Source organism: Barbus barbus (assembly GCF_936440315.1).
Source record: "Barbus barbus genome assembly, chromosome: 30".
Lineage (NCBI taxonomy): Eukaryota > Metazoa > Chordata > Actinopteri > Cypriniformes > Cyprinidae > Barbus > Barbus barbus.
This window is the reverse complement of record NC_136758.1, coordinates 17,542,276-17,683,306: the sequence shown is the minus strand read 5'-3', so window position 1 is coordinate 17,683,306 and position 141,031 is coordinate 17,542,276. Positions and strand designations below refer to the sequence as shown.

The window sequence follows — 141,031 nt, the reverse complement described above, 5'->3', positions numbered from 1 at the left end:
GGAAATCCACCTGCGTGCATTCATATATATATCCACTCTCGTGTTACAATAATACGCGCTTTACTTGACAGCTGTTATTAAAATAACGCGATAGAAGCTGCCTCAAACTCAGAACTATAAAGAAATGAAGAATGTTTTGTCTGAAAGCCCGGCGGTAATAGGCTACTGTCCAACCGCGTCCAAAAGCCTTACACGGAGAGTGGTTTGCTATGGTGCGAGAAAGTCAGAGTTGTGAGATATAAACTCGCAATTGTGAGAAAAAAAGTCAGAATTGCGAGTTTATATCTCAGAATTGCGAGTTATAAAGTCAGAATTGCGAGTTTATATCTCAGAATTGCGAGTTATAAAGTCAGAATTGCGAGTTTATATCTCCGAATTGCGAGTTTATATCTCAGAATTGCGAGTTTATATCTCAGAATTGCGAGTTATAAAGTCAGAATTGCGAGTTTATATCTCCGAATTGCGAGTTATAAAGTCAGAATTGCGAGTTTATATCTCCGAATTGCGAGTTATAAAGTCAGAATTGCGAGTTTATATCTCAGAATTGCGAGTTATAAAGTCAGAATTGCGAGTTTATATCTCCGAATTGCGAGTTATAAAGTCAGAATTGCGAGTTTATATCTCCGAATTGCGAGTTTATATCTCAGAATTGCGAGTTTATATCTCAGAATTGCGAGTTATAAAGTCAGAATTGCGAGTTTATATCTCAGAATTGCGAGTTATAAAGTCAGAATTGCGAGTTTATATCTCAGAATTGCGAGTTATAAAGTCAGAATTGCGAGTTTATATCTCAGAATTGCGAGTTATAAAGTCAGAATTGCGAGTTTATATATCAGAATTGCGAGTTATAAAGTCAGAATTGCGAGTTATAAAGTCAGAATTGCGAGAAAAAAAGTCCGAATTGTGAGATAAAAAGTCGCAATTACCTTGTTTTATTTTTTATTCATTGGCGGAAACGGGCTTCCATATATTTGACTACACCTTTTCGAGTCTATATGAAAAAACAGAGCTGGTCAGTATACAAGAAAAGTCACCAAAACAACACTACTGCTAATGGACAAGGAGATGACGCTGAAACTTTTGTCTTGTGCCATTCTAATGAAATGTATAAAGATGACTGCCTGAAGGAAACAACCAAATTTCCCAACTCATTTATGATATGGGCTTGCATGTCAGGTAAAAGGACCAGGGGAAATGGCAGTCAATTCACAGGTTTACATTGAAACTTTGGACACTTTTCTCATTTCGTCAATAGAAAAGACGTTTGGTGATGATGTTAGTATCGATAATTCACCTTGCCACACAGCAAAGAGTGTTAAAGCTTCTCATCAGGAAAGGCATACCAACTCAATGACATGGCCAGCAGACAGTCCGGATCTCAATCCGATTGAAAATGTATGGTGGAAATTGAAAAAAAAAAAAACGGTCCATGACAAGCCTCCATCTTACAAAGCTGATCTGTCAACCGCTATTCAAGAAAGTTGGAGCCAGCTTATTGAATATTGTTTTTCATCAGTGAAGTCCATGCCCTAAAGAATTCAGGCTGTCACAAATGCCAGAGGAGGAGCAACAAAGTACTAATTGTGTTTTTTTTGTTAATGATTCCATTAGTTTTTCCTGCTTGATATGGAAAATAATTTTCTATTAATTCAACTATTTTAATTTCATTTGTTTGAGGTATGTTTCACATAACCAGAATGTTGAATTATTAAACAAAAATTGTTTTGTGTCATATTTGTGATTCGTCTATTTGCTATGAAGTAAAAAAAATTAGGTGAACAACATGTAAATGTGGTGATTCCATAATTTTTGCCAGTTGTAGTACAAATTTGCAAAGTATGAGTTGTTTGTTCAATCCGTACATTTAGTAAATGACTGACCTCCCAGTCCTCCCCAGCCTGGCCTTCTCGTAGAGATCTCTCCTCTTCCTCCTGCTCCTCCTCATCCAGAAGCACAAAATCCTCTTCATCTGCTTCGTCCTCTTCTCCTCCCTCCAGAATGCACAAGTCTGGCCGATGCTGGCTCAGGTAAGCATAAAGCTCATCTGACCTACAGCACAAAATATCAGACAGAAAAAAAAAAAGAAGAAACAAGAGAGTGAGATGAAGGAGCTTGTGCTTTATGACATTATTACCACATTTCTGCCCTTTCTTGCTGTTCATTTGACCAGGCAGCCTGTGTAGTCTAGGTAAGACTTAAGTACTTTTCCTGCTGCATGGTGAACCAGGCGTCTCTGGAGAGGATTTTAGGTTTAGAGAGAGCCTTTTTCTTCGCATGCTGAAGCTTCTGTCGAATTCTCACAAACATCAGAGATCTGTTTACACCACTACTAGATGTAGCAGCACAAGTACCTGATGAGTAAAAAGAGTTATAACTATATTAAATGAGAAAAAGATCATGATAATCCTTGTTTTTATGTGTACTTAGAACAAGTTAAATGTCAAAGTTCTTGAATAAAATGATTACCTAACAATTGTCTTTCTAAATATGATTGCTGATCTGTTTTGTCTGTGTGTTCATATTCTTTGTTTCCTCTTTGAATACTGTCTGGTCCTCCACAACAGTAAGTAGCAGCCGCTGTTAGCATTCCCCCAGACTCTAAAGTCAGCTGTCTCTCAGTTTCGGACATGTCCCCTGCCTCTCCTTCCTCATCCTCAGGATTTGCAGCTGGAGTTGCTGTCTGATCATGTGAAACAGAGGACTTGGGAGCAAGAACGGCCTCTAATGCTGACTGATGGTTTTTCTTGTGCTCTTTTTTGCTCTTTGATGGCTTACAACTGTTACATCTGAAAAAAAAAAGGTGATGATCAATGTGTCTGTGTTTGTGCAGTGAAGGGAAGGCAAAAAACAGGTGTGGAATTTTAAAATGTAACCTGGGGTGCTATATATAATATATCTGTGTGTGTGTGTGTGTGTGAGTACGTGATGTTAAAAAGTATGAATTAATCTCAGTAAATCTCAATTATGTGCTTTAATAAAGTGGCAGTAAGCCTATTATTTAATTTTGGAAACCGCATCCAAGCAGTAAAGCAGGAAGCACCTGTGTGTCTTGTTGAAGTGAATGCGAGAGATGTCCGTGTAGAAGGACACTGAGATAAGATCATCCACAGAGCAGGAGAATACATATTCTTCACAGCCATTCTCCTGAACAAGTGGCTGAGACTTCTGAGGGTCAAAGAAGATCTTATTGGACGTCACCAACAATACTCCAGAGACCACACCCTAGTGAGACAAAGAGAATGGATAGTTAGAAGTTGAGCATGCTGTATTTTAAGAAATGTACTGGGAATACAGAACAGCATAACATAAACACAACATTCTCACCTTTCTGTCTGTGATGTAACGAGAGAATAGTTTGAGGCAAGACAAGCCAGCTGGTCCCTCCCCTTGAGAGCATTCAGATGGGAGAGCCAATAGACACACATTTCCATCAGGTAAAGGAACCGCTTCCACATCCTAAGAGAAATGAATAAACGTCACACAAGGCAGCAGAAAAAAAACATTGTGAACCACTACACAATGGCATCACAAAGAGCTTAAAATATCTACAGACCAACTATATTGCGATTTACCATTCTGTTCACTATAGTTATACCCTCATGCATTAACACTTACGGTTTCTTAACACTTTTACGCTCTTACCGTCAGCTTGTCATATTCTGCATCTGTGGAAGGGGACACAAGAGTCGCTGTTCCCACAACACCAACGTCGAGTGCAGGATCGAGGCTGCGCTCTTGTCTAGAATGCAGGTCAGAAGCTGTCTCCGTAGAAGTTGAGGCCTTGTTCTTGGGTAACTGTTTGAGGTGGTTCATAAGGAAAGACATATTCACACTGACAACGGTTTCACTTCCCTACCTTCCACACTGCTGTACACCCCCTCATTTCCTTATTCATAGCCCTGTGACACCAGATGACTGGACAGAGTCACAGCAGCCAGGAAATATGAGCCAATCACACAGATGCAGAATTCATGCAAATGGGATCATGGGACGCTGACAGTTCCTGTCATTGATTATTTTCCTAGATCATTGTCTCCCTGTGAATTTAAGTAAATCTGATCATCCAAACTCGAATTTTTCAGTCGCTGTTGCTTTGCTACAGACAACTGTCTCCATGCATGCAAAATATTGTTGATAACATGCAAATCTCAAATCCACACAAACATTGATATGTTCTTATACTGGTACCTAATGATTTGCATAGTTTTAACTTTAACTTTAAATTTTTAACTTTACACCCACAGCAAAACTTTCAGCACTTTGATAATGATTTCTAGACTTGAAACTGTTTAAACCCAGCATACTTCATAGCATAATACAAGGTAGTTTTTTTTCCAGATGGCAAAAAAGTTAAATTGAGAATCTTAAATTGAGGAGTGTTGCAACACATCTCATCTGGTGGAGCTTGAATAACCACAGACACAATAAACTATTTTCAAACACCGTGTCTCTGTGGAACGCTATTCAAACAGTGTTTCATCTTGTACATAAGAAACTAAATGGACAGCCACAGCAAGAGGAGAGAAGAGAAGAGAAGAGAAGAGAAGAGAAGAGAAGAGAAGAGAAGAGAAGAGAAGAGAAGAGAAGAGAAGAGAAGAGAAGAGAAGAGAAGAGAAGAGAAGAAAAGAGATTTTGCTGGGTCATCAGATTTAGCCTAGTATATTGTTCCCGGGTTTATTAATTCATTTTAATTAATGAAATATTAGTTACCAAATTCTTTGCAGTCGACATTCTCCCAATATATTAGTCGAAAAGTTTCCATATTCTCCTTGAAATATCCATTCAGACAGTTTCACTAGAGTTATTTCACAGCTCGACTAGACAGCGTGGGGCGTTTCAGTAACCTTTGTTCTAAAGTTATCAGTAGATGACAGTAATGTATGACATAATGTTGGCGATTATATTTATGGAGACTTCTATCATTTATCAACAGGATTATGAAGGCGATGGAGTGTGTGAATAAGCTTAAAAACTTTACTCACTCCATGTTCACTGTTTCTGCATGACTCCAAAGTCTTCGTTGTTGGATCTTTAGCAAGAAACGCAGCCTCTATGAAGATAAAATGCAAAAACCCAAGCTGCATCAACTAGAGTGAAAGCAGATGTGTTTGTTTCTTCAGCTGTTTAAACTAAAGACACTAAAAGACAGAGAATATTTAGAAAGCAGTAACTCATTTTAAACCTGTGACAGTCACAGTTGAATCTGCGTATGTTATTCACAATACTGATAATTAATTAACTGATAAAAAATAATGCACATTGGGATTTTTACTGTGTGTGTGTGTGTGTGTAATAACTGCAAGCTGGCTTTAATGTACATTTTAAAGGTTTTTTTAAAGATTTTTTTTTATGTTTTTAAAAGAAGTGGTCTTATACTCACCAAAGCTGCATTTATTATATCAGAAATACAGTAAAAACAGATATATTGTGAAATATTAGTACAATGTAAAATAATTATTTTGCATTTAGTATACTTTAAAATGTAATTTATTCCTGTGATGGTAAAGCTGAATTTTCAGCAGCCATTACTCCATTCTTCAGTGTCACATGAGGTTAATATGCTGATTTGGTGCTAAAGAAACATTTCTTATTATCATTGTTGAAAAATTGTGTTGCTCAATATTAGTTTTTTTGGAATCTGGGATTCTTTGATGAATATAACATTTATATTAATTAAATATAACAAATATAATGTAAATTCTTACTCTTTAATCCTAACTCAATTTGCCATGATCAAAAAAAGTCACTTCATAATCAAACACTAATCAGGTACAAGTGTTGTGTGGTTAGGTTAGGTTATTTAGGTACCCTTTAGATAGTACTGTCTTAGTTTGGGGTTCCGGATTTGGTGATGTCCTCTGACACACTCCTGTCCAACACTCTTCCCCAGTGCACCCTGAGCACCAATGGAACACTGAGCAGTAATGAAGCCTGGAGGCTGCGAAATTCCAGCCGGCAGCTTTGATCCCAATCTAAATCAAAAAGATGACACAGGTCTCTATATGAGCTTGATCTAAACATTGACAAATTATTTTTTCATCTATTCCTTTAGACAATGCCAAACCTTACCTGTTCTTAACATTTCCAAAGTAGCTGGCCCTGCTCTTGTCTCTCTGAGTTCTGTGGTCCATGAGGTTTGACTGCTGAGACTGAGAAATGGCCAGTCAAAAAATGTTTACCCTTCCAGTGCAAGAATCAGTGATGGAACGATTGCCCACTGCTGTGTCGGCATCTGGAAATCTTCCTCCTCCTTCTCACCATCCTCATCAGCATTCTATTCACTCTACAGAAAACCTGCAATATGAGAGGAAAAAGGGAAAAAAGATTTGGTTTACTACATATTTATTTTTTTGTTCTATTTTAATATTTAATTGATATATATGCATCTGGAATTTGGTAAAGGGTAAAAAAAACATGCCATACCATGTTGACTGAAATACATTTTCTATATATATCCAAATACAGGCATTTAATAATTAGAAAATACGTACAGTCTATCAAAAGGCACAGGTAGGCATATTTATGCAAACTGGCCTACTTGAGCCCAAAATTAAAGCAAATACCAGGTCCAGTACGTGGTTCATCCAAGATTCTAAAAACAGATGCTTAAAGCAGCTTCAGTCATTTAATGCAGAAGCAATAATCAGGCCGAAAAACAGCACAAGCTGTGGTTTGTTGATATCGTCTAATGTGCTGCTGCAGGCCCGAGCTGCATCACAATGTCGCACTTCTGTGTCTAGCAGCCACATTAACAGATATATACATTAATAAGAAACACTTTAATGTCCGATTTCACTCACTACTGTCACTTTAAGGAATCCTTGATAGATCATTGTTGTCCGTCCTGATTAAAATTCTTCAGCAGTAATCCTAATGATGGACCACTTATTGGGCTAGCGTTTGTGTGTTCCTCTAAACTTGTCAATAAACATGAGTTCTAAAGAGCTAAAAAAAAAATCATTAAATATATGCATTTGTCTTACCTCGGTCTTTAATGATCCCATATAACGGCCAGCGGATCGGGACGCTTCGCATGATGCTCTGTCATGTGTTTTGATGCCGCTGCAGTGAATCTGTCACCAGTCATTAGATAACAGAGAAGGACCGCACGATTAAACTCGAATTTTCTCTTAAATTCACAATTATAATCGAAATGTCGTTGTAGAATGCACCGACTGAAAAGCTATATATTTGAATTTATATATCTACATTTGTTTCAGTATAGTATGGCTAAGCAGGTATATCAACTTCATCTGCAGGGTGACTTTTATTTTATTTTATTCTATTTTTATATATTTATATAAAAAAGAATAAATACATCAACCAGACTTGTCTGTCTTACAAATTCAAAAGCATAAAATCTTAAATCTATTTTTATTTATATAAACACATTTGTTTTAAAGCGGTATGTTTAACTTTATGCATAAATTGACTTTTATTTTGTATTTAAATACTCCGGTAAAGACCAAATTCTATTGGACTGTGGGGTAATGCATGCAGAATTCGAACCAATCACAGGACGATGTTAGTACACGCACTTCCGTCTCATGCACTCCTTGCAAATCAGCCGGGGGCGCGCTGAGCTAACAGCTAATCAGCTAACGGAGCAGGGAGAAAGGAAGCCCGGACGATTCACAACACACAGTAAACCGGAGTAATCTGCACTATTGCAAAAAATACAAACTGATATAATCTGACCACAAACGGTATGTCTTATATTTCTTCTAAATGCATAATTAGCAGCTGCACATTATAAGGTCGTTTGTTAGCTAATATGCTAAAAGAAGGAATGAGGGTCACTGAACGTCTTTGATTTGTTTAAGTTACCTTATAGGTTGTATTGTATTTATGTTCCCAGTTTGCAATGTTGTTGTTTTTTTCTACCATATGTACCTTAATCGTCTGTTCATTTAATTGCCCATTTTCTTGTTTATTCTTCATAGAAACTGGTATATATAATTGTATTACTCTACTTTATCTGATCATTTCCTTCTTGATTTATAGTTTTGATTACGTATGTAGATAAATTATATAATAGAGCGGTTGAGCGTCATAAAACACCTGTAATTAGCATTTTATTTACTTTAATCACTTGATTTACAAACTGTACCATGAAGGGTGCACTCAATATGCACCAGCTGCAAAAACATGAACTGTAGTCTTTTATACTGTAGATAATTTCTTGACCAGCATTCAAGGTGGTTTTGCACATGAAATTGAGAATATTTTATTATTTTATTTTTTTCGTATTTCAAGGCAAAGGAACTCTCATCCCAAATGAACATGTTCAGTGTCCTATAATAATAATAATCAAAACACTGCTATACAATCCAAGGCGTCAGTGCTTTCTCTCTTCACTCTCAGCAAAATGGAAACGGAAGCTGTAAGTAGATAAACATCTAAAGAGCCATTTCAATCATGTTTTGTCAATGTTTATGTATATTTATTTTTGTTTGCTTGCTCTTCAGGAGGTAATCCCTATTTGGCAAAATAAACCACACGGATCAACTCGTAGTGTTGTGAGAAGAATCGGCTCGACACTGCCTCTTAGACCCTGTCCCAGGGCTTGTTTCCAGGTAATGAAATAAAAAATCGTTCATATAAACACACACATACGTTCATCCACTGCACTCAGACAGTTTGTTGTAAATTAGTCATCATAAGCTTTTCCAAAACACATTGGCTGTTTGTGGTCTTTCTTGACCATGTACATTAAAAGTGCAACTTTTTTTAATGAAACATAACACTTAAGTTTTGAACAACTCAGACTGACAAAACTCTCTATAGCAAAAACAAAAATGAAATTGGTCAAGAATAGCATGTGTTCTCCAGGAACTCCCAGGGCTTCCGCCAATGCGTTCTATGGATGGTCCTTTGGTGCCTACATTGGCAGATATTGCCTGGATTGCAGATGATGAGGAGGAGACATATGCCAGAGTCAGGTAAGTGGTCTGTTGTGCTGGTGTATTTAGTTTCCTCTGAATTTAAACTTGACAGTTTTTATGTAAGATATTGTGCAGAATTGAAAAGTGTTGAATCCTCAGATGAAAATCTATTTTAAACCAATGCTATCCTGCTATTTGTCAGGAGTGACACACGTCCCCTGAGGCATGAGTGGAGGCCAACGCCCCTGCTGGTTATGCACAGGAACTCGTCTGTGCCAAACTTCAGACGAGAAGGCAGGCGAGTCGAGGGTCTGAGGAAACCAGGTGTAACTGCTTTAAACCGCACTACAGCTTTACAAGATGAGCTGAGTCGACTCCGAGCCCAAATCGCCAAGATTGTCGCTACAGAATCAGGTTGAGTAGTTGACTAAAGCTCATTTGTTTTTTACCATTTATAAAAAGAAGTTAGTATTAAATTGGATTTAAATTGGAAAGATTTGTCTATGGCTATAGAAATGGAGTCAATTTGATGTATTTATTTTAGTCATGTGGTCCCTACATGAAAAGTTTGATCTGTTTCAGATTCGAATCCCATAACCCCTGATCTGCTGTCCCCTGACGACACTAGTGTGGGCTTCTCCATGGCTCATTTTGAGACCGCTGCTTACCAGCCAGCCCCCACAGCCTCCTTTGTCATCAGTGATGTCACAGAGGAGGAAGAAGAAGAGGAGGAGGAGGAGGAGGAGGAGGTGTCAGAGCTAGTGCCTGATCCTATGCCACCAGTTTCCATGACTGCATCTGCAACTTTTGATCTCGATCGCCCTACTATGGACTTCCGAGAGGCAGAGGAGGACACTGTGTCTCTTTCAAAATCAACAAGCTTCGCTGATGTTATGGACATCCTGAAAGATATGAACCGCATGAAGATGAGTAAGGACAGGTGAGTGCAGTGTTTGTGTTGTTGTTTATAATTGTTCTTTTTTTTTTAAAAGTTCATTCTTCTGTAAAAGCCTATTCATTGTATATAGCACATATGAGAGGGGAAGTTTTATTGATATTAAATGTACTACATCTACTACTACTACTAATTAAGTAAATAGTAATAGTATATTAATATATGATAATATTATTGTTATTATTCTTTACTTATTGTTATTAGTAGTAATATAAATAATGGTGTTGTTATTGATTGATATTATTATTATTATAGTAACTAATGTTATTGCATGTATTACATTTAATATAATAATACTAATAATTATTTTAATGTATTCTCGTAGCATATTAATACTTGTTGTTGTTGTTGTTGTTGTTTGTTATTATTAATAAATATAGTAAATAATGTTATTGCGTTTTTGTGTACTTTATTTAGATATAACCGTGGGTGCACCTCGCTGAGGGAGGAAGATTCTGCCTCTCTTATATCTGAAGCATTGAGGAAGAAATTCATTCTGAAAGATGATGACATCAGTGTGAGGAAATAATCCATCATCCAAACCCTCCCAGCAGACTCTCCATGTAAGGCTAAACTGCATGGAATGCTTTTCTCTTTGGTTTAAAGTTGGAGATTGAGATACAAAAACCAAGAGAAATAAAACATGGCTGTGAATTATGTACTTAAGTCTTATCTTTTTTTCCTACTGGGTCAATAGGCCCATGCCTGTGGACCGTTGCCGTGAAAACCCCATAAAGCCTCTGAATAAACTCAATGGACATCTTCTGCGTTCCTCAGTGCTCCCACAATGCTGCGCTATTGTTACACGCCTGGACGGAAAAGAAGCAGTTCTTGTCGGCCCACACACACACTCCAACTTGCACTGAGAGGCCAAGTTTGTAATGTCTGTGTGTGTGTGTGTGTGTGCACATAAGGGTCCATAAGCATAGCCTTGGTCAGTGATAACTGAGCCTTTGTTGTTCCATCATAGATTTTGTGAAATCCAAGCACTACTTCCTGTTTCACCATCATTGTTTTGTTAATTTCAATAGGACAGTAAAATTTTCAGATCCTTCAACAAGCGTGCAATTTCACACTATATTATTCAAGCCATGAAACTACAGAAGAGTCCTGGAGGAGCCCAGTTCCAGTTTATCGTCTTGTAGATGTATAGTTTGGAGCTGTAGAAGTGTTTCTCTTGCCTTACACGTTCCCTCATACAAACCCTGTAATACTTGAAGCCGTTTTGATGCGTGATCTGATGTTACAATACTGACATGCGTTTGCCTCCATTTAGAGACTAAACAAAAAGACGTTCTATTTAAAGGGTTTTTGTGCGTGTGCATGTGCACTGAAGACTTTGGATTGCGTTCACTTGTAATTAGCGCTCTGTGATTCCCTTCTACCCTACAGACTTTTGAAGTGTATATTGTGCTAGAAGACTGATGTGGTTCAGCAAATAGTGCAACATAAGTTTGAATTCATAATGCGTGTGGTTTATCTTCAGGAAGTACATGGGAAATTAACTATTTTTGGTTTTTGCTTGTCAGGCAGGTTGTAAATGTTTCTGTAAAATCTGAATAGCATGTGTGATGTGGTGTTGGGTGTGACTGTAAGCCAGTTTTGAGGATGCCTCATGTTTTATATGACGATGAAGGATGCTTGTGTAACAAAAAGCTATTTTAATGCATACGCTGCTTTTGTGCCACAATCGCTCACTAAAGTGGGAATCAAACCCAAAATGTGTTTTTTATTTGTTTCACATTCTTGTTTAGACATGCCTGCAGCCTGTTTCCATCTGTCTGACACGTTGCATTAGAAGATGTTTGGTGTTTTTAATCCAAAACATTTCTTTTCAAACTCCACAATACTCCAGGGCAGTGAAATGCTTTTATAGTTACCTTCACAACATCATTAAAAGCTATGACTACCTAAAATTATTTTGCTAGTTTACAGTACAAATGTCTTTATATCAGAGTTGCATTCATAAACGAGTTTGTTGCCATCAATGCTAATGGGTGAATAGAACTGTAATATCTCATGCACTGAACATACTAACATATGTTTCTTTACCTGTCAGTAACTGGTAAAATGTGCGTGTGCTGCTCTTTCATTCTGACAGCTGGGTTTCAGTTATAGTTTTAACCATAGTAAACACTGCAAGTTTGCTTTGGTTCAGGTCAGTCTTGCAGAGCCATGGTTTTTTTTGGGAGACAGAAACTTGTGTACTTGTGTGTTTGCTTTTTTGTCAAATAAAGGAATTCTATTGACTGTTGTTTTTGCGTAAGACAGGAAATAAATGGTTTAAAAGCATTTAAAATCATGTATTTTCTCCAATGATGATCATCACCCACATGGGGGCGACATTCTCTACAGTCAAACGAAGTAAAACATCTATACTACCGTTCAATTCTTGTATTCATCAAGTGCTAGGCATTAACTGGATTAAAAAAAATTACAGTATAACGACGTATAATGTTAATGTTCTTGGGAACTTTCTATTAATTAAAGAATCAAGGTTAAAGTTTATCACAGTTTCCACTGATAAATATGCCAGCTAGCGAATCTCCTGCACTCATCACGCCCGTGACTTCGAAGATTCTAGTTAACCTCCTTTTTTAATTTTTTCTCAAAGACCTGATTTGATCCAGGCCAGTTTCAGTCTATTTTCTGTGGCAGTCCTTGGCCTACTTTATTACGCCTCACCTCTGAAAAGCAGATTCTGTCTATTTTAGATTGGAGAGGCTTTTTAGATGTCTGTGGAGATTTTGTTTAATAGAGTACAGTGACACAGTGGCGTTGTTTGAGACGATAAATATTGACCTTTGTGTGACATTAACACACTAATTTAGCCTGTTGCTCAGAGGTTTCACATATAATTTTCCAGCTGCTAAATCTACATGTTGAAACATGTTTACACTGTAACATACTGGTCAAATTCGATTAACTTCAGGTGCCATTATGTTGCTAAGAATGAAGTTGTCAGAACAGCTCCTGACAGATTCTAGTAGTGAGACATTGAATTACTGCACAATGCAATAAATCTCTGTCAAAGTGAACAGTTTATGATGAGAACAACAAAAAGAAATGATATTTCTTTACTTAATTTACAAGTAACACATTTGGGATCTGTTTTAAGACTCCGGAGCGTTATATGTCTGACCTGTCTTCGGTGTCAGATGAGTCGTTTGTGAGTGAAGCAGTCTAATGTTGCCAATGGAGACTTTTTCACCCGTAATGAGCTGGTGATTCGACATGCAGGTACCTTTATTAAAACATACCTGAAGCACAGAGTCTGCATGGTTTAAATTGGAGCTCCAAGAATACAAACCAATAAAACCATTTCCTTAGTAACAAAACGGTCTCTGAATGCTGGCTTTATGCATTTAAATGTGCCAGTAGTGGCACAAAGGTCAACGTAAGTAGTGTAATGGGCCCAGAAGAAAAGACACAAAAATTTCCTAGGCACCTTTAGTATGAAAAATGTAGAAGTCTTCAATAATACATTTTGCATTTTTGAACAGTTCAGAAAGGCTCTTTTATGGTTGCACATTACATTTACATTTATTCATTTAGCTGACGCTTTTATCCAAAGCGACTTACAATTGCTATGTCAGAGGTCGCACGCCTCTGGAGCAACTAGGGGTTAAGTGTCTTGCTCAGGGACACATTGGTGTCTCACAGTGGATTTGAACCCAGGTCTCTCACACCAAAGGCATGTGTCTTATCCACTGCGCCATCACCACCCCTCCACCAGGTCATGAGCGTATGAGTTTTTTCACAGAGAAACACAAATGTGTGTTTGCTCATATGTGTGAATTGATGGCCTGATTGAGACCTTGATCAGATGAAGAGACCATGAGAATTTCCTCAAAAAAACGTTTTTTAATTTTTGCCCAGTTTTTCTTTTTTCAAAGGCTTGCATACACAATGATTCATTTTACATGGTCTGTGAAATTACAAAAATATTTCTGTTGAAGATTAAATGGGTTTGAAAATATAATGTTTGCATATAAAGATCTGACCACAATCTGAGAAAATCTTTGATTTAAAATCCAATTTAAACCTGCAAATAAACAGAAAGTTTAATGATTATGTGCAAATATCTAAGATTCTTTACTATTTCTAGGTCTATAATCAAATCAGTATATTTATTTACACCTTGAACTCCTTTGTAAAAACAGATGCACTTCCTCCATTGATGAACAAGATGTTTTTTGGATCATCTCAAATCATGCTGGAGAACATTATTAGAAATTTTTACATAAAACTTTGGGAGTTTGAGCTTGAGCACAAAAGTAAAGCAAGACACTCTGAAATTATCATTATTATTTTTTTAGTAATATATATTTATTTTAGTGCTGTCAAATGATTAATCGTGATTAATGGCATCCAAAATAAAAGTTTTTGTTAGCATAATATATGTGTGTGTTCTGTGTATATTTATATATAAATATACACAGAACACATATAATACAAACAAATTGTGGATGCGATTAATAAAGATTAATTATTTGACAGCACTATTTTATTTAAATATAATTTTATTATACTTTTCATTTTTTATTAATGTTTTTTTTTACTTTACACACAAACTTTTATGCTGATATTATAAATTGCAAATAAAAATAAATTAATGAACTATTAAAAAAGCATACAGAAGAATTTTCACTAGTGATTTTATACTTTTGTACCCCACAGTTTTTTTTTACCCCGAAACAGTCTTTGTGTTTCCGTATACTGTCAGATTACAGTAACCTTCACAAACAATTTTCTTTGCAGACATTCACACAAAACACACTTGTCAATCCTGCATCCTTAGCTCTACAAGGTTTAATCATTGCATGCTTGAATCCAACATGTTTTATCTCCCTGATTGTGAATAGCCTTGTAGACACTGGAGCATCAAAAACACAATCAGTGCAAACATGTTCTTTGTGCACTGGAGGAGAATTGTTGCCATGCACAAATGTGATGTATTTGTTTCTGATGCATCACTAGACATGAGGATAAAGAGGTTAGTCTGCTCCTCTAAATAGAACGATAAACACTCTTTGTCTTTCAAAGCATTCCAATTGTGGTTCAGCTGATATGTGTTTGATGCGGAGGTGTGTGTTACATTGGGAGATATCAATAGTCTCAGACGGGGTTGTCTTGTGCACTAAATAGAAACGATAAACACTTTGGCTTTCAAAGCATTCCAAGTGTGTTGTTAGCAGATATGTGTTTGATGTGGAGGTGTGTGTTATATTAAGAGACGTCAACAGTCCCAGACAGTGTTTAGAAAACATTCTATATGTCCTAGTTTCACAGGTCTGTGATTTATTGGACATTGTTCTGATCTTGATACTGTTTTTTTCTTGCCTTATAAACACATACGTCTAAATTTGACTCTCACACCTTTCGTAGTCAGTTGCATGATTAAACCTCCTTTCATCCTTGAATTCAGCCATCTGCCTCCACCCATGCATCTGAGAAAGAAGGAGAAACAGACGGAGAGGGTGAAAACAAACTAGGTGATTTTCTTGGCATGTTATTATGAATTACTGGCTTCGAGATTTTCTTCGTGATCAAGTTTCAAAAACAACAAACAGCTCTAGAAGATCAAAGCTTGCCATGAAGCTTCAAGATGATCTGATCTTTGGATGGCATCATCAAGTGCCTACTGAAAGTGTCACATTTATCTGCCCTCTTTCAGTGTATCAGAGTGAGAGATATTGGCATCATTTCACAATGGGTATTTTTGCTTTTCTAGAGCAAAGGACGGAATGGGAGAGGTTGGATTTGGGATTGGAACATAATCAGGTTTATATTCAAACCTCTACAGAAGCATGATCTTGAGATAAAAAAGTTATAGTTTTCTCGTTATTACAACCTAATTTTCTTGGGAGACTCATGATTTGATGAAATAACTACTACTTTATTTATACAGAAACGTTTCAGTTTTTATTTCTATTTTTTGTTAGCCTACAGTTAGTGCTGCTGTTGGATAGCGGGATGAACATGTCAATAAAACAACTTTATTATATCGAGATCACGAGAAAAGTCATGATAATGAAAAACAACTGAAGTCGTGATCACAAGAAAAGATATAATAATCCATGGCCTTTTAGGTCTACCGTAATCCCATATCTCCATGAGTACACAACACTTATTTGACATTTGCAAGTGGATTAGCTGTCCAACCACTCAAACAAATTATATAAAGAAAGGAGTTGGCAAAGCAAATTTTCATTTCATTCTCTAAACTTTCGCCAGATGGACTCACATTAATACAGAATAAAATAAATAAATAAAAAATGTGTATGAAGCAAGATTGCAACAATCGCAATAAAATGTGTTTAGTCAGTTTCATTTGTTGAAGCAGTTTATTTTAAATGACACTTCATCATCTGATATATATTTTCCAATCTGCTTTAAAATCACAGACTGTTTCGTGAGTCAGTCTTTCCATTAGAGCTGACAGCTGTGCTTTGTTCTAAAAAAACCAAAATCAGACGGAAATGCAACAAAACAAATTCAAGCAGTAGTCATAATCATTATGTAATTGTGCCCAGAGTCACCCACTCACTTCCATCATATACTGTACACACATGCATATGCAGTACCCAATGCTACACTCTATCTTTATATACCAGTGATGAAACAGATGCAAAACATGTGAAATATTTACATGTCTAAATACATTCTAGAAAACTCTCAGTGCATGGCATCCTCCTGAAATATTTTGTGTATTGCAGGCTTTTAATGCAAACTGACATACCGAATCAGAAATTTCCCAAGCATGCCAAGTAATACAAAACCTAAAACTCTGTTAAGCTGCAACATAAAATTGTGTTGCAGTGCATCTGCTCCGAAGCCAGACAGTCCACTGTTATGGTATTGGTTCAGCCTGCATCAGGACTGCATAAAATCTTCCAATACTGCGTCAACCGTAACCAATACATTTAATTCAGATAAATTATGCATTTGGAGAAGTGACATGGGAAGTACACAGTATAATTATTGTAATGGTGCAACTGAGACTCTGTCCATTAGACCGGTTGAAAATCTGAAAACATCTATGAGAAAGGGTGGATAAATCAACAGGAAAATCAGATGGAAATGTGTTTCTGAGAGCAACAGATTTTAGCTATTTGATAAGGAATAATGATTTACACAGTTACAATTACAATTAGATTTCTTGATTGTATGTGTATGTATTTTTTTTTTTTTACATAGTATTATAGATTAAAATAAAATTCTTTTAATATGTTAATAACAATTGGAAGTTTGCTGGATTGGATTATGGCTACCTGAATCAAAGATTCCACTTTTAATCAATAAACAGGAACCATTCCTGATCAGTCTTATCCAACCTTTGTGCTATTTATTCATCTGTAGACCCTGAGAGCTGCACAATATTTCACAGGAAGCTAAATGTAACCAGGAATCACAGTCTAATTCTTAATGCATAATGTTTACAGTCATGCTGTGACTAATGAGCCAACTGTAGGTCTTACTCTTATCTGCGCTAATAAAACAAAAAGATCTTACAGTCAGTCTATAGGGGCCTATTCTGACATACTAGCCCATGCCTTTTAGAAGCATATTAGATAACAAATGCAAAAAATAAATGTATCATCAAGTCAAAATACACAAAATCGCTCCTATGGGATCTTAACTATCTGAGTGTAGCTTGTTTCTAGAGGCTAGAGTGCACTGTGGGTTAAAAACAACCCAAACTACACAGGTGGTTCCAAGCTGTTGCATATGTGCATGGATGCAAGTTTGTGAATAAGGCTCTGCCAAGAACATATGTGTGTGACAGAAAGGATGTCCCTCTGGTAGACACACAGCGCGCTGTTTTTAGCTCCAGTCTCATTGATGGCCTGAACAAGCAGAGCAGTCTTAGGGGTTCATTGTGCGTCAGAGTACCGCTCATACTCCCCAGACAGGAGGAAATATAATTCTTTACTCCCTGACTCACCGAACAGGAAATGATGTGCTTCATTAAGGTGCTTTGATGATACAAATAACTAAATAGTTGAGAGACAAACATATGCGAACTATCCAGGTTCAGCAGATCATGGATTCATTTTTACAATTAAAATTTAACAACTAAGGTAACAGCTTGAAGACTTAAGGTAAATTATGAACAAAATAAAAAAATGTAATTGAAATTTTGTCTGCTCACTTTTCCAGCTGCCTTGGTTCCATAAGTATTTTTCCCATTCATTTTTCCCACAGTGTTTTTATTTTAAGGGTTATCATGAATCAAATGAACCAGCATTATAAATTTTGATTTGAAGAAAGAAGAAGAAAAAAGGATATCTGACAAAGAAAGGCTTTAATGAGGGAAATGACAATCAAATTTAACTATAAAGATGTTGATAATATATACACCTTTATAGCAAAATATGCATATATATACACACTATATTGCCAAAAGTATTGGGTCACCCCCTTCTAATGAACATGTTTGACTACTTTAGTAATTTCTATGAGTACAAATTTTAATGTTTAAGCATATAATGATATTCTAGGTAATTGTGTGATTCTAATTTTATAGCAACAGTTTGGACAGGACACTTTTCTATTCTAACATTACATGACAATGCCTCTGTGTATAAGGCACGGTTCAAAAAGACATGATTGATTCAGTCAGTGTGGAAGAACTTGACTGGTCTGCAGAAAGCCCAGTCCTGATCTGAACACCTCTGGTGTGACTTTAAATGCAGACCTTGAGCCAAAAACTCATCACCAAACACCAATGACTTGTATAGACATATAATTGACAAAAGTGTTGGGACACCCCCTTCTTTAGAACAGAAAAAAGGCACTAACAAAACTGTGGCAACAAAGATGGAAACATAATTCATGTATTTAAAAATTGTATTTCCATCTCTGTTGCAATAGTTTTGGATGTGTCTAAAATGACAGTACCCTTATGTACAAGTCATTGGTGTTTGGTGATGAGTTTTTGGCTCAAGGTCTGCATTTAAAGTCACACCAGAGGAGTTCAGCTGGGATCAGGACTTGGCTTTCTGCAGACCAGTCAAGTTCTTCCACACTGACTGAATCAATCATGTCTTTTTTTAAAAAGCTTTAATGTAGTCTTAATGGGTCGCGTTTCAGTCACTATTTCATATTAATTCTGTTGTCTGACAACAGAAACAGTAAAATATATTAATGAAAACAGTTTCATTGAGAATTTAGCTGCATCAAAATACAGTATGTGGGCACAGAGAGGCAAACAAATGTAATAATAAATAATATATGTACATTTTGCATGTTCAGAAGAAGTGAGCTGCCCTGTCCTGCAAAAATGTAAACAGGTTTGTGTAAGTAAATTGCTCAGTGCAAAGAAAGAGAAGTAATGGGAACCTGGTATTTCTTTTTTTCTTTTTTGAAAAACATCTATGACCTTTGAAACATAGTCTTCATGCTCTATGTTGACTATGGTTTCAATAATAATAAACATACATTTGCATAAAGCATCCATATATTCCATGCCCATGTTGATTAGAGTATTAAAAACAAAGTATTAATTTAAGGTACATTTAGAACAAATAAAAATGTGCGATTAACTCATTGTAACATGTCAGTTTCGGTTTAGTTTCCTTTCAGTTCTGTTTTGACCTTATTTGGTTCTTCCTGTTTTAGTTCATGACCCAGTTCTGTTAATTAGTTATATGCATCACCTGTGTTTGATTAATTATCTAGTTTGCTCCTTTGTTTCCTGTTTCTTTATAAGTCCTCAGTTCTGCCTTTATGTTTGTCGGATATTAAGTTGTAAATGGTTTGAAGTGTGTTGATGCTATTAAATATACCTTTTTGTTATCCTTTTGTGTGGGCGCCGATTACTACAACCACCGACCGTGACAGAATATCCGACCACAAACGAAGACGAGATTAACGCTCGGAATGTTGGAGCTGGTTCCCGTAGTTTGCGGGGGTTCACGCCGCCGTTCGCGGCTCGCCCCTGCTCGTGCTGCGTGGGATGTCGGGCTGCCTATCGCGGCTTACCGAGGCCATCCGTTTTGGGGAGAACGGGTTGCCATTCGCCGCTCGCCCCTACCCACCGCCCGAGAGAAATTCACTCCGCCTGAGACGGCGATGAATGTTCCGCCCGCGGCGAGGAGGATTCCGCCGCAAGGGGCGATGAACGTTGCGCCGTCCGCAGCGAAGAGGTTCGCTCCGCCTGAGACGGCGAGGAATGTTCCGCCCGCGGCGAGGAGGATTCCGCCGCATGGGGCGATGAACGTTGCGCCGTCCGCGGCGAAGAGGATCCCGCCGTACACGGCGATGAATGTTCCGCCCGCGGCGAGGAGGAAGCCGCCGAAAAGGGCGATGAACGTTGCGCCAGCTGCGGTGAAGAGGGTTCCGCCGCCCACGCCTCAGGTTAAGGACAGGGGGCTATTGGATGAGGCTCTTCCCCCGGAATTCTCGGCTCCCATGCTCACGCCAGAAACTACTCCTCACCAGTACCATCCAGTGCCTGCTCCTCGCCAGTGCCATCCTGTGCCTGCTCCTCGTTTGTGTCCGCCTATCCCCGCACCTCGCAAGAGGGTCCCGTCCAGCCCACCTGAGTTCCCGCTGGTCCCGTCCAGCCCACCTGAGTTCCCGCTGGTCCCGTCCAGCCCACCTGAGTTCCCGCTGGTCCCGTCCAGCCCACCTGAGTTCCCGCTGGTCCCGTCCAGCCCACCTGAGTTCCCGCTGGTCCCGTCCAGCCCACCTGAGTTCCCGCTGGTCCCGTCCAGCCCACCTGAGTTCCCGCTGGTCCCGTCCAGCCCCGCGCCTCCCGTGCGCCCTCTAATGTCCGTGCTACAAGAGCGCCCCTTTGAATCCGCGCTGCAAGAGCGCCCTCAAGTGTCCGCGCTGCAAGAGCGCCCTCAAGTGTCCGCGCTGCAAGAGCGCCCTCAAGAGTCCGCGCTGCAAGAGCGCCCTCCTGCGTCTCCGCTGGTCCCGTCCAGCTCTCCTTCGTCTCCGCTGGTTCTATCCAGCTCCGCGCCTCCCGTGCGCCCCCCAGTGCCCGCTCCTCCAGAGCGCCCCCCAGTGCCCGCTCCTCCAGAGCGCCCCCCAGTGCCCGCTCCTCCAGAGCGCCCTCAAGAGCCCTCTCCTCCAATGTGGCCCCCAGAGGGGAACTTTCCCAAAGAAATTTTGGGGGGGGGGGCCATATAGTCCCAGTCTGTGTGGCCAGGCCAAAGGCCAAGGCCACAATGGACTCTGATCCACCATGGACTCCTGAGTCTCCAGACCCGCCATGGCCTCCCGAATCTCCAGTCCTGCCATGGCCTCCCAAGGCTCCAGATCCGCCATGGCGTCCCGAATCTCCAGTCCTGCCATGGCCTCCCAAGGCTCCAGATCCGCCATGGCCTCCCGAATCTCCAGTCCTGCCATGGCCTCCCAAGGCTCCAGATCCGCCATGGCCTCCCGAATCTCCAGTCCTGCCATGGCCTCCCAAGGCTCCAGATCCGTCATGGCCTCCCGAATCTCCAGTCCTGCCATGGCCTCCCAAGTCTCCAGATCCGCCATGGCCTCCCGAGTCTCCTATCCTGCCATGGCCTCCCAAGGCCCCTGATCCGCCCTGGAGGCTTCCCTGGTCTCCTCCCTGTCCGGGCCCTGCTCCAGCCTCCAGAGCGCCCGCCCCCCCGCCCCTGATGTGTATATTACGGTGCGGGACGCACCTTCCGGGAGGGGGGCGATATGTAACATGTCAGTTTCGGTTTAGTTTCCTTTCAGTTCTGTTTTGACCTTATTTGGTTCTTCCTGTTTTAGTTCAGGACCCAGTTCTGTTAATTAGTTATATGCATCACCTGTGTTTGATTATCTAGTTTGCTCCTTTGTTTCCTGTTTCTTTAGAAGTCCTCAGTTCTGCCTTTATGTTTGTCGGATATTAAGTTGTAAATGGTTTGAAGTGTGTTGATGCTATTAAATATACCTTTTTGTTATCCTTTTGTGTGGGCGCCGATTACTACAACCACCGACCGTGACACTCATGACAATCATGCGATTAAATATTTTAGTCAATTGACAGCCCTACTGAAAATATATTAACCTGCCCTAAAAAGAAAAGAAAACCCCTCAGCATATTAGGAATCAGAAATGTCAGTTGAAAGCATTGACCTTTACCTGAAGAATCTTTACAGAGTTAGCCATGACTCCCAGCCCCCGTTCCTCCATTCTCTTGCTCTCTTTCCTGCTGGGATGCAGGCTTAAATCCCTCATTAGGGGGCGGTTTAATTGGTACTAATGCTCAGGAGAACTTCTCAGGAAATCCATTTAGCACATTCCTGAGTTTTCCTGCTGTTCCGACTCTCTAACAGTGGTACTAGAGGACCCTGTTCACCGTGTGGGCGTCTTGTTTTGGGTTCATATCGAGTTCAGTTTAACATCTAAACTGTTTCATTTCATCCTCTTTGTGAAACAAATTGCTCACAACATGTATGAAGTCATTTTGTTAATCTCCTAAAAAGTAATTTATGCAAAATAATTTTTGACAATTGGAGAATGGAATCATCAAATCAACAAACCTTTTGACTATTTTGCGTCTCACGCACGCACTGTTGTGGGTCTATGAGCACACAGGACTAGCGCCTGCTCTGTCTTCTAACTGTCTTTCTCATTTGGTGATCTCATCTACGCACAGACTAGACCTTCACCTGCTTTAGAAGATATGGTGTGTTGGGGTTGTTGTATTGTGTGTTCAGCTTCTTTAACTGTGTTGTGTGTTTAGGTTTTATTGTTCATTGGAATTGCACTGTGCATTGAGGCCGTTGGATTGTGTGTTGGGCTTGTGTTGTAGAAGTGTTTGTGGATGAGCAGCTGTTGTTTTTGCAGTATTGCTCTTTTTCTATCTGTACCTTCAGATTTTGTGCTTTTAGTTTTAACTACTATATCACACAGAATTAGCATTTTATATTCTTTCTTGGCATCTGGATATGCGTGTGGCATTTAATATTTGTATGTGTACCTTAAAATGTTCTTGTTTTCTGCTCCCTGCTTTGAAGTTTCATCTAGAAGTGTTTAGAGCAGAAGCATGGCGACCTGTTTCATCTCTCAGCCCTGGTGAAAATGATTAGAGTAAAATGTCATTACTGGCAGAGGTGTCTGTTTGTGTGTGTGTTTCCCTTGAAGGCATTTTAACAAATGTTTGTGACTCCATGATTCATGTGGAGCTTCGAACAGAACAGATGGAAAACCCAGAAAGCAGTTTCATCACACTCTTACACTGAGAGTTTAAGATTTCCCTCTGTTTTTGTTTCAACAGTAGATGGAGAGAGTGACGGTTCAATGAGGCCGTGCACTGAACTGGCATGAAATACAAGTAAATGACCATAATTTTGTATGTCACATTAAACTGGTTTGAGGATGAGGAATATCAAGTACGATATTCAAGAGTGTGATCAGATCATTAGGATAACAGAACATGAAGATACTGTACTGATCAGACTATTGAGATGCTGTACCGATCATCTCCTGTTTTATGATGCTGCTGTCACACCTTATGTGGGATGCCATTAAATATTCAGTGTCGTGGTGGATTTCTGTCTGTCTGTCTGTTTATCTCTCTCTCTCTCTCTCTCTCTGTTTATGTTGAGTCATCTGACAAACAAGCAGCAAGCGCAATTACCTCAGTCCATTATTCAGATGCTAAACTTAGCAGGCATCAGAGGTAAAACAGATGACAAGAAAAGACATTGTTGAATCCATATATAACATGAGCCATAGTTATATTTAGAGAGGATCAACACTATTTAAAGGTAACAGCTCAGAAGGAAGTGCATAGATTATTTATGCTTGGATATCTGAATGATTCAAAGCCATTTTATTTTCAAAGTAATGCCAAATCTGCCTCTTATCGCTTTGTTGGTATAGACTCAGCACTGGGGAAAATGTTTGAGCAGTGATTTCATGTCATATTGTAACCAACAGATGAAGCACTTATTTTAGACCAAGGAGGAATTTGCTGAAAGAGACTGAAGCGTGTTCACAGCTGATGTAATTCATTAGTCTGAAAAGTACATCATGATTCCCTGATTAATGTTTGATTGAGGAATGATTGAAGAAGTGCTAGATTTCCTCCTTAGTCTAAAATGGGCTTATTATTCTGGAATTGATCTGACCTTGCTTTGATTGGCTTAACCTATGAAGGACTCTCACCTAATTAACTCCCATAAAAGTACTCAAATACAAATATTCACCATGTTATGGTCAGTATTGGGGAGGGGGAGTCTGAGCTATGATGTGTAAGCACAATGATAATTTAACCCTCCTTTCAATTGAGATAAACTAGAAACCCTGTTACTAGTAGAGAATTACAAATCAGCTTATAGAAATGTGTCTGGCATATGTGGCCTATTAAAATATTTGAGATTCAGCAGCAGTCAGATTAAGACAGATTAAAGTTAAAATCTCCAGGAGAAGATGATGCTGGTAAATACTGGTGTCACTGTGCAAGATCTTGAACTAACTAATAGAGTAAAACCCTTCTGCCCTCTATAATTAAGACCCTGCTTTCCATCCCTGTGGCCTTCACTCTTCTGCAGCTGGGGGTGAAAATTACAGCCCTTCCTCACTCTCCTCCACTGCTCTCTTATTCTTTCTCTCATATAAATGAGATGCCATCTGTTGCCATCACAACTGATGGATATTTTTTTTCTTCATCTGATGTCACTGTAACACATTACATTGGTCATTCTTGCTTATTTTTTGCCAAATCTGTGAAAATAAATGATGGGATTAAGTGGATTTGACACAGGAGATTTCTAGAATGAATGAAAACCCTGCATCCAACAGCTCATATTGATGTAAGAATCTCTTGCATATGGTGAGACTAATTAAATAATGATGGGAATTAATCAGACCAACAAAGAATGTTATGTTTTAAAAGATATTTACAATATACAAAACTCCAGAATGCTCCAAACAGTTGCATCTGGTGTCTTTACAGAGCAGAGTTGCTCTGAGCAGGCTCTGTGGCCCATTTACATACAATAACATGATTTTGTGATAATATTTTCATTAATATCACATTTTAAAATTCATAATTTCATATTTTAAACAAATTTGCAGGTTCTGATTTTCGTTACCTTTGCATTGAAACATTAGTCTGTAGATATTTTTTTATATAGACTATACTTTTTTATCTAAGCCTTTAGTTTGTTACAATCAATAGTGAACTTTTGGCACTCAAATGTCAATGTCTAAAAGACTTTTTAAACATTTTTTGTGAAATATTTAAAAATATTGACATTTTATTAATGCATAATATTTCTATTTTATCGTTATACAGCAAAGCAAATTCTCCATTTACCTTACTCTGAATAAACTTGTAAAAGTTGTGTCCCAAATATGCACTGCACTATGTAGGACTACTTGTGTGCTGCTCACCCATCATCTGGGTATTTAAAGTGCACATTTTCTTTTTGGGATTTTCAGTGTGAACACACTACTCACACTATTTATACTATAAAACAACAAAGAATTGTGCATAAACTGGACGCATATTAATTTTAGCATGTACAGAAATGTTTGAAACACCCCTGACTGTACATATGTAAAAAGAATAGCCTGTCTTTTTTCACCCCCAACATTTTGTTTAGAATAACTTCTTCAAACGCAGATCCTCTCCAAACCCTCTATAAATTGCATTCTAGATGCAATCCAGAAATAGAACAAAAACAATAGCACTAACCATTAACACTATTATTTTTAAATCCACAAATTAATATATGAAGATAAGAACAGAGGTGATAACAGCCCGCCTGCTCACTAAAAATCTGAATTGGATGCATTTAAAAAAAGGATGGAAATGAATCAGATCTGAACTCCTCCTATAGCGGTTTCTGATTGGCTGATCCACAGCCTGACGGTCAAATGCAGTCAGTCTGCTGGACGATCCTGATTCTAATGAAGTGAGTTCCTCACGAGCGGACTGCGTCTCCACTATGCAATATATGGACTGATGGAAAGTCGATAGACGAGTGCGGTATAGTACACCATTTATTCGCAGCGCATCGGCAGTTTAGAACTTCCAGCTCAACTCAACATGTAGAGCGCGGCTAGTGCCCAGACATACCCGACAGACTGGTGCTGCTCAACTGTTATCAACATGATTCCGCCAGCGAACATGATCCAGGAGGACACGATGGGCAAGGAGAACGAACGGGAGCACCGTGAGCCCCAGTCACCCACATCCATCAACCAGCAGGAGTCAAAGGTTTGAAACTCACATCAGTCACAGAGATTTATGTAGTGCGCAGTTTACGCGTCTTTTCCCACTTTAACTGTTACAGAGACCGCGGAGTGTTGTGACATGTTTATAGCGTCTGATTTTGCCACTGTATGTCTTAAACTTTGATATTATGTTAATGTGCTCGTCTGCTGCAAATTGAAGTAGTCGTGTAAAGCGTAAAGTGTGATCGTCAAATACAAAGAGTGTCGTTGTTACAAATCTTGAGAGGTGTAGGCTACCAACAGTAACGTTACATGGACGTTTAACATTTAGTTTAGTAGCCTACATTTATTATGGCAGGCTAAACAGATTTACTTGTTCAAATAATTGCTATGCCACACCATCACCTTGCTCAACCTTGCTTTATTTAAAGCATTTTATTTCAAAATGGTGAACAAATAAGTAACATTAAAATCAGACTGTAATTATTGTATATTATACTGTATATTATTTCTAAATAGTTAATGGTTATGGCTAATACATGGTTTTTACAGCTCACTGTGTCGGTTATTACAACAACACTCCTCTGTCTCTCATACTGTCCGGTTTTCAGTCAGGTATTCACCTGTCCTGTGAAAGTAGAATGAAATATTTGATTCAAATGATCTTTGATCTAATTGAATCATTATGCATCTGTTGCTTTATGTCTACCAATAACACGTGCACATCTCCAAAATAATACAAATTCAGAAGAAAAAAAAACCTACAGGAGCACTATTATCATTTATATTAAGTTGTTTATTTGTAATAGGGCTCATAGGAGGCCTAGTTGAAGTCAGCTTTGCAAAAGGAAATCTGGACCACAAAAGCAGTCTTAAGTCGCTGGGGTATATCTGTAGCAGTAGCCAACAACATGGTATGGGTCAAAATTATCGTTTTTTCTTTTATGCCAAAAATCATTAGGATATTAAGTAAAGATCATGTTCCTTGGACATATTTTGTAAATTTCCTACTTTAAATATATTAAAACTTAATTTTTGATTAATAATATACATTGCTAAGAACTTCATTTGGACAACTTTAAAGGCGATTTTCTCAGTATTTAAATTTTTTTTGCACCCTCAGATTCCAGATTTTTTAAATACTTGTATCTCGGCCAGATATTGTCATATTGAAACAAACCATACATCAATGGAAAGCTTATTTATTCAGCTTTCAGATGATGTATAAATATCAGTTTAACAAAAATTTACCCTTATGACTGGTTTTGTGGTCCAGGCAGGGTCACATTTGTGATACTGCTGTAATTTAAAAATTGTTTAGGTTCAGTTCAACTCTGATATGTGATTTGTAGTGTGTGGTTTAAGATCTGATGTGTGAGGTTATAGCAGGTGGTGTTTTGTCACATCGGTGCTGAGTTTGAGCTCGTCTGTTTTTCTGGGTCATCTGTTGCCCAGAGTTCTACATTCAGCTCTCAAATGTTGGACGGGTCACTGTGCTTTTAGAGCTCTATGCCAGTTGGGAATTTTGTATATTTATTGTCTTTAAATCAGTAGAGATTAAGTTCTGCAAGACAGTAAGTAGTGATTTATTTATTTATGTAGTTATTCAGAAACTGATTCATTATTTAAATTTACTTTGTGTCATTCCACTCCTTCCCATAAATGCTGTTTCAGTCAAACTGTGTGCACTGAGTGTGAAAGTTTTAAATTTGTACATTATCCATGGCGTTATGGGGTTAAATATTGCCTTCACTCATCGGATGAGTTTTGAGGGATTTGTGTGTAATTGAGAGCTGTTACTTTGAGCAGTGGGATCACTTACAATTTGATGTTATTTACTGAAGCCCTGTGGAAATGTTTTTAATCAGATCATAAGTTAGGAAAATTGTGCATTGTTTGACAACGGGAAATTCCTTTTGAAATGGAAAGTATCTGAAGCCACATTATATTTGATTTATGACCAAAGGCTAGTCTTCATGTCAGTTCTTTTGGTTGTCCATTGCAGAATTCACTTGAGAAAATGCTAAATAAGGATGCAATAGACTGCTAAAAAAGAATATGATTCGTTAGTTGTTAATGCAAAATAAAAAAATATTCATAACTTAATCTCCTGGTTGCATTTCAAAGACGCACTAGCCTCTTAGTAAGAAGTGAAGCTATCCTGCAGGGTTTTACATCTCTTGTTTGAACCTATTTCTAGAGAAATAATGAAGATGTTACTTCTAGAGACGAACTTGGGCCCAATAATCAGAGAATTTCATCATTATCAGGGATTTTATTTGCTACTCTATCAACCATCTTAGAGCTAGTTTGCTAAACCAAGATCGGGCTACATCTGTCCCAATTAACATATTCATGAGCACATGGCACCTTGAACTGATCCAGGAACACCTTTTATGTCTAAAACCCAAAGTGAATTTTTAATCTGTCAGTGTTTCTGGTCTCCATTATGTGTCTGATTGCTTTGTATTCATTTGTGTTTGATAAGATAAAAATGTGTTACGAGTAAAACGGGCCTAATAAAACATGTCCCTCCTTCTCTAAAGACAGCAATCTTGTGCTGAAAAATACCTGACTTCCACCTTAATCAGCTCCATATCTCAGAGTCGTCCTTCAGGGTAGAGCAGGACACACATTTGGTGCTGACAGCAGCAGAATTTATTTCTAATAGATGTATAAGATTCGTGATTTTCTGGCAGAACTGGCCATTATTTTTGGAAGAGGTACTTTCAGCACATTTCTAATTTAAACCTTCATATCCTATGTGAAATTTCTTTAAATGATCTAGTTGGTCTTTTACAATGACCATATTTAGGTCAGATTTCTCTCATTAACCATTTTAATCGGTGCAAAAGGGAACATCTGTTGACAGTTATATTGCTTCATTTCTAATATGATAGGAACCTAGCCTCAAAATCTCAAAATAAAAACCCAGACATGTGCATTTTCAAGCAGTAGTCTCAGGCATTGATTTTGTGTGTGTGTGTGTTCATATTTGATTAATTTTATTGTAACTGTCAGGCATAGTGAGACTTGAAATAAGGCAATGTTTTTTTGATAGCCTGTTGTTTATACAGTTAGTTCTGCCACAAAGCAAGTGCCTTGTAAATGTCAGTAAGTACTTAAAACCAATTTTTAACAAACAGCATTTGCACTTTAATAACTCATTTGATGTTATTCACAGGGATTTCAGGCAGAAGAGCTGCTTGCAAGTGACTTTGCCTGTAAGTTGACAGTGACCTATGAGCACTGATGGACAGAAGCGGTGAGGGAGGGGCTAATCGATCAATCACTCTCTGTTGGCCATCAGAGATCAATAGGTCATCATCATACACAGGCATGCAGCTCACTAAACACACTGCACTGATACTCTACTCTGATTGGTGGATACATGTCCAAATGGGCAAAATATCACACACACACACATACATATAAAAACCTTACACACATAGGGCCCCCACCATAAGGATGGCCTAGGGCTATGTAAGAGTTTTAGGCCAGCTAATAGAACCGTCACTTGTTTTTATGCTTTGCAAACTTGCAAACAGATGGTTTTCTGAAGTTTACTTGAATGCATTATTATAAATTATAAACCAATTATATAATAATTTGCATTACCTACCTGTCTGTCTGTCTGTCTGTCTGGTCTGGTCTGTCTGGTCTGTCTGTCTGTCTGTCTGTCTGGTCTGTCTGTCTGTCTGTCTGTCTGGTCTGTCTGTCTGGTCTGTCTGTCTGTCTGTCTGTCTGTCTGGTCTGTCTGTCTGGTCGTCTACCTACACTGGAGGATTGTTAAACTGTTATTTTGGCTCTCCCCAATCCTAAATATGTGGTTTGTTGAGTTGTGACTACCCTTGTCTAACCTTGAGTGTTTAGTCTTTTAATTTTTATTCTGATTTGAATAGCATTTCTTTGCACACACAGTACTTGGGGAAGTAGTGCAGGTTACTGTGGCCTAGACTAGAGGACATTTTTAGTAGGCAAAGATGATCCTGGTGGGTGTTGTCAGCTAATTTAGAGGGCTGTCAGTGTATGACTGATATCATGGGTAATGTGCACCGCACAAAGAGGTTACGTACCAAGAGACATGACAGCCCATCTTTCTCTTCATTTCCTCTTTTCTCTTTCATTAAGCCTTTTGATGCTCAGTGATTTACATGAACATAAATAATCTGTAATTTTAGCCTTGCTGAGTTAGGTTAACATGTGATGGCTGGAGAGACCGTGTAATCATCTGGAGGCTGTTTCAGTGAGAATGCCCTCATTTGACACCTGCCAAGCATCAAAAATCACCCACTCACTGAGTTTAATGCTCCGGGGGCTGTTTAAGTCATATGAGGTTGTGCATTTGTCTAAATCAGATGCTAATAGATGCATATTGTACTCTGTTTTATGTTTGTTTCAGCTGCAGAAGCTAAAGCGATCACTATCCTTCAAGACCAAGAGTCTTCGCAGCAAAAGTGCAGATAATTTTTTCCAACGGCCGATCGAGGATGTGAAGTTTCAAACCGAACTGCTCTCGGATGTCAGCAGCAGCACAGGTCATCTGAGCACCATCGGTGTGTCCGTCTCAGCGTCCCCTGCGATGTCCCTTCCTCCACCACCCCCTCCACTGCCCACCATCATCCCGGGCAACCTGCCCATCACAATCTGTTCTCCATCCCGCGCCCCGCGACCAGCGGACCCCAACGCACACACGTTTCTAGAGCACATCTTCAAGAAGCCCCATTTCTGTGACATCTGCAACCACATGATTGTAGGTAAGAAGACATGTTTTATCTTTATGTGACTGACGACAGCTTTGCAATCTCATTACAGAAGAAACGCAAGAACAAAGCTGTGTTTGTGCTTGTTTAGACAGGGGAGGCTATTTTGATCTCTAACATAATGATTATAGATTAGATGACTGAAGGCATAATCTAAAATATTCTATTACCCATCTGTTGTCCGGCCACCAGACACTAATGTTTTGTTACTGTGGACAACGCCAAAACACAATGATTTGAGCATTCAGAGAGCGGTGAATAATAATAGAGTGGCACGACGTAATGAGTTAAAGACTCCATGAGATAAATATTGAATAATTGTGGCTGTTAGTCAATGTCTACTAGATTTGAGGTCATATGTGAGTGCACTCCTAAAAACTTGTAGCACATAAACTCTACTGTTCACTGGTTTAAGGTCGGTAAGTTTTTTGAATGTTTTTGAAAGAAATGTTCTTATGCTCACCAAGGCTGTTTATTTGTTAAAAAATACAGTACAAATTAGGGATGTAATGATTCACTCAACTCGCGATGCGATGCAAGTCACAATAATGATTTTACGATACGGTTTGCCACAAATTTTTTTAACAAAATGGGATTTAAGACAATTTTTAAGTGAAAAGGTGTCCTTTTATTATTGCTTGGGCAAAATGCTGCACACTTCTTTTGAAATGTGAATTGTTGAAATATGTCTCATAATAAAAGTAAATTAAAATTTTAAAACGAACCCCGAATCAAACAAATAAATAACCTAAATAAAAGAAATCTCTTTATGTAGGCAAACCAAGGCTTTGATCTTTCCATTTAAAATTATAGGCAACAACTCTCAGAGATACATTCATATAAACTCCCACCCCAACTGTATTGCGATTCATTTAACCTCTCAACCAATTTGAATCGTTACATATTTGTGTCGATTTTCAACTAGCTCATGGTACATCGTTACATCACTATTAAAAATAGTAATATTGTGAAATGTTGTTACGATTTAAAATGCTGTTTTGTATTTTAGTATATTATAGAATGTAATTTATTCCTGTGATGGCAAAGCTGAATTTCAGCAGCCATTACTCCAGTCTTCAGTGTCACACGATCCTTCAGAAATCATTCTAATATGCTGATAGGGTGCTGAAGAAACTTTTTTTGTTATTACTATCAGTGTTGAAAAGAGGTGCTGCTTGATATTTTTGTATAAAACATCTTTACTGTCACTTTTGACCAATTTAATGCATCTTTGCTGATTTAAAAAAGAAAAAATCTTATAAAAATATTGATGACTCCTTTTGAATGCTGCTGTTTAGAGTTATAATAAAATTATAGTAAAAAAATTTCATCGCGATTAATCGTTTGACACCTGTTTCAACATGTAGTGCTGATTTAATCGTGATTAATCGCATACAAAATAAAGTTTTTGTTTGCATAATATATGTGTGATCGTGTGTTTATTTATTATGTATATGTAAATACACACATATACAGTATATATTTTGAAAATATTTACATGTATTTACATGTCTATATTTAAAAATTATATTATAAATAAATATATTTAATATATAAACATAGCATATTTTTCTGAAATATATACATGCATGTGTGTGTGTATTTATATATACATAATTAAAATACACAGTACACACATATATATTATGTAACCAAAAACCTTTATTTTGGATGCCATTAATCGCGATTAATCGTTTGACAGTACTAAATAAAAGTGCATCAAAAATAGGACATATGGGGTCCTTAACTCTTTCCTGATTTTGTGAAAATGTTTTTAAATGATTTTTAACATTTTTTAAAGTCTCTCACCAAAATGTGTTTTTATTGTTGGAAAGGGTAGTCAAAAGGATGAACACACACACACACACACTGTATGGTAACACATCAGTTTAGTGACCAGTTCTCACTATTAACTAGTTGGTTAATTGCATGCATATTACTAGAATACTGGCTGTTTGTTAGTACTTACAAAGCACATAAGTGCCTTATTCTGTAATATAATATTCTGTAATATATTCTGAATAGTGTTTTATGTTTTGAATGTACAGTGTGTGTTTGTGTGAGAGAGGAATAGTGTGTTTCTGGTTGGGGCTGGCATATGGATCTGTCAGGCCTCATCACCTCTTTACCTCACTAACACTCCCTCAGAAGAGCACACTAATGAGGGCAGGGCTCCAGAACCCATCCTGGCACATCCTTGTGAAAAGGACATCAAGAGACCAAATCATGCATTTCAAAGCTTTGTACTAAATGTAGAGAAACCTGAGCTTACGCAGCATTAGATGAGGAATGATCTGTCGGCTCATTATCCCACAGCATTCTGATTACTGCCATGCAGGAAGGTGAATTTTATGAGATCTCACCAGCTGTCTGGAAAAAATATCGAGTTGAGGCTGTAGTTCTTCTGCTTGTGTGTCGAGTCTCAATTTCCCGCTGTGACTAATGGGTCATTACTAAATAACAAACCGCGAAATCTCCGCATATGGATCGGATGTCAGGACACCTGTGTGCGACCCAAATGTCCACAGGTAGATCAGATACCTGTTCACTTGTATTCAACCCAAATCTCTACAGGTTGATTAAATATGAGCCCACGTGCCGTTGACCCAAATCTCTGCATTTGGATCAGATATCAGGACACCGGAATTAACTAGGTTTCAGCATCACGTGCCTTTGTTTTCCATGTTCGTTTGTGATAGCCAGTGGTTTGATGAATAGGCTATTTGAGCCAAAGATACAGATACATGACCTGTTGCTATGTTGTTTAGTTTCCAGTTCAGAGTTAAGGAGTTTTTTTTCCTGTGGTTAAAAGTTTGTGTATTTATTTATTGATTTATTTACTGACTTATTTAATTATTAACTTGGTTGCTATTTTAGCCACTTTTATGACCCAGACTTTAGTTGTTTTTTTGGGGATTTTATTGTTTAACTTTAGTCTCAGAGACTCTCCCAGACTTTTAATTTAAAACTATGAAAATCCATCGTAAAATAGGAATCAATATATATTTAACAGTAAAATAAACATAAACCATTTCAGTATTTATTTAGTGAAAATTATACATATTTTATATACACATACAAAAAAATATTAAATTATAAAAATCACAACCACTACAACCAACAATTGTAATTTTATAAAATTGTAAAAAAAAAACATTTTCTTTAAGTCAGTTTACCGAATAATTTTCTTATTGGTGACCATTTCCAGTTAAGCAAAAAAGTATTTTCCAAAAATTACAAAAATAAGTCTTTTTGGATGCATGTCTTTTCGCTGTTGAATAATTTTAGTGTACAAATTAAGTAGAGCGTCTGTGTAAAATGTGTCTCTTCTAAAAGGCCAAAATTGAAGAAACTCCCACTAAACACCCACTTAGCTGTGTGGGGAAAAACTAAAGGAATTTAAGAAATGATTTAATGGTCAGTTGTGCAGCTGTAAAGATATTTACTGACCATGAACTGACTGTGCATTTCATTCAGAATGAAAATTTAACAGGTGTGTTCTGTATTATTAATACTTCGTATTGAGCTCATTTCAAAATGGCAGGCAGCAATTTACAAAACCTTTTCTGGATCGGAGAGCAACACGTTTTTCATGCTGATGTTCTCTCATGTTTGGCTAAAGCAGAGGCATCTATTTCTAAAGACACAGAAGCCATGCTGTATTTCAAAGTATAAAAGGAGGCTTAGCATATTGGGAATAAGGTTGGCTGTCTGTGTGGGTGGATTCTCATCCCATTGGGCAACTGATGACATTAACAACATTGAAATTAAGTCCACATAACATATCATGCAGCTTTTGCAAGTGTTGGTGAATGATGAAATCATTTCCCTCTTTTTCCCTTAAGGCACACAAGTCCAAAATGAAGACCAAACATTTAATGACTTTGATAAAATATTCTAATAACACTTTCAGGCATTTTACCGAAACTTGGCCTGAACTGTCATTTTCATTATAATTGTTCTGCCCTGCATCACCTCTTAACCCAAGACAAAGTACTCAACACATAAATACTCAATCATTAAACACATTAAAGATGCATTAAAGATTTTTTTCAGGGGCTGAAGTGATGAGAGTCTGGACCGAGCATGTGATGTTTGATTAATCGATGGATGGCTGGAAGCAGCTTGTTGTAGCAGACAGGGGCAAATGAGCCCTGTGACACAGTCATTCTCACAACAGCGGGACCTGATGTTTTCACCCTATTAATCATTTCACATTCATATTTTATTATTCAAAACAAAATTTTCATTTATCATTTTTAAATCTTAAAGTCGCTCCAAAAGAGGAAATATATTATTTTCTATTCTTTGATCTTGTGTAGTTAAAAGGATATTTCACCCAAAATGTAAATTCTGTCATCGTGTACTCATTTTCTTTCTTTCTTCTGCAGAACGTGCAGAAGATATTCAGCTTTAGCCAAACACGAGAGAACATAAAATAAACTATCTCTCAAAATATGTTTTTTTTTGTGTCCATAATGAAAGGTCAGATTTAGATCCCATTAACTTTCATTGAATGGACAAAAAACCACACACTTTTCAAAATATCTTCACAGAAGAAAGTCATAAAGCTTAGGAATGACCTGGGTGTGTAAATCATGACAGAATTTGGGTGAACAATCCTTTAAAGGCTATTATATAGAAGTGTTCAGAGATACATGTTTTGAAAAATCAACATCTGGAAACCTTGAATGAGCTGTAACTAATGCCGTGTTGCCTTGTTTGACCACCATTTTATTTTTTATATTTCAAGAAATAATTGTAATGCAAGAGGGATTCTCTCTTGTAATTTTTTTAGCTTGCCAAGGGGGAGCAGGCAAGGTGTTCGGTAAGTCTGTTCTGTTTGATAATGAATTGAACTCTTTAGAAACCGAATGAAAATAGATAACTCCCTTCACCCACCTCCAACCCCAACCCACCCTCTGCTTCTGCGCTCATAATGACTTGTTCAGCACTCTCAGGAAATGAATATGATGAAGTGGCTCCTCATATGCTTTCCAGAACGATGCTTAATAGAATTTTTCCCCAGAGCGGTCAATATCGATAACCTTATTCTGTGATGGGATTGTTTTTTTTGTTGTTGTTGTTTCTCGTTACTGTCACAGGAATATAGATTGTTATTCTGTGTGTGCTGTTTTCCAGAGCTTTGCTATGCATGCTGTTATATACTGTAGATGATGGTTTACTTTGTTCTGGTGGTTTAAAGTTAATGAAAGTATCTATTTTGTGTGCTTGGATATAGTGGAAGATACAGAGGTTTTTACCAGTAGGTGGCTTTAATCTCAATAAAGTGCTGCTTGCTCTTGGGACGCAGCTGGAAAGGTGACTTTAACACACTATCATTTCAGTAATTAGTATTTATTGTCTCACCACAACAAAATCTGTTTGTTTATCCTGCATAGAGGCAGTTTTTTCATTTCTGAAAGCAATGAGGCCTGATTAATTCTCCATTACGCAAAGATCATCCAAAGAAGCATGCATCAAAGTGTTGCATAATTTGCCATGGGAAAAGCTGTTTATTTTGGTTAATGAAACATTCAGCTCTATCTGTAAGAAATAAACGTAATTTTAATATTAATATTTATCATAATGGGAGGAGTCAGAGGCATCTATGGATTAAAAAATGTTTTTATTATTATTTTATGGCACAAGAGTGTTGTTACTGGAAGAAGCAGAGAATGGATGTTATAACATCTTGGTAAATGTATTTTAGCATTTTGTTGACATCTTGATTTATTGACAGAACTTTAGAGTGTGCGCATTGTGACTTCTGTGGAGGGGATCTACGTTCTCTGCTTTCAAGTGAACACAAATGTTATGCACAAATATTGAAATCAGGCTAAGCATACATGTATTGCTTCCTTTTGTAGTTCTTCTTTCTTAGTTCTTGCTTCCTCCAAGTGTCTAAATCAATAAAACCATGTCTTTGAATGCATGTTCTGAGCAGGTGTGGGGATATCAAATTGTGAAACTGAGCAAATATAAGAGTAGGGTTATTGTTAGAGAATAAGAGTGCTGTTTTATTGGATGGTTTCTTGTACATTTGTTCTCAAATTTTACGCTTTGCTCTCGTTTGTCTTCAGCTGTTTCTGTTCAGCTTAGCATTAACACCTGCATTTTCCTGTTTCCAGTACTACCAATAAGTGTGAATTCTGCAAGTGTTTCCGGGACTGTGAAGCCATAATTTAAGCATCTTCTTATAAGGGATCTTCTTTTTAGGCAAAATTAATGTAGGCCAGAATGATGGCCAGCAACCTGAACGCTTGCAGAATTGCTCCCCCACACTCTTAAAAATAAATGTTCTTTATTGGCATCTTTGGTTCCATGAAGAACCTTCAAAATCCATTAAACCTTTCCATTGTGTAAAAGGATCTTTTCAGTGGGAAAACAATCATTAGATAACTTAAACGTTCTTCACACTAAGAAAAAAGTGCGCTTTTGGAACATTTATTTTGAAGAGTGTTTAATATTTTAACCCTTCAATAAGAACTTCTGACAGAATTATATGGCATTTCATGTTCTTGATTATAGAATTTCCCAACAAAACTGCACATGTGGAAATTCCCAACTCTGACCTGTATTTATTGATCACTTTCTGTTGTTTAGAAGTAATATAAAATTGTTTTGTACAAATACCCTTTATGTTCCATAAGTTTGATCTCAGAAGACATTTAAACCTGATATTAACTGAATTTGACCTCAACTGCTAGGCACCAATGCTAAGCTGGGCCTCCGGTGCAAAGCCTGCAAGATGGGCATCCACAACAAGTGCCTGGATCGAGTTGGACAGCAGAGATGCATGGGGAAATTGGTGAGATATTTTTTACTTTATGTGAATGAGTGTTTTTTCCCTTACTTTTTTTTATTTTTTATATGTGATTACTCTTGGAAATTGAATGTGGAACTAAACAAGCTATTTAGTGTTTATGTTCATTTGTTGATCAAGCTGGCCAATGTTTGTTTATCGTATGAAGAGGCTTATTAAGACATGACATAACAGATAGTGTTGCAATGAAAACACACTTCTCCGGTCTCCACTGATGGAGAAACCAAGTCCATACTTATAATTTGCAGTATCACTTTCCTGGTGTTCCTCTCTGGCAGTAGGTGAAGATTTGTAATGTGTGAGTGTTAAGATATGATACTCTTCACAGTGTTATTTTTGGTGATTTGAAGATACGATTCATCAGCCTGAGTATGAATGCTAATGATTCTCCGGTGTGTACTAGAGAAAGTGAGAGAGAAGAAAGATGGGATAGTTGATACAGAATATCAAGATGCATCTATCATGTAAACACCTCTGTGCTTTTCTCAGGGGACCCACAAGTCACGACTCTTCTGGGAAATTCACATGCCCCCCACCCCCCACACACAGGGAAAAATGGCGAAAAGGGAAAAGAGTGCTAAAATTTCCATTGCTTTTCCCATGGCTTCAGTGCAGTACTGGAGTGAGTCAGGTTTCTCAGATCAGGGTTGAGTGACCTTGAAAACAAGTTCAGCGTTCTCAAAAACCTATTCTTATGTAGAAAGAAGTCATAATGCTGTGTTGGTATTGTTAAAATAGTAGATTGGATTAATAATGAAATAAAGATATTTTTATATAGGCCCTTTGTGGGGAATTGATCTTTTAAAGGGGCCATGACATGAATTTTGTTATGATTTTCATATGTTCCTTGAGGTTTACTTATAATGTTAATAAAGAGTTTTGCACAAAAAAACAATGTTGATACAGTTTAAAACAACTTTACTTTTTTAAACATTTGCAATTTTACTTATTAGTATCACACAATCCTTCAGAAATCATTTTAATATGCATTTCTTATTATCTTTTAATTAATTGTTGAAAGAAAAACACAACAGAGTTGTGGGTAGAATGGCCTTTGGCCAGAATTTTGTATTCTTAGAACCCAGTACTTTTGATTCTAGTACTATAGTATGAGATCATCAACACAGGAAGTGGAAAAAATGCTGTGCTTGTGCTTCAGACCGTTTGGTGGATTGATACAACAAGTCTCCTGATGATGTAGTGGGCTCTCACAGATGGAAAATATAGCTGTGGGGGGTCAGGATTAAAAAGAGAACAACTCCCCACAGGATTCGGCTCTAATTCCACTTTTGCTCAAAAGTGGACAAGTTGCTATATTTGAACTCTGTTTATTACTCTTGGCTTGTCTGATCAGTGAGAACCTTTGAGCTACGAGTGCTTTTCAGAAAAGAGTGCTTTACTACCAGCATGACATGAGCTGAGTCCTGATTCTTAGTCAACCATTAGAACTCCCATTATGTGCAAGTGAACATCGCATGGTGTAGCTATTATTGTTCTTTTAGTTGGTTAAGCAAATTAATCACATGGAAGTTTTTCGGTTGAGTCACTTTGGTATTTTAGGGCACTCACAGACACGGTGCACTCTTGTTAAATGCATTTATTAGCATCTACTTCAGCACTGAACATGCCTCTTTTGGAGAAATGTCACGTAGTAGCACTAGAGAGCTTCTCTCTGGGTTCGAGTGGTACTTAAATTAGTCCCCAACCTAACGAAGAAGTCTTCAAAGCAGATTTGTGATGCTGATGGCGTAGACACCCTGCCTGGACTCAACACAGCAAATACAAATAAGGGCATGGTGAGTGCCCTTTGAGTGATGATGCAAATAAATCGTCAAATGAGACTGCAACAGCCAGGTTGAAATTAATCTGCCTATTAGTTCAAATGCTGTTTCATCTCTGTATTAACAGTGTTACAAAGGCAAAACAGTCTAATGATGACACAATCTGTATGAATTGCAATAGCCAAAAAAGCACATTAAATTTAATGTGATATTGAGTCTGCCTGAAGCTTGTGTCAGGTGTGATTCTCACTCCTTTCAGTAGAAACGTCTTGAAATGGTATCTGAGATTAAACATAGAGAGACACTTAAAGGGATAGTTCACCCAAAAATGAAAATTCTGTCATTAATTACTCACCCTCATGTCGTTCCAAACCCGTAAGACCTTCGTTCATCTTCGGAACACAAATTAAGGTATTTTTGATGGAATCTGAGAACTCTCTGACCCTCCATTATTTTCATTTTTGGATGAACTATCCCTTGAACATGATCATAAATTAACCAGAGTTTAAGCCTAAAGTGGCAATGAAAGTAACAAACATATCTTGTTTACATTTGCGTTTTGTATTTGATGCTAGTTTTATTTCATGATAATGAACAGCTAAAATTGTTCAGATTGAGAATAACTAGTGTTTTAAATATTTGATTCCCTTATTTAACAAAAATAAATAATGTTTTATCTGTTTTATGTTTTACATGCTCCCATTGAGGTTAAAAATGCCCATGAAAATCAATTCTGGGTATAAAAAAAAGTAAATTAATAAAATAATGAAATCCATTGATCCTATTTGTGTGATTGCAGCCCAAAGGTTTCCGGAGATACTCTAGCTCCCCTCTGCTGATTCAGGAACAGTTTGGCTGCATTAGGGAGGTGATGCCTATTGGTGAGCAATATGTAGCATTTTTTTTGTTTTTATTCTTTTACTTCTCCACAATATGCCATAGCATAACCATCTTGATCATCCTGTTCACTGATATTTTGTAGTATTTTGACATGCCTTTTGTCCTAGCCTGTGGCAGTAAAGTTGACCCGGTGTATGAGACTCTGAGATTTGGAACCTCTCTGGCACAAAAGACCAAGCGTACCAGTGGATCGGAGTCACCACAGAGAAATTCTGTAAGAAACACTTGTTCGGTACTGTCACATTTTTCATACCTTTTAAAAGATACATTACTCCAATTAGTGTTTCTAAATTAATTATTTAAAATATCATTTTAAACTGTGCTGTAAACAAATGTTTTTGTGAACTGAATTTTCAGATATTCAAATAATATATTTTTTTGGAAGTTGCATACAATTCTATTTGATGGGGCTGGTGACAGTTTGAATAGATGTAATAGTGTAGATGTAGATGTGTGTGTGTGTGTGTGTGAGAGAGAGAGAGAGAGAGAGAGAGACTGGTCATAGTAAACATGCATCCATCATTTACCTACAGGCAATCTGCTTCAGTTTAGGCTTTTAAAAAGATTGATAATGGATTTAAAAATATGTGTCTGTTTGGCTGCTTGTGCAGAGAGTGAAGCGCTTGTGGTAAAAATGGTTCTGATTATTATAATTCATTCAATAAAACACTCAAAACAATTAAATTTAATCTCCTTGAGCTGCTTTTTGCTCAAGTCTTAATTCAGGTCCATTATTTCCTCTCTACACAAGAGGTTTTTTGTTCTTCTATTAGAGGCATTATCACAGGGATGAAGTTTCTGTTATAAAACAAGAAAGTTGTCACCATTATGTTATTTATAGCAACATATTTGGTCCTTGTCATTTATTTGCAATTGTAGTACATTAATACAAAGTTAAAAAAATTTTGTACTCTCATTTATTATATCTGTGTGTGCATGTGAATGTTTAAACCATCTAATATGCAGTTACTACAGTTGTAAGGGAATCTAAGGGGCCCAGATGTAATGTTTTACTGCTTGAAACAAACACAGGCACACACACACACCCTGGAAGGAAGTGATGGTCAGCTTCAGATAATGCCTCTCTAAAGCAAATATGACCAAAAAAGGGAGAGAATAAGATGAAAGAGAGAGAGAGAAACAACATGACAGAATGAAGCCAGGATGAAATAAATCAAATAATTTGCACAAGAAAGATAAGTTTGTATGGCGTTTAATAGATGTAAATCTCTGAATAATAAGCAGTTAGCATTAATCTTTTCACGTTTAACAGACAAAGACGTTTCTTAAGACGTGTATGTGAGAGAATTCATGTGTTGTAATCATTTGTTCAGACCAGTGACGTGGCTCAGGTACCAGAAGAAAAGATGTCCCACAGCAGTCGAGCTCAACTCACCAGAAAACCCAGTGACAACGGTAACATCCCTGTTCATGTTATGTAAAGAAAAGTCCTAAATAAGGATAGAAATTACTAATTTAAAAAGATTCATAATAAAATAATTATATGAAATAATGAAATTTTACAATTTCCTAATCAAATAAATGTAATATTTATTCATGAGCACTATTTATTGTTAAAGTATGACTAAAATAACCCCACCTATGAAACTGACCCAAAAGAAACAGCTCATGTGAATCTGATCTTCTATCACACAGTCCTCCTTTTAACTTCAAACTGCCAGCTTCTGATCGGACACTGTTGAAACTCATTAGCACTTTATATAACATAATACACCATATTAGACGGACTGTGATAGTATCACCCTTGGTCAGGGTGGTCTCTGGTTCATCACAGACTGACCCCAGCTTCAGTGAATTCATGTGTCCATGGCTGTGTGCGCTGGGAAGAGAGACCCAAATTTATTCTCTGGTGCCACACAGGTGCCAGCATGACGGAGAAACTGTGGTATTTTGGGGTAATCAGTCCACCACTCTGAACAATGACCCACTACAACTGTATCATTCATTTAACCTCATGCGAGCTTTATTCTGTCATGTTCAAATGTTTTTACTCATTGATTTTTCTTGTGTTGTGTGTTTTAGTTTTTATGCCCCTGGAGAATGGAACAGAACATTTTCATATTGCTGAAAGGAAATCAGAAGAATCACCTGTAAGCATCACAACATCTCTCTTTGTAACACTTTGTATTAGCTTCATCATTTTTATTAAGCCACTGTCCTGTGTCTATGGGTCAGTGTAGGCACCTAAAAATTTTGCTTCCAAGAAGCTGTTGAATTGTGCACTGTTTTTCTCTTGGAAAAAAAAGGTATAGTTAATTGAGCGCACATTGTTTTGGTGGCATGTTGTCACACTACTGTATATCTAGTTAGTTTAGCAGAATTAAACAGTAAAACTATTATGAGGAGCACTAATGGTCAAATAAAATTAAAGGGGTCATATGACATTGATAAATGATGTTGACGTATAATGTTTGAATGAGGCATTTAGGAAGACGTGGATAAGTCTTAGCTTTTAGAAAGAATGTCTCTTTGGGTTTGAGACTTTAATCTTTGTGACTTTATGGATCTTATATCTATATGCACGAACAACTTGTAACACTCCAAAGACAGAGGAAAACGTGTCATATGACCCCTTTAAGAAATTATATAGTAAAAAAAAAGATACATTAAATTTGCAGTAATATTTTTTATTATTATTACAAAATATTTCTATTTTTAATAAATGTTGTTCTTTTAAACTTTTTAATTATAAAGGATCCTGAAAAAAATGCCACAGTTTCAACAAAGCAGAATAATTATTTTCAATGTAAATAGAAATGTTAAATAATAAAAATGAGTTTTTTATTCCTTCAAAGGAATAAAGGGTATTTTAAAATATATTAAAATAGAAAACAGTTATTTTAAATGTGAATAATTTTTCATAATATTACTAACGAAAAACCTTACAGCTACTGAGCTTTATACAGAAGTCTTAACAGCTAGTCCTGGTCTCCCTTGTTTGTTTTCTTCTAAAAATACAACTTTTTTTTTTTTTTTTTTTTTTTTTTCTGCTGTGTAGCACCAGTGCTTGAGAGAGAGGTCATGATATTTCAGGCCTGAGGAAAATGATGCTTTTTATAATGATGCTTAGTCAGAATTTTAATAGTGTTGTGTCGATTCTTTCTGACGTTGATATGAGGCAGCTAGCTTCACTTCATTCACTTATGATTCTTAGTCAGGATTTAATCATATCTGAACTATTCTTAGGCCAGTTGAGTGTGTGTGCGCCTGCTTGCACTCACAATTTCCCAGGAGCTGGTGGAAAAAGTCCAAATTTAAGTAACACCCCCACCTTAGCCAATATTCAAATCCCAGTAATGTTTGTATTGTGGAATCAATCTTCAGTTCTAACTATATCTTCCTGGCTTCTAAATTCTATTTTTTACATAAAGGCTTGTATTTATATCAGACTGAGAAATATTCACTGTAAAGAGAGGAACTAGCCCCGCTCTCCCCTGCTCACATTTTCAGCATAATTTCTGTTGATTTGTGATGTGTTTTGTAATAGTCTCTTCCTGTTTGTGTCCCTGTGTGTTTAAACTGTAGTCAAACAGAGAGCTGAAGAGGGACCCTCTGCAGCTCAATACTTATGTGGCTTTGTTCGAATTTACCCCCCAAGACAACCAAGACCTAGAAATGAGGTGAGAAGAAAATTTTTTTAGCTTTTAAAACAGACACAAGCTGCTGTTTTATTAATTTTCTATATTTATGTTGTGGTATCAACAGCAGATACTAGTATTTTATTTAGTTACAGCTATAATGAATTCACACACACTAGCAGTACTGAGTTATTCAGTGGCACGGCTGATTTGAGTCTTCACACTTGTATCATGTGGTCACTTCCCTTTCCCCACCCAATTAGTTGTCATGGGAAAGCACTCCTGGTGATAACGGTTAGCTCAGGGTTTTTTAATATGCAGAACACATACTGTGTACTTACCTACACTGACAAGCACGATCTTGTATAAACATCAATATTGATGGCAAAATGTTTTAAAAGTTTAGATGCTGACCTTGTGATTAAGGTGCAGTCACAATTGCTTCTGCTTTTGCTAGGAATATGGCAATAGGAAAGGGTTTCTATTTTAGTGATTCATTATAACTAACAGATAATAATGATAAATGAATGAAAGTGAATGGTGCACAGTTTCACACAGGCTGTTTAGGTTCTTCAAAGCAGGCTGAACATGGACTTAGAGATACAGTGCTATAAGCGTATAGCATTATAAAGTTAAAAGTCCATGAACATTTAAACCTATGATTTTCCCAGAGGTTAAATTTATAGCGTTTGTACAACTTGTGTGGTACTCGTGGTACTACGTGTGACCGCTGTGTTATTGTCACTGCTGAGACTGCTTCTGATTGCAAACACATTTCTCTTTACAATCATTCACACAGTAGCAATTTCATTTCTTTTGGTTCAGGTCTGATTCTCAGAACCTCAGCAAGAAGCTGAGACTGCAGATCACTGTTGACTTTGAATCCCTTTGCATGTGCAGTTTCATTCCGGCCTTATGTAATGGAATGAAGCTATGGCAAAATTTCAGTACAGCGTCATCAAAGCTTTCGATCATAAATTAATTCCAAAATTAATTTCCTACTTTTGAAAAGTGATGTAATGTTTTAATGTCTGTCCTAATGCGTTCCTTTCTCCCTACAGACCCGGAGATCGAATAATCCTGGTAGATGATTCCAATGATGACTGGTGGAAGGTACAATTATGACACATTTGCAGAATATTTGATGAAAAAAGACTTTAATGGTTAAACCTTGATTGTTTAGAGAATGTGAGATTCTACATCACTAAAGGATGGAAACTTTTAAATGACTTTTAAAATCTGAACTGATTATACTAGGCATTATACACTTGCCGACTTGCAAATGGTTACAGATAAAAACTGGGCATTATATACTAAATGACTGAGGATCACACATTACCAAGCTTTAAAGTCGTTCAGAACACAGCAAACCCATGCAAAAATGAATGTTCTGAACAAAAAAGTGTTAGTAGTTGATATCCCCTGACTGGATGGAATCTTTTAGCCTTGTTTAGACTGTCGGTCCCTATATCCTGTTTTTGTGAATTCCATTGTAATCTGAGTTAACTGATTGACTGTCCACACTTGGTATCGCAACTGTTCAGATATGATTTGTGTATCCTGTGATGCTCTTCCGTTTTACTACTTGCATTGGTTTCTATTGCAATGATGTTGTGTTGGTATGGCTATGCTAATAAAAACAATAATAGCAATTCAGTTTGTAATACAGATGTTGTCTTACAGCTGGATTATATTGAGGCAGCAGCAGAAACGTAGGAAGCTGGAATGTGCGGCTTTATTCCATGCTGCTGTCTGTCAGCTCAAAGAGGTGTGTAGACCAGCAGTGTATTGTCATTTTCCTCTTGACTTTGCACTTCGCAACAACACAACCTTGTTTCTGCAAGGACATTCAGCATGTTTTCTAAAAACAACATCTGATGTGTTTACGTTTTACATGCCGAGAGAAAGTCACATTGTCAAAAAAAAGCTGCACTAAATCTGATCTGAGCGGTCAGGCTGAAACAGATTTCCAGAAAAGTGAATTGAATAGGATTTGAATGTAGCTTGAAACAGATCTTGATTTTTTCTTTGTTGTTCACACTTGCTAAATAAGATCGGATTGCAAATGGATATTCGCAAAAATCGGATTTGGACTGACAGTCTGAACAAGACTATAGTCTGAAGTTAGAAAATCTGCAGACTGGCTCTGACTTTGAGCAACCAGCGTTGACTCCTCCAAACTGTAAATTGCAAAGCTCACAAATAGTAATTTACAAATACATAATAAGCAATACATAAATCTACATTATGTAATTTTATAGAGCAATAATACTATTTATTATGGAGTTCACCACCAATACATGGCCAATTTGATATTTGGTTGGTTCTATGAATACATAGAAATTCTTAGGGATGAGTCAAAAAGAGAAAATGTGAAAAGCATTTTCAATGCTCTTCTCTAAGCAATTACAATTTCATGAGGACTGAATCTTTCAAGCTTAAAAAGAACACAAAAGCACCATCAAAAATAAATGAAGTCTAGATATTTTATAGTACATGTGTGCTGTATTCCAGTCCAAAGTTTGACGCTGTGTGATAGCTTTGTGTGAGAAACAGACCAATATTTGTCAAAATTATTGACAATATTAAGATGAGTGTCTGTGGGTTTAGATTTTTCTTGTGTATTTTGCTAACAATTCCAGGGTGTGATTGAAGATAGAATAGGTTATTTCCCAGCATCCTTTGCGCATCAGGTGAGGGCGGGCGACAGGGTGTTCAGATGTAGCCGAACCTTTATTGGATGTAAGGAGCAAGTGCAGATCACCCTGAAGGAGGGACAAGTGAGTAGCCTCTAATAATTTCAAACTTGGATTCTCGCCACAAACAGCTTAATAATGCTGCAGTATCGACATGCTTTCAGATTTGCGTCAGCGGTGAGGATGAACACAATGGCTTCATCAGAGTAGTCAGTGGGAAAAAGAGAGGATTCGTGCCCTGTGACGTCCTGGAGAATATATGAAGTGAAAGAACAGAGAGAAGAGATGGTTCGCTTAAAGAAAAGGAAAGACTTCCCAGGGCGATGACTTTCCAGCACTGTGTGACTGTTTGAATGATCCACCTGTAGGGTGACCAGACACTGGAGGGCTCGTCAGGAGGGATCAGAACAGCCCCGTGTGACAGCCCTCAGTGACAAAGGAAGAATGTACAATGACTCCAAAGAGTATTTGGACATCTAAGTTGCACCTAAAAATGAATATATTTAATCTCATTAACTAACAAAACAAACCATCTGCAAACAAATGCTGCCAGAGCTTTTCTCAGAACTAACACTACTTTTTTAAGCCACTTTTTCAACCCATCATACTTGCTTAATGAAATCCAATACTTGTTTCTTACTAAGTTGAGGTGATGAATCCAAACATAGTGCCTGTTTTCCTAGTTTTTTAAAGATAGTTATCATTTAAAACCTAAACTTATATTAGGTTAAAATAAATGCCATTTGGTTTGATATTTTGATATCTAATGATTTTTACATCTAGCTTAATTGCCCAAATATTTCTTGGGGCCATTGTTTTTGTGTTTCATTAACTGCAGAATGTTAGTGTCATGTTTTCTTCTCATCTGAGTTTTCTGTATTTCATTTATTGAATGTTAGTGTAGGGGTTCGTCGACCACAGCACTTTTCACTATCAACTATTCAGTATAGCATCAAAACTCACATTGTTTTGAAATATCTTAATTGTTAAGACAACATATTTAATGTTTCATATATTTCCATAAAATCCAATAAATGTCTAATGCTACGTAATATGTTTTTTTTAAGCCATTCTTTCCAAGAAATGTGCAGGTGTATTTTGTTCTTTGTAATACTTCAGACTTTGACAATTACTTTAACTTAACTTGCACTCCCAAAATGTTATTTTCCACTCATGCTTCTGAGAACATAGCAGGAATGATCAGATCTCAGCTATGTCAGGATTCGAAGTGTTTTCAGATGTTACTTATAACTCAAAGCAGAACATACACATTCCTTGATCAAACACAATCTCTGGGCTGTGATAAAAGCGTGTGAAAAAGAGTTTCAGCAAACCAATATTTTTTGTCTTTAATGTTCTTGTGTTCAGATGTCGCTCAAACATATGCTACGTTAACTGTTCTAATTCGCTTTTATTATTAAGACATTTTATTTTAGAAAAAGAAACATTTTGCTAAATAAAACAGATTTATGTATTGCTACACCATTACAGCAGGTATGACTGAAGAAAATGATTACAGCAAAGATTTTTTAAATGAATGTTATTATTATTATTTATTTGAGTCTAGTCATGGAAGAATAGGCATCATGTATTGTCCACATAATCTCTGTCTCTTTATAAGATGTCTTATATACAGTATATAATATAACTCATCTTGTCTGGTCTTTTGATATTTTAATTTGAGCTAAATGAAGCTGTCTTATTGTACAGCATCATGATATTACTGTGTATATACTTCATGTACAGAATTAAAGTTTATTTATTGATCTATTTATTGTCCAGTGCTTTTTTGTATTTAAGGAATTGTTTTTTGAACCAAAAATAAATGCTGAAAATGTGCTCACCCACAAACCATTCAAGATGTACAGTGGTGGCCAAAATGATTAGCACACTAGTATTTTCACCAGCTAAAAATGGTTTTAAGTCAGTTATTTCTATCGTTTGCTGTAGTGTGTCAGTAGGAAATATTAGTTTGCATTCCCAAACATTAATTTTGCCATGAATTGTAATAATCCAGTCAATAATCCATTTTTGTCTGACAACAGCCAGTGCTCCACACAGAGATCTGATCTCATCATCATCCAGTCTGTCTGGAATGAGATGAAGAAACAGAACAAACTGAGACAGACTAAATCCAGAAGAACTGTGGCAACGTCTCCAAGATGCTTCAAGAGACCATATCTGCAAAGCTACCTGAAAAACTATGCACAAAGCTGCTTTAAATGCAAAGGATTGTCACACCAAATGTTTAATTTGATTTAAATGACAATATTTTTGACAGCATCCTCATTTTTCAGCATTTTTACACAAGTGCCTAAAACTTTGAACAGTACTGTAGCTTTGCATGTAGGTTTCAAACAGTTAACTGCATCACATTTCATAGACAAATAGATATGAAACACTGATTAAAAATACCATATAACAAGTTGTTACATTACAATATACAGAATAATTGGCCTAGCAACGAGACAAATACAACAATTTTACAATAATATTCATACTGGAATCCTCAGGTAATTTGTACCACAACTGATGAGTGAATGCTGTGACTGATCAAAATATAGTATAGTAATACTATTCTAATACTAATAGTAAGAGTTGTGTAATAAAAATAACAATGTTTGTTTAACATATGAGTGCATAAGGTAGTACGAGAGCAGAATTTGTGTTCGATAAAATCATGTACATGTTCAGCATCATTACACCAATCAGTACAAAAGGAGGCGCTGTGCTAGAGTTGGCCTCCTTAATTAGTTTGAGCAGATGTCTGGAAAGGTCTGAGCTGTTGTTGTTCATCCAGCTAACACACAGTGCTCATTACAAACTGGTAGAACGTCTCCGTGGGATCGCCGGTGCTGTTCAAAACAATGCCAGGTTTACATGCACTGTGCAAGTTCCACCTTTATGCTGTGCTTTTTTGACACTGGAATATAAATTCTCCAGGGCACCTTTGGTCCAATTATCTACAAACCAAGGGGGAAAAAAGGATGGTGATAGAGATCGAAACATGATTAAAATCCCCGAAGGCAGTATTTGGGGATTCTATGGAGAGAATGCACTAATATAAAAGTCATTTTGCTTTGTTTATGTGCAGATTGCATATTATTCATGGTTTGAAGAGAATATTAACATGCATAAACTAATGTTTCCTAGTGTTTAGGAGCCACATGGGTTTGTATATAACATCTTGCCTTTGAAAGCATAGACAAAATATGGTAACAACAAGTGTCTGTTCAGTGGATACAAAAGTAAATGACTTTAAATCATGCGTGCATACTAATTTAATTAGCAATGGAATGTGGAATAGTAAAAGAAGAAAGACTTACAGATTAGACATATTTGTAACTATCATAATATCTGATTAAGAGTGTCTATAAACTGATTAAGAGAGGTTTAGCAACTACCATGCTATTCGAATGTTTATTTGATAACTGAATTAAGTGAATTATATTTATATATGTGACATGAAAAGAGGATGTTTTAATTAAAGACTATTGTAGTAAAAAAAAAAAAAACTATTTCAGTCTTTCTACTTAAAAATTTCATGTTTAATTCAATGTGTTATACTTGTTGTTTCCATCCTACATCATCCGCTGGAACGCGGGACCGACAGTTAGCGGAAGCTAGATTATGGTAGGCTATATAAAGTTTTAAATATGGATATTTTTCTTACACAAATGCATTGATTCACTTTAGAAGGCCTTTATTAACCTCCCAGTGTCATGAGGAGCACTTTTTATTTTGGATGGATGCACTTTATTTTGCTTCCAAATCCCAACCACTATTCATTGCCATTATAAAGCTTGGAAGAGCCAAGATGTTATATATATATATATATATAACATATGTCTTTTTATATATATTATATATAACATATAACATTATATATATATATAACATATGTCTCCAATTGTATATGTCTTTCAGACAAATACAATTGGAGTTATATATATATATATAACTCCAATTGTATTTGTCTGAAAGACATATACACTTAGGAAGGCTTGAGGGTGAGTAAATCATGGGGTAATTTAAATTTTGGGGTGAACTGTCCCTTTAAGTGTAATATTGAAAATGCATTACAATTAAATTTATAATCAAGATTTTCACATATGCTTTGCTTTATTAAAACAATTATTTAAAATCTACTTTAAAACTTTTAATTTAACATTTTTACAAAGAGTATTTTTCAAATATTTAAAGAAATGGTCATGAAAGTGTTCTCTCTTTATATACACTTAAGTGGCCTTTTTTATATATATATATCCAAGTACAGCTTAGAAATAATACTTTGAAGATATGAAATACACTAGAATTGCACATTTGAAACAAATAAGCTCACTTTTTCAGAAGCGGCATGAGGTTAAAACCCGCTTCATGTGAAATAAGCTGACAGCACTACAGTTTATCAAGATTAGCAGTCAGAACCTCCTGTCTATAACTTCCCTTATTTACCATGTGAATATAGTATTCAGGCATAATGCAGGCAGTTGTCTGATTACTGATTCAATGCTGATTATTGATTATTTTCTCTTGTTCTTTATTTGTTCTCATCTTTTTGCAGGAGAAGATAAATCGGCAGCTTGATAGAATTTGTGGAAAAATAAGAATAAGTGGTTTAAATGTTACGCGTTGCTGAAGTAGGAGGCAGGACGACGAGGGATGCAGAATAATCAGGTTTAATTGAGTAAACGTATTAACAACTGGATAATCAGCATAAACATAACATTACTTTAAGACCCGACGAAGAGGATTGCTGAACTCAAGGCTTATAAAGAACACAAACTAATGAGGAAACAAGATGATTAATACAAGACAGGTGAAAGGAATAAACGATGATTAACTAATGACAGGAAACTGACCAAATAAGGACAAAACAGAACTGAAAGGAAACCGACACGTGACAGTAAAAGTTTTTTGCAGAAAAATAAATATAAACTGGTAATTTATCTGCTCTCTGGAGACAAAGCAAGGACCATCTGTTTCAAATTAAAACCGTGCAAACAGATGGACATGCAAACAATACAGTAATGTCAATGCTTCAAGCGTAGAATTGCATTATCATTTATGTTATCATTTGTTACACATGACAATAAAATTAATACTCAATAATAATCGGTTCTAGGGATAGCGTGCTTCTCCGGAACTTTTAGAATTTAAAATTGAAAAAAGATTAATCTACTGTTTTATATGTTACTGCAATTGATGCACTTCTTGTATTGTTTTGTCCATTGGATTCATCGCTTCTGCTGCATTTTTCTTTTGTTAATTGCTTGCTAAAAGAAAAACAGTAAATACAGCTATTCTAAAAGTAAAAAACAAATGCCTTTTAGCACTGTGGTGTTGTGGGATTGCTTAACTTTTTTGTCAGCAAGGCTTACAGGACATGGGTAAGCACTTTAACTTTCCAGGTGAAAAGAGCAGCTAACAGTCATATTTTAAGTGCGGGTTTTCTTATATTCTCTTTATTGATATAGGCCTAAACACTGTTGCACACGCAAGAATTGTCATCCTAATCACATTACAGTGATTAGGATGACGTTTGAAGTCGTTTTATAGTTTTAAATTCATAAGACATGTACTCAGTTACAACAGTGTCACACTATTTTACTTAGCACTTTGACACTGGTCAGGCTGTTCTTGTGGCTTTTCTTAGAAAAGGGGATAGAGAGAGACACTGAGAGAGACAGGGAGAGAGGCTGGTGAGCTAAAGAAAACAAATAGGAAAGTGAGAGAATCAGTACTTGATGATTTTAAGAGTATCAAACCATGTTACCAATCATATATTTTGTTTTTCTCTTCTCTTGCTCGGGTAAGATACAACTGCAATATTCCAAAAAATATTAGGTCTGTGTAAAGTCTTTGTATTTATATACTGTGTTGTCATGAGAACTTTATCAACATTCAGTTTATGTGAATTAAAATGTTTGTTTCTTGAAAAGCCCTAGCAAAGACTGAAAATGAAGCTCTCTCTGTTTGGTGGGATCCAGAGATGCCTTCACATTCTGAAAGCTCAAACAGTTTGATGGACGGCTATGGAAATGATCTACCGGTATGTACAACACTGTGCCATTTTACTCATTCATTAATATGGCCATATAGCACAAGACTCACAAGATGTTGTTCAAATCACTGAATATCATGTTTCTGATTTTTTGACCTCATTCGCCATGCCTCACATTCAGAAAGTTCGGCCGAACATCATCTTCTGTTGTGTGTGCCAAGAGGCTATAAAACGGGCTAAAGACACAATCTATCAACAGATGACACAGGTAACATGCAGTCGTCTAACTACTAACAGTTTATTATAATATAAAGCAGGATCATCATGACATTTACACAAATATAATGATGAGTCAGAATAACGATTCACAACAATAAAAACCTTACTTTACAATAGGAAAAGCTCAAAAGTCATATCTTAATCTAGTGTAAAGTTTGTGTTTAGCCACTTTAAGTATTACAGCAAATGAGTATTATAAGATAATAGTGAGAAGTAGTAACATCAATATGAATTTATTCACTCAACAGATAATTGTGTCACGAAAGGGCTTATCATAATGATTTTAAAAAAGGTAATAAATAAAGATAAAATTTAAAAAAGGGACAGTGAAAAGAACATGATGAAATATAGTTTTTGGCTAACAAAAGTTTTTTTCTAAATTCTGAATCCTAAAGTTTTATTCTGTTCATTTTTCCTGATCTTTTACAGAAGATAAACCATGTCTGTTACAAATTCATAGAGGCTTTTCGAAAGATCTGCCTTCAGCGTGCAGTGAGATATCGGGACATCATACTGCACAAGCTCTTCCCCGGTGGGAGTCCAAGGGGCACATGTCTGAAGATAAAGTTATGTTAGTAACAACTGTGACAATGGCTGTTGAAGGGATAAATTTACATTGACTGTTACTATCTCATTTTAAATATGTTTTTACATTAACAAACTTGTTTTTCATTCTTTGGGAGAAAATATTTAAGTGTTAGTTGATCTCAATCCACGGCCATGTGTATTTGTAATTTAAGTGTGCATATATATTTTTTCATTGGATTAATGTTTCCTAAAATGAGACCTTTGAATGCCCTATTCGATCTACTGTTTTTATTTCTGCTTTTCAGAAAATCATTGAAACCTGCGGTAAATGGATCTTTTTTTTACGTTCCCTCTGCTATTCTATAGCCAACGGATACAAAAAAGCAATAATGAGGGAGCTTTTTCCTGGACGTACTGTTATGGGCACCTGCAGAGAGCTGAGGTTATGTGACCGCAGTAATAATAAGATCAAAAAATGCAGTTAATCAGAAATGCCTTTAAAATGTTCTAATAGATGGATGTTTATTGTACATAAGATCGTGTTTTGGGGGGTCCTCGGTAAGGTGCAAGATTGTGGTGTTTTACATCAAATGCTCATTAAAAATCTAATAATTTTCATGTGATTTTCTCATTATGGTTGTTTTCTGTTGACTAATAAAAGACATTTTGTTTGTTCATACAAGCTGTTGTCTCTCATTTCGTAAAGACATACCAAACAGATATTGTTTGAGCTCCAATAATTCATGCCGTAGTAGCCAAATGATTTATAGATTAAAAATCTATGCAATTCTGTGCAAAAAAAAGTTGTTTTTGCACTTTGAGTTTATGTTGAGTTATTTAAAAGAATAGTTCACCACTAAAATTATAGTATTATCTTATATTGTAATTTACTGTTAAGGAACACTACTGTAAAACACATTTTGAACAAACAGATTGCAGTTTTCAGACAAATTAGCTGTAACATTATACTACAAGGAATTAGTCTCAGAATGCAAACAGGCTAATATAATAATAGTGTTCTGCATCTGAATACTTTTGTAACATCATTAGAACATGAGTGTTGGTCTATAGGGTTAGATGTGGGTTTAACCGACTTTGCTTCACACTTGCATTTAACAGCTTTGTCTGTGCTCACATCAGCAAAACCAAAGACAAAAAAAACAGAAAAAAAGGTTAAAGTCACTTTGAAATAAACAAATACAAAAAAGGAATTACAATGTATCTGGCCTTTATTTTTGGATTATTCATGATTCTCTCTGGTAAGATATTCGAAATGTTTTAGTACTTGTTTGGCACATATTCACTTGATCTTGTTCTGTTGAGTTTTAGTGGGATGTTAAACCAGGATTGCATTTGGTCAGAATGTAACGATTTGAATGCAGTTTATATGAAATTATATTTTGTGCAGCTGCTGCTGAGAGTTCTCCATATGAGGCCATTCGTGATACTCTACAGGCAGTCAACTCCCATGACAATGAGGACGATACTTGTAATCCTTCCAAGGTAAAATCTGTCAATAAGTCTTTAAAGTCTTTATCATGTTTAAAAAGTAAAATGTTGTACACAATACGGTTAGTGTGCATACATTCCTCTTTATTATTTTTATTTGCATCTAATTGTAATCTCTCTTTCTAGATGGCCATAAAATGTTGTATATGTTTTAATACGCTAGTGAAATATTTACCCATAATAAATGCGCTGATCGACAAGGTACATTTTTACTTATTTTTGCATTTTTAATTACTGAATCTCAATATTTGTGCATTTTACTGTTTCACAGTAAATGATGTGCTGATTTAAGTTTACTTTATTAAAACCATCTTATTCTCTGTTTCCTCACTCAGAAAATAAACGCTATATGCCGTGCCAACCGATTTCTCTGGGCACCATGCAAATTTCTTGCCAAAAAAATAAAAAAAAAGGTTTTCAAAGGATTTTTCCCAAGTCTATCCCCTCGCCTATCCTGCGTTAAGTACAAAATGTGCAAATTCTGATTAAACCTATAACAAGTCAATCAATGTACCAGCTCTTTAGATAAGATTGCTCACTTGTTTGTTTTGGCTGAAGCATGAGCTAATAAATGTTTGAATGCAAAAGCGGCATGAGCAGATGATTCATTCTGTTTTTTTTTTTTAAATACATCTAATACACTTAAGAGAAGAGAAGACTTACATTAAGAGAAGAGGAAGCAAATAACTGACATCTGAAATGCAAAGTCTAATGATACTGGTGGTTATTTACCCATTTAGAGATTCAATATCTCTATACCAGCTTTAATTCAATGCATCAAAAATCAATTATTCATGATTCAAGAATTCAGGTACAATATTACTGATGGTTATAGGTGAACTGAAGAGACAGTCAGTGTTGAAAACGCTGACAGGAGCTCTTATGAAAACACTTTGGTCCACATGTGGCTTTGGTGCCATGAACATCAGCACTCTAAAACACTTGCGTAGACATTTATTATCTTCAGCGTGCTTCATAACTGTGAAGAAGAGGAGCACAGACAAACACAAGAGAGATATAGAGTTACTTCAACTGAAAGCAGATGAGTTTTAGCTAAGCATCTTATTAAGTAGAGGATTTGAAGAATAATGTCACCTGTTGTTCATTTTGGACTGCTTATCGCATGCGCAGGTGAGTTTGAAGAACTAATTGAATTCAACTTAGAATTTTTTCTATGGCTTGTTGATTGATTTGCATTTACTCAATTATTAGAATCATATTAATCAAATTCTGTTCACAAGTGTTATCTGTTCTTGTGGTTTAGTTCTTGTTGGGTGTAGCAGCATTACTAACAATGCACAATGGAAGAGTATGCTGGAGAGAAAAAAGCTGAACTTTCCCGAAGAATTCAAAATGAGTCATGAATTGAACATAGAGGTAAACTGATGCACAATGTAATGCAATAAATTAAAAGTTAATTATATCAATTTTCCCCTTGCATTTCTCACATTTTAACTATCATCAGAACTCTGAGATGAATGTCATTATGTGCTGGGTTTGCAAGAAGTCAATTCATGAGATCAAGGGTGTGATTCTCCATGAGATTAAAAAGGTGAACTAAAACTCTTTCTTCTAGCCTATATTTTGCTTGAAAAGGCCTGCCCAGTCTTTAATTAAATGTTTTTCTTTCAGGAAATACAGGCAGTGTGCAAAGCAATGAAAATCCTTGAACACATCTGTGAGCACAATGCTTACAAATTCCAATTCATGATACTTCATCTACTGTTTCCTGGTAATAGCAAACAAACCTGTCACCATTTGAGGATGTGTAAATAAATGTATTGCTCTGTCGTGATGAACCAAATGATCTTCTACATAGGCTACTTTAATAAATCAGCCTGCGGTCTGTTTGATGTTGCTATATTTTTTTTCCAATGCAGTCAGTGCAGTGTTATTTTTATTGTGTGCATTATATAACAATCATAAGCAAAATATATAACCAACAAAGATGCAATAAATTTGTTTATTGGAATATTTACTGCCTCTCACGTGCATATTTTGTTCATTAACCACTTGAATAATAAAACTTGGGTTTTATTTGTATTTGCTGAAAAATATTTCTAAGTAAACAGCAAGTTTTTTGAATAGGACATGTAGGACATATTTTCCCAAACATTACAAACTTGCGCTTTTATATAGCCTATTCATAAATGTTCTGACATCTGAGTGAAGATTTTTTGACCATGTGACTGCTGACACAATTCCCGCGCTGCCCAAAGGAGCGGAAGTCCACGTGCGCGCTCGCGCGAATAGCGTGACTTCCAGTTTGAAGTATTTAACATTTTGATTTTAAGTCACCTTAAAATTATCCTTAATGTTATACACATCAGCTAAACTTAAATCTTACATTCTCCAGTAGTCGATCTAAACACCTCTGGAAGAGCACGTGGAATTATGCGCGTGATATAATTACCGAGTCGCGGTTATAAACTGAGGTAAATCTTGTTTTCAGTGAAAACTCGCTCATATAGGGGTAAAAAATATCATAACCACATAAGGTTCAGCATTTAAGCTTAAATTTTAGTAATATAGGAGTGCTAGGAGTCATTTGTATCGTTATTTATCGCAACGTTAAATTGCATTTAGAATATATCTGGAATTATAAACAAACAGGAATAACATAAATAAATACGCATGTCTTCTATACTAAAATAAATAACAAATAATTGTTTAATCATAATGTTTACACAGTGGCAGTTCTGTATAATCGGCTGATTTAATAATTGAAATATGATTAAACTGAGCCGACCGTGGGCAGAAAGCGCCCCGTCTGGACCTGCTCACAGTCTGCAGATCCGGCGGGGTCAGCGGAGATCGAGGCCGAACCCAGCGGCTCGGAACCAGGGAGACTCATCTCAGCAGCCGCGCAGAAAGACCTCCGGGCCGACCCTGCTGATCCAGAGGCAGGAGATGGCCGCCTTCTTCAGAGTGTTCGGTGGGTTCAGCAGAACAGCTGCCAGCCTTATAAACTAAATGTCACCTTATGTATCCCATAACAAAACAGTAAACTGGATCGCTTTTACACCAACTTTTTTTTTTACTAGAAATATCAAGATATATATATCTAGATATAATTCTGTAGAATAAAACCTTTTTGATTTGTTGTCTGGCTCAGATGATGATCTAATACAGGACTTTCTGTGGATGGACTGCTGCTGTAAACTTACAGACAAGGTAGCAAGACATATTTTTGTCTCTTTAATATTTAGTGGTTTTATGATTGTGGTCAGTTTTGAATTTAGAATATAGGCAGCTGTGTCTCAATTCTCTGTCTTTATTTCATATAGTATTTGTTGGCCATGACATTCGTATACTTCAGGAGGGCTCGCTTCAGTATCACTGAACACAGCCGAATGAACTTCTTTCTTGCCCTGTGAGTTGATCATTCTGTGGATGTTCTGTACACTGTAAAAAAAACATTAAATTTATGGTGAAAATCTGGCAGCTGTGGTTGCCAGAAATTCTCTGTAAAAAACAGTGTTTCTAGTTTTTATGACAGTCTGTATGTTTTTTAACTTCACACACAAACAAAAAGCCATCAGGGTAACATGTGTCACTTAAAACAATGCTAAAAAAATAATTAAATAACAAAATGCCCTACATTACTAATAACAAAATTATGTGCAAAACTAATTTTATAAAATATAATCATATGTGATATGTCATGCAAGGACACATTCTTTTTATAGTTTTTCACAAAATTGTATGGTAATTCATCATTTTTTACTAATATGATAGTGTTTACATTTACATTACAATTACATATAATGTGATATTAAAGTATTTACAATTTATTACTATATGTGGTGCAGTAACTTAGTTAACCAATGAACAGGTTTTTACTGTTGCATTTTTACATTTATTTTTCTATATTTACAATGTATAGGGGTTGCACATGGTTTTGGAGATGTTCATTTTAAAATTCTTCAGTTGAACTGCAATGTGTTATGAGCGTGACAGAAAAGTCCTATTTATGAATACAGCCTTAATTCCTACAGTCCAAGTGCTCAATTTGTCATATTCTAGCTATCTGGCAAACACTATGGAAGAGGATGAGGAGGAAACCAAATATGAGATCTTCCCCTGGGCTCTGGGAAAGAGCTGGAGGAAACATTTCCCACGATTCCTAAAGCAAAGAGACCAGTTGTGGGCACGCATAGAGTACAGAGCGGCTGTCAGCAGACGATGCTGTGAGGAGGTACGCAGTTCACTAAACATGCACTATAAAGCATTTTATAGGTGGCTGGTTCTGAAAAATAGCTCTAAGTCAAGTTGTGCTTGATGCATGATTTCAGGTTATGGCTATCGTGCCATCTCACTTCATCTGGCAGCGTGAGCGTGCAGAGCATCACAGTGGAGCTCAGAGACTGTACCAAAACCGTGAGGAGATCCTCATTCCCCGTGGGCCCTCTGCTTCCCCAGAGCCTTGTTTTCTCTGTGCCAAGACCTCTGCTCGTCCTGTGCCTCGTCCATCCTCTACTGGAGCCCGCTCTTCATCTGTGCCACTGAAGGCCACTGCACACAAGGCCCAAGCTTCACACAGGCCCAGTAAGATGACTAAAGCTCAGCACACCTGTAATTGTATAACTAAATCAGGTGAATGAGTGTGTGGTGCCATCTTGTGGTGTTACAAGAAACTTTACTTTGGCCTCAGCTGAAATAGTTTCATATGATCCATACCAGTGCTTCTGTAGAAACATTTACCATTGGCTTTTCTTTTTTTTTTTTTTTTTTTTTTACAGGTACATTTACAGGAAGTGATGCATGTCAAGATCATTCAATGGACTGGATCAGTGAGGAGTAGCTGGATTGCAACATCAAACAGATCATATATGCCTGTTGACCATTTCAGATGCACTTCAGTTGTCTGAGGGGCAGAACAGAGTGTCTCTAAACTGACCTTATGAGAAATGTACAGCATTGGTGTGAATAGGGTAATAGCCATGTACATTGTTCATATAAGATGTAAAGAATATGTCAGAAAATACTATGTGAAGGTTTGTACATGTATTTTACTGTATCATAATTCTCATTACTATTTATTCCTTATTGTTGTACAAAGTACTTTGCTATTTCTTTGGTGTGCTCTTTGTTACTCTCTTGTGCCTCTTGAAATATTTAGATGTTAAACATGGCAGGATTAAGTCTGTCTTAAGTATAAGATTTGGCTGTTATAAATAAACACCTATGAAATGTCCATGAATGGAGCAGATAGATTCACTATATTTTGGCTTAAGTACTCAAGAGCATGAAAGGAAAACGTGCAATAAAATAGTCTTTTTATTGTAGAAGTTTATTATTACAGCATATAAGACACAGTAGCTTTGTTGTCTTCTTGCACAGACATTAAATGTGGGACATCTATTTCAAAATCTTTCTTAGTTTTATGAGGAAGGCTGAAAAGAAACAAAATCAGACATTAATAGGATTCTTAAAAATACCTTCAGGCACAATTACATGCAAAGTGCTTAAAAAGGTTTAGGATTACTAGTGTTTCTCATTAAACATTGAACTACACACACAAATGAAGAGCTGACTCACCTGTATGGCCAGTCTGTTCAGGATGAGGACGTGCAATGTATGGGACATCTCCAAACGGCACCTGATCTTGACAATTCAAATCCCCTTAAATAGAGCATTGTTTAAATCTTAACTGAATGATTTGCACTGATGGTTGGATTTTTGTGTAATAAACAACACACTGTATGTCTCTCCTTTTCACTAAACATTAGATGAATGACCAAGTTATGAAAGAAGTCACCTTCTGTGTCTTCATTTGGCTCACTTTCTTCATCATCATCATCTTGAGGAGCTTTTCGTTTGTTAAATGTGCCATCTTTTTTGAGTGACGGGCCAACAAGCCAGTCCCTGTACTGAACCTCAACAATGCGTTCACACACCAGAGGAAGGGGAGAGCATCGCAGACCCTCCATCAGATCAATGACCTGTGTGATACTGGTGACAAAGTTAGGAAAACAGTCAAAATTCACTCTTCAAAAATGCTGTGATCAGCAAGTTGTTTTTTATTCAGCAAGGGTGCATTAAATTGATCAAAAGCGACAGTAAAAACATTTACAGTGTTACAAAAGATTTCTATTTCAGATCAATGCTTTTCTTTTGAACTTTTTATACATAAAAGATAAAAATGTTTCATGGTTTTCACAAAAATATTAATAAGCAAAAACTGATTTCAACATTGATAGTAATAAATGTTTCTTAAGCACCAAATCAGAATATTAGAATTATTTCTGAGGGATCATGTGATGCTGTAGACTGAAGTAATGATGCTGAAAATTCAGCTTTGCTAAATATGTAAAAAAAAATTGACATGATTGTTTTTACTTAATTTTTCATAAAACAAATACAGCCTTGAGCATAAGAGACTTCTGTATGTATAGTTTACACTGATGTTTCATATATGCACAGTTTTGTATTACTTTGCTTGATAAACAGCACACACAGATCCAGGATGGAGGTGAGGAACCACAGCAGGTAAAGCCAAATGTGGATTAACCATATCCAGAGCAACCTGAAACACAAAATGTCTTTCATATACAGACAAGCAAATGATTATGATATAATAATATAATAAAAATATAAAACACATCACAGGGTGTGGCTCCTCACCGAGTTGAAACCTCGCCCCGCCAGAAGAGGTCCAGCAGAAATGAGATCTCCATGGTGAAAGTGAACATTATCAGGCCATTCCTCTCCTCGTCGAAGACTCCACGAGGACCGCCAACGCTGGTAGTTTAATACAGCACATCTGTGATGGTCCTCTCTTATCTCCACACTCAAAACACTTCCTTTATAACCCACTGATCACACAGACGTACATGAATGCAGAGTGATTATCGCAATAGCACACCTGTAACATATCTGTGCAGGACAATGTCACCCATAACCTCATAATCAGGTGACTCATCATTATATTGCTGTTTATGAATACACAGAAGCCAGCAGAAGAATCGCACACCTGCCCTGGACAGGAAGAGGCTCATGGCACCAGATCCAGAGCCTGATTCCAGAACACAGTCTCCTTCTGTCACATCCATCATGGTCAACATCGCGCTGGCGTCCTGCAGAGGAACCAGATCCGAGAAACTCTTTTGTTTTCATTGGCATAAGTAATCCATCAAGTAAAAAGTAATATTTTTCCCTACACCTTAAATGCATGTACAAAATATGAAATATAACTCAAATTTAATATAACTGTCATTATTACTCCAGTCTTCAGTGTCACATTATCCTTCAGAAATCATTCTAATATGCTGATTTGATGCTCAAGTAACATTTCTCACTGTTATCACAGTTGAAAACAGATGTGCTGCCTAATATTTCTGTGAAAAACATAATGCCTTTATAATAGAAAGTTCAAAAGAGCATTTATTTAAAATATATTTTTGTAACAATTTAAAACGCTTTACTATCACTTTTAATCATCACTGGTGAGTATAATTATTTAAAAAATACTGTGTAATAATTTTTAAATAGATTTTAAATACATTTTCCAAGTTATTTTACAAATATCATGAATTATTAGTTCACATACATCAAAATATTTTGTGAGGTTCCCACCATGTGACATTTTACAACTGGAACTAAAAACAAATACCAAAATTAATTTAATTATTATAGAAAGTGAAAGCATGTTCATTATTGAAAAGGTGTGTTTAAGTCATTGCATTTATGAATTGCCTTTTAATGAATTTTCGAATGAATTACCAGATTTAATAAGCATCACATCATTGACCTGCATATTTTTGTAACCAAACTGGTTCATTGATATGTAGATGAATGACTGCTGTTTTGTGATGTTTATTTCTTACTTTAGGGTATGCAATAGCTGGCCCTCTCTTCATGAAGAGAGTGAACTCATCCAGACCGGGTCGCCGAATGACAATCGGGATTCCCATTGAAGTGCATATGACACTTCCAGCAGGTTGCCCCTCCATGTCATTATGAGCTATTAATCCCCAGTTGCTATGGAGCTTCATTCCCTCCTTTAGCGGGAACATTTTCCGAAATTCTAAACGTCTCTTTCGTCTGAACTCGGCCAGCAGAGTCTCTCCAAAACATAGTGGCCTTTCCCCAGGAACACACACATGATGTGGAGCAAAAGATCCTTGAGATTCCTCTATTGCTTCTTCTCGCTCCTTCCCCAGACTCTGACTGTCCTGTTCCACCTCAGCGTTTCTAGTGTCCCGTAGAGCCCAAACCTCTTGACTTAATGTGTCTTCAGGCAGAAGCTGACTGACCCTCTCCAACGGAGACAGAGGTCGACGCCTTCCAAACAAAGAAGCTCTTTGGGAGAACTGTGGGAAAGTGGATGCAGGAGCAGCTGAGCTACTGTCCTCTCTGTCAGAATCATCTGGGCCAGTCCCAAAGGTTCTCAGAGCACAGAGAAATGGTTTATTGTGAACCACATTATGTCTCTCCAAATATATGATACAGGCTTTGGTAAATTTACGAGTCACGAATGAGAGACCCAAATGTAGTGAAACTGTCATGGTTTTTAGCTCAACAGAGAATGCCTTGAAGGATGAAGATGACACACTTTGATGGTTTGCTTCTCACCACACAGTGATCAGAAACATCACGCACAGCAGCTACTTGAGCGCTTCTACGCTGACCAGAACAGACATATTGGTAGAAACAGACAAAACATGCATTATATAATTCACTACAAATTACCTCTATTCAATAACCTTTGTTAAATATAAAGTCAAACAAATTTGTAGTAAATAGATTATTTCAAACGACCTGTCATAAGTAATTCGATATAAAATTATTTATTGGCTAGATACTAGTTTAAGTGGCAACTTAGCTTGAGTCCATTTTGTTAGAAGAAAAACAATTTATCAGTGCAAGCATGATTCTCGCCGGGCGCCGCCATGATGGAAAGGACGTCACTGACAGATGCAGTACTTCCTGGTCACCGGTCGATGGTTTCTTGTCTTCATTAATACAATAATAAACTTGACAAATAGCGTTCAGACTTCTCTGTTATTTACCTAATTCAGTTTCCCTTATTATCGTTAAAGGAGAAAATATAGCTATTTATGAGGCTTATATGATTAGTCTAGGACATTACTTTCTTATATAATCAAAATTATTGAAAAAAATTAATTACAAATTATTTGCAAAAACAAACAAATGACTGAACTAATTTAAAATACACTTTTTTATCATTAAATAAAATAAATTAGGCTTTAAAAAAGAGAAGTTATTAGGGGTCAGAGTAATAAGGGATCCTTAAAGCATCTTTAAGGTGTGCCAAATAACTTAAACAAGGTTTAATAAACATAAACCTAATAATTGTTTAAGTTTATAATTGAATTAATTAATTCTGAGAAAGGCAGTGTTAAAACAACAACTGGATTTTTTTAAATATACAAGAAGAGACATATTATTTTTAAAGTTTTAAATATACATAGATATATGACCCACAATGTCTTTCGAATAATTACAGGCACAAAATAAATGTAGCTGTAATTAAATGTGCAACCGTTTCCAGTAAATGTTACAGAATGAGTTTTTAAATTTATTTTTAATTTAAAGTTTTAATGGCACTTAAAAGTGAAATCTATTTAGTTTAGGTACTATGTACTAAAGCGTATTTACTAAAGATTTACTTCACATTTGATAACTCCCAAAGATCATTTTCACTTTCAAATTCCACTAAATAACAAAACTCGAGTATAAAACTTCCGCACCCGTCAGTGATTGGTTGATAACAATAATGGCACGCCCCCAAAACCCAGCGCAGCCAATTAGCGTTTCCGCTGCGCCTGTGCAGCTGCGCATGCGCGCTGTCCAATTTTCTCTCACACGTGTTTCCCGTGGAGCAAGGGACGCACGCGGAATGGTAAGATGGCGGCAGACGGAGGCCGAGCTGCGCTACCCTGCTCCTTCAGCCCTAAATCACAGCAGTTCCTGGCTCTCTGCGCACAGGACGGGAGACTGCGCATCTGGAACACCGACAGCAAAACTCTGCAACAGGAATACGTGCCTTCCGCGCACCTGAGCGCAGCCTGTACCTGTGCGACATGGGGACCGTGCCGAGCTTTTCAGGTAGCGCACAGTGTTCGATGCGGCCTGTGTAACGCAGTGCATCATTGTAGGGGCTTCGGGTCGCTTTGAGTCTGTATTTGTCTTGAATGTGATCATGAAACTAAACACGAATTGTTTAGGAATATCTATTTTGGCTGCTTTAGAGCTGCGCTCGTGGAACGCGCTGCGCACATGTTGCGTGTGGCACATGTTCAGACACAGGCCGCGAGACCCTTAGATCCAACACGAAATTCATCAATAAAACCTGTCAGATCACTACACTAATGTCAAAAGTGCGACTTCATGCGCTTTTTGTGGCTCGTTAACAGTGTTATATTCGTCTGGTGGTTGTCGGTGGCTAATAAAGTAGGCAGAATAAATTGATGTGGGCTAAAGTGATGATTCTGTAATTTTTTTTTTTAAACCAAAAATCATGTCAACGTGTCTGTATAAGCATGATGCTATTTTTTTGTGGTTTTATTAATAAACGATGTTGTATTTATATTTAATGCTACTTTAGAAAACACATGGTCACATTGTGGCTGCACAACCCTTACACAACTTTAACTAGTTGCTCTTTAGTAAAATTTCTATCAAATATTAAGCTACATACTTTCGATCAGGGTGATATTAATAACATTACGCAGAACGTCGTTGATTCTGGATACTGTTGGAGAAAGTTGGGCATAAACAGCTTTGATAAGTCTTCTATTGTTACTAGTAACGTAGCAAATGTTTGACTGGGAGTTATTTTTTGTTTGTGATTCTGATATCAGCCTTTAACTTGGCACTAATGTTTTCCCGTTGGTCTGGTACTTGATCAAACTTTGCTTACTTATTGTAACTACACAAATAGTTATTGATCTGTTTAAATTTTCATAGTACAAACTGAATGGAAGCTAATAATTATTTAATAGACTGTTTACTTTAAGCTAGAGATCAGTATTAATACATGTAGTATTAATTTACATGTAAAATTTGAAAAGGTATGGTACGTATGGAATATTTGATTATTATAGGCTACAGATCCCAATAATAAATGAAAATAATTTTTCACCAGCGACAGTGTGTTTTTATTTTTATGTGCCAGTATGTAATGAATGATTAAAAAGTGAAACTTAAAAACATTTAGGAAAAGATAATAGTAAGTTTGAGGTAATAAATACTAAAACAGCTCTCGATAAGTGATGTGCTTTAAAATGTTATTAATGGAAATGACTGAAAAATGTGTGACTAAGAAATTTATTATTTCTGTAAGGCTTACAGTGATACATTTTTCTTTATGTGTGTGTTTTAGGAGGTGCCACAGAGGAAGAGGAGGAAATGTGAGGCCGGGTTGGCATCTGAGCAGTCAGATCTGTTGGCGCTGGGCACTGCTGCTGGGTCCGTCCTCATCTACAGTACAGTGAAGGGAGACCTGCATTGCACTCTGGTAAGAATTCATCACCAAGAGCTGGTCCTTATGATATTCGACTGATACAACTCAAAGATTTAAAGGATTTTGCATAAGTTTGATGCAAAACCATTTACTTGAAATTGGCAAGCAAACTGGCACACATTACCAAGTCGCTTCTATAGTTTTGTAATAACGCCAGGGAGAAAGATGTTCATCTAATTAGAAAAAAATGCTTTGAGGGACTTCCGATAATACAGGTTAAATTAGGAATGTTAATGATGTCTCCACCTGTCAGGAGGGAGGTCACAGTGGACCAGTGAACAGCGTTCAGTGGCATCCAGAAGACTCAGTGTTATACAGCGGCTCAGATGATACACACATAGCCGAGTGGGACCTGCAGACAGGAAAAGTTCGTTGGTGAGTCTGTGCAGTTATGTGTTGGATGTTTGGCAAATATGGATTTCCCCGTACGTTATTCAACATAGTGAAGTTGTTTGTGATTTACAAACATGACATTTTCTGTGTTTAGCAAATGGAAGGCAGACAGATCAGCCGTCAGCAGCCTGTGTATAAGTCCAGATGGAAAGCTGCTGCTCTCGGCGGGAATGACCATCAAGATGTGGAACCTGGAGACTAAGGAAGTGTACAGGGTGAGTCTGACTTCTATGTTTCTGGCCTCAGATAAATGAAAACCGAAGAGTTTCAGATTTAACAATGGGATGTCCCAAATTTGGGGGAAGTCGTGGCCCAATGGTTAGAGAGTCGGACTCGTAATCGAAAGGTTGCGAGTTCGAGCCCCCGGCCGGCAGGAATTGTAGGTGGGGGGAGGGAATGTCCAGCGCTCTCTCCACCCTCAATACCACGACTGAGGTGCCCTTGAGCAAGGCACCGAACTCCCAACTGCTCCCCGGGCGCTGCAGCATGGCTGCCCACTGCTCTGGGTGTGTGTTCACGGTGTGTGTGTGTGCATTTGTTCACTACTCACTGCTGTGTGTGTGCACTTGGATGGGTTAAACGCAGAGCACCAATTTCGAGTATGGGTCACCATACTTGACAATACGTCACGACTTTACTTTACTTTACTTTGTAGAAATTCACAGGTCACTCTACCATGGTAACGACTCTATGCTTCGCCACAACACGACACCCAAACAGTAATGGGATGTACTTCTTGTCAGGGGCAGCTCACGACAGGCTCCTGAGTGTGTGGTATGTTATATTGTCTTTTTTTTTTTTTAAGTAACTATAGCTTAAAGAAATGAATCTATAATGATTATTTATAGTTGGTGCTCAGTTCAGTACTACAGTTTGTCCATTTTGAGATTACTAGGAAAAAAGTGTCTCTCCCACCTTTTCAATTTAAAATTCTACTGACAGCTTTAATACATAATAAACAATTTGTTATGCTTTTTTTTTTTTTTTTTTTATCAGTGTTGTGCAAAGTGTTTTAATTTTGGCAAGTTTGTGGAGAACCTATTTGCTATTTATTGGCATTATTTTGGCTAATGAATTTATATGAAGTATTTTGATATCAAATTTGCAAAGACATTTTTTCTTTAAATAATTTTGTTCAAATTTATTAGGTTATTTATATTAGTTTATAATTATCACTTATATTTAAAGTATATTTCAAATGCAGTCTTTGTGAGCATACACCTTTTTATATGTGTGACTTCTTTGTATTATACATATTTTATTTAGTTTTATATTAAATATGAATTTAGTTTTCCTTGCCTAATGTTGAACTCTGCTCATTTTTTTAATTGTGAAACATAATTAGAACTGATTTAAGACAGTTCGTGAATTAAAAAAGTTTGTAGAAATCTGAGAATGAATACAAACTGAAATCTCATTTGCTTCCTCCTATGCTCATCAGGCAGGTACGGTGTGATGGCAAAGACAAGAACTCTGTGGTGTCTTTTACTCTGACAGATGAACCCCAACACATAGACCTTCAGACATCCAAGTCCAAAAATGAGGTCAGGATTTATTGAGCCGGATTTTGCTTTTACTATAATTATCAGTCATTTCAGTTTATGGAGATCTGACGCGTGTGTGTGTGTTTCTCAGGCTGTGAGGTTAGCAGTGGTGTGTAAGGACGGTCAGCTTCATCTCTTTGAGCACTTTCTCAATGGGTGAGTTTGTCCATCTTGTATTAATCAGTATGACTTGTTGAATTCTTTTAAAGGGATAGTTCACCCAAAAATAAAAATTCTGTCATTACTGACCCTGAAGTCGTTCCAAACCTGTAAGACCTTCGTTCATCTTTGGAACACACATTTTTGGGTGAGCTATCCCTTTAAAACCGTTCAGTGAAGCTCATATTTATATTTTTCTCTCATAGGCCGTGTAAGAAGCCGCTGTCTCCAGTGTGTTCCCTGCAGGTGTCCACTATGAAGGGAGACTCCCCTATGCCCGTGCCTCTGCTCGCAGCAGCTCTTTGTGCTGACAGACAGAACCTGATGCTGGCATACGGACATCACCTGCAGCCTGTCATGGAGAAAACCGTAAGTTCAGCAGAAATGTATTGATTTTACTGGGTTATTCAGTTGGTCAATTATACTGACAGGCCGTCTCTTCCCACAGCCTTTTAACACATCAGAGAGACACGTATGCTTAGTTCGAGATGTACATGGCACTCTTTCTCTCTCTGTAGACACGGCTGTCTCCAAGGTAAGAGTTCATCTGTACCATTAATATATACTTTACCTTTTTGATTTATTGAATACTAGGCATTTGACATTTAGTTTCAAGCATCATCCATTAAAAGCTGCATATTTTTTTATAGTTTTTATAACTATGTGTGCAGTTTCGTTGTCTCTAATTGTGTGACTACCTTCTTGTCAATTCAACACTTCGTTGTCACACTGTAAGATAATTTAAGAAGAGATGGTAACCAGTTACAACATCTAAGATATACATTTTATTTAAATGTAATATATAATTTAATTTAAACGTTATATATAATTTTTTTTTTTTTTATGAAGTATACACTACTGTTGAAAAGTTTGGGGTCAACAAGATAAAAAAAAAAGTCTCTTATGCTTACCAAATCATTATTTGTTGAAAAATGAAAAATTTCCAAAAATTAAATAAAATTTCCAAATTTTGTGGAAATTTACTTAGTGTAAAATTTTTATTATTTTAATATATTATTAAATGTAATTTATTCCTGTGACAGTAAAGCTGAAATTTTAAAGCCATTATTTCGGTCTTCAGAGTGTCATGGTCCTTCAGAAATCAATCTGTTATACTGATTTAATGCTCAAAAAACATTTGTTTCTTGTGTTCTTATGTTTCAACACTTCTCAAAATTAAGCAGAACAGCTGTTTACAACATTTTTTAACAATCTTTTTAACAGCATTTTTTTTAATAGCAATCTTTTGTAACAATGTAAATGTTTTAGAACTTTTGTTCAAATTATTGCCGCCCTGGGGAAAAAAGTATCCATTTCTTAAATCTTATTGACCCCCAACTTTTGAATAGTGTATATATAAAAAAAAAAAAAGTAAACTTCAAATCTTGATGATAAAAATAAGTTCAATGCATTAATTTGAACATCATCATCTAGGTGAAGACACCAGTTGTTAATAAACAGAGCAAGGTTTTAGTACCAGGACTTCCGGGACACAAGGCACCAATCAAATTAACTCCCAATGAAGCAGCGAAGAGGAAAAAAGAGGGCAGTACCACAGAGGTAAGACTCAAAACTTCCCAACGGAGTTCGTTAAATTTGTGTAAAATCATGCTAAGATTTTTTTCCCCAGAGTTAAATCAAGGAATTTCTTAATTTATGATGGTCAGAGTAAGTAAGGGGTGAAGTAGTGGAATAGTTAGGTGTTTTGGAAGGGGTTTTTTTCCGCTCATTTAGTGCGGAAGAGTTTGAACAAACCTTGAATATTTGTTTTTAAGTTTCTTGTTATTATTATTATTATTACAATTTATTTTTGTATTATTTTTTATTGCTGTGATCAATATAATTTTTTTATGACTATTTGTTTTACTTTCTTTCATGTAAAGCACTTTGAATTACCATTGTGTATGAAATGTGCTATATAAATAAACTTGCCTTGCATTGCCTAATCTAATGCATGTAAATCATCTCCATCTTATTGTAGATTTCTATCGAGGAGCGGTTAAAGCAGATTGAGTTGAGTGTTGGAGGAACGGGTGCTGGTAAAGCCTCATCCTCCCTGCAGACGGACAGTTTTGCTGTACTGCTTGTGCAGGGACTGGAGAGCAAAGATGAGCGGATCCTTTCCGTAAGTTACACACCTTGCTACAAAATTATGAAATATTTTCACTTGAATGTTTGAAGTTTGTTATATTTAGTGTTTGTCTATGCATGTTGTTAACATTCTCATGTAACCTAATTCTTTCTGACAGAAAATATTTCAAACCAAAAAAGAGGTTTTGATAAAGAACACTGTTGCCCGGTTACCACCTCCGGCTGTCCTGCCATTGCTGGAAGAGGTATTTTGTCATTTTGACATTGTTAAATATGTATTATGTATTGTGTGTGTGTGTGTGTGTATGTGTGTATATATATATATATATATATATATATATATATATATATATATATATATATATATATATATATATATATATATATATATATATATATATATATATATATATATATATATAAGCATTCAAAGTTCAGGATCAGTAAGATTGTTTTAAATAAGTGAAATTTAATACTTTTATTTAGCAAGTATGCATTAAATTGACTAAAAGTGACTGTAAAGACATTGCCATTAGTATTTCTGATTTATATAAATTCAGTTCTTTATACTGTAATGTTTCTAACTGTATGCCGTTTTCAACATTTAAAAGAAATGTTTCTTGAGCACCAAATCAGCAATATTAGAAAATGAATTGAGACACTTAGTAAAAGACTAGAGTGAAATTCAGTGTTGCATTAAAAGAATAAATTACTTGAGATATATTACAATTTTATGATGTGTTTTATAATGTTACTTTTATCATATTTTTTTATTGAATAAATGCAGCCTTAGGCTATGTTCACACTTGGCGTCTTTTTTGAAGCTGTCAGCGTCTGTTTTACATTATAATCCTGTGGAGTTAAAACAGTTCTGAGAGCTTTTTAAAACGCCACCGCATTAAGACCGGCGTCTTTTTCTGCAGCTCAGAGCGTCTTTTCAAGTTGAAAAAAGTTCAACTTTTCTGGAAAAAAAAACGCCCTACGTCAAGCACCTTTTTGACAGCTGACCAATGACAAGCGAGTGGCGAGTCGTTTCCATAACAAAAACAACAAGAAAAAAGGAGAAGATAGCCGGTAGATGGATCGTACTAGTTTCAGAGCACAAGGTGCATCATCGAACCGGAGCTTCTGGACTAAATTGTGAAAGTGAAAGTGACGTGACACACACCGTGAACCTAATGGTTACTTGACTTGTTGGAAGCACCATACAGTTTCCTTCCCCGTATAATGTCGCACTCCCACAAACATTGTTGTGAACCGACATTACCTTCCCCGTTAACTTCAAAAGCTGACATTTCTGCAGCACACAGCGCTAGGCTACCATTGCAGCTGTTATAGCAACAAAAGATGCCCTCGGCTGCTATTTGTAACCAAAACGCTGCCAGCTTTTTATTTATTATTAAAAAAAGCGCTCGTCAACTTTTTCTAGTCAAAAAAGACGCCAAGTGTGAACACGCCCTTAGTGAGCATAAGAGTCTTTCAGAACCTTTAAAAAATCTTGCTGACCCCAAAACTTTGGATGGTATATTTTTAATTTTATAAAAAATTAAAATTTTTAATTATTTTATGGTTGTTTCTGTAGCTGGCCAGAAGACTGCAGGGGCATCCATTTGCGTAAGTAATTTTCACTTCAGTTGGTTTTTTGATGTTTAAATATTTTAAAGGCATTAAACCTTGTGTAACATGATTGTTTTTCTCTGTGCAGGGCTCTGCTTATAGTTCAGTGGTTTAAGGCAGTTCTTACACAACACACATCATACTTGTCTTCGGTAAGTCTGTGTGCATCTTTGTCTCACAAATGTACATAATCAAGATCTTAATGTTGTGACTGCATCTTCAGTCTTAAATCCACCATAGATCATCTTTTTTTAGGGTTCCTCATTTGGTCTCATCTTGTTTCCCCACAGCTTCCGGATCTAGTGTCTCAGTTGGGCTCAATCTACCATATGATTGAGAGCAGGGTGAAGTTATATCAGCAGCTCACCCGACTCCATGGCAAATTGTACCTGCTCATGACACAGGTGAGCTGCTCAAGCACAAGCCCCTAGTTCAGATGTTAATCACTGCTTTGATTTTTCGGTGTGCTCATTTCCATGTTTTTTTTACTAGGTGGCGACAAACAACTGTGCTGAGAAAGTTGGTAATATTTCTCACAAAGCACAACTGGTTTATGAAGAAGGTAAAGAATTTTACCTAAATCTTTGCAGCAAAATACACATGTAATGAACTAAAGACTCGTGTAAATTTTATTGTTCTGTATGTAAACTATTTATCTTGTCTAACCTTTGTCTTTTTCTACAGAGTCTTCAGATGAGGAGGAAGGCTCAGGAGATGAGGGGCGTCCTGAGGATGACTCGGATGTAAGAGATGCTCTCAGTTCTTGTGTATGCAATGTGCCGTTATGGGATTGTTCTCATGTTGATTTGTCTTTTCAGAACTGGGAGGAGGATGAGGCAGCAATGGAAGTGACGGAAGACAAAAAGAACCACAAAGACGAGGAGGACAATGAAGAGGAAGATATGAATGATGAAGCAAAAGCGAATGGTGATTCAGATCTGGACCCTGAAAATGAGAGCGAGGAAGAATAATAACCAATCTGGCCACCGGATTCAAAGAGGACCCTTACATTTATATATGATTTCATTTTATTTTTCATTTAGTTGAATTTTATTGTAACAAAACAAAAGTTTGTTTTATAGAATTTCGATAACCTTTGCGGCCTGGACTTGTGGATGTCTTTCTCAGAATGGTCATAAGGGTGTGCGACCCTTGACCCAGACTGACAGCTCCTCATGCGGAAAGCACACTCCCGCGTTTGAGGTCCATTCGAGTCACTTTTCCTTTGACTTGAAACTGCCTCTGTTTTGTCGACCAGCTACAATAGGATTCTGTGGGATTGATTCCCAAACCAAATCCCCCTCCATCCCTCCACCCGATTGCATCCTTAATCGGGCGTCCGACGTCCCTGAGGTCCGAGCATATGACAATATCATGATCATGCCCTTCAGCACTGTCCTCTGATCATCTTTAATTTATGTAGTCATCAGTCTCTCTGTCACAGTCATTTCTCATGTTTGAATTCCGTGTCCTGTGTGTGATTTTCAGATGAGGGTTTTTGTTTTTTTTACACCCTCGGCAGTCATGACTTGGTTCTCGGTCTTGAGAACAGAAAATGTGAACCTCTCCCAGTACAACATGAATCTTAAAAATACAGTCCCAGAGGCGTATAGGTTTAATTTTACAGTGGTTGCGGTGAGCGGCAACCAAAACTTTTCATGCAAACAATATATCATTGACTGTTGTACAGTTTAAATGAAATAAATACTGTTTTGTTCTCATCTCTTGGTTGGATTCATTATTTTTTCGTTCCTGGCTCTAAATATTAGAAAATTAAGTAAAATGTCAAAATAGATAGTAGTGCCAAGTGTAATATCAACGCGAACCTGCCACAGCAAACAATAAAAATCTGTGTTGGCAGAATACATTTACTAGCTTCTACTGTTAATTCTAAAAAACAAATCGCCCCTTTTAAATATTAAAGCAGTGTTTATTTAATTGAAAAATATTTTAAGATTATTTTAAAAAGGTCATGTATTTATAACACACAAACTGGAAAATGTACTGGGAGTTTTCTGTCAGGACCTTATCTATTAATATTATGAGCATATCTGTTAACCCTAAAACACAACCCAATGCAGTGCAAATTCAAAACAAGTAAAACATCTGTAAAAAAAAAACAATGCATGTGTTTTATGTGTATTTTAGTGTATTATGATCAGCATTATTAGATAACTGTTCAAATAGTAAAAACTGGTCAATTGAACTACATTGCAATAGAAAGATAACATTAACTCTCTTTTTATATTTCTATATATAAAGCGATGCTTGCCTAAACAGTTTCATCAGGTAGAAATTGCTGTTTGTAAGTGCCATTTCCCTAAAGTCATTTTCTAAATGCTTAACCAGAGGTTGTGTGAATGTACAGGTGCATCTCAATAAATTAGAATGTCGAGAAAACGTTCATTTGTTCTTGTAAGTTATTTCAAAAAGTGAAACTTTCATATATTTTAGATTCATTGCATGTAAAGTAAAACATTTCAAAAGTTTTTTTGTTTTAATTTTGATTAGAACTTACAGCTGATGAAAGTCAAAAATCAGTATCTCATGGAGGCAACAGCTTGTGCTCCTCTCCCAATAAAATTCCTGCCTTTTATTATAAATATTAAAAAACTTGAATGCGCTTCAACAAATTTCATCATCTCAAATACTCTTTTGACATGGGGAGGCATAAAAAAGTATTTTAAAATTCCAGCTAATATCTCTTTGTTTTCGCCTATTGCTTTTAATCCTGATTTCCCTGTATCTTTACAAAATATTGGCCTTTCAGATTGGTCTAAATTAGGGATTCTAAAGTTATCGTGCCTCTTTACAGGCAGTACTCTAAAATCTTTTCAAGAAATTTCTAACCAATATAACATACCACAATCCAATTTTTTTAAATACCTTCAGCTGCGTCATTTCATAAAATCTTTGTCTGATAAAGGTAAATTGAGATTTGAACTTGCTGCCATAGAGCAAATGGTAACGAGCAGTTTTTCCAAGGGGTTAATATCCAAAATATACAAAGCTCTATCTTATTCATGTACCTCTTCTTTCGAGAGCTTAAAGAGTGTGTGGGAAAAAGATTTAGGCCATGAAATTGAAGATATAGACTGGTCTGAAATATGTAACAATTTGTTCTTTAAATGTACTTCATTGGGTATTCAGGAACTCAATTATAAATTCATCAACAGAGTTTATCTTACACCTTTACGTCTGAAAAAGATTTACAGAAACTCCTCTGATCTTTGTTTTAACTGTAAAAAATGTAAAGGAACATTCCTTCACTGTTTTTGGTACTGTGACAAAATCATTTCTTTTTGGAAGAAAGTACATCATTTTCTACAAAGGCTTTTTAAGTTAAAATTGTGTTTTTCTCCGGAATTGTATTTGTTATATGGTGGAGTAGAGAATGTGTTGGACTTCCACACCAAACATTTGTTTCTAATTTTGGTTTATCTGGCAAAGAAATGTATACTTCTATTGTGGTCATCTCCTCAGGTACCATCTTTTGAAATGTGGTTGTCTCAAGCATGTACACTATTTCCACTCGAGAAACTCACCTATGATATACATCAAAAGTCTGATGATTTTTGGCAGTTATGGACACCCTTTTGGTGCTACATTAATAATTTCTCTTGACTCTATTTTATGGTGCATATTTAGTCCCTAGCCTGATTGTTAATTTGTTTACCTGTTTGTATATTTCCCATTATTTCTTACTGTATAGCTGAGACTGTACTTGTACGTGCACGTGTATTGAAATAACCGACGACTAATAAAAAAAAATAAAAAAATTAAAAAAATCAGTATCTCAAAATATTAGAATATTTACATTTGAGTTTCAGTAAATGACCATCCCTACAGTATAAATTCCGGGTATCTCCTGTTCTTTGAAACCACAATAATGGAGAAGACTGCTGACTTGGTAATGATCCAGAAGACGAACATTGACGCCCTCCACAAAGAGGGAACGTCACAGAGGGTCATTACTGAAAGGGGTGGCTGTTTACAGAGTGCTGTATCAAAGCATATTAAATGCAAAATTGACTGGAAGGAAGAATTTGGGTAGGAAAAGGTGCACAAGCAACAGGGATGACTGCAAGCTTGAGAATACAGCAAAGCAAAGCTGATTCAAACACTTGGGAGAGCTTCACAAGGAGTGGACTGAAGCTGGACTTTTCATATGAAAGTAAATTTTGCATTTAATTTGGAAATCAAGGTCTGCAGTCTGGAGGAAGAGTGGAGAGGCACAGAATCCATGTTGCTTGAAGTCTAGTGTGAAGTTTCCACAGTCAGTGATGATTTGGGCTGCCATGTCATCTGCTGGTGTTGGTCCACTGTGTTTCTGAAGTCCACAGTCAACGCAGCCATCTACCAGGAGATTTTAGAGCACTTCATGCTTCTTTCTGCTGACAAGCTTTATGGAGATGCTGATTTAATTTTCCAGCAGGACTTGGCACCTGCCCACACTGCCAAAGGTTGCAAAAGCTGGTTCAATGACCACGGTGTTACTGTGCTTGATTGGCCAGCAAACTCGCCTGACCTGAACCCCATAGAGAATCTATAGGGTATTGTCAAGAGGAAGATGAGAGACACCAGACCCAACAATGCAGATGACCTGAAGGCCGCTATCAAAGTAACCAGGGCTTCCATACCACCTCAGCAGTGCCACAAACTGATCACCTTCATGCCACGCCAAACTGAGGCAGTAATTAAAGCAAAAGGAGCCCCTGCCAAGTATTGAGTACATATACAGTAAATGAACATACTTTCCAGAAGGCCAACAATTCACTAAAAATTTTTTTTTTTTTATTGGTCTTATGAAGTATTCTAATTTGTTGAGATTGGTGGGGTTTTGTTAAATGTGAGCCTAAATCATCACAATTAAAAGAACCAAAGACTACTTCAGTCTGTGTGAATTGAATTTATTTAATACATGAGTTTCACAATTTGAGTTGAATTACTGAAATAAATGAACTTTTCCACGACATTCTAATTTATTGAGATGCACCTGTATTGATTGTAACATAAAGTACTAGCTGCGCAGCTGCACTCCTCCAGATGGCGTCAAAGCGTCTCTTGAGGTTGTCCACTAGGTGGCGTCGCTGTGTATATTTCATCACACGTGTCAGTTGTGTTTAACGCCCGCAGCTCGCCAGACTGAGACTGCTACAAACAAGACAATCACGGCGTCCCGACTGCACGGCAGACAACTGCGAGTTCTCCGACTGTAAGTGTACACTAAATATTCTTAAGTTTGTTTGTTCGACTAATACGTTTGGTATAAATATATAGATTGTGTTTTGCTTTCCGTATTTTTTTTTAAGCTTACAGTCAAAAACGTTTATAGATAGGTTTGTGAACAGATAGTAAAATACAGTTTAAAGTGGTCGGGGTTTGTATACAATGCACATCGTTATAAAAACTGCTTCTAGATATATTTATTCCATTTAACATCATTCCTAAAAAGTGGAAATAGATTTTTTTTTTTAGTTTCAGAACTACTGACTAAACACGGGGGTGTTTTTCTAAATTTTTCTTGTTTGATTCTAAATCGAATCTTATTACTGTCTTGTTTGATCTAATTATTGTTTGTTCAACTACTTTTATGATATAAAAGTGATAAAATATGTAATGTTACGTGAACTTTAACCAAAGTGAAAGTTCAGCTAAATGCACCTCCCTCATTGAAATCTATTAAGTAAAATAATATTTCAATGTGTCACTAGCGATTTTAAAATACTTTGTACATAAAGTATGTAAAGATATTAATAAGGCACTGCATGTTATAAGTTTAACTTAAACTTTCATACATTATATAACAGTGGTCCCTTCTCCATCTTTCTAAAGTGATAAAGACCCCCTGCTTTAATACAACTTTGAATCATCACAGAAGTGTGTATTTTATCTTATAACATAAGGTTATAAGTTTAACGTTAAGTTTCTTTTGTCTCTGTCTCTCTGCTCCCCTCCCTTTCAGGTGTGAGGTATTCAGGTGAGATAACCTCACGGGTGCCATGAATTGGGCTTTTCTTCAGGGTCTCCTGAGTGGGGTCAACAAGTACTCCACTGCATTCGGCCGTGTCTGGCTGTCCATAGTCTTCCTTTTCAGGATCATGGTCTTCGTTGTAGCTGCGGAGAAGGTATGGGGCGACGAGCAAAAAGACTTTGCCTGTAACACTGCTCAGCCTGGCTGCCATAACGTTTGCTACGACCACTTCTTCCCGGTGTCCCACATACGTCTGTGGGCGCTGCAGCTCATCTTCGTCACCTGTCCGTCGTTCCTCGTGGTGCTGCATGTGGCCTACCGCGATGAACGCGAGCGAAAACACCGCCTCAAATACGGCGAGGACTGTCAGCGGTTGTACGTCAACACTGGAAAGAAGCGTGGCGGTCTTTGGTGGACATATGTCCTCTCACTGGTTTTTAAAATGGGAGTGGATGTGACCTTTGTGTATCTCCTGTATCACATCTATGAGGGCTATGACTTCCCCATCTTGGTGAAGTGTTCTGAGGATCCCTGCCCTAATGTGGTGGATTGCTTCATCTCTCGGCCCACGGAGAAGCGGATCTTCACCATCTTCATGGTGGTGACAAGTGTGGTGTGCATCCTGCTCTCCCTCTGCGAAACCCTCTACCTGGTGGGCAAGCGCTGCTTTGAATGTATCCAGAGGATACAGAGCTCACGGCAGATAAACAAGGCAAGGTCCATCGCTAACATGAGGAGCTCAAATATGCATTTAAATTTAAACAGCAAGAAACTGGCAAGCAAAGGCCAGCCAGCTCCAGCATATAGTCTGGTCATCTCGTCCTAAAAAACTTGAGCTTGGAAAATACTTTCACTCAAAGTGGGACTCAGAGAGATGGAAAATGTTCCTCATGTTCACCAAGATGTGAACTCAAACATGGCCAACTGCGTGGACGGTTGGCAGTAGAGGAAGCAGCTTGTGTGCTTACTCTATATCCACTGGATCTTTTTGCTGGAAAGTTGTGGCCTGATAAACAACATTGTACATTTGAAAAGTTTATAGAGGTCAAAATGTCAACATTCAGGATGACGCAGTCTTTGGTTTGACTAAAGCAAGTCTCTTCAGGGTTTTGGGTGTGGTGTGGCTTCTGTTAGGCCAAGATCCCGAACACTAACACCAACGGGCACTTTAAACTAAGCAAATACAAAACATATGGTATAAGCCCAGGTAATTACAATAATTGCTATTAATTACATAGTACACATTTGTCAGTTTTTTAATAGACACAAGCAAAACGTGACTCCAAATGATCTTAAATCACTCTTTGCTACCCATATTTTCAGACGAACCCAAAGATAGTATAATTCATTTAATTAATCAATTATCTATAGAAGCATGTTGCTTAACATGGTAAAAACACTGAGTAAATGTGACATCATAACTCACAATGTGACTTTAAAAAATTGTTCACCCAAAAATGAAAATTCTGTCATCATTTAATCGTCCTCATGTCGTTCCAAACCTGTAAAACTTGGTAACACTTTAGAATAGGGAACACTTATTCACTATTAACTACGACTTTATTAATAGTTAGTAAGGTAGTTAAGCTTAGGTATTGGGTAGGATTAGGGATGTAGAATAAGGTCATGCAGAATAAGGCATTAATATGTGCTTAATTAGTACTAATAAATGGCTAATATTCTAGTAATATGCATGCTAGTAAGCAACTGGTTAAGAGACCCTAAAACCTTCTTTTCATATTCTGAATAATGTTTCAACAGTTTTTGTCCACACAGTGAAAGTCAATGGGGTGCAAAACAACACTGAACTCTGATGAATTTCATGGTATGCATGGACTTTTCACAGGTTTGCACTGATATTAGAGTGAGTAAACGATGACAGAATTTTAATTTTCGGGTAAACTGTCTCTTTAAATTTCACAATTGTGACTCACAATGTGACTTTTTATGGTGCAATGTGACTTATCTTGTAAGTGCAACATTGCAATGTGACTATATTTCAAATGGCTTTTATTTCTTGTTGAACTTAAATTTATCTGACAATTAATTTCGATTTTTACTCTGAGGTGGAAACAGGCTTCCATAGCTGGAAATAAATTTTGCTTTTAAAATGATATCTTTCTTTTGGATGTGAGAACAGAAAGTACATGCTGTAAATCCTAATTTATACTTCAATTTGAATGGAAATTTAAATTTGTTTACAAATTTGTACAAATCAGTTTTTACTGTATTTTATTTTTTATTATTACTATTCAATATTTTGTCATTTTTGTTACTGTTTTGTATATTACCTGGTGTGTGTGTGTGTGTGTGTGTGTGTGTGTGCTAATGTGTGCTTAAAGTGTGGTGCCTCAATCTTAATGTCTTCCAAGAATTTGCAGTATTTAAAACATCAAGAATCTCTTGATAAATGCCCAACACTGCCAGATGATCAAATTCAAATAAGGCCATTTTGCCTGTGTGTGTATGGAGAGCTTTTCATTCAGTGATAAACATATCCAGAAAAGTAAACATCCTCCGAGGTTAGAAACCCTCTGTTTGTATGCTAACTTCTCAGGATTCTTTCCTAATTACTGTTTAGAGTTGTTTACATTTTCAGATGCATTAAAATCTGCTTTTTATTTTCTTACAATCTGCTGCTTGTTTAAATCAGTGATGTCTGTTAAAATCAGGATGCAGATGAAAACTTTGACGTGGCTGCTCACAGATTTTATTTTACTTTTAAAATCAGTTGATCTGCATGTGATTGTAGAGCAAGAAAATGACAAGAATGAAAATAGCAGAGATAAACATGATGTGCTTTGTCGGCATGGCATTTCATTTGGATTCACACCAAGTTTGAAAATTGCAAGATAGAATGAGAAAACAAATGTTCTTATTTAATTTTTTAACGTTCTTCAGTTAATAAATTAACATATACATATGTGTATGTATATAAATGTATGTGTGTACGTATATATATACATACACACACTAGTACTGTCAAACGATTAATCGCGAATCGCATCCAAAATAAAAGTTTTTCTTTACATAATATTTTTTATTTTTATTTAATTCATTATTTGACAGGGACAATAGACAGTCAGGAAACTGCCCCAGAATTAGCTACAGAGCTAAATTTCATCTGCTATAAAATAAAAGACAAATTATGTGACAAAAACATCAGTATAATACCATTTACAGTAAAATCCCCCCAAAATTTAACAGATAAAAAATATAATCCCCCACATAGAAACTACAATCCAAATTTCTACAAAATATCCCCTATAAATACTACAAAGCATCATCCTACAAACAATTATAAAAATTGTACAACTCACCAAAGTTTAGTTCAAAATACAGAAATACGCAATGGTCACACATCTGACTCGTCTTTAACCATAATTTCAAATGTAGCTTAAATTGTCTTATAGTAATTGGTAAATTATTCCAGTTATTAACAGCCCTTACAGAGAAAGCTGAACGACCAAAATCAGTAGCTCGAAAATTCACTGCACAATCACCTTTTGATGAGGCTCTAGTTTGTCTTATATTTTCGGTACAAGAGAAAACAAATTCCTTCAAGGGTGAAGGTGCAAGATTGTTAACAATTTTGTACATTAAACAACAATTATAAAACACAATAAAATTGTCAAAAGTAAAAAACTTGTACTTATATGTGTTTATACTGTGTATATTTATATATATATATAAATACAAACGCATGTACGTATTTAAGAAAAATATGTTTATATATTAAATACATTTATATATAATTTAAAATATAATAATATAAATATATATTAATGTAAATATTTTCAAAATATATACTGTATGTGTATGTATTTATATATACAGTACACAACCATATATTATGTAAACAAAAACTTTTATTTTGGATGCGATTAATCGCTTGACAGCACTATTATACATTCATCATAATTAATTCATAACAATGGTTTTCCATAAATTCTCTCAATGTTGGGGCATTTAGCCAATCCAGTCTATACATTTACAGATTTCTGTTGCACTGTGGAATAACAAACCACTTTTCTTTTGCAACTGGATTGTATTTCAGGTGTATTCCTGTTACACCATTCAGTCTTCACTCTTTTCAGCACACAAAAATGCCCCAAGACAACAAAAACGTCCCTCCCTCCTTTCATGATCAATGGTTTGGTCTGTCTCTCTGTTTCTTGATATCTCTATAACCTCTGTACAGTAAAAGGCAGGGTAGATGTGGTTAATTCGTGCTGAAGCAGGTTTGGTGAGTCACATTCTTGGAAACTTTTCCTTTTTTAACGCAACCAACATTCCACTCCCTGTTCATTGTACTTGTACTTCCTCTCAGTCTGTTTTCATCATCGTCAACGTTGCTTTAATCCATAAATATCAACATCTACAATTGCAAACCATATTTACTGTATATGCACTTCGCAAATCTGGTGCATGTTTAACTAATGTTTTTGTTGTTAAAAATCTATCAGAGCAGTTAAAATTCAGTATGCAAATCCAATTGAAGTTAGCCATTCCCTCACAAAAACAAGTTTAAGCAAGTTAAAAAAAAACTTTACAACAGACTTGCCCGATCTGGTTCAGTGTTTCTTCTACAATGTTTCATAATGTTCCTTCTTACTGAACAAACAAGTTCAGACAGAACACATGGCCTGAATAACTCAAAACATGTGTAAGTTCCTGTTAGACTTTAAAAACACTCTTGAGTTGAATACTGGCAATCCTCATGACAAAATTATAGAGAGCAAATGATAAAACTACAGCTCTTTTAATACCTGATTTAGAGAATGAATCATCAACATCCTGCAGAGGTTTTAGCAGTGAGTCAGAGGCCTTTACACGTGTGACCGACAAGAATTTCTCTAGCTTTGATGACAAAGAACCACACAGACTTTTCCTGTGGAAAACTCCACTTCTGGGTTACTTGGAATCAAACCAACAGTCTTTTGTATTACCAGCACAAATCCCAACACCATTAGACTCCCACCACTAGCTAAAACGTTTGCACTCATACAACAATATAAATATCGACACCAAAGAGCTTTCAACAAGGATTTCCTGCATCGCAGACCTAATCCAAGAGTTACTTGGAACACGTTAACTTTAATTACACAAAATAATTAGTACTGGATTCTTGGCACAACACCAAAAAGGTTCCTTACAAAATATTTACAGTATGCCTCCAGAGATAAGTTTCTAAGCAACAAAAACATTTCAAAAGCTGTTGTTCAAGATGAGGTGTGGTCCTTTACGTGACTATAGGAGCGCAGACTTTCATGGACAAGTTTGAACATGGAGAAGCCGCCTGCAGACGTTGGCAACACCACAAACCACTAACACGCAGTGTACTCGACAGACCTGTCCAAACAAAGGGAGTCTTATTTATTGTACAATACGATGGAAAATGTTACTAGGCTGCACAGGCAAGGGTTTACTATTTGTTCCATAAAAGACAATGCAGTACCATAATATTAACAGTATACTTAAAAAAAACCTTTTTATGGAGTCATATTACAGTCATTTTAGACTTAACACTGTAACTTCATAAACAGAACAGTCCTCTGTTTCCCACACTGGACATTTAAGACAATACACAGAAAGGCATGATGATTTTGAGAGAACATTTTACATACAAATAAGCATTTAATTAGCTTGCTAGCTTTAAAGTAAGAGGTTTGTGGCAAAGCTGTTCTCTAGTCTGGATACTGAACTCCACCCTCACTGAGGCATGTTCCCAAACCAGATCCACAGGGAAGCCAAACAGAGGACTTCAGAGAAGAGTTTAACAGACGATGCAGATACATCCAAAGTAAGTAATAAACACTGTTTTTGTGAAATGTTAGAAGCGATTCACATTCTTGGCAATGACAATCAGCATTCACGCTATAAAAATGTTAACATTAGAACATCCGTTCACTTACTTTGACCTGTAATTTCTACTCGATCGAATCGATTTTTTTTTATTAGTAATTAAAGTCAAAGTGGTTGAACTTTTACAAAAGTATAGCCTAGGTAGCAATTGAAGTTGGGTGTAAGATTGTTGTCGGGTTTTTTTTTTAATGTGAAATCTATATTTAGTTGCGATTTTATGCGCTGTTTAATAATGGTACATTATTACAAATATGCCTGCGTTTACACAAAGACGAAAAGCATTGAAATATTTGATAATTACAGTGCTGGAGAACAACTTAACTGCCCTTGACCATTAAAAACGACAACCGCTAATAGACAAAGAAATTGAAGACACAAAGTAGCGAGAAAGAGAGCGGCACTGGTTTAACTTTGACTGCAGGACACAGCTGTAGATTCAACACATGTGTAAAGGTACTTCAAATATCATCAAATCTTAAAGAGCTGACGGCGCATCCATTCGTTTGACGAAAACATTATATGGAGGATGTGTATTAAAGGCAAAGCTCTAAAACTGATATAAAAAAATATAAACCAATGATTGTTTTGTTTTTTTGCCTTTTCTGATGATGACGATTATGAAAAATGGCGTGATGGCTTATCCTGCATGAAACATTTTATGATTTGTGCATACACCATTCTAAAGCATTTAAAGGGATAGTTCACACACAACTATTCCTGACAACAAAATTGTCATAATTCACACACCTTCATGTCCATTTAAACCTGTTTGATTTGTTATGTGTATCAAGCTCCAAAATAAAAGAAACCATGAATGCATCATAAAAGTGATCCATACGACTTGTGCACTACTCTTCTGAAGTAGTCTTCTGAAGTCATACAATAGCATTCTGTGACTAACAGACTAAAAATTAAGTAATTATTCAGTTTAATCCTTACCTCAAGTGATTGCTGTGATCAGATCACTGAGTCAGATTCAGGAAGAATCGAATCAAACCTATCCCACCATGTTGCTTTTAAATACAAGTTTTGAATGAGTTCACTTCACTCATTGTGATTTTTGTTCTTCTTCTTCTTCAGTTTTTTCCATCTTCAGGTTGCTGTATTCTTCATCAGAGATATTCAGTGTTAAAGAGGATTGGAGGACACCAAGTGTGACTTGGCCTTGCTGTGAGCCATGGACTGGAAGACTTTTCAGGCCCTGCTCAGTGGGGTGAATAAATACTCCACTGCATTTGGCCGGATCTGGCTCTCAGTGGTTTTTGTGTTCAGGGTGATGGTTTACGTTGTAGCGGCTGAGAGAGTTTGGGGCGATGACCAGAAAGACTTTGACTGCAACACCAAGCAGCCGGGCTGCGCAAACGTCTGCTATGACTACTTCTTCCCCATTTCCCACATCCGACTGTGGGCCCTGCAGCTCATCTTCGTCACCTGTCCATCGCTGATGGTGGTAATGCACGTAAAGTACCGCGACGAGCGTGAACGCAAGTACCGTGAGAAGCATGGTGATGAGACCAAGCTCTATGATAACACGGGGAAGAAACACGGTGGACTGTGGTGGACGTACCTGATCAGCCTTTTTGTTAAGACTGGCATCGAGATCACCTTCCTGTACATCCTCCATCATATTTATGACAGTTTCTACCTGCCACGGCTGGTGAAGTGTGAGATCCAGCCATGTCCCAATGTTGTGGACTGTTACATTGGACGACCCACAGAGAAAAGAGTCTTCACCTACTTCATGGTTGGAGCTTCAGCTCTTTGCATAGTGCTGAGTGTCTGTGAGATCATCTACCTGATCTTCAAACGCGTCATTCGATGTGCCAGCAAGTTTAAGAGGCACCAAAGAAGCAGCACGCCACTTAATGGACGATACCGAGACGAGGACAGCAACTGCACCATTCCTATGCATGAATTGGACAGGAAACCCGAGTTTAAATCGGAGTCTAAACCAGACTTTAAGCCTGAGTATAAACCTGGGTCTAAACCACAGTTTAAATCTGAACTCAAACCAACATTTAAACCAGCCTACAGATCGAGTGTAGACATGAGAGCTTCTGCTCCAAACCTCTCAGTACCCATGTACAAGATACAGTCTCATATACTTTGAAGAATCTTTCCATGTTTCCTTCTCCATCAAGTATTCACAGAGAGATCTGGGGGCATAAAACAAGCTTTGAATATCTGGACAATCTCAAAGTCTTTCATCATCCATCAAGACGTATAAAACTGCCAGTCTTGGGTGTTTGTTATTTGGCAGATGGTTCGTGAAATTCTACATGCCAGATTTCAGAAACTTTTGCCTTGGAAACAGCTGGGATTAAGTGTCTTGCTTAGTGGAGCTCAACCAGGATTGTAATATCATTGGTACCTGTGTTCAAACCTGGAGTAAGAGCCTAGTTCCTTCAGGCGTCAGCTCCAGCTCAAAGTACTGCATAACCTGATTTAATGGAAGATTCCTGATTTAATGGAAGATTTAAGAGGGACTGAATGCATTCCTCTCTGATTCATTCCTCTTATTCATTTTTTTTTTTAAAAGAACAAAGGTGAAAACCCACAAAAAAGCTCAAGAGTTATCAAATAACCAGGAAGGCTTTCATGGAGAACACACCTTGCATACAAAACCCACCTCCACCTTCACACGCACACTAAAAGATAGGAGGAAGAGTGGAGTTCATTGTATGGTAGAAGATGTAATGAAAATGCCTCATGGGTGTCATTGTTTACGGTGTCTCATTTCTCAATGTCCTGGTATTTGTTACAAAGATTAGAACAAAGTTTTAAAGTTGAAGCTGTTCCAACTTTGAGTTTCATAGAGATCGTAGTGGATGTTTATATGCAAACACACCCGAACTGTATCTGAACTCAATTCTTATGCTGGAAAAATGAGAGGGCAATCAGGGAAAGATTTTCTTCCATTATTTGTTTTAACTTTACTGTAGACTGTGGACTAACCTCATCTGATCTACACTTGGCAAGCGTTTGACTTTGCTCAGACTTGCTGTTAAGATTGTGTTACATATTTTATCTGAGATTTGTCTTTATACTGCACACCCTGCCTTTGTATCAGAAATGAATCAACGCACTGACATATTACCTTATGAATTTTGTTTCATGTTGTTTTTCGTAAAATTGTCAAAATGGAGTTCTTCTTTTGTATGACATATACTATTTGATGATATTGTAAATCAGGAAGCTTTTAAAGTTTATGTATTTTGATACGGTTTAAATAAAGTACAAAATTAGCCAATTTGTCACATTTGAAAGATTATTTTGATGTGAAAAAGCAATAGCTTAAATCATGAACAGATTAAAATCAAACAGGAAACAGATTTAAGGAAGTGGATAAACAACTTCAATTAACTGAGAACACGGAACATGAAAATTGAACTTATCACTTCACTGATCTAGTGAAGTGAAGTGACATACTGCCAAGTATGGTGACACATCCAACGTGCACACACACAGCAGTGAACACACACACACCGTGAACACACATCCGGAGCAGTGGGCAGCCATTTATGCTGTGGCGCCCGGGGAGCAGTTGGGGGTTCGGTGCCTTGCTCAAGGGCACCTCAGTCGTGGTATTGAGGGTGGAGAGAATGCTGGACATTCACTCCCCCCACCTACAATTCCTGCCGGCCCGAGACTCGAACCCGCAACCTTTGGATTACGAGTCCGACTCTCTAACCATTAGGCCACGGCTTCCCATCTATTTCAAATCTTTGTATACTTTTATCCAGCAAGGACACATTAAATTAATCAAAAGTGACAGTAAAGACTTTTATATTGAAGGAGTAGATTGCATATCTACAATGGCCCTCATAAGAATGTTAATTATAATATTTCTTGAATAATTATTTATCAAAGTTACATTTATGCATGTTAGAAAATTAGTTGAATATTTACATTTATGCATTTAGCAGACGCTTTTATCCAAAGCAACTTACATTGCATTCAAGTTACAGTTTTTACATTTTATCAGCTTTTGCTTTCCCTGGGAATCGAACCCATGGCCTTAGCGTTGCTAGTGTCATGCTTTACTATTTGAGCTACAGGAAAGCCAATACATGGCTTTAGTCTGCCTTTTTACTCTCTAAGAAGTTAACCATATTTGATCATATTCAGGGCAGAACCTTGGAGTACAGATAAGTGTTCACTGTGTATGTGTGTGAATGTCTATCTTTGCAGTTAGATGCAGAGAGAGAGAGCTCTAGGAGGAAATCGTCATTTGCCATCACCCTGATGTCCAGGGTAACAGATATACGTCTCTGGAGAGATCTATTGCGTCTGACCTCAGATCTATTGTCACCAAATATAATCACTAGAAGATATCGCATCTCTTGACTCCTGGTCTTTGTTCGTCATACCTTTTAACTGTAATTCCCCAACAATATAGATATAAAAAATATGCTTTTTGAGATTTCTATTTATCTAAACACTGTGAGAAAAATGTAACATGGTTTGCAAAAATCAACACTGAACTGTTGTCAACTGTGATAAGAAATGGTTCTTGAGCACCAAATCAGCATATCAAAATGATTTCTGAAGGATCATGTGACACTGATGGCCTTGGTGAGCATAAGAGATGTCTTTCACAAACATTAAACAATCTTACTGACCCCAAACTTTTCAATCACAGTGGGATTCTTTCTCCATGCTTCCATTTAGTTTGTTTTTACCCATTTTTTAAACAGTTTACCTGCTATTATTGTTAGCATCTGAATGGATAAAAATCTCTGGAATGAATCATAATGCCTACTCATGAAAGGTTGGATATATAAACTATTTTTTTATTCATAAAGAGATATTAATATACAGAGTACCATTTTTTTTTTTTTGTAAAGTACTACTAAATACTTTTTTTCAAAATAATCAAATATGTACATGCACAGCCTTGCATTAACAAGACATCCCGATGAAAGTACAAAAAATATTATTCACTTCTGAGTAACACTTTTTTTTTTGTCTTAGTCATGCATGAATTTGTAAAATGTGTTTTTGAGGTTGGGTGTATGATGTCAAACAAAATGTGTAAATGTGCAGACTTGTTTATCCAGTTAATCAGCCTTCAACCGATAGCAGAAGTACTTTATATAACTGAAATGGTTACTTTCCTTTTGGCAAGAAGGATCCAGCTTTACATTTCTCATTATCCTGTCTTTAATCATTGAAATGAACCTCTTATTAAATCATACACACTGAAGATAAAGATAAAAACAATAATGTCAGTTAACAACACAAATAGAAATAAGATGTTGCACCCACAAGATATGACTAAAAATAAATGAAAGGAAATTCGCAGGCATCAACAAAACTGAAAAGGAAAGGGATTTTCTTCAGCATGGAAAAAACACTCTTTTTTTCCTGGAGACTTTTCATTGTAAAGTGTTTGTTATGATTCCCAGCATAATAATGCTTTTGTCTGGTAATGACGGATATTTCCGTCTTCAAAATGAGTCAAAAAGCATACACGGAACCAAGTATGAGGATGTCATAATATAAAACCATTTGTGACATCTCATTCTGAGAGACACTGATAATAATGGTAATCAATATATATCTAAATTCATAATATTCTGTCAATTTATGGCCTTTAGGCATCAAACGAACTTGCTTCAGCACTATGTAAAATATTTTATTATTTATTAGAAATATACATATACAAAGATTACCTGTCATCAGAAATCAAGGCACAAGAGAACAGTTAGGGTCTGTGGTGGTGAATATTGGGTGTTATGAGCTCACAAGCACCCTTTTCACCACTAGACTCATTCACAGATTCACAGTAGAGAACAGATGCGCTGATTCCCAATGTCCAGCTCCACTGTGTTTAGAAATACTAATTTGAAAAATGTTATAAATTAAGAGATTTCACTACGTACTAAGGAGTAATGTAGTGTGGGCTTCAAAAGAGTAACGTCATCGTACCAGAGACTATAATCTCTCTCTATAAAGAGAAAGAAGACTTCAGAGCTTACAGGAGGCCTGAGCTACTTTTGAATTTGTCCTTCTGTTGAGTGAATGACAGATATATGAGCCAGCGTCCAACAGTTTGGGCAGGTCCACTCCCTGAAACAAAGAAACTACAGCTTAAAATGTGAGCTATAACTTTTTATTTATTTATCTTTTAAAAAATTATAATTATTTGGTTTATTCCCAGAGGCCCAGTAATATATTTGTAACTTTTTTTTTTTTAAGTATAATAATAATTATTCTTATGACCACTTTCCACCCATTCTCTGACCCCACATGTTCCTTGAGCACCAAATCAGCATATTAGAATGATTTCTGAAGAATCACATGACATTGAAGACTGGAGCAATGGCTGCTGAAAATTCAGCTTTGGCATCACAGAAATTACATTTTCAAATTTATCAAAACAGAAATCAGTTATTTTATATTGCAATATTTCATAATATTACTGATTTAATGATTTTTTATTTATATTAATGCAGCCTTGGTGAGCAAAAGAGACTTCTTTTAAAAAGAGTTTTTAAAAAAACTCAATTTGAACAGTAGCATACTTTATAGAAAGCCTGTGAACTAATGAGAAGTTAACCCATAATCCAGCAAAATCAGTCATGATTTTATGTGTGACGTTCCCTATTAAAGGAAGTTGTTTTTTTGTCAGGCTGGTGAGATTGTGCATTTACAAATCAGAATTTTCTGATCAATTTAACTGAGAGATTAAAATTTAAATGTGACACAGACACAGTCCTGTACTTACAGTATAGATTCCCAGTCCGTGCAGCATATAGACCACATCTTCAGTTGCAACATTCCCAGAAGCCCCTTGGGCATAAGGGCAGCCGCCCAGCCCTGCAACGGATGAGTCCACGACACTTACCCCATTCTGCAAAAGAACACATGAAACAAAGGTAGTTTCTCATTTTAAGAATGTGAAAAATTAAAAGGTTAAAACACATGGTATCTATGCAAGCCATTTGTGTCACTAAAGTTTCAGTACAAGGGTGGATCTCGACAGACAGTAAACCAGTATGAATATACTAAAAGCATAAGTCAAGACAGGCAGGCAGAGAGGTATTTGGCATTTATTCCACACACTTCCTTACCTGTAATGCGACAAGTATGTTAGCGAGTGCTTGTCCATAAGTGTCATGACAGTGAACTGCTAAAGCCTCCACAGGAACCTCTTTCTTCACGGCATTCAACATCTCCGTCATGCCACCTGGAGTGCCCACTCCGATAGTATCGCCAAGTGAAATCTCATAGCAGCCCATGGAATACAGTCGCTTAGCAATCTCTGCCACTTTGTTCGGAGATACCTTCCCTTCATATGGACAACCCAGCACACATGACACATAGCTGGGAATAACAGAGCACGAGAAGATTTTTCAGAGATAAGAGCACTGACTTATGGACACTGAAATATGCAATCCACAGGTGTCTTACCCTCTCACAGGAACCCCCTCTTGATTGGCTGCTCTCATCACCTCCTCAAAACGCACAAGACTCTCATCCACTGAACAGTTTATGTTCTTCTTACTGAAGAGCTCTGATGCAGCACCAAATATTGCCACCTCTTTTGCACCAGCCTTCATCTGAGATTATACATACATATATATAACATATATGACTGACGCCAAACTTTTGAATTGTAGTACACTAGCAGTTTTGAACAGTAAGATTTTTTTATTTTTTTTAAGAATTCTCTTCTGCTCACCAAGCATGCATTTATTTGATCCAAAATACAGCAAAAGCAGTAATTTTGTGAAATATTTTTACCATTTAAAAAGAATCGCTTTCTATTTCAATATATTTAAAAATTTTATTTATTCCTGTGATCAAAGCAAAATGTTCAGCATCATTACTCCAGTTTTTTTTTATTATTATTAATATTTCAAACAGTGTTGAACAATGATGAATAGAAAGATTCAAAGATCAGCATTCATCTGAAATAAAAAGATTTTGTAATATTATACATTATACCATTAAACATTATACCTTGGAGTCAGTATAATTGTTTTTTTTTTGTGGGGGGAAATTGTAATTATAGAAATTAATACTTTTATTTATTAAGGATGCTTTAAATTGATCAAAAGTGATGATAAAGACATTTGTGACATTACAAAATATTTCTATTTCAGATAAATGCTGTTCTTCTGAACTTTCTGCTCATCAAAGAAACCTGAAAAGCTGTTTTCAACAGTAATAATAATAAAAAATGTTTTTGAGCAGCAAATCAGAATATTAGAATGATTTCTGAAGGATCATGTGACTGGAGTAATGATGTTAAAAATTCAGCTTTGAATGCACAGGAATAAATTACATTTTAAACTATATTCAAATAGAAAACAGTTATTTTAAATAGTAACATTTTTTTCAAAGTTTTACTGTTTTTGCTGTACTTTGGATCAAAAAAATGCAGGCTTGGTGAGCAGAAGAGACTTCTTTAAAAAAACATTAAAAATCTTACTGTTCAAAAGGTTTTGAACGGTAGTATATAAATAAACATTTAATACAGCACTAGCACATAACAGTTTGTGTTGTATTCACTCACAGCAGCCTGGAACCCCTTCAGATTAGGGGTCAGAACAGGGTAGTTCACGCCAGGTTTCTTGTAGAGGCCACGCATCACTTCCTCTTGATCAGCCATCTGCCAATCAAATGCAGCCAATCTCTCATAATTCTCTCTCTTTATAGTGTTTTATTTTATGTTGTGAGGGTTTGTTTAGGAAATGTTGGCAGGTTTTGATGGCATATGCTGCATCTCACCTGAGGGACCCATTTAGGTGAAACAAAACTTGTGGCCTCAATGACAGGAAGTCCTGCATCTGAGAGCATATCAATCAGACGGATCTTCACCTCTGTTGGAACGACGGTCTGATGGATGCAGAGTTTGTGATTAACAGAAATGATACAGCTCTTGTGTTTCACTTTACATGGTTTCCAGAACTTTTCCCTCATCGTTTTAGACCCATTTCAATGACCTTTATTATTTTACGGATTTTCATAACTTTTCCAGACCTGGAAATCACACCTTTGAAACTCCATGATACTTCCAGGACAAACTTTCTGAATTAACTATTCATTAAGTGTCAACAGGGTTTGACAGTCAGCAAACTTAAAACAGAAGTGTTTAATCACACGACACAGAGCTGTCATACTGGGTGTTGATGCAAGTTAATTCAGAATCACAGAAAACTCTTCACCTTCTCATTCTGAAGTCCATCTCGGGGTCCAACCTCTACAATCTTCACCCGCTCTGGGAATGAGATTGACTGTGAGGCAGACACACTGACCTGTCAGATCACACACACACACACACACACACACACACACGTTTACTTAGCTATCTAAATGGGGAAATTCCATAGGCGTAATGGTTTTTATACTGTACAAACTGTATGTGCTATTGCCCTACACCTAAACTTAGCCCTCACAGGAGACTTTCTACATTTTTACAATTTCAAAAAAACTTTGTTTATTTTAAACCCGTTTTACAAATGAGGACGTCCCCAAAGGGATGTTTTTGGAGATTTTGTCAGGTTTAGCTCACTTTTGGGTACAAATTTCACAAACACACACACACAGAGAGAGAGAGAAGTAGACAAATACACACATGCACGCAAAATAGTACAAACACAAAGGCTATGTCATTCGTAGTTTAATTCATTTAAACACAAACTACGTAATATCGGCACATTCAGAGCAGCACGCGCGTGAACTTACGGATCTGAGTATTAGGGCAGCAGCGGAGCGCAGAGCGGGTCTGTAAACCCGAGCAGAAGCGAAAGGACCTGGACCGACTCTCATCGTCACCGCCGCCATCCTCACACGCCCCCATTCGCCCTGACGTCATTAGCTCGTCTATGGATTTAGATCTCGCGATAATACGGGATCAGGTTTCGAGAGGCTCGGCACCAATCTGTCATCGTGGCTCTAGAGCTGAATATTTTTCTTGTTTGTCCAAAAAGTGAAAAAATCCGAGAGGTTGTGTTAAATGTTGGTATTAAGGTAGAATAAGTTAATTTATTCCCCTTTTTTTTTTTTCAAATTCTGGTTAAATGCCAACACTGCATGTGAATAAAATATATTTTCTTTAGACCAAATAATCAAAACACAAATAATATTGTCAAAATAAGACAAATGGCAAAGATGATATATCGAGAGCGAAACAGAAACACATATTCATACATACAATATTTTATTTAGACAATGTTTATGTTGAGCCTGTGACAGGTAACCAATATAACTCGTTTTGCTTTAAATAAATAAATGAGTCTGTTAGACATCACACAAAGTAGGTCACATGGACTCCATGCAGCATATGTAAACCTTGGCATTAACTAAAGCTGTAGTAAACTAATGTGAAAACTTAAATCTGCTGTGAAAAATTAAAGTCGAAACTAAAATATTGCAGATTTGTTTTTAATTACAGAAAATTCTGTCCCATTGTATCAGCCCTGTATCTAAATTAAATTTCCGCATTGTCATTCTGCCAATAAATGCCTTTTAGAATTAAACTAAATATACTTTAAATTACAGAAATATAATTGTACTTTTATAAAAGCAGTTATATTTTAATACTGTATATTTTCAATGAGAAAGTATTTTTATTTGTACAATAACGCACAATCATTTCCCTTATGAATTTGTAACAGACCTTAAACTGCCAAGAAGACAGCTCTAGCCCATTCCCCCTTTCACACACAACCACAAGCGTATCATCACTTTCCACTGTCTTCCTCGTCGCTGTCCTCCACTTCCTGGATTATGAGATCTGCTCCAGAATCTTCTGCGAGATCATCGTCATCCATGACCCATGTGATTTGCCTGTTCTCACTCATGTCCTCTTCCACACCCAACAACAGGCCTTCCTTGTCCTCATTTCCATCAGTCCCATCTGTGATCAACTCACTGTAGCCACTCTCTTGAATGCAAACATCACACAGCCTGTATTTGCGGGTTCCTTCGCTTACCACTCGCCCAGTGACTTCAGTTACATGCCGTTTGCACTTCCTGCACACCAGCTTACGGGCCTGATGGATCTGTGGAACACAAGTGATAACACAGAGGATTTTTAAGAAATCCCATTATTGATTTTTTTTGACAACCTGAAAAAAAATAGGTAATTATGTATAATTACATCCATTACATTTGACTTAATTCAGCAATGACTTAATGACTTCAAGATACGAATTAATGACCAACAGCAGCATGTGGATGTACAGCCTGCGGAGGTGTTAATGGACCAGACATGTGTGAAGCTGAGTGTGTTTCTCACCGTCTCAAAATGGCTGCGCAGGTGTTCCAGGCGAGTGAAACGTTTGCTGCAGGCCTGACAGGGATAAGGCCGCTCACCTGTGTGACAGCGGAGATGACGCTTCAAGTCAGCCTTTCTCTTTACTGTGTGCGTGCAGAATGGACATTTGTAACGCATAGAAGGAGTGGAATCTGAGACAGAGAGAGGCAGACATTGTCTGTTAGATCCCTTTCATGCATCCCCACATCAGATGACTATTTGAAAGCCTATTTAAAATCAAAACATCTCTTGTTTACTCTGAAAGCTCTATTAACTCTCAGTAATAGAGAGTTAGAAAAAGAATAAGTGCGGGGGGAAAAGGGAGAAAAAGGCCTAAAGGAGAAATGTTTTGCATTTTTAAACTTCTGTCCAAGTTTTGGCTGTTGTTTAAATGGCATTTGGATTTGTGCAATATGAACATAGAAAATGTTTTATTGTGGAAATTCTTTCTGGGAGGACAACAATATATATATATATATATATATATATATATATATATATATTTCATAAATGTTTTTCTCCTTCATCCTCAGCCACAAATGTATGAATAGATTATACATACATACATACATATATGAAGGCTGAATTTATTTGCTCAAAAATACAAGGAATCAGTATTACTGTACAATATTTTTACAATTGATTTTTTTTTTATTTAATTCTGTGATGGCAACACTGTAAAAGTAAATTGCTTAGCATCATTACTCCATTCTTCGGTGGCACAAAATTCTTCATAAATCATTGTAATAGCTGATTAGGTCTGGAAATTTCTTATGATCACTGTTGAAAAGATTTGTGCTGCTTAACATTTTTGTGGAAACTTTGATAGCTTTTTTCATGATGTATTAATAAATGTAAAGTTTAAAAGCAGCATTTATATGAAGTAGATTTTTTGTAACAATGAAAAGGTTTTTACTGTCACTATTGATCATTTTAATGCAGCCTTGCTAAATATAAATATTCATAAAAAAAAAAAAAAAAAAAAAAAAAAAAACTGACCTCAAACTATACATTTACAATTTCTTCAGTTTTGTGCTCACCTTCATTAAACACCCCAACAATAGACGGAAGGTTGGCATACAGCTCTTCTGCTTTCTGAGAGCAGTGTGATACCACCCCCTGCAGATCAATGAGAGAAGTGTCTTCTGTTACCAAGCGACTGGTGGCAGTTCTTTTCCTGCTTCCTCTTCTTCTGCATTCAGGGTGCACAGAGCTGAACTGCTCCTCCTCCATTTGTGCCTCCAGACTGGACTGTGGAGAAGAGGTCTGCTGAAGCCCTGACGGCTGTGGGCTTGTTCCTGTGAAGTCCTCCTGCGTCTGATCCTCCTCTGGTTGGTCCCAGAGTCTGGTCTGAGAGCTCATGCTTACGTCACACATGTTGGACGGCTCGATGACGTTCTCATGCCTGTCCTGAAGTGGACTGCTGTCTGACAGACACAAATACGGATTCTCATCGTCCTCTTTTGTGCTAATCTCAAGGAAAGATTTAATGAAGGCCTTGCAGTAGGAAATGACGTCATTCATCTGCAGGTAGCTGGCAGCTGACATCACTTCTATCACATTAGAGCTGTTGAGCTCCAGCTGACCAGAGTAAATGAAGTCCAGGATGATGGTAAAGATCTCAGGGCTGAAGACATCAAAAGAAGCACTTACAGACTCTAGAGTGTCTTTAGCTCCTTGAGACAGCAGCATCCTGAAATACCCACTGCTGCCGTACAAGACGTTACGGTGAGCACGGAAAATCTGACCCTCCACGAGCACGTTGCAGTCACAGAACAATTCCTGCTGTCGTTGCTGGTCCAGCTGCTTTAGCAAACAGCTCTGGTGAATGGCTGACATATTTGCACTGGTCCATTTGTGAACAGGCCTGAAAAAAGAAGTGGGACAATTTGAAAAAATATGAAAGAATGAGTGATTAACTTCTATTCATTATCCAATTTTACACTACTCCTATTTTGTATGTGCAGTGTTGTGCTTTGTGGGATGTAATGGCAGCGATTTTATTTCACGAAGAGGCAGCTAAACTCCGCCCACTGTGCTCTGATTGGATGACACATCTGTCAATCATGTACATTCGCTGTGGAAGGGGCAACACCCGACTTTGCGCATCGGGTAAAGAGGGAGAGAAGCAGGGAGACAGAAAAAGATATAAACACAGAAAGATGGAGGGAAGAAGAGAAACGCACGTTTAAAACATAAACAATATTTTAATAAAGAAAAACAGGCGACGCTGTTGCTGTTAAAATATCTTATCATTCGTTCCCCTCACAGCAAGCGCACACAAATACAAAAACTGGGTTACAGTGCCAGACGTATATAAATAAATAAATAACCAACCCAATTAACACAAAGCCATAAATAAAATGGCAACAGAGAAAATGCTAGAAAAGTCAGTTATAAAATTAAAGTCACTGCGCCCTATATGCGCAAAACGCCCGCCGGAGAAAGAAAGTAATACCTGAGATAGCGCGCACACACGGCTGGGATTCACTAAACGGACATTTAAACATTCATTTCTTACATTACGAACCAAACCTGTCAGATAAGGGGAAAGAGGCATTGGGGTGGTTTCTGACGGGAGCCCTGTCGTCCGCGGAGAGCCGCCCACCGAACCGACCTCAGCTGGAAACGCTCCAGACTAGATTTTAAAACGCAAAACACCCGGCTTTGCAAGCACCTTCATCGCCTTTCCATATTTCGGATCACCTGAGCTCGGGCGACCCGCGGGTTGTCGCTGAGCCTCGCGCTGGTCCCCGTCGCCCACCCTCTTTACCCGGGTACCGTTTCCCCAGTGTCTTAAACATAATACTCACAGATGCCCCGCGTCACCCGCACTCCGGTACGGTCGACATGTCCCACTTTCACAAACCATCTCCATTTCTTAGCCTACTTTGGATGTATTTCTCCAGCTTTTGTTATCAGGGCGAACGGCTTTCACTTCCTGCTTTGCCCGAAAGACCGAAACCCGTTTGTGCTGGAAAAACGTTTTGCTGACGTGGGTGTCCGGTGCGCCCGGGACCGGAGAACCGCTTAAAGCACACGCGCCCCGTACAGCTAACCTGATACATTAATATTAGCAGGTTCCGGCCTTGAAAATGAAAAAAGAGTCTCATTTTATGATGTTTTTCAGCACTTATGTTGACCCTTCCCTCTAATAGGAAACAGCGCCATTGATTTGACAGGGCACGATGTTCGTTACAGTCGAGTCTAACAAGAAGCCAGTGTTGAAGAAAAAAAAAAAAAAAAAAAAAAATTTATACAGAATTGTTAAATGAACAATCAGTGCAATGTTGAAAAAAAAAAAATACAGTTAAAAAGTTAACCCTTATACAATAACGAGAACACAAATTATTTCTAAACAAGCTAAATAATTTTTATTATTTTTGTACTGACAAGGAAGTATAAATAATTCTAGATTAGAAATGAGCCATTCAGTGTATTTTGATAAAAGTGAGATTACACGAAAATGGAGGTCATTAGAAAACAAAGAGAGACAAATTTTAAATTTGATAAAATCATTTGTTTAGCTTCAAGTATCTTGTAATATAATGATTTTACATTACAAAATTATCCCATTTCGGCTTTTTTTTTTTTTTTTGCCATGAGTGCAATCCCTTTATTTCCGTAAGAAACATTCTGCATTCATCCAGCTTCAAGACTGTGTTCCATTACTGAATCCTGTGGGATTCTGGGATTGCCATCGCCACAGATCCTCACCTGTGTGATTAGAAAAAAAGCCTGATTTATCATGAGCTGTCAGTACTTCACACCCCATTACACTCTTATCTACTTATGCATGTTGCAGAATTAAAATGATTTCAGTTCACACTTACACATCCTCTCCAGGTCATATTCAGCCTTCCAGCCCAGCTCTTTCTCTGCCAGAGTTGGATCTGCATAGCAGGAGGCCACATCACCATTGCGTCGAGGTGCAATCTCATAGGCAATCTGGAACCAGAAGAAAAATACTAGCATTGAAGAGAATATCAGATCCAAAGGCTAAACAAAATGTGCCTATTAATATATAAATATATATATATACATAAAATGCATGTATAAATATATATGCACATGGACCACAGCAGATTTACGCCTCACCTTTCGACCTGAAGCTTTTTCCATGGCATTCACCATCTGCAGCACTGAGTAGCCTGTACCTGTGCCCAGATTATAAACCTACACAGAGACCAGCACAGAAATATAAAACTGAGAAATAAGGCTCTGAAAATGGAGAACATTAAAGAGGAAGAAAAAAAAATGTCATACTTTACACCCACAGTTGTCCTTCAGTTTCCTGACGGCAGCAATGTGCCCCTTTGCCAAGTCAACAACGTGGATGTAGTCTCTCACACCTACCCAGAAATAATAAATCAGTGTTACTGTCATTACTGAAAAATAAAATGAAAATAAAATGGAAACATTCCTATTAACTGAAATAAAAACTAACATAACTACAAAGAAACTGAAAATAAACATTTTTAATACTCCAAAACGAACTAAAATAAAATACAATTTTTTAATACAAATTAATTTTAGTTTTAGAGACAGCTATAATAGTTATAAAACGTGAAACCTTTACAGCCCACCTGCATTAATCATGAAAATTCCACTGGATAGCAAAAACATTAGACATAGCTTAGAAATTTAACAGCATTAAAATTTGAAATTATAATTATTTTAATGATAGCACATAAAGTAATAAAATAAAAACTGAATAAACTGAACCTAGAAAACTCTGAAACTCTTTGTTTCAGTTTTTTAAGTTTTACATCTAATAGTTATATTTTCTTTCAGCTTTTAATGTAATCAAAGCAGTCTTTAAAAGTTTTAGTTAACAATAATGACTTAAATTAACAATAAAGAAAACTAACAAAAATGAAAAATTGATAAAATAAAATAAAAAACTAATTACAAAACCAAAACCAGTACGTAAATCAGAAATATCTCTCATCACCTGTTCCGTCAGGTGTGCTGTAGTCACTTCCAAACACATTCAGATGTTTTCGTCTGCCAATAGCCACCTGCCATACACAGTGAGAAAGAACAACATCTGTTACAATAAACACAGGCATGCACACGCACACACACGGCTCTTCTAGAACTTAAGTGATCAGACGGGTTACCTGGGCAACATAAGGCAGAAGGTTGTTTGGGATTCCCTGTGGATCTTCACCAATCTGTCCTGAGATGTGAGCACCAATGGGATTGAAGTACCTGAGCAGCACAGCATTCCAGTTCTGCAAGACATTTTATCAGTCACAAACCTGCCACAGATTCAAAAGTGTCATAAGAGAGCAGTCAGCTACCTTCTCTGCAGTGCACTGGTCCCTGATCATTTCCTCTATGAAGTATTTGGTCTTGCCATAGGGGTTTGTGCAGCCACCCACCGGATGCTGCTCATCAATGGGGAGTTTCTGGGGGTCTCCATAGACAGTGGCAGAGCTACTGAATACCAGATTATGCACTCCATGAGACTGCATAACCTGATTCAGACACACACACAGAGCCACAGCCAGTAAGGCATACCTTAAACACTAACATGCACACACAGACTCCAAACTGCATGTATTCATATGGACACTCCATGCACAAAAATGATGCACAACGACAATCCATGCAAATACATAGCAAAAATTTAGACACATTTCTTACCTCCAGCAGATTGATGGTTCCTGTGAGATTGACTCTGTAGTATCGTAAAGGCTGTTCTACTGATTCACCCACAGCTTTGAGTCCAGCAAAGTGCATCACTGCATAGAAGGAATGCTGGGACACAGAGAGCAGAGAGGAAACAATCAACTCCATTAGCCATTAAGAGGCGCTGTTACACATTATTTCACAAGGCAAATTCTGAAAGCAGGTTTCCAGTCAGGTTTTGTCAAGAAAAACCATGTCTGTTATAACTTTATTTCTCTAGCTCTATCTATCTATCTATCTATAAAATATAAATAATAGACAGTATAAATAATAGTAGACGTGGCTAAGTAACAATAAAAATAATAATAAAATTTATAAAAAATGAGAAGAAAACAGGAGACATGTTGTGGCTCAATGTAGAACAGTAATTAGATTTCATTATACAAAGCAATTAATGGACATGAAAAAAGATTAAATATAATATATATCAAAATAAAAAAAGAGTGTATGCTTATTTTTACCTTTTTAAATATTTTCTCCAATCCAGGTTTATCCAGAAGGTCCAGCTCATGGAACTCAATCTGAGTATTCTGAAACTTCTCTATTCTCCGCAAGCTCTCTGGAACATCACCCTCTCCTCAACAAAACACACATCCACAAAGAATGACAGACATAAAAAAAAAAAACATTAGAAAATACAGTGAACTACGAAAAACAGGAAACATTCATTTAAATATAAAATTTTTGTCCTGAATTTAAAAGCAAAATTAACAATATAATTAAATATATATTTTAAGCAAAACATACTGTTTTTAATTAAAATTAAATATAAAAACGAATGCATATTACTAATAAAATATTTAATTTCATATTTAAATAAAAAGTTTAGTTACTGAGACTATGTATTGCTTCACCCAGCAAATACTACAGTCCACACAAGGGCTCACTGTGTGTGCAGGATATTTCTGAGGCTCTTTGTAATGCAGTGAGATTTACTGACAGGGGTCCCTGTGTGTTCAGAATACCACCGAAGCCCTTCTTCACTATGATTTATTGAAGCCGGTTTACCTCTGACAGCATTACTGAAGTTATCGATGACCACAGGGTGATAACCAGCCTCTATCAGCTCCACAACACAGTGGCTGCCAATGTATCCACCTCCTCCTGTCACCAAGATCTTCTGACGCATGTTGACAGCCTTCAGCACAGATTGAAAGATAGAGACACAAAGGTGAATTATTGTAATTACTGGTCCATTGTTAACAGGTATGTGGGTGTGTTCTATTCTTTCTCAATCTGTATGTGAACTACGTGGCTTTACATCCACCTGCAGCATCCTGTTTCACTTTATATGAATGGAGCTCTTTCATTAATGCGTAGCATTAAAAAGTCACCAAGATCCCAGTTCAATTCAGTCTGACTACACTGGTATACACTGACTACATAAAACACAGTAAGACTTTCAAAAGTCACCTGACTGGAGAAGTAAAGTAAGATCTCCTAGCTGTCAGAACAAAACAAACAATGCAACAGCTCGCATTCAGATGTATTTACACTCACCGTGCTGATGAATGGGGATCAGTGAGGGACAGCAGGCAGTTCAGTGACAGGCGAACAGTTCACTGACACTGAGTCGTTTGTGTTATTCCTTCCTTCTCGCTTCCTGGTTTCAGGGACACGTGGAAGTGTGCGAAGCCAACAACGTATGTGCTGAGTAAGTCACTTTCAAAGAAAAAGTCCCTCATGTTTTGGTAAAATACGGTACTTATAAGTGTATGCATTTATTTAAAAAACTTAGGAATGCACTAGGAAGTAATATATATTTATGTACAGTACCAACATAAAGTACGACCTAGATTTTTAAACATTTATTATGGACATAACTTTCTCAACTTTCATTCTGACGGATCTGTCCCATCTGTTCTGTGGAAGCTAAGCGGTAATGATCATATGTCAGTCAGCTGGTTTAATTTCAAAACAGGAAGAGTCACTTACATATTCAAAAACCACATTTCAGACCGCTGAACTAAAACTGTATTTAGAAACAAAAACAGATAGGAATACATTTCTAACTGTGAACGTGAGAATGGAGAAAATTCTGAAAGCAATTATGTGTGTATATTTTTGTGCAACAATTATTTTGCGCAGCCACTGACATTTGAGGCTGTAGAATCAATTATGTCTTAATGTTCTTTTCATCAACGCTTTAGTCGAACATTTTTCCTACACATTCTAACGTAAATAGTCTCGCCAAGCCTTACTCATTTGTCAGTGAAAACTACACTGAATACGCAGTAAGAAAAACAGACCTAAACAGTAAAAACAAAACACTGATTTATTAATGCTTGTCTTTGGAACCTTATTTTCCTTTACATCACACTAATGGTACTTTGGTGTCAGAGTGATTTTTGGGGCTCACAGAAAAAAGGATGATATTACAGCTGCTAAATGAATCAGCTCGGTTCTTTAATCAGATCACAGAGAAAAAACATGGCACACATACAAGAGTAATGATTTCTGTGATTTGAGATTTATACTGTAGTCCAGGTCTTACTGTATAAGAATCTAAATAAAAAAGAGCAAAATGACAAACAGACGAATTGAAACCTGCAATACCAAATGAAAACCAACAGAGGGCAGAAAGCAGCAATAACAAACAAAACAGTCATTTTGATGGACACTCCTCATCCAACTCACAACCCTATTTTACACAGACACTCCAGCCTTTCTCAGGAGCTGCTCAGGCAGTCTATAATACTAGGACAAGCTATTCAATAGCATTCCAGTTCATCTCAGTGGTGTGAATGCAAAATTGGTGCAGGATCCCCAGAAGTAAGCAACCTGCTTGCTTCCTTTTCAGGCTCTCAGTTCTTGGCACAAATATTTTTGAGCTAATCACCTGAGCTGTAAATGCTGACTGGTTAATGGCACAACAAGAGAGCACAGTCACAAGCTATTGAGTCCATTTGACAGCCCTTCAATATAATATAATGAAACAAGCAATTAATTTGTTGCTTGCAAGAAGTCAGAATATGTGGCAGTGTTAGCAGGCCATGCTAACCAGCAAAACCTTACAAACCTCTTAGTTACTTTAAAAAATCTGATCACAGACCAACAGCTAAAGATGAACTTTCAGGTCCACTTTAAGGTTGCTTGAAGTTGTGTGTTCCCCTCTGAGAATATACTGTTGCTGTGGTGGAATTTTGAAAGCATTCGTGATCACGGTATAAATGATCAGGATGTGGATATATTCAGAGTCTTACATCTCAAAGTGGCGGTAAATGCTCTCTACGTATTCCAGAACTCTGTGCCAGTCCGGTGCTTCTTCTTTTAGCATCTCCTCCACTGTCTGAGGAACCACAATGAAACATTAGTCAGAAATGAACAACCACACGAAATCATACTAATAGTCATATTTGCATAATTTCCATGAATCATGTTTGAGTTATTTGTTGAATCATGATTGTGTCATTATCATATCAGCTAATTATGTCTGAGGCATTTACATATCCAGTCAGTCGTGTCTGAGTAATTCTCATGTTTAGCCAATCATTTCTGAGCCAATTACCTATCTAATCAATCATATCTAAGTTATTCACATGTTTATTGAGTCATTGATCAATGATTGAGTCATTTTCACATCTTGCCTGTCAAGTTTCTCATTCTCATCTGAAGTCAGCACCAATATCTCAGATTTTTTTTTTTATAATTCAAGCTGGAACTAATTAATAGTGCATTGCTTGATTTGTTTGGTGGCTGAATCAGGGTGTAGTAATTATATGATTGAGTTATGAAATTAAACACAACTGTTTACAAAAAAACTCAAGTTCACCCACCAGTGATGCAGAGATTCCAAAACCTTCTCCAGTCTGGAATGCAAGAGCGAGATTCTCTTTCTGTGGATAAAATTATCAATATTATCATAACAACCCTTATGTTAATATGTTTGCATGCAAGCCATGTGTATGAAGTGTGTATTACCTTATTGTCTGGACTGAGTTTGTCATATGGTATGTGAGAGGGGAGGTAACTGTGGTAAATTGCACAAAAGGCCAAACCATCCACCCAGCAACTGCTGAAATTAGTGATCTCAATATTCTGAAAGAAAGACAGGAGGCAGCAAAATAAGACAGAGACAGGCTGATATTCTAGATATATACTACGTATACAGTGCCCTCCATAAGTATTGGAACAGTAAAGACAAAATTGCTCTGTTGGCTGTGGAGTCAAGACATTTGCAAATATGATTAAAAGATGAATATGAGACAAAACTAAAGAATGTCACATTTTATTATTATCCATTTCAACACATACATGTTTTACCAAATAAAAAGAACAGCACTTTTAGAGTTCATCCCACTCATTGATGTGAGCATAAGTATTGGGACAGTTGAACATAAGGCAGATATAAAAGATTAAAAGCTATTATTTAGTTGCAGATCCCTTGCGCACAATCACAGCAGTGAGTCTGTGACCCATAGAAATTCAAATCAAATTCAAATTCAAATTTTATTTGTCACATACATATACATACATAGTACGACATGTAGTGAAATGTATTGTACGACTGTCCAACAAATTGTCCAACAAAATTAAGAAAAACCTCAAGTTTACAAAAATACAAATAGAAAAAGTACAGTAAACATATATATAGAAATAAACTAGCAATAAAATAAAATAACAAATAGATATGAGAATAAAAGAATAAAAAGTCTAGACATCACCAGACTCTTGGTCTCATCCTTTGAAATGCTTTTCCCAGCCTTTAATGCAGCCAATTCCAATTGTTGCTTGGTTTGGGGACTTTCTGCCTTTACTCTCCTCTTCAGCTGGTGAAATTCATGTTCAAGCGGATTTAAATCTGGAGATTGACTTGGGCAATCTAAGACTTTCCATTTCTTGCCCTTATAAATTCCTTGACTGAACTGGCAGGGTGTTTTGGGTCATTGTCCTGATGCAATATGAAGCACTTCCCAATGAATCTGGTGGCATTTTCTTGAATATTTGTAGGCAAGATGGTTTTGTAGCCTTCCAAATTCATTCTGCTACTGCCATCATACATTAAGTCATCAGTAAAGTTGAGAGGGCCTGTTCCAGAGGCAGCCATGCATGCCCATGCCATGACAACACCTCCACCATGCTTTACAGATGAAGCTGTATGCTTGGGATCATTTGCAGTTCCCTTTTTTTCTCCAAAGCTTTGCTTTCCCATCACTTAGATAAAGGTTCATCTTTGTCTCATCGGTCCATAAACACAGTTCCAAAACTCTTCTGGCTCACCTTTGTGCTTTTTTGCAAACTCTAATCTAATTAGATCTAATCTAATCTAATTGAGCTACTATGGGAGGAACTGGACCGTGATGTCCGTAAGAAGTGTCCAACCAGTGTGAATCATCTTTGGGCAATCCTTCAGGAGGCTTGGAGTAATATATCAAGTCAATGTTTGAATAAACTGACAGCTCGGATGCCCAGATTACGCAGCGCTGTAATAGCTGCTAATGGTGGATATTTTGATGAATCGAAAATTTAAGTTTTTTCTATGTATAAACTGTTTATGTAATAAAATATGTTTTCGTAGTTTGTGTTGTCCCTTATCAGTGCAAAATTATCACAAATTAAAAAGGTTTCATGCCAATATTGTCCAGAACCGCACTTTTCTAGGGCGGTTCTGGACACGTAGTGTTTTTTGGTTTTTTCGGAGGGTAGTATATATATATATATATATATATATATATATATATATATATATATATATACACACTGACCAAAATTATAAATGCAACACTTTTGTTTTTGCCCCCATTTTTCATGAGCTGAACTCAAAGATCTAAGACTTTTTCTATGTACATAAAAGGCCTATTTCTCTTAAATATTGTTCACAAATCTCCAAAAGGTTCACAGTCTCCAAAGGCGTTTCAGAGAATTTGGCAGTACATCCAACCGGCCTCACAACCGCAGTCCACGTGTAACCACACCAGCCCAGGACCTCCATATCCAGCATCTTCACCTCCAAGATCGTCTGAGACCAGCCACCCGGACAGCTGCTGCAACAATCGATTTCTGCACAAACTGTCAGAAACCGTCTATGGGAAGTTCATCTGCATGCTCGTCGTCCTCATCAGGGTCTCGACCTGACTTCAGTTCATCGTCATAACCGACTTGAGTGGGCAAATGCTCACATGGCGTCTGGCACTTTGGAGAGGTGTTCTCTTCACAGATGAATCCTGGTTTTCACTGTACAGGGCAGATGGCAGACAGCGTGTATGGCGTTGTGTGGGTGAGCAGTTTGCTGATGTCAACGTTGTGGATCGAGTGGCCCATGGTGGCGGTGGGGTTATGGTATGGGCAGGTGTATGTTATGGACAATGAACACAGGTGCATTTTATTGATGGCATTTTGAATGCACAGAGATACCGTGACGAGATCCTGAGGCCCATTGTTGTGCCATTCATCCACAACCATCACCTCATGTTGCAGTATGATAATGCACGCCCCCATGTTGCAAGGATCTGTACATAATTCCTGGAAGCTGAAAACATCCCAGTTCTTGTATGGCCAGCATACTCACCGGACATGTCACCCATTGAGCATGTTTGGGATGCTCTGGATCGGCGTATACGACAGCGTGTTCCAGCCTAAGGCACACCTGTGCAATAATCATGCTGTCTAATCAGCATCTTGATATGCCACTCCTGTGAGGTGGATGGATTATCTCGGCAAAGGAGAAGTGCTCACTAACACAGATTTAGACAGATTTGTGAACAATATTTAAGAGAAATAGGCCTTTTGTGTACATAGAAGAAGTCTTAGATCTTTGAGTTCAGCTCATGAAAAATGGGGGCAAAAACATATAATTTTGTTCAGTATATATATATATATATATATATATATATTTATATGCATGTGCTAAATGACTAAACGTAAATGTATTAAAAATATATAAGATAATTTTTTTCTGGATTCTTTGATTAATAGAAAGCTCATAAGAACTAAATTTATTTGAAATAATTTTATTTTGTAACATTATAAGTGTCTTTACTGTCACTTTTTATTCATTTAATGCATCTTTGCTGAATGCATATACAAATTTCAATATAAATATACTAATTCTGCTACATAAACGATAAATTACTTTCAAAGAAATTGTACTGACCCTAAAGTTTTAAATTGCAGTGTAAATCTAGTTGACTTGCTATTAAGTGTTTAAAAAAAACTACCAAAAAAACCCCCTGAACTTTGGGAAATTCAGTGACTTTCATTCTTTAAAAGTAGTAACTTATAAACACGACTGCCGGGCTTCCTTTTGCAGGCAGACTGGTAAAAAAATACCCTGTGTGTCAGACTAGAGCTTTCCAGACTGAGAAAGTGCTTTTAAGTTGTGTGTACAATGCACATCAGATGGTCAGTGAAAGGATTGTGGGTGGCCCATGCTGTCTGAGGCTGAGACTAGGGGGTGTATGGCCGACTGCCAAGTTTGATCTGTCTATTCAGCTATTTAGTTTAGTTTGGTTGAATTCAGTACCTTGTATCCCTGAGTTCTGCCTTGACACCAGTGAAGCAGAGAGTTCCGCCTAGAGCTGCCATGAAGCCTCAGCGACCTGAGTCCTGATGGAAAATCCTCCTGTGTCCTGATGGGAAAGGAGATTCATGTCAGTTCTCTATTATCTGACAAATTATTATACTGTTTCTCATGAACGAAGGGTGGAAAAACAGGTAACAGTGTTTGATTCACCTTGTCCTGTTGATCTTATTTCTCACATCTAAAACTGAAGAGTTGCATGTCTGTAGGAGTGAATACTCCACTTTCTTATCTGTTGGACATGCATAGACACGCACACGGAATAAATCATTTGTGTCCGTATGAGTTTGGTATGCTAGCAAAGGAACAAATATTCAGTGAAATCCAGTCAACTGGATATTGTGCAAATGGAACTCGTTTACACACCTCTATTGGAGCTGGTCTTGTTGTTCTGTTGGTCTAAACTTACTGCTTGAGTCTTGCTCTGAGAAGTCTGAAGTTATTAGACACTGTTTACTGATATTTACTGTTAAATATTTTAGATAGCTAATCATAAATATCCAAAAACAAAAGATTGAAAATAGCAGAAAAGGAAATATTTTTAGTTTTTCTACTCACAGGTGCTGTTGTCATAGTAACGGAAGGTTGGGAAGTACCATTTACAACAACATCAGGGTAATCTGAGGGCAGCCGGCACAGGCTCCTGCAAAATAACGGAATGATCCATGAATATAACATGGGTCACACTGTCTCTTTGACAGACTGTGGGATGCAAACAATGAATCATTTAGAATCACTAAACAATGTTGTCTATCGGACAAATCGGATATATCTGAGGCACGTGCTCTGATTCACCATGAATTCTTGATGGAACTCACCAGATGAACAGATAAACATGAATCAGACTGAAACTGAATCCATTCTTTGATTCCTTTGGGAATCGAGACTACTTTGGATTCCAAAGGTGGGATTGATACCATACATAGGAATCGACGCCACTCAAACATGTTCAGATGTAATAGGTCCATTAACTTGATTTCCAAAGTAGTGCATGTCCCATGATTCATATAACAGACTTGAATCTTTTGATTTAGATCACCAAAAAACTTATTTATTCTATGAGTGTTTCATAATTACATCAGTAGGTAGTGATGAGTGAGCATCTGTTAGAGTACTGAGTGATTCATTCAATCATTCAGTCATTCACTCAACAGATTCATTCCAAAACAAAGCTGTTATTAATGGAAACACCACCCAAACACTAATTTAAAATACAGAGAAAAAGGCAGCTAAAAGATATAGAATTTTTTACTATCAGTCATAATATTATGAAGTATATTGTTAACACTTTACTATAAGGTTACATTTGTTAACTTTAGTTAACTACATTAGCAAACATGAGATAACAATGAAAAATACTTCTAACACATTGACCTTTATATTTACGTTTATATCAACCTTCACATAAATTATCAAAGTCAAAAGATGTATCTAACTGGATAACACTCACCTTGACCTTTCTGTAGTACCAGAGATGCGCTTTTCTCTTTTCCCCTTCATTTCATCAGTCCACAGTTGATCTTCGGGTCCAGTTCTCTTCCCATAACCCTCCACTTGTCTCTCTAGGTCCCTCATTGCCGGTGCCCCCTGGTGGCTGTCTGTGACCAGCTTCAATTTCTGCTTGCTCTGCTCCCGCTCAACTCTGAGGCCCTCCAATTGACTTTCGACCTCCCGGCGACCCTGCAAGGCATTGGCTAGCTGTGTGCCCAGGTCCTGCCTTGCTGCTCTTAAATTACTTAGCTCTTCCTCAGCTTCTGCCCTCAGTCTGTCTGAAACCACTAGCGCCACCTTCAGGTCAGCCTGGAATTGCTGCCACTCCTCACGTTCTACCTATTGAATGAGATAACAATAGTCATATTAATTGGTATGTTACCATTTTAAATATTATACATATAATTAATTTAATTAATTAATAAAAATATTAAATTAATATAAATAATACAAATAAATCTTTTAGTTAAATAAAAGTTTTTTAATTGTTGTTTAATTAATGTTTTATAATAAAATATATACAGTATATTCAAGTACATATACCAATTTGATGGGAACATTGCTCTTCACACAAACCAACAGAACCTGTTCCTCAAGGTGTCTTTACTCTATTCCAAAACAGACAGTATTACTAGGAGGAAGTGGGTCTCTGGTCTTTGAGAGCAAAGCAGCAGACAGAGGATATGAACGTTTTCCTCTTGGATAGAGTTGTAACTCAGCTGTGAGTCTATGAGCTCAAAAGGTTTGCTGTGAATCTCACCGCTATGGTTATCATGGTGTGGTGCTGTCCACCGCTTACTGTTTGCTAAACACAAACTTACACACAACATGCTTACATTAAACTGTACTCTTACAAATCTGAGATTGTTCTGCACGTCCCGGCAAGATCAGTAATGAGTCCTCTTTCAGAGACATGAAACATATCCTGTACTATTTACACGCAGTGGTCCAGGGCCATTTCACACACACACACACACACACACACACACACACACACACACACACACACACACACACACACACACACACACACAGGAATCCTACTCCGCTTGCAGCATTGAGCATGTCCTGGCAATAAAGTGATTTCTCAAGTTAGATATCAAGAAATACAAGAGTGATTTCCTAGAATGATAACACATGTAAACATACAATTTTGTTTCATTATCACAATTTAAAAACATCATGACTGATCATTCTTTCTCTCTCTTTCATCATCTATTTCATTTCTTGTCTTTCTCTCATTAGAACTGACTGAAACTCTGTGTTGAGTCTGCCAGAGAGAAAATGACTCATGTAAAGACAAATAACTGACTACTAAAGTTATTGAAGTGAGTAGCCCATTATTGTGCAAATCTTTACAATAACATAAAACAGAAAAAGGTGAGGACAATAAGCAGGCAAAGTCATTGAGGACAAAAGATTGCAAATGTGGGGGAAATCCGTAAGAAAAAAGAGAGAGAAGAGTTAATAAGATGAAAAGGTGGAGAACAACTACTGTATGTAGAAACTTTGAGAAAGAGACATAAGACCAACTGGAAGACTACTATGAGCTATAGAGCTATTACTTTGTGGAAAAAAAGAAAATATACATTAAGCAAAAATAATACGATGTTAACTTCAGCCAAAGTTACAAAATTACATGACTATTGATTTCTACAATGATTATTTTAATGACTTTACAATGTAAGCATCATAACAAAGAAAGCATCATAAGTATGTAAATACATTAATACTATATGCATGTTATTATAGATTAGACGTTAGTTCCTTAGCCTGAAAAACGTTTAAGACTCCAGCTTTGTCTAAACAAATAACACTGAAGGAGGATGGAAATAGAGTAGGAGGAAAGAGAGAGAGCAGGGAAAGTCTCAGGACCCTCTTCATCACTCTGAGGCCTCCAGACCCCAGCTGGAACTGATTATAGCAAGAATACACAACATCACACTTTCTCTGACACACACGTAAGAGTCTATCTGATATAGGAACACAGACATTGGGGGGTATTAAGGTATTTCTGTAACGTGTTTTAAATTTTAAACCCTTTAAAATATTTGGCAAACCACAACGTAAAATTGTTGATTGCCCACTTTGTTTAGCAGTGTGGCTTTGTGTAATGTTGTAGTATTTTAGGCACTACAATTATTCTTTATTTTTAAATCTGTAGTTTAACTTATTGATGTTACAATTAAAATTTCAAACCAGAATTAAATATCTTGCTTCTGAAATTCACTAAATACACTACATGTCGTATAATATCTGAACAGATTTTAAATCACGAGGCATCATACATCTGCTGACTTTGTAAATGGCTACAGCAAGAAAAAAAAACAAAAAACTAAACGACTGAAAAAACAACAAAAATGTGCCTCGTTGCAAGGAGACGCATGGCAAATGAAAACATTGTTTTCTAAAATCAGCTCAAGATATCAAAAACATTTGATATCCTCCGACTGGAATCAGTGAGCGACTGAATCAGTCAGAAGCTAAAAAATCTGTCTGTGCCCATTTTACACTATGCCATTTTCTGTGAAATCTGTCAGCTCTGACTGACCAAAATCTGCAAACAATCTCTGACTTTCTGCAGCTAGCTTCAGGGCAAAAGTTGTGTAGTGTATTCCAGCTTTTAAAGGAAATGAAAAGACCAGTGATTATTACTAGTGATATAACGCATCCTCAATAACTTCATAATAAGAATAGTCTGTCACAGGAGGGATTTTCAAGCATTTTACCTTATGATTCAAAAGAAAGTATTTCCTATTAGCCGGTTTAATTCCTGAACCATTTGCTCTGAAAAGACACTTCATTTTATTGATGAATAAGAACACAGTATTAACACATGTTGGCAATCATCCAACCTTGTTAAAGTCATTAAATTCTGTCTTTCGCTCTGCTCACACTCAGCTTTCCAGTCATCCAGACAGGACAGAAAATGACCCCACCTCTCTCTCTCTCTCTCTGGACAGTGGTGATGGTTTAGACATCAGCTCATTGACTCAGTGGGATTTCTAAGGAAGTACCACACCCATGATGATAAGAAGCTGTTGCTCCTTTTTAGGGCTTTCGTACAGTGTGTGTGGGGGTGGATAGAGTGTGACTCTCTCATCCTATTTGACAACCCCTGGCACACATATACACACAACATAATCGCTACACTCGACTACACACACAGAAAAGCGGCCACAGACAAGTGCATCTGACACAATGGTCTAATACACTTTGGAAAGCTTTTTCCAGCCGAACCCAAAGCCAGCGTGTGACTCCTGCATTCAGCGCAGTCCATCTGGAACTGATCCGCCAGCTTCTTACGTTCATAACGTGTGTGTGTAAGATTGAAACAAAAGCTGCAGATGAAGGGACCCACCACTACCCATCAAACACACACACACACACACACACACACACACACACACACACACACACAACATACTTTGTGCTTTGTGAGTATAGTCATTGTTAGCACATGGGTTTTAGCATTTTAGCAATGCCCAGCAGAGCGAGAGATTCAGGTCAAAATGAAACAGGGAATATTACAAAGAGTGACTCTAAGTCTTATGAGTGAATATGAAAGTTGTGTGGTAGTGATTTAATACATGTTGTGCATCATCTCTGTCTTGGAGAAAGCACACAACAGTTACACCTAGTTTCTCTCGAAGTTTGTTCTCCATTTCTGTCACCTGATGGAGTTTGGGTTTCTTGCCACTGTCGCCTTTGTCTTGCTTACTTGGGGTCTAAAAGACACTTAATATTCAGCAAAATTATTTACCTGCCCTGACACTATTGGATCGGGACAAAACTAGAACTGAATTGAGCTGAATAATGACGCTATTACCAGAACTTTACACAGTTATTGAACTGTACTGAACCAACACTGAACTGACTGGAGCTGAATAATAACACTATTGACATGCCACAGCTGCTTTACAGCATAATTTGGATTTGTCTCATTTATGAATTTTGCATGATTGAGTTGCATGATTAATTCCTGTTTAATACTGTAAAGCTGCTTTTAAATAATCTCTATTGCTTGGTCTGTCCTATTTTAATTTGGTTAAACTAAGTTAATGTCAGTGTGATTAGTGGTTGAGTTGAATTGTAAAGATATGTCCACTTACAGAAGGCTGGGTAGTAACACGCATTCACTCTGTTGTTTAGTCAGTGAGTCGTTACATGCTGACTTCTGCTGTCACAGTGGCCAAACAAAAAAGTTTTGTTCTTGCAAGAGCTGAGCAGAATTCCCCACATCCCCCTCAGTATCTCCCGTTCACTCCCTGTTTCCATCTGCGTCTCAATCACTCCTACTACTTTTGCAGGCCTGACACCCTGTATAGTTACTTTAAGACCAGACAACTGTTTTGTTGTTTACAAGTTGCTGTAACTAATTTGAATAAACTTTATCTTTCTTTCATACTAAATTCAGAAATCTATGCAAGGGATAATGATTTCCTTTGCTGTCCCTTTCTTTATCAATTTTTCTCTTTTCTGCCTCCTCCCTCTCTTCCTCATTCCTGTCAAAAATAGATTTTTTTTTTTATCTGATTCCTTGAGACTACCAGATTAGGCCCATGCTAGAGAACCATAACATAAACACACACGGTCACAAAAACAATGTCCATTCCTCAGCTAAGACAGGAAAGGAGTCATTTGTAGGATTGCATGTCCTATAAGCCTTTGCTGAAGCTGACAGGCTGTTATCAGACAATCCTTGACCTGCACCTCTGGGAACAATGTGACTTCCTGTTGCGTTTTCCTCTGTCTTCAAAAGAAGGGAATTTTAGAAACCAAAGTGTCAAGCACAAAATGAATGTCAGGGTTTGGGGCAGCTGAGACACAATGTGTCAGTTGAGAGTACATGGATGCTACAAAAAGAAGCAAATGTGATTCACCTGAATCTTCTCCTTAAAACTTCTCAATTCCTCCTTCATCTTCTCCCTCTCCACCAGAAAACATTTCAACAAATCTGAAAAACATACAAAAAAGTCATTCTCAATATTAATCACATTATAAATGATATATGACCCTGGAGCACAAAACCAGTCTTAAGTGACAATTTTTCAAAATTGAGATTTATACATCAACTGAAAACTGAATAAATAAGCTTTCCGTTCATGTATGGTTTGTTAGAATATGGTAATATTTGGCCGAGTTACAACTATTTGACAATCTGGAATCTGAGGTTGCAAAAAAAATCGAAATATTGAGAAAATCACCTTTAAAGTTGTCCAAATGAAGTTCTTAGCAATGCATATTACAAATCAAAAATCAAGTTTTGATATATTTACAGTGAGAAATTTACAAAATATCTTCATGGAACATGATCTTTACTTAATATCCTAATCATTTTTGGCATAAAAGAAAAATCTATAATTTTGACCCATACAATGTATTTTTGTCTGTTGCTACAAATATATCCCAGCGACTTAAGACTGGCTTTGTGGTCCAGGGTCACATATTAGTATTTGCTAAGGATATAATAAAGCAATACACCACAAAAGGAAGTGTGTTACTTTAAGTTGACAACAGTAGTAAAACCATTGCTGTGCATGACCTCATATGGTTTATTGCCTTTATAAACTCAATATTAAAAATCGCAACAGCAATATGATAAAAGTGATACAATTGTTTAATAAACAATCTGTAAACAACAGCTGTGAATAAAAATCTAGAAGAAGTTATTTCAGAAAATCTAGAAGACCCAGATTTTAAATTGGATATCAAATGGCAACCCAACAATAAAAAAATAAAATAAAAAAAAGAAGAAATTTTGATATACTCTGGGTTGTATTTCCTTTTACCTTCCAAAGATTTGTTCAGTTTTCAAAAATGTCTAATTCCTCTGCGAAGCGATTTCAACAACAAAACACAAGCCAAATATAAATATGCATGCTTATTTGGTTAATTGCATTTTATTATTTGCATATAGCATTTTTTCCTCCCTGCTGTCCATGATCAGAACAGACCAGCAACATTAGATGAGACCCACGATGTATGTACAGTAATACACTGAGAATGCTATTATGTGTAGAACACTTATTCAACATGTTTAAGATTATGTAGTTCATGAAAATATGTACCTGCTTCAATTAATGAATGAATGGGCATAGCATGACTGTCTAACTCACCATTTAATATGTGCGTGGATTCTTCAATGTTGTTAAGTTGAAGTGTGTTCAAACACTCCTGTAGAAGTTTTGCGTCCACTTCTGTGTCTCCATTCATACACACATCTGAGAGATAAGACACCGGCCCAGGTGATTCTGTCATCTCAAGTCCCTCCTCAGCTTCCTTTGCAGGCCCTGTCCTGTAGTCCAACAACGGCTCATCATTCTGATTGGGGGAGCTCAGAGCATCTTGAGCTGATTCAGGGGTGGCTGTGCTTGTACAGTTGGAAATGGACACAAACTGTGAGGTTGGTGAGCAGGTAGTAACAACACTATACGGCGAGGTGGGAGGTGTTTCATATGTTTCCACAGCAGTGCCTATAGAGAGAGACAGAGATTGAGTTCTCAGAACTGACAGATGTCTCTTAAAATAAAAAATTTCCTGACGTAATAACTTCTGTGCTTAGATTAGTCTGCCATAGAAATTAAAGTTTATTTCTGTTATTCATGGGATGTTCAGAATTTGGTAATATTCATGGTTTCAAGGGACAAGAAGACACTGTCTGGGTACAGAATTATGTGGCTACCAATAAAATCTAATACAGATTTTTTTGTCTCTTTATCTGGATAGATGACACTACTATCAACACTACTTTCCTAATCACATTTTTTCTGGTTTTCCAATATCTAAACATCTTTTAAAAGAATGATTCAAGATTTTTTTTATGCATTTTAAAATGCATTTTTAAATAATAATAATAATAAAAAATAAATTAAAATAAAATGTCCTTTATCCTCTTGCCCCTATTTTAAGTGTATCTTTCAAGAACTTTTCTTTTCTTTTCCTTCTCAGATCAGTCAACTTAGTAAGAATTCTGTATGAAGGACATAATCATTAGATTTTAAGTAGATTTTTCCATTATTTTGTGAGTCTATGGATGCTCTTTGCATTTTGTATTTTATTTTTTGCTATTCCTTTAAGCTCTGTTGCAATAAAAAAAAGAAAATCAATTTATTTTTCATACTCCATTGGTAAATTTTGGCAGAAAACAACTTAAAATGTCTGTTCTTCACACAAAGCTATTGTATGGCTTCATAAAAACTAAATTTATGACACTTGCACCATGTACAAAAGTAAATCATACGAGTTTGGAATGAGTAAATTAATAATTTGGGTGAACTAATCATTTAAGAAATAAGGCAGGTTTCACTATTTGCTTTTTTTGAATATGAACCAACAGGAACAGATTTGATTGAATGTGTGTGTGTGGGTGTTCTTCATTAAGAAGTCTTTGTCATCTCTCTTGGTGGGAAAGGTTTGCTGAGTCAGTGAGTCTGAGGGCTCTGGACACCACCAATAACAGGGAAGAATGTACAATACACTCGTCCAATAATGACTCTCTCTCTCTTTCATTTAATAACTCTCCTGCAGTTCTTTCTTTTTCAATATTCAAAATTCACATACATGCTTCACACAGCACTTTCTTTCCTTATTTTTATGTTTATATATCTCTCTTTGTCTCTGTTGATATTTTTTCTCTTGTAAAAAATGATTTTGTATGTCCCTGCACCTTGGGCTGGGGGGTATCTCAATAAAACACCGTATGTGTGTGTGTGTGTGTGTGCTTGTTGTCAAAAGCAAGTTACCTGAAGATCCATGTCGTTCTTTTCCAGAGTTATTCCCCATGTTACAAACAGCTTGTTTCACTCTAGAGGATGAGTAAAAAAAAATAAAAAATCATACACATAGTTTATTCACACACATGGTATATGTCCAACTCTTGATCCAATATCCAAATAACAGAGTGGTGTTTCCAAATCTACATATCAATAACTCCAAAGATATATATATATATATATATATATATATATATAATATTTTGTATTAGTAGCTCTGCTCATAGTATACTGAGTTCAGAGAAATTCAGAAAGATCTGCACCAATGGCAAGGAAATTTGAATGAGGTTTGTGGTAACCTTTGCATGAAAATGCAAAAGCCCATGAACGGTGCTAAACTTACATGGCTGTAAAAGACCAGGGAGTGTTGTAACACATTTTGTTTCTATGACATAATTCAAAATAAATAACATATAGAATATAAAATTGGGTCTTGTTGGGGAGAGACAGCCTGACAATCCATTTGACTCAATATTCAGTTTTTACTGGTCATCATAATATCAAGACATCTGATAAATAGCACCTTTTGATTGGTCTCTAAATAACAGCTCCCAGCAATGACATTACATCACTGTATGTTCAACAGGTAAAAAGAAAATTGTATTGTTTGCATAATAACTTTTTATAGCCACTCAGTCTAAAGTGAACAATGTATAGGATTTTAAACTTAGCAGTCAGAGAGAACCAAAACAAACATGGAATTAAATTTGTTACCATTTTGATGCCAACAACTAGCATAGGCTACATAACGATTTTAAGCATTAGCCTACTAATTATTAATATTGATACTACTACTAGTATACAGTTTTAATAACGCAATTGTTTTTTTTTTTATTTATTCCTGTAGTCTGTAAAAATATTTTTGTAGTCTAATCAATTTAATGAATTAATAGGCTATGTAATCTAATAGCACGGATCAGGATTAAAACAATAATTAACCACCTCCTTTTTTCCCCTAATTTCTAATTGGTTAAAATTTACAGCCGTTGCAACACTTCCTCTCCTACTTTATAGCTAATTTTAATTAATATCACTTTAATGAACCAGCAACTTTTAATAAGTTAATGAAGTCGTAATAACAGCAACAACTTTAAAGCAAGATAATAAAAACAAGGAATTAACAGATTACACGGATAGACAGCATTACAATATAGGAGAAAATTACCGCATACCATTTCTTATACAAATGACTAATATATATATATATATATATATATATATATATATATATACCTACACGATAGCGAAAACAATAATAATGGATAATTCTGTTGCTTACACACCTAATCGAAGGTCTTGTATTCACCGGGACTGACTTCCAAGTCTTACATGTTGTCGCTGGTGGAGTCGCACCGCTTCACGGGACGAGAGCAGATCATGAGCAGACTGCAGCATGTGGGTATGAAGCCCGGTTAAAAACTGTCCTTTTGCCCCCTCATGAGGACTGAGGAGTAGTTTACTACTGGAGACGGCGTGAACTAGACCTAAAGCTTAATTCAAATGATTTTACTGTCCTCAGTTTTTGAAGGAGCCACAAATCACATTTAACAGCCTGTGTAAACACCCTTTCCAACAGGAGTCATCATTATTAAGGGTTTAGTTAGTTCAGGGGTATAATTTATAAAGTTTAACAAACTCTATAGGCAGCCTGTTAATTCACTTTAACCTGATGCTGACCCTAATCCTAATTTAAAGGTTTATTTTGAGGAGCAACAGATGTTTAAGATATTGTTATTTAGCCTTTAGCTTATCTGACCTAAATGACTGCAATGCATTACATTTAAGTGATTTTTTACCCCAAAAATAAATAAGTACATTTATTTTTTTAATAAATAAAAAAAAATATATATATATTTTTAGATTTTTTTTTAAATTTGCATAACATGTAAATCCATACACAGCAAATCTTTTTGTATTGTTTATAAGATATACACTGCTATCAGGGCTGTAATACTGCAGCCATATAAAACAGCTAAAATAAGCATTTAAAAAGATTATACATAATACAAAACAGCAGAACAAGCACCCCAAATATCTGCATGTAATTGCATTCTGTGTGCTGTATACCGTACTGTTTTTCAACACACCATATTCTCTCTGTAAGACCTGAAAATCAAGCCAATAAATCAGCTCCTGACTCATTCACAGCCTACCAGTATATTTACATCTCATTAACAAGTCCTAGTAATAAATTCAGCAAACTAATCTTCAGGATGTGGTTTAGCTTAGGAAACATGCCTGTCACCGTGGGTGTTATTGTGACTGTAATACATTTCTAAGTAAAGAGCCATTCATTAGGAAGCCATTGACCGACGTGCAAATTATGCTTGGTATGTGGGTTTGATTCAGCATATTAAAATTGTATATTAAACAGCATATTAATATTTCAGAATATAGCTCGACCAGTGTCAGCGCCCAAGCATGACATCATCAAACCAATATGCCTGTATTATTTAGACATATTTAAAAAAAAATGCAGGTGATTTTCATAAGGATGTCAACTTAATGTATGACTCATCAGCAAACTGACAGCTGGACCTTATCACATATCTGCTGAATCAATTGTGCAACTTCGGCCAACCTCCTAAATACACACAATCTAATCAGGGCAAACCGGCTTTCTTGTACAAAGGCACTTTCCAAATAACTACATTAATTGACTATTGACTATGCTCCATCTTACACAGTAAGACCTCACAAGTCCCTTGTATGGCTGAAGGTTTTTTTTTGTTGTTGTTTTCATATGTCAGGTGATGCCTTCACAGGTTGCTCGGTGTCACCTGTGTTTTTGATTGGTTGACCCTGTTCATCTTTTTTGATGGATGCCATTGAAGTATTGGCTGAAGCCAGACGGGCTCGACCTGGGGAACCAAGGCTATCGACATTAATGGCAGGTTTGGACATCCAGTGCAGGATGCGTGTGGAGGGACGGTGGTGAACAGCGAGTTGGCGAGAGCTGTATCCAGACATGGCAATTCCCAATGCACCCAGAAAAACAGCCACCCGCGGCACTACAAGATCGTTAGCTCTTTGGGTTATAGGACGTCTGAAAGAGAATGGAAATACATATTTATATTGTATGATGAACTGACAAACATTAAACTTCAGATCATGTTTAATTAGAAACACCTTAACCAGCCTGACTGATGACTCATTTTGTTTGGCTTGTGAAATGTTTAAATAATACTCTAAAGTAAATTATGATAGTTCTATAACAACTTAAAATGGATTGTAATTACAACAGTTCTCCAATGTAATAATGGCCAATTAAAGGCCTAATTTGAGATAATAGCGATTGAATCAGACCATGTGGAACGTTGTAAAAATTCTTAAATTATAGAACAAAAAGATTATTCGCTATTACATCAACATCCAGTTAGCTTTATGAGTTTAGCCCTGTAGTTCTGCCCCAATTTAGGTGTACACATATTATACATATACAGATCTATAACCGCAGATGATTTAGTTTATCTGTACTTTTCTGCAGTAATATTCTTTTACTCACCTGCAAGTAGCGGATGTGTCCTAAAGTAGGACGTGGGAGACCAAAAAACATCAATTTAGTTCCTAGGCCTTGGAGCTTTGTTTATGAGCAGGACCTCTTCCTCTGGTTCCTTGTTTCTCTCCTTCTGACGGAAAGAGACTTCTCAGATTATAGAGCTCACACTGGTTGGACTGCACGTCTATCGCTGTCTTGCTCTGGTCAGAGCTTATATAGAGAGGCCCCGTCTGTCTCTCTCTGTCTCAATGAGATTACCAAAATGAGACTAGCACGCACTTGGTGAGGGATGTGGGGTTAAGTTGTTGTGAAGGACGACATCCTTGTATAGCCTGGCATGTGTAAAGCCGGAAAGGGCTATAAAGTCTAGTCACACAGGCCAGAGGTGGCCTAGTTATCAGAACACAAACAAAACAAATCTAAAACAAAAAACTAAACAGCTAAAAAAAAAAATTGTATAACTGAATATATTTGATTTTTTTTTTTTTTTTTTTTTATTCCTGTGATGACAGTGCTGAATTTTCAGCAGCCATTAATTCAGTCTTCAGAGTGTCACATGGTCCTTCAGAACTCATTCCAATATGCTGATTTGGTACTCAAGAAACATTTATTATTATCAATGTTGATAATTTTTGTTGAACTGAAGAGGCTTTGCTGTAGCTCAAACATTAATGTAATGCAATACATGGAATGGAAAGGGATATTTTTTTCTGACCCTATGCTTATGGATGCTAGTGAAGATCCTAGAAACAAAACAGTATATTGCAGATGTTTCTGCTACCATTTTGTCTCACTTACTCGCCTAGTTAAATATCTGTTTGTTTGTTGGTACACTTCAAAATGAATCTGTCTTGAGTTTTGCCTCAGGGTAGAGAACATAATAAACAGGAGACAGCAGTATATTGTCTTTCCCACCACAGTGCTGTAGACCCTTCAACCGTGCAATGTTTTATCTGTCTTGAGTTCAGGGCCTCATTGGGGACTGACAAATCTTGTGTTTTATGAGGACCTATTAAATAAACAGGCCTCACTCAGTGGCAGATCATTTAGTATGTTTAAATTAAATTGCTTTTCCGAGCACTTCTGACTGGCAGATATTCGCTCCACCTCTTTGCAGGATTGCCTCTCATCTTCTGAGTGGATATTCAGTCCTGATCCATAAACCGTAAACCAATAAAGTGCGATATTAAAGCTGCAGTGAGCTTTTAGTCTGATGATATACTGCACTTACTGCTAAAACAAGATGATTAGCGATTTTATTTTGTTCTTTTCAGCTGCTACTGTATAATGCCATCATCAAACCTGCTGTATCCTCCGCAACATATTCCAGCTGGTGTAAGGAAATATTTCTGAGAGAAATGGCAGGGTGATTATTTCCAAACACCGTAACATAACGGGAAGCAATAAAAAAATATTCTCTGTCTGGGCCAACCCAGATCCATGTGATCCTATAATGACATCCAAGTCTATGTTGTGGGTTGCCCTGTGTCGCAGATTAGCACAAACACACATGGTGAAGTCTAGAGATGCTTGTTTAGCTAAAGTGATTCTTCCTTTACGTCATGGATAAGCCATCGAATCAGTTTAAATGCATCATAGTATGTATTGCACTGCAGGTAGGTATACCAAACAATCACTGAATACAAGCACACATCTGTTTTTCTTTCACAAATTGAATTAAAGCTTTAATAAATATCTTTATAGACATTTTTCTAGTCACACTGATGGTCACAGTGGCTTGTCACATTGATGGCCCAAAGTAGCTCACTAAATAGAAAAAGAAAATGTAAACATGATGATGATGAATGATGTTAACGGGCAGTTTAGTGCGTAAAAGTTTAAATGTCATGATCCAAATAGGCTGAGAGATCAACGAGGAGCTGCTGACGTTTTGATGTTAAGATAATTAGCCGCTAAGAGGCTAAACCACAGACTCCTCATAATGAACTGAGGAAGACCGTTGATCCAGAGTTACGGTCAATAACAATACTTTAATATTTGTAATATACTTTCTGGAATATCTCTAGGAGTGTTCTGGTGCTGTATGAAGAAAGAATGAGCAGCAGAGAAGTAATTATTAATGTGAAGGCAAGATAAACTAGAGTACATCATTCTGGGTCTTCAAAAGGAATCCAAATTGTTGCTGAAGCTGACTGATCCAGAGTTTCTTGAAATCCTTGACTATAAAATAGCATGACTGAAGATCTCTTTCATAATGAGATATTACAATCAGAGACCTGCTGGTTATTCAGTCTTTTTCCTCTCAGGCGCTGAATCTGGGGGCGTCATGTCCTCTGCTGTCTCTGCATGGGCAGAATCTCTGCCAGCCAATACTCAATAAGTGTGCAGACTACCGAAACCTCATCTGTAAAACAAGAAAGAGTAAGTAATGGTCATCTAGTAAATGTATGTGAATTTTCTAATGTTTTTGCTAGGGTTTTTATTTATTTATGTTTCCTTCTGTCTGAATTTGGTTGATATCTTGGCCAGATCTCTCTTGTAAAAGAGATTAAAATCACAGTGGGACCAAATAACTGCTATATAATAAAAATCGCGAAAATAGTGAAATGCACCATGGCACCTGTTTTTTCATACAAATTTTTGTTATTAGGAAGTCTGAGGGAAACCACACCGCTGCAAATACTGAGTAACAGGGTCAATGACCTGCTGGTGGAAATAATGGTGTATGGGTGAAAAAAAATGGATAAATGGTACGTCCTGTGGTTGTCGTGGACACAAAGGCTATGTTTAGGAGTCACCATGGACACCTGTGCGGAATGTCCTGAATCCACTGGGTGATTGTAGCTCCTGATCAAAACCCTGATCATCTTGTTAAGATCTAATCTGACTTCACAAACGCACGTACACATGCATACATACATAAAAGGTCATGCAAAAACACTATGGACCGATTCTTTGTAAACGCAGATTTTGTTATGTCCATAAAGCTAGTCTCCCATTTAATTGAGTGGAATCTGTATTTTTTATATTTATTAAAGAAGTTGCTTGTGCTCAACAAAGCATCTATCTATCTATCTATCTATGTATCTATCGGTTTTCCTCACTCGCAAAAATGAACAGTTAGTATTAAAAAAAAAAAAAGTAATTTGTCTGCAATATAAAATAATGAGTACAGAAAGATATGTAAAAAAATTCCCTTTTTTCTTTGAATTGTATACTATTGTTTGCAACCATCACTATGAATCAAAAACACATATGCTTGATGACATGGGAAGTCCAAACACCCGCACTCACCTGCAGGTAATGTGCTTGTGTGTCTGAATTCTTGCAGCTGTGACTTTAACTGCCCTTCATTATTCACCAGTACAGCCCCAAGTCCACACAGCCTAGAGATCTCAGCAGGGGGCAGCTTCCTGCCTGAGAGACGAGAGAACAGAGCCTCCGTTGCAGTGAGGGAAAGAGAGGGGCCGCTTTCTACACAGGAGCCTGAAGAGAAGAGTAGCAATATCCATAAATGTTTGTTTTATTACTATAATATATACATATATATGAATAAACATTTATTCAACAGACGCATTACATTTTTTACATTGTTAAAAATATTTCTGTTTCATATAAATGCTGTTCTTTTGAACTTTATATTCATTATAGAATCAAAACAGCTTTCTGAAGGATCGTGTGACACTGAAGACTGGATTAATGACTGCTGAAAATTCAGATTTGTCATCACAGGAATAAATTACATTTTAAAATATATTGAAGTAGTAATTCATAGTTTTAAATAGTAGAAATATTTCATGATATTACTGGTTTTACTTTATTAATCAAATCTTACCAACTCCAAACTTTGGAGTGGTAGTGTATATTTATACCCTCAATGTCCTTTATATCCTAAATAATATGGAAAAAAGTAATAATTTAAGTGTATAGTAAAATGTTATACCAGAAGATTTGAGATCAGAGAGATAGATCTCCTGTGTGGTACAAAGGAAGTTGAGCACCTCCTCTGAATTTCCATCTCCACTCTGTGCGTACGTGAATTCAACAGCTCTTGCTCGAGGCACCAATCCAAGAGCTTGGACTTTCTCTTTGTGGCGTTTTTTCTTCATCTTCCTCTTTCTGTTCTTGCTGAGCTGCTCTGTGCTGACTGTGCTTCCATTGTCCCCTTCATCACTGGGATGTGCAGCATCTGTCTGGCCCAGTACAGTGCCCTCTGCTGGAGGGGTGGATACTTCCTCTGAGGTATTGGGTAACACTTTTTTCTTTCTCCTCCTTTTCCTCTTCTTATGTAACTCGTGGTCATCAGCATCTAAAAAAAATCCAAAAACGGCTTATTGGTGAGGAGGATTATGGACTTTCTCACAGCATTAGAATTATTACAAAGGGTTTTTAAATCTGACAGGCATCAGACTCAATTCTCTGGAGAAAGAGGTTTAAAGTGGCTGATTTGCCATGAACAGATTTAAATAAATTCACTATAACAACTGAATGACATCAGTTACAGCCTCATTACATTTACGCTCTTGGTAGACTCTTTGAAATAAAAATCATCCTACAAGAAATGTGCATGCACTATAAGAAGCAATTACCAGAGTGGATAGTGCGCACACACACACACACACACACATACACACGTTGGTTTTTGTGGTTTATGGGGACTCTCCATAGGCGTAATGGTTTTCATACTGAACAAACTGTGTGTGCTATTGCCCTACACCAACCCTACACCTAAACTTAGCCCTCACAGGAGATTTTGTGCATTTTTAGATTTTCAAAGAAACACCATTTAGTATGTTTTTTAAGCCTTTTGAATTACGGGGACATAGGCAGTGCACTCATAAACCACCTTCATATTGTAATACCTCTGTCATACCCATGTCATTATACAAATTTGTGTCCTTATAAACCACACACACACACCCCTTTGCCCTTTCAGTAGTTTTCTGTAGGCTTTTCAAGCTCCTCGGGACTATACAAACACACTGAGATGTGCTGAGCTATTGATTTTTTTCATCTGCATTCAGAGCTGAGGAACTGACCGCACATCTGAGCAACAGACTGCAAGATTCAGCTCATCAGCATACAGTTCATACAATGAGAACGGGTTGTAATAAAGGAGGGACGAGTGAAGCCTCAATAACATGGACAGTGTGTGTGTGAGAGAGAGAGAGAGTTGTGAGCGAAGTTATTGCCACTCTGCAGGTCCATTGAGGTCTATTCAGATCAATAGCAACAAAAGGCAGTAGGAGGAGGAAATCTGCAGAGCTTTTTAGTGAAAGAGGACAGGAGTACAACATGGACACTAAGCCAAAGACTGCATCTGAATTAAAAGACTTGCAATTGTGGGATGAGTAATATGTAATAAAAAATGTCACCTCCTATGGAGGTGCTTGGTTTTTTCATATTTTGGATGGTTACAATTAAATTTCATACAGGACAAATACAAATTTCCAAAGGATGTTGCTAAGGATGTTAAACAGACCCTCATTTTGGTAAACTCATCCTGTCCATATCAATACAATAGGAGAAGCAGGAAAGAGTCTCAAATTGGACAAAATAAAATTTCACAAATTATCAGAGCAAATCAATAATCTCAATCTCTGATTAACTTTTGTTTGTGTGACTTAAACATACAAATTTCTCATTTGTGTCTTTTTCAAGATGAGAAATCCAAACTGTTTTGAATAAGGTTGCTATTCTGAGTTTTTATTCTGGGTGCAGTGGCTTAATAATATGCACCACTGAATCAAATGATTTGATCATTTGGATCCACAACAAGAGATGCACAATTAAAATAAACGAAAAAAAAAAAAAAAACACCCAAGAGTTAAAAACACAACTGAAAACAAAAGTGAAATATAAAACAGGATATCAATATACAGCTAAACAGAATGGCTAATATTATCTGCAGTGACTAATAATATGTCAGGATTAGTAAGGTATTACCAGGATGACTTCACCACAACTACTGATATCCATTCTGTTGGAGAGTGTGATTAAAAGAGAACTAAAACGAGGGATGGTGATGTTTTTCAAGAGATAAAGTGTTATTAATCAGATACAAGAGAGCTGTTAACAACTCACCAGCTGGGTTCTCCTCCGAGTCAGTGGGATCTGGATTGGATGGTGCGATCAAATCCTCTCCACTATTAATGAGGTAGCCTTCAGGAGGAGGAAGAACAATGTAGAGCTTTTTGCCTTGTACTGCTGTTATCTTCTCATTACCTAAATGAAAGAGAAAGAAAGAGCAGTCACTTTTTATTAATCACCCTTTGTTAAAACTTCAAGAGAATACTTCGCCCAAAAAAATACAATTTGCTGAAAATGCACTCCTCAGGCCATCCAAGATGTAGATGAGTTTGTTTCTTCATCAGAACAGATTTGGAGAAATCTAGCATCACTTGCTCACCAATGGATCCTCTGAAGTGAATGGGTGCCCCCAGAATGAGATTTCAAACAGCTGACAAAAACATCAAATAATCCACAAGTAATCACAGCAGACACAGAGGATCTATGGGTGAGAAAGTGATGTAATGCTAAATTTCTCCAAATCTGTTCCAATGAAGAAACATACTAAATCTTGGATGGCCCGAGGAGGAGTACATTTTCATTAATGACTTAAGCAATTACGAAGCAAACTCTGACCCGACTTCTTGGGTGGGATGGACTGAGGTCTTTTTACAGGTGGCACAGGTGCAAGTATGCTCCGCTCCTGGGCAGCAGGTTGCAGCATATTCTGCTCTTGGGCTGCAGGATACAGTCTTTGCAGGACCTTGGACTGGAATACTAATTTAGAACATGTATATATAATTTTACAATTCTTTTTTTATATTCCAATCATTGAAGCTGAATTAATAAAACTCGTTTACAGCCAAGCCCCTGATGTCAACAAAAAGCACGTGCAGCGTAACTAACAAGGATCTGTAGCACGTGAGCATTGTAAACATTTAAACATAGCTTTATTCCTTCTTACCTTCTTTTCTGACGGACATATCAGCGGCAGAAATGCATAACGTTTTCCTCAAGAGTATACAAAATTTCCCACCATTATTAAAATTACAATATAGTTTTCGAACAAGTGTAAACAGTGTTGAATGGTAAAACGCAGCTCAACTTTTCCATCATTTAATGTAGATCCAGGATTTAAAATGTAGCGCATATAAGAAAACGAGCAAGAAAATTGTACATATATGCCATAAACTGCAAAGAAAATCCAGCCGTGCCGCTGCTTTGGGTTGTTGTACTTCCGACCTCACCATGATGGCAGCTGAGCGTGCGGCGCCCTGAACTCCGCCATCCAGCGGCGCGGACAAGCGCTACAGTAGCTCCAGGGAGCGCCGCATCTGCACCCGCGGGGCGGCGACAGCTGAGCACATGCACTCTCAAAACTTCGCTGCCATGCTCACCATGTAGCCGCAAGCTCAAGGAAAACCTAGAATGTCAGCGTGGAAGAAGGTACGTTCAGCAAACTGTGCATGCTTGTTTCATGAAACGTGCAGAAGAAAACTAAAGTCTACTCTACGAGCCTGTGTGCGGCGGCGCGCGGGATGCAGAGCTCGGCATTACATCACTCACCTGCCGAGAGAAGGCGTGACACTTTCACCTGTCGTATTTCAAGTGGATTCAACCAAAATTCCGAACATTTGATTTTCTAGGTTTGACAGAAATGTAGCTTTTATTATTACCCAAGTTTATTTATCATTTAATTTAACAGTGTTGTATGTTATTTAACATTCTTGAAGACTCATCATGACTTGTAAACAACGTCTTTCTTTATTACTGCCTACTGCAATTTTTAAAAATGCTAATTATCCATTCTTATGCATGCAAGATTAAATATGTATATCTAAAAGTAGACTCCAATGCAAACTGTAGCCTACTGATACAGTTTATAGTCATCCAGTGTTAGGTTATATCTATGGGTAAAGGTCAATTTCTGAGAAGTGATAACTGAAACGGTTTAATTGATCAACCACAAATCTGAAAATTTGGGGTGGCAAATTCCTCAATGTTGCACTTACTCAACGTTGGGAAAACATAAAATTGTAAATATTCCAATTCAAATACATTTCTTAATTTATCAGAATCAGATGATGTTGTATATTTAATTGTGTATGCAGATTTTTAATATTATTTCCTGTAGATTACCTTTTAACTCAAAGGTCATCTTTAAAAACACTAAGACTTTAATAACAGTGTTAAATGTGATCTTTTGCAAATCCCAAAATGAAAGTACATTTTTATAATGTACATTGTAATGTTGTGAAGCCTACATTATAAAATGAAGCCACCTGTAGCATTTATAACAATTAATTTTAGTTATAGTATTTTATTTTAATTTATTTAGAATAAGTAGTATGGAATTTAATTATCATCCATTTATGAGTTATCGGCCGTAACATAATTATTCAATATCAGGGCTAATCTATCACAGTCAATCAGTGTTGTAAAGAAAAATTCACATTTGTTCTCACCTGAGTTGAGATAATATTCACACCTCAGTCCAGTTGAGAAGTAATTGATGCTGTTGGGTTAATAGTGGAAGGCTGTGTATGTGTATGTGTGTGCGTGTGTGTGTGTGTGTGTGTGTGTGTGTGTGGCTTTTGCTGGAAAAGCTTAAGGATTCCAAGATTGCTTCCTATCATACACTGCAAATGTGTGTGTGTGTGACTGCGAGAGAGCAAATTTGACAAAATATGCATCCATTATCTAAGCTGTTCTCTAAAATTACTCTTAAGATGCCCATTTTAAACATATTACATAAGCCAGCAGCAGATGCAGTACAAACCTTCCCAGATGCAGCTGTCTGTCAATGTAAGTGCAGGGTGCAGCATTCATTTGCAGTTTCAAACACCAGGTCTACAGAAATAACTCAGACTGGCAGAATCAGCCTTCTCTGTATCTTGCACTTATGCTGAAAGACAGCATGTTTAACTGGGGATCTGAGGGGTTCTGTGGTCCATGCTGAGAGTTTATTAATATATAAGCATTGCCTGTAAATATCTTTAAACATTGTTTATTCAGTTCAGTGACTTGACTTCAAATCGGTTTAACACAGGTGTAGAATTTTGTTCTAGTTACTTGGGATGCAATCAGTGATGAGCCAATATTAGCATTTGTTCAATTATTGTTGACCATTTCACCATTATTTAGTATTAGCAATTTCAGAATTGTTATTAGAATTTAATGTTAGTTTTAAGGTGGGGTAAGCAATTTCTGGAAGCAAATGTTGATATTTGAAATCACCAAAACAAACACGCCCCTACACCAAAAGGGTCTCGCCCCTATTTTGATAGCTCCGCCCCACACATACGTAGCCTACGCAACCCAGGCAATGATTAGTTCTGTGAAACAAAGCAAAACCAATGTTACACCGTGTCTGCACCAAAATACTATAGAAGTCATTATAATCAGTGATGCTGTTGACAGAAAACTGCTGCCACTTTCTATTTATGATGCGCTGCCACAACTTTCAAATAATTTTCAACGGTCGCTTTATCGCGTCCAGTGTAGGCAGACTTTAGCTGTTGCGGCGCCGTGTCCGGTGTAGACAGATTGAGAAGAACCAAAGCAACCTCAGCGTCCGATCGCAGGCTTTCTGCTCCTTGAGTTCTCTCCAGCGCTGGAAAGCTGATCCGATATTTACACGGGTCCTACTTCTTGCCTTATCGTTCCACAGACGTTTTCCTCTTTTGTTTTTTTTATCCGCCATCTTTATCTTTCTGTCGCTCGGCTTGGCTGTTCACTGAACGCTCTCTCCTCCACATCATGAATAGACACGCCCCTTACTGCTGATTGGCTACAAGTTTGTTTTGGTACTTGGCCCCTACTCAGTTTTCTAAAGCGTTTTTGAAAAATTACATACCCCACCTTTAATGGGTCAGTTGTCATTTTTGCAGTCAATTTTTTTTTTCTGTATAATGAGCTCTAAACTGCAAAGTTGAACAGACTTCAAAGTCTATACCTACTGCAGGTTATAATGTGGTTCATAATGCAAGTTCCATATTGTTCTTTCCTTAGTTGTGTTGGAAGTGAAGCCTTTTGAATAAAACACTCCATGGGATTGCCTTTATTTTTAGCTCATATCTGGAACTATAAAACGTGTTATGACAGGAGAACTCATGGACATAGAGCCGCAAGATGCTTTTCGTGTTTTGCATGTGTGCTTGTGTCATCAACTTGAATGGCAGCTAAACCTATTTGTTTCTGTGTGTGTGTGTGTGTGTGTGTCTGTAAGCTTTGTGAAGTTGCTTCTCCCATTCATTATGCAGGCATGTGTTAGTGCTTCTTTGGAAGCTTTGCTGCCTGGCAAGATAAGTATGAAATAGCGAGAGGATGACATGAAAATGAATGACTGAACAAATGAACGAATTAATGACGCAAGGTCAGTGGGTTGCTAGTTTAAATGTCTTCATCCACAAACCCTCACTTACTGTATATTAATGTTTGGGGTCTCAGAGATCACAAATTCATGAAAAGAATACTTTAACCTTGAAATATCAGATTGACATTACTAGAATGGAATGTGCAATATATTGGTATCATATTGGTTAGTGGTTGATATTAGAGAATTTTTGTATTTATTCATATCAGTCGATACAGAAAATGTTATGGTTCATACTCATTTCCTCTATTTTTATGTTTAGATTATTTAGTACATCATCTAAATCAACCTTTAAAAATTCTAATAATTGTTATTGTCATTGTAATTTTTTGCATATCTCAGAACGAATATCCATTTTAATACTGTTAATTACAATACTGTATGATGCCTAATTCAATTAAATTATTTAAAATAAGTCATTTTAGTTTTAATGTTTTATTATTTATTTGTTTGCACAGTATAGTATAACAATTTTTGCTGGCCATTTATCTTTTTTTTTACCATAATATGAAAATACTGGGTTATCGATATCGTCTAGAATAGAAATACCAGTGATTTTTCATTAATTGAAATAAAATTAAGTATAAATATTACATGAAAAAAATTAAACTTAAAAAAACTTGGCCTTGGCAACTATCTGAAATAAAATATTTTTAAGTACTAAAATGACTGAAACTAAAAATGAAATGAAATCTAAATAGAATCTAATGAAAATGACAAAAGCACAATTACTAAAATTAACTTAAAAAAATTAAATTGAAAAAGGTAATGAATAAGTATAGAAATAATACTAAAATAACACTGCTGCCTGCTGGGTTTTAAGGTTAGAGATAGACTTAATATGAAGGTATTATTCAAAATTAGTATTATTATTTTTACATTTACATCATTGGAGTCTGATACTGAAAACTAAAAAAAAAGTAAATTCAAGGTTAAAACTTCTCACCCTTCCTGTGGTTTCTGACCTTATCATTTCTGACTGTAGGTTAAAAGTGTTTAATCTTGCTGTATTTTTTGGGCCACAGCATGAAACATTTCTCCAGAAAACACTGTAATTAGTGGTGCTGTCTCAGAGCTCCTCCTTCCCCATTTACTCTGGGAATTAAGAGGTTCCTGAAAAAAGCGTGAGTTCTGGAAGCCTAAGATGCGCACACACATGCACGCATGGAGCAACCCCAGAGAGTGTCTGCTTGTGCGGAGTGTTTTTTTCCCCCCTGATTGTGACAGTTGGAGCTATTTAGTAATTTAGAGAGCTGCGATTAGACACACACACTGATTATATACACACTGATTAAGCACACCATGAGTGTACATGCACTGATTACACAGAGATTTCACACACACACACACACACTCTATCATGAGCCAGATGCTGCCCTGTGAGGGTCAGCTAGAGCAATGATGATTGTACAGACGGATTCTTCATCACACAATATATTTCATATAGTATGAAAAAGGGATCACTGACAAATCATTAGGAAAAAACTCGCATTCTTTTATCTCCATATTAGTGAAACTTACTCTTAGAGTCCAAAATAGAAGATTTCCGACAGTGACTTGCACTCATGCATGTCTCTAATGACATCTGTTGACTGTCTCAAGTGGTTATATGAGTTTTAATTGGATTTTTTATTTGTATTTGCTGGTGAACTCCTATGTGTTATCTGAGATGAAAGGGAAGCCCTTGGGTTTATGAGTCCGTTGCTTTCTCTTTTTTTTGTACTCTTCTCACTTTATCCTCGTCACAAGCGACTAAGCAGAACATTGAACGTGACAGTGCACTTTAGTTTGGGCAGAAAAATGAGCTCTGGGTTGCCAGCTCCTCCGTGTAAGTTCCCCTGCACCCAAAGCTCTGGGGAGTGCGGAGATTCATCAACTCTAAAGAAAACAGTCAATTTCATTTTGTGCTGTATGATGCCAGCGCAGGTACCCACATGACACCAACCTCATTTCTTATTACTTGGCTGTTTCTGTGAGAGCTTGGGTTGCTGTTTGGATAAAGTTAACTTTGGTCCTGCTGAGATTTTCTTGCTTAAAAAGAGTCTCCATCTCAAACATTTTCAGATGTGATGAATGCAATGGCAAATCTCACAGTTTTTATCTGAGGTGTTAAAATCAGGTTTATTTAAGAAATTGATGCATCAGACTGGTGAGAATTTGCAATGTATTTTCTTAGTCAAAAGCAAGTAAATTTGTAGAGCATCGGCACAACAGCAAAAAGAGGCGCTGTTTTCTGAACATAGAGCCCAGAGGGAGAAGAGTGCAGGAGATAAGATCGATCCCTGAGGAACTCCACAGGTTAGGTTGCCTGGGGTCGAGAGAAAACTTCCAGTTTTTACCACAAATCTCCTATTTGTTAAGAATGATTTAAGCCAGTTTAACCCCCCCCAGTCCCACATGAGACGCCAAATGAGAAATGTGAATCTCGTGATCAGTATCGAAGGCAGATGACTAGTCTAACATCACTAAAATAGCAGAAGTACCAGGGTCAGTAGTTGTTAAAATATCATGTAAAACTCTTACAAGGACATATTCAGTGCTGTGGAGTGATTTGAACCCATATTGAATTTTTTTAAAGATGTGATTATCAGTTAAAAAAGACTAAAGTTGTTTTTTCCGTTACTTTTGAGATAAATGGTAAGGTGGATATAGGCCAATAGTTTTCTAAAACAGAGGAACCGGGGTAACCATGGCCGTTTTTAGGTAGTCCGAAATTGACCCGGATTTCAAACAGTTATTCAACAGTGATACCAGCCCCGGACCCACGGTATCAATAATTTGCCTCAAAAAACGAGGTTGTATTATATCAAGGGGACAGAAAGAGGGTTTTAATTTTGTGATCACCTCCTTGACTGTTTGTAAAGATACAAGATTGAATGTTGTCAAGGGAGGTGTTGGATTTGTAGGTGGCAGCTCAACGCAATCTGTTACCTATATCTGAGCCCTCAAATTTGTGACTTTGTCACAGAAGTATCTCAAGAAGTCCTCAGAAAACGCAAAAGAAAGCATTTTAAAAATAATTAGTAGGAGGATTTAGAGCAGAGTTAATTACAGAGAAAATTATTTTAGGAGTACAGTGATGTTTTTCGATAAGATTTGAAAAATACGAGGCCTTGGCTTTCTTAACAGCTCTCTGATATAAGGACAAACATAGACTATAGCAGATCTGCTATAGCAGTCTTTCCTCTTGAAATGTGAATTAGTGCAAGGCCGTGTTGGTCAATATCAGCTGGACTCCTTGTGCACCAACTGGTCAACAGTTTCTCTCCGATTGGCTGCTTTGAGTTTGATTTGACTTTTGATCTTTAGTTCGGGATGCAGTGTGTGATGTCTGTTCTGTGCAGGGGAACCTTGGAACTGCTCTTGCGTGAAATTTCTCTCTCTCTCCTTCCTTACCTCTTGATTTCAATTTCAGTTCTCCCTCTCTCTCACTCTCTGATGGCTCATCTGAATTGTAAGCGCAGGTTCCACTGCTTGATTAGCATTCTGAGGATGTAGTCTTGAGGATGCAGAGTTTGGACGGAGAGCTACAGCTCTCAAGTTAAGTCTTGAGCAAATGCTGAACTCATTTAAGTGCACCTGAGATTCTGTTTCAAAGCATTTTAGTGACATGGTTTTATTGCACTATAATTAGTCTACACTAATGACATAATTCAAGCAGCTTTACAGTGTTAAACAAGAAAATTAGGATTTAGTGATACAAACAGAATTTAGTTCTGCTTTAAACAGTTCTAAAATGTTTATTATTATTATTTTTGTCTAAGTAAATGTCTGGATTATTTTATAAAACTAATTTAGTTGCTAGTTAGTTAGGAGACCTTGTGAAATCTTTAAAATCAGGATTATTTTTCCTTGTAACTTTGTTTTTTAAAGTTCAGATTAAAAAAACACATCTCTTTAGGCCTTGCATTTTTTCATACCACTACTCTGTGTCTTGCAATTTTAAATGCAAACCCACATTGTATGTAATGACCCCTTAAGGTCCAAAGCTTTTTTGGTTTTTTCACACCAAAGACCAAAAAAAAAAAACTTTTCCCAACCGCAACAATAACAATAATGACACAGAGGAACTTGCTGGAATCACTCTCAGAACATTTTATTTCCAGCTGATGAATGATAAAACCATTGACATTCTCACTGAATTAGAATGATTATTAACTTTATTGGCATAGTTATCTTTATAGTTATCATACTTTGTGTGAATGGACCTTTACAACTGCAGTGAATCAGAGTGAACACTAGTTTTTTCAGAATAACTCAACTAAGAAAGTCTCAACTGTGGTTTATGTTTAAGATTCAACTTAGTAAATTTACCTAGTAAATTCAGCCTTCCTCACTCCTGAATTCATAATGCGTAAATACTGTGTTTGTCGCATCTCCTAGAGCCAAATACTAATATGAATTGTTTAGACTCTGTTCTAGTCAGATTCCTCATTTAGCTTATTTCATAAATGTTAATCTGTTTTCCGTAAGCTTCCTCCAGTGAGCTAAATACATTCATGGAAGATGGAAGCCATTTATTTTGGGAATGAGGGATTGTGACACATTCTTCCCTTTTCTTTCATCTACATTGCACACACTTAATTTCACTCTCTTTCTCTCTCTTTCCATCACGCGCTGTCTCTCTCACACTAAACCCAATAGTCCTCTGTCTACTTTATTTTATCTCTGCCAACACAGAAGTGATCATTTTCCAGCTGATCGGTTAATAGCTCCTTCTTTTGTGTGCTGTGTAGAGTCTCTGCGCACCTGAATCCTCCAGATTGAATCATCAGATGCTCAGCATGACCAAAGACTATTCTATTCTATTCTATTCTATTCTATTCTATTCTATTCTATTCTATTCTTCATTATGTGTTAAATGATAATAATAAATAATTTAATGTTAACGTTCCCTAGTTGTCTACATACTTTGTTGGTTTTGTTAAAATTGTGAGAATGATTTTGGAAACATCAGTTAGACTGGGTGGAAAATTATAATCCGTTCATCAGTAATGTTTTCCACTTTATGCTATAAGCTGTATTGTGAAAATGCTGCATTGATACCTTCTTTCCTGACATACGCAGCTTATTGAAAAATCTAGTACCTTTACCACCATTCTAATATGCTTTAGGAGGGTACATTTTTTCTGCTTGACTGCAGATGTGAAATGCAGTTAAATGGAGATTGATTTATGGTTTCATATGTTCAGTTCAGCATAACTGTAAAATATGAGCAATGCAAAAGGCTCAGAGTGTGAAGGATAGCACATAAAATCTGATCTTCAGAACTTTTCAAAGTCATATACTGTGTTTCTGTTTAAAGAGCAAAATTACACTAGTTATATTGCCAAAAGTATTGGGACACCCCCTTCTAATGAACAGGTTTGACTACTTAAGTAATTTCCATTAGTATAAATCTTAATGCTTTAGCATATATGCCTAAAGATTTTCTAGGGAATTGTGTGATTCTAATTTTATAGCAAGTTTGGACAGGACCCTTTTCTATTCTAACATGACAATGTCTCTGTGTATAAGGCAAGGTTCAAAAATAAATGATTGATTCAGTCAGTGTGGAAGAACTTGACTGGTCTGCAGAAAACCCAGTCCTGATCTGAACACCTCTGGTGTGACTTTAAATGCAGACCTTGAGCCAAAACTCATCCCCAAACACCAATGACATGTACATATGGGTACAGTCATTTTAGAGACTTCCAAAACAACGGAGATGGAAATACAATTTTTAAATGCATGAATTATGTTTCCATTTTTGTTGCCACAGTTTTGGAAATGCTTATTTCTGTTCTAAAGAAGGGGGTGTCCAAATACTTTAGTCCATATAGTGTATGTAAAAGTTATTGGTGTTTGCATTTATTATTGCATTTAAAGTCACACCAGAGGTGTTCAGCTGGGATCGGGACTTGGCTTTCTGCAGACCAGTCAAGTTCTTCCTCACTGACTGAATCAATCATTTCTTTTTGAACCTTGCCTTATACACAGAGACACTTTCATGTTAGAATAGAAAAGTGTCCTGTCAAAACTGTTGCTATAAAATTAGAAGCACACAATTACCTAGAATATCATTATATGCTTTAACATTAAGATTTGTACTCATGGAAATTATTAAAATAAGTCAAACCTGTTCTTTAGAAGGGGTTGTCCCAATACTTTTGGCAATATAGTGTATATCAGCAACCAAAACCAAATGTTATTTGCTCATATTGATACTTTCATACTTCATCTGCATATGATGAATATATAGCACACTGTTATTTGCAGTTTACTTGAGTACTATTTAATGGTGGCCTTGAAGACATACAAGTACCATGTGAACCTCCAGAAACACACAAGTCGGAGAGAAGACTGGTTTTATGAAGGAATTATAAAACAAAGGCATGGTCGAGTTACATCTGATTCAGCATGAATGAGAGATTTATCCCTGTACTCTACTATAATACACACTTTCCTGATCTCATTTATGTGCCGATGGTGTTGGATTTGTGCATTTTGTGTATAGAGAAGCCTCTGTTTTCTTTCAGTGAACAAATTTGTACTCTAATCTCCTGTTTTGGCTTCTTTCTCCGCTAACACCCATGTAAAGAGATTCTCAGTATAAAATTATTCACCCACACAACCGTTCTTGCCTCGTACATACACACAGTAGGGAAACCTGGGGGCCACTTAACGCTTTCTAAACCTGACAGCCCCTGCCTGTAATTAATGGCTGTTTAGACTGCATGTGCATTCATGCATGCTTGTTCTAATTTTCTTTTTTATTTCCACGTTTCTCTTCCTCCTCCCCTGATGCCTCTATCTTTCTCCCCACCTGACAGGTGCTTCTGAGCATAGTGCAACAGCGCTGCTGTATCCTCCCAGTCAGGAACACAGGTAAAAACACACACCTGTTATTCAAATGCAACATTATGTTTACGTCTGGAGCCCGAGCCTCTTCGTTTTTTCAAATGGTGTGTCAACAGGAAGAGATGCTAATCTATGAATTTGTGTGTGTTAGACAGGCCTGTATGCTCTGTTTTAGGTCTAACGTGATTGATTGATGTACTCGCTGCGCATCTGCTCCAAACAGTCTGACTCTGCTAGTATTGGTCTTCTGATGTGGATCCAGATTCACATAGGGCTCAAAATAGAACAAAATGTGTCTTTTGGGCTTAATAATCAAAATTTGGAGCAAAACCTGGAACAAATATTGATTTTGAATAAAGGTTTACTGTAGGGAAAGGACGGATTTGATGACTGAGTGTGTTTGGATTGTACCTCAGCTTCTTGCACTTACAGTTTCCTCCATTTAGTGGTTACCATTTACACTCATTTTAGATAATTAAGCCCTGCATTTGTGAATGTACTTGGCAGCACAACGGATGAACTGGAGGACTTTAAAAGCTAAAATGGAATGCATTTGTTTACTCTACACTCTTACAATCTCTTTATCTTGGTGTTTTTAATGAAGCAAAAATAGTGATGCAATTTACATACTGTTTTGATGGAGGAGTTAACATTATGCTTTTTCTTTTCTTTTTATGCTTTTGCTCTTCTTTTGCTCTTCGTGTGTGTGTTTATCTGTCTGTCTGTCTGTCTGTCATATAAAATGTTATTGCAATTTTTTTTAAAATCTCAATTCAGATTTTTTTCTGATGAGTTTATATCTTGCAATTTTTGGTTTTTATGTCATAATTATTTTTATCTCTGAATTGAGAGATATAAACTCATCTGAAAAAAGTCTGAATCAGGAGATATAAACTCAGGATTTTTAATTGTTTCTCATAAAAGGGTGATAGGTTTAATGGTTTTATGTTAATTTGTAATGTTTTTGTATGTTTCAGAGTGTGTAATGGTAGTGTGTGTGGGTTAGTCTATAGTGTTTATAAATTGTATTAATAAATATAATTATAATATGTTATTAATATTTATTTTTATATAAAATAAAATGTATAATGTATATCAAAAATACAGATAATAGTATAATAGTATGTCTATAACATAATATAAAATATTGTACAAATATGCTAAAATACACACACACACACATACACACACACAGTATATATATGTATATGTATGTAAAGTATATAAAAATCTGAATTCCCAGTAGCTCCACAAGCATTCTTAAATGCAATGGAAAGAAAATGAAGGAAATCATCATGGTAGCACTTACACTAAAATCTGAGGATCACAATCTCCTACTCTAACACAGTCATGACAGAGGGACAGGAGATGCATTAATGCAGCCTCATCATAATCCACATTGCGGGTGATTACATTACCATCGTTATTCTCCTAAAGATTAAGTATCCTGATTAATATGAAACATTCTTTTGCTCATTATACATGTATTGTGTGTGTGCAGAATCAGAAGACTATGACAGCAAGGGCATTTGTCAAAACAAAGCCTGATAAACAAGCGTGCATAATTTTTTACATAATATGCCAAGTAGATTTCTCTGCTGGGGTGTTTGTGCCCCTCTTTCACAACCTGTAAATTTGTCAGAACGAGTTTACAGACTGACCCAGAGGTGCGTGTTTTAATTAGATAATTGAAGAAGAGGATGCCAGGTGCTGTATTGATTAAAAAAAATGTTTCATGACAGTAGAACTTCAGTTTTGCATTATAAGAGTCTTAGAAATGCAGAAATTACTGACTGTTCTACATCCATTGGGCATTTGTATTAAACTGAGGTGCCAAGTTTGGAAGTTGGTAGTTTTTATTCCCAGTGGTTGTAGAATCTGAATGAATTGGTAGTATTTGCACCAGTGCTGTGACCATGGTTTCATCCTGTTTCTATGGAGACAATGCAGAACATGCCAGTATAGGTTCACTATCAACGCCTACCATCATTTTATATCCATCTGAAAGCCATTTCACCTAATGCATCTAAGGCATTCACAGGCATCGGCCAATTTATTTATTTTAAATTTCAGGTTTAGCCTTTGCTTCAGAGCGGAGCTGAAACTCCAGATATTGAAGGTGGCCACCACAGAACTTCCCCTCATTATGCAAATTAGTGTCACTGATTTTCCTCTCTCTCAGCTTTGTATAGACATGTTGTAAGGCAGAAAGCAGCATCTGTGAGTACAAAGACACTGGCTGCTCTCCGTCTCTGCGATATGAAGCGAGAGGCAGATGTTTGGCTATATGTAGAAGCTTTTGATGACGAGCAAGGAAACACACTTGCTTCTGGCAACGAGCTAACAATTTAGAAATAACACAAGTGAGTAAGATTGAGTTATCAATGTGCTGTAAAGCTTTTGAGAGCGAAGAAAAAATGGAGCACGGTGTAGCAAATTAGCTCAAAGTGAGATGAACATAATTAATCATAGCAGCTTGTTATCAATTATATATTCATCTTCAGGAATTAACTGTAGCATTAATAATACAATAAAATGATTTGTTGAAAAAATGGACAGTTTTAATCGTCTATTGACTCTAAGGAAAATTATTTCCT

The 141,031-nt window shown here is 36.8% G+C and overlaps 14 protein-coding genes and 1 long non-coding RNA gene across 26 annotated transcripts in view; 7 read left to right on the top strand and 8 right to left on the bottom strand.

Moving 5' to 3' along the window:
* The window catches only part of LOC306849953 (oxidation resistance protein 1-like), a 13,252-nt gene extending 5,968 nt beyond the window's left edge, over nt 1-7,284 (bottom strand). The window contains exons 1-10 of the mRNA XM_079385345.1: nt 6,984-7,284; nt 6,070-6,294; nt 5,809-5,972; nt 4,983-5,050; nt 3,643-3,795; nt 3,325-3,456; nt 3,041-3,222; nt 2,467-2,786; nt 2,204-2,351; nt 1,881-2,049 (exon numbers count right to left, since the gene is read on the bottom strand). Coding sequence (XP_079241471.1) covers nt 1,881-2,049; nt 2,204-2,351; nt 2,467-2,786; nt 3,041-3,222; nt 3,325-3,456; nt 3,643-3,795; nt 4,983-5,050; nt 5,809-5,972; nt 6,070-6,131 — 1,398 coding nt within the window. The 5' untranslated portion in view covers nt 6,132-6,294; nt 6,984-7,284. The remainder of the gene's footprint in view (nt 1-1,880; nt 2,050-2,203; nt 2,352-2,466; nt 2,787-3,040; nt 3,223-3,324; nt 3,457-3,642; nt 3,796-4,982; nt 5,051-5,808; nt 5,973-6,069; nt 6,295-6,983) is intronic.
* Nucleotides 7,285-7,558: 274 nt separating this feature from the next.
* On the top strand, nt 7,559-12,132 carry LOC306850194 (mitochondrial fission regulator 1-like). The gene is made up of 8 exons (XM_079385690.1): nt 7,559-7,706; nt 8,257-8,383; nt 8,469-8,576; nt 8,833-8,942; nt 9,088-9,299; nt 9,468-9,825; nt 10,258-10,403; nt 10,538-12,132. Exons 2-7 carry the CDS (start codon nt 8,369-8,371, stop codon nt 10,367-10,369), a joined length of 915 nt encoding a protein of 304 aa, XP_079241816.1. The 5' UTR covers nt 7,559-7,706; nt 8,257-8,368; the 3' UTR covers nt 10,370-10,403; nt 10,538-12,132.
* Nucleotides 12,133-25,669: 13,537 nt separating this feature from the next.
* LOC306849984 (SH3 and cysteine-rich domain-containing protein-like) lies at nt 25,670-48,315 on the top strand. Of its 4 annotated transcripts, none has more exons than XM_079385386.1 (12): nt 25,701-26,023; nt 30,383-30,737; nt 35,542-35,571; nt 37,454-37,554; nt 40,150-40,231; nt 40,358-40,482; nt 41,585-41,666; nt 42,294-42,361; nt 43,797-43,891; nt 44,911-44,962; nt 46,492-46,629; nt 46,710-48,315. In XM_079385386.1, exons 1-12 carry the CDS (start codon nt 25,916-25,918, stop codon nt 46,806-46,808), a joined length of 1,335 nt encoding a protein of 444 aa, XP_079241512.1. In that variant the 5' UTR covers nt 25,701-25,915; the 3' UTR covers nt 46,809-48,315. The 4 variants fall into 4 exon arrangements, with proteins under 4 accessions (XP_079241514.1, XP_079241512.1, XP_079241511.1 ...); XM_079385385.1 differs by having other exon boundaries at nt 25,707-26,023; nt 40,358-40,464; XM_079385388.1 differs by lacking the exon at nt 35,542-35,571 and having other exon boundaries at nt 25,670-26,023; nt 40,358-40,464.
* A 3,189-nt stretch (nt 48,316-51,504) lies between these two features.
* LOC306850808 lies at nt 51,505-54,036 on the top strand. Its single transcript, XR_013782440.1, has 4 exons — nt 51,505-52,357; nt 52,488-52,597; nt 52,731-52,817; nt 53,258-54,036. It is a non-coding gene; the product is annotated as an uncharacterized lncRNA (long non-coding RNA).
* A 3,023-nt stretch (nt 54,037-57,059) lies between these two features.
* Nucleotides 57,060-60,575, top strand: LOC306850197 (speedy protein A-like). Of its 7 annotated transcripts, none has more exons than XM_079385698.1 (8): nt 57,060-57,136; nt 57,222-57,300; nt 57,557-57,800; nt 57,981-58,039; nt 58,153-58,238; nt 58,892-59,063; nt 59,161-59,413; nt 59,608-60,062. In XM_079385698.1, the coding sequence occupies exons 3-8, from the start codon at nt 57,596-57,598 to the stop codon at nt 59,667-59,669; spliced, it is 837 nt and encodes a 278-aa protein (XP_079241824.1). In that variant the 5' UTR covers nt 57,060-57,136; nt 57,222-57,300; nt 57,557-57,595; the 3' UTR covers nt 59,670-60,062. The 7 variants fall into 7 exon arrangements, with proteins under 7 accessions (XP_079241824.1, XP_079241825.1, XP_079241820.1 ...); XM_079385699.1 differs by having other exon boundaries at nt 57,077-57,136; nt 59,620-60,062; XM_079385694.1 differs by having other exon boundaries at nt 57,077-57,136; nt 59,161-59,461.
* On the bottom strand, nt 60,117-63,788 carry LOC306850196 (tRNA (adenine(58)-N(1))-methyltransferase, mitochondrial-like). Its single transcript, XM_079385692.1, has 7 exons — nt 62,695-63,788; nt 61,842-61,944; nt 61,493-61,683; nt 61,303-61,394; nt 60,627-60,820; nt 60,407-60,490; nt 60,117-60,261 (listed from the first exon to the last, which is right to left on the bottom strand). Exons 1-7 carry the CDS (start codon nt 63,373-63,375, stop codon nt 60,227-60,229), a joined length of 1,380 nt encoding a protein of 459 aa, XP_079241818.1. The 5' UTR covers nt 63,376-63,788; the 3' UTR covers nt 60,117-60,226.
* Nucleotides 63,789-64,695: 907 nt separating this feature from the next.
* LOC306850675 (WD repeat-containing protein 43-like) lies at nt 64,696-75,918 on the top strand. The gene is made up of 18 exons (XM_079386459.1): nt 64,696-64,939; nt 66,216-66,350; nt 66,610-66,731; nt 66,844-66,964; nt 67,405-67,523; nt 68,191-68,293; nt 68,385-68,449; nt 68,659-68,821; nt 68,901-68,987; nt 69,887-70,012; nt 70,434-70,577; nt 70,702-70,788; nt 72,126-72,157; nt 72,249-72,312; nt 72,451-72,564; nt 72,653-72,722; nt 72,845-72,903; nt 72,979-75,918. The coding sequence occupies exons 1-18, from the start codon at nt 64,739-64,741 to the stop codon at nt 73,129-73,131; spliced, it is 1,965 nt and encodes a 654-aa protein (XP_079242585.1). The 5' UTR covers nt 64,696-64,738; the 3' UTR covers nt 73,132-75,918.
* A 1,374-nt stretch (nt 75,919-77,292) lies between these two features.
* Nucleotides 77,293-81,767, top strand: LOC306850178 (gap junction beta-4 protein-like). The gene is made up of 2 exons (XM_079385668.1): nt 77,293-77,375; nt 78,126-81,767. Exon 2 carries the CDS (start codon nt 78,163-78,165, stop codon nt 78,958-78,960), a length of 798 nt encoding a protein of 265 aa, XP_079241794.1. The 5' UTR covers nt 77,293-77,375; nt 78,126-78,162; the 3' UTR covers nt 78,961-81,767.
* A 1,686-nt stretch (nt 81,768-83,453) lies between these two features.
* On the top strand, nt 83,454-88,624 carry gjb3 (gap junction protein beta 3). Its single transcript, XM_079385667.1, has 2 exons — nt 83,454-83,937; nt 85,080-88,624. Exon 2 carries the CDS (start codon nt 85,177-85,179, stop codon nt 86,107-86,109), a length of 933 nt encoding a protein of 310 aa, XP_079241793.1. The 5' UTR covers nt 83,454-83,937; nt 85,080-85,176; the 3' UTR covers nt 86,110-88,624.
* Nucleotides 88,625-88,773: 149 nt separating this feature from the next.
* On the bottom strand, nt 88,774-93,811 carry LOC306850762 (hydroxymethylglutaryl-CoA lyase, mitochondrial-like). Its single transcript, XM_079386614.1, has 8 exons — nt 93,696-93,811; nt 93,176-93,265; nt 92,739-92,846; nt 92,524-92,619; nt 91,416-91,564; nt 91,076-91,328; nt 90,730-90,855; nt 88,774-90,071 (listed from the first exon to the last, which is right to left on the bottom strand). The coding sequence occupies exons 1-8, from the start codon at nt 93,792-93,794 to the stop codon at nt 89,970-89,972; spliced, it is 1,023 nt and encodes a 340-aa protein (XP_079242740.1). The 5' UTR covers nt 93,795-93,811; the 3' UTR covers nt 88,774-89,969.
* A 339-nt stretch (nt 93,812-94,150) lies between these two features.
* LOC306850760 (zinc finger and BTB domain-containing protein 8A-like) lies at nt 94,151-98,477 on the bottom strand. The gene is made up of 4 exons (XM_079386610.1): nt 98,082-98,477; nt 96,309-97,135; nt 95,251-95,420; nt 94,151-95,014 (listed from the first exon to the last, which is right to left on the bottom strand). Exons 1-4 carry the CDS (start codon nt 98,144-98,146, stop codon nt 94,694-94,696), a joined length of 1,383 nt encoding a protein of 460 aa, XP_079242736.1. The 5' UTR covers nt 98,147-98,477; the 3' UTR covers nt 94,151-94,693.
* Nucleotides 98,478-98,622: 145 nt separating this feature from the next.
* LOC306850005 (UDP-glucose 4-epimerase-like) lies at nt 98,623-102,586 on the bottom strand. Of its 2 annotated transcripts, none has more exons than XM_079385411.1 (11): nt 102,466-102,586; nt 101,974-102,103; nt 101,427-101,542; nt 100,921-101,034; nt 100,575-100,751; nt 100,392-100,505; nt 100,223-100,289; nt 99,535-99,620; nt 99,367-99,444; nt 99,102-99,216; nt 98,623-98,985 (listed from the first exon to the last, which is right to left on the bottom strand). In XM_079385411.1, exons 2-11 carry the CDS (start codon nt 102,092-102,094, stop codon nt 98,921-98,923), a joined length of 1,053 nt encoding a protein of 350 aa, XP_079241537.1. In that variant the 5' UTR covers nt 102,095-102,103; nt 102,466-102,586; the 3' UTR covers nt 98,623-98,920. The 2 variants fall into 2 exon arrangements, with proteins under 2 accessions (XP_079241537.1, XP_079241538.1); XM_079385412.1 differs by having other exon boundaries at nt 101,427-101,539; nt 102,466-102,582.
* Nucleotides 102,587-103,216: 630 nt separating this feature from the next.
* Nucleotides 103,217-119,312, bottom strand: LOC306850562 (cytospin-A). Its single transcript, XM_079386248.1, has 12 exons — nt 119,034-119,312; nt 117,721-117,782; nt 116,095-116,451; nt 114,859-114,932; nt 109,935-110,314; nt 109,043-109,127; nt 108,851-108,917; nt 108,638-108,716; nt 108,428-108,533; nt 104,887-105,003; nt 104,742-104,801; nt 103,217-104,254 (listed from the first exon to the last, which is right to left on the bottom strand). The coding sequence occupies exons 2-12, from the start codon at nt 117,758-117,760 to the stop codon at nt 104,165-104,167; spliced, it is 1,455 nt and encodes a 484-aa protein (XP_079242374.1). The 5' UTR covers nt 117,761-117,782; nt 119,034-119,312; the 3' UTR covers nt 103,217-104,164.
* Nucleotides 119,313-119,627: 315 nt separating this feature from the next.
* LOC306850435 (uncharacterized protein) lies at nt 119,628-121,405 on the bottom strand. The gene is made up of 2 exons (XM_079386092.1): nt 121,256-121,405; nt 119,628-120,837 (listed from the first exon to the last, which is right to left on the bottom strand). The coding sequence occupies exons 1-2, from the start codon at nt 121,304-121,306 to the stop codon at nt 120,490-120,492; spliced, it is 399 nt and encodes a 132-aa protein (XP_079242218.1). The 5' UTR covers nt 121,307-121,405; the 3' UTR covers nt 119,628-120,489.
* A 1,510-nt stretch (nt 121,406-122,915) lies between these two features.
* Nucleotides 122,916-128,783, bottom strand: LOC306850131 (uncharacterized protein). 2 transcript variants are annotated; one of them, XM_079385584.1, is made up of 6 exons: nt 128,184-128,783; nt 127,856-127,996; nt 127,295-127,435; nt 125,212-125,519; nt 124,505-124,696; nt 122,916-123,614 (listed from the first exon to the last, which is right to left on the bottom strand). In XM_079385584.1, the coding sequence occupies exons 1-5, from the start codon at nt 128,200-128,202 to the stop codon at nt 124,685-124,687; spliced, it is 621 nt and encodes a 206-aa protein (XP_079241710.1). In that variant the 5' UTR covers nt 128,203-128,783; the 3' UTR covers nt 122,916-123,614; nt 124,505-124,684. The 2 variants fall into 2 exon arrangements, with proteins under 2 accessions (XP_079241710.1, XP_079241711.1); XM_079385585.1 differs by having other exon boundaries at nt 127,856-127,988; nt 128,184-128,464.
* Nucleotides 128,784-141,031: the final 12,248 nt, after the last annotated feature.

Bases quoted from the DNA above. Each gene is read 5' to 3' on its own strand.
- LOC306850194 (XM_079385690.1), top strand. The intron at 8,577-8,832 runs GTAATGAAATAA...TGTGTTCTCCAG, and splicing joins GTCCCAGGGCTTGTTTCCAG to GAACTCCCAGGGCTTCCGCC. The intron at 9,826-10,257 runs GTGAGTGCAGTG...TACTTTATTTAG, and splicing joins ATGAAGATGAGTAAGGACAG to ATATAACCGTGGGTGCACCT.
- LOC306849984 (XM_079385386.1), top strand. From the start codon at position 25,916: ATGATTCCGCCAGCGAACATGATCCAGGAGGACACGATGGGCAAGGAG. The intron at 30,738-35,541 runs GTAAGAAGACAT...TAATTTTTTTAG, and splicing joins CTGCAACCACATGATTGTAG to CTTGCCAAGGGGGAGCAGGC. The intron at 46,630-46,709 runs GTGAGTAGCCTC...ACATGCTTTCAG, and splicing joins TCACCCTGAAGGAGGGACAA to ATTTGCGTCAGCGGTGAGGA.
- LOC306850197 (XM_079385693.1), top strand. From the start codon at position 57,596: ATGATTAAACTGAGCCGACCGTGGGCAGAAAGCGCCCCGTCTGGACCT. The intron at 59,064-59,160 runs GTACGCAGTTCA...GCATGATTTCAG, and splicing joins GCAGACGATGCTGTGAGGAG to GTTATGGCTATCGTGCCATC. The intron at 59,462-59,607 runs GTGAATGAGTGT...TTTTTTTTACAG, and splicing joins TAATTGTATAACTAAATCAG to GTACATTTACAGGAAGTGAT.
- LOC306850196 (XM_079385692.1), bottom strand. From the start codon at position 63,375: ATGACAGTTTCACTACATTTGGGTCTCTCATTCGTGACTCGTAAATTT. The intron at 61,684-61,841 runs GTGTGCGATTCT...CTGTGTGATCAG, and splicing joins CCTCTTCCTGTCCAGGGCAG to TGGGTTATAAAGGAAGTGTT. The intron at 60,821-61,302 runs GTAATACAAAAC...CTTTGTCACCAG, and splicing joins TGTGCTGTTTATCAAGCAAA to TATCACACAGGTCATTGATC.
- LOC306850675 (XM_079386459.1), top strand. From the start codon at position 64,739: ATGGCGGCAGACGGAGGCCGAGCTGCGCTACCCTGCTCCTTCAGCCCT. The intron at 68,450-68,658 runs GTGAGTTTGTCC...TTTCTCTCATAG, and splicing joins TTTGAGCACTTTCTCAATGG to GCCGTGTAAGAAGCCGCTGT. The intron at 72,313-72,450 runs GTAAGTCTGTGT...GTTTCCCCACAG, and splicing joins ACACATCATACTTGTCTTCG to CTTCCGGATCTAGTGTCTCA.
- LOC306850178 (XM_079385668.1), top strand. From the start codon at position 78,163: ATGAATTGGGCTTTTCTTCAGGGTCTCCTGAGTGGGGTCAACAAGTAC.
- gjb3 (XM_079385667.1), top strand. From the start codon at position 85,177: ATGGACTGGAAGACTTTTCAGGCCCTGCTCAGTGGGGTGAATAAATAC.
- LOC306850762 (XM_079386614.1), bottom strand. From the start codon at position 93,794: ATGGCGGCGGTGACGATGAGAGTCGGTCCAGGTCCTTTCGCTTCTGCT. The intron at 91,565-92,523 runs GTGAGTGAATAC...GTATAATCTCAG, and splicing joins TGAAGGGGTTCCAGGCTGCT to ATGAAGGCTGGTGCAAAAGA. The intron at 91,329-91,415 runs GTAAGACACCTG...TGTTATTCCCAG, and splicing joins GAGGGGGTTCCTGTGAGAGG to CTATGTGTCATGTGTGCTGG.
- LOC306850760 (XM_079386610.1), bottom strand. From the start codon at position 98,146: ATGGAGATGGTTTGTGAAAGTGGGACATGTCGACCGTACCGGAGTGCG. The intron at 97,136-98,081 runs GTGAGTATTATG...TTCTTTTTTCAG, and splicing joins GCGGGTGACGCGGGGCATCT to GCCTGTTCACAAATGGACCA. The intron at 95,015-95,250 runs GTGAGAAACACA...TGTGTTCCACAG, and splicing joins TGCGCAGCCATTTTGAGACG to ATCCATCAGGCCCGTAAGCT.
- LOC306850005 (XM_079385411.1), bottom strand. From the start codon at position 102,094: ATGCGTCAGAAGATCTTGGTGACAGGAGGAGGTGGATACATTGGCAGC. The intron at 100,506-100,574 runs GTAGCTGACTGC...AATGTCTTGCAG, and splicing joins ACCAGTGCACTGCAGAGAAG to AACTGGAATGCTGTGCTGCT. The intron at 99,445-99,534 runs GTATGACATTTT...GTCTCTGTGTAG, and splicing joins AGGACAACTGTGGGTGTAAA to GTTTATAATCTGGGCACAGG.
- LOC306850562 (XM_079386248.1), bottom strand. From the start codon at position 117,760: ATGGGGAATAACTCTGGAAAAGAACGACATGGATCTTCAG. The intron at 116,452-117,720 runs GTAACTTGCTTT...CTCTCTCTATAG, and splicing joins AGAACGACATGGATCTTCAG to GCACTGCTGTGGAAACATAT. The intron at 110,315-114,858 runs GTGAATCACATT...CTCATTCAATAG, and splicing joins GTTTTAAGGAGAAGATTCAG to GTAGAACGTGAGGAGTGGCA.
- LOC306850435 (XM_079386092.1), bottom strand. From the start codon at position 121,306: ATGTTTTTTGGTCTCCCACGTCCTACTTTAGGACACATCCGCTACTTG. The intron at 120,838-121,255 runs GTGAGTAAAAGA...AATGTTTGTCAG, and splicing joins GACACATCCGCTACTTGCAG to TTCATCATACAATATAAATA.
- LOC306850131 (XM_079385584.1), bottom strand. The intron at 127,436-127,855 runs GTCAGAGTTTGC...TCTTTCATTTAG, and splicing joins CATCCCACCCAAGAAGTCGG to GTAATGAGAAGATAACAGCA. The intron at 125,520-127,294 runs GTGAGTTGTTAA...GATTTTTTTTAG, and splicing joins CTCGGAGGAGAACCCAGCTG to ATGCTGATGACCACGAGTTA.